General features: G+C 57.4%; 7 protein-coding genes across 12 annotated transcripts; 3 read left to right on the plus strand and 4 right to left on the minus strand.

Annotated features, from left to right (window-relative positions):
• Positions 1–9,394: 9,394 nt before the first annotated feature.
• On the plus strand, positions 9,395–20,717 carry RNH1 (ribonuclease/angiogenin inhibitor 1). Of its 4 annotated transcripts, none has more exons than XM_063093516.1 (10): positions 9,395–9,518; positions 15,348–15,453; positions 16,896–17,066; positions 17,418–17,588; positions 18,202–18,372; positions 18,455–18,625; positions 18,719–18,889; positions 18,990–19,160; positions 20,183–20,353; positions 20,468–20,717. In XM_063093516.1, exons 2-10 carry the CDS (start codon positions 15,368–15,370, stop codon positions 20,553–20,555), a joined length of 1,371 nt encoding a protein of 456 aa, XP_062949586.1. In that variant the 5' UTR covers positions 9,395–9,518; positions 15,348–15,367; the 3' UTR covers positions 20,556–20,717. The 4 variants fall into 4 exon arrangements, with proteins under 4 accessions (XP_062949586.1, XP_062949583.1, XP_062949585.1 ...); XM_063093513.1 differs by having other exon boundaries at positions 9,425–9,534; XM_063093514.1 differs by lacking the exon at positions 9,395–9,518 and adding an exon at positions 14,066–14,167.
• Positions 20,718–22,393: 1,676 nt separating this feature from the next.
• Positions 22,394–55,374, minus strand: PTDSS2 (phosphatidylserine synthase 2). 3 transcript variants are annotated; one of them, XM_063093647.1, is made up of 12 exons: positions 55,090–55,323; positions 44,766–44,867; positions 36,971–37,053; positions 32,019–32,086; positions 26,093–26,227; positions 25,726–25,776; positions 25,241–25,354; positions 24,969–25,087; positions 24,195–24,309; positions 23,978–24,123; positions 23,658–23,843; positions 22,394–23,329 (listed from the first exon to the last, which is right to left on the minus strand). In XM_063093647.1, the coding sequence occupies exons 1-12, from the start codon at positions 55,269–55,271 to the stop codon at positions 23,146–23,148; spliced, it is 1,485 nt and encodes a 494-aa protein (XP_062949717.1). In that variant the 5' UTR covers positions 55,272–55,323; the 3' UTR covers positions 22,394–23,145. The 3 variants fall into 3 exon arrangements, with proteins under 3 accessions (XP_062949717.1, XP_062949718.1, XP_062949719.1); XM_063093648.1 differs by lacking the exon at positions 55,090–55,323 and adding an exon at positions 45,653–45,723; XM_063093649.1 differs by lacking the exons at positions 36,971–37,053; positions 44,766–44,867 and having other exon boundaries at positions 55,090–55,374.
• A 34-nt stretch (positions 55,375–55,408) lies between these two features.
• On the minus strand, positions 55,409–67,533 carry LOC134376734 (basic proline-rich protein-like). Its single transcript, XM_063095209.1, has 12 exons — positions 67,361–67,533; positions 65,551–65,749; positions 63,944–64,104; positions 63,307–63,451; positions 62,704–62,791; positions 60,927–61,909; positions 58,347–58,460; positions 58,132–58,233; positions 57,647–57,841; positions 56,723–57,236; positions 56,488–56,664; positions 55,409–55,698 (listed from the first exon to the last, which is right to left on the minus strand). Exons 1-12 carry the CDS (start codon positions 67,531–67,533, stop codon positions 55,409–55,411), a joined length of 3,141 nt encoding a protein of 1,046 aa, XP_062951279.1.
• ANO9 (anoctamin 9) lies at positions 67,532–81,160 on the plus strand. The gene is made up of 24 exons (XM_063095211.1): positions 67,532–67,723; positions 67,814–67,879; positions 67,976–68,101; positions 68,268–68,413; positions 69,284–69,330; positions 69,436–69,494; positions 69,578–69,651; positions 69,912–70,046; positions 70,199–70,295; positions 70,467–70,527; positions 70,629–70,711; positions 70,951–71,055; positions 71,144–71,308; positions 71,396–71,432; positions 71,630–71,741; positions 78,117–78,174; positions 78,269–78,366; positions 78,486–78,628; positions 78,715–78,867; positions 79,654–79,801; positions 80,448–80,549; positions 80,625–80,718; positions 80,859–80,971; positions 81,075–81,160. The coding sequence occupies exons 1-24, from the start codon at positions 67,532–67,534 to the stop codon at positions 81,100–81,102; spliced, it is 2,442 nt and encodes an 813-aa protein (XP_062951281.1). The 3' UTR covers positions 81,103–81,160.
• A 5,631-nt stretch (positions 81,161–86,791) lies between these two features.
• On the plus strand, positions 86,792–90,918 carry SIGIRR (single Ig and TIR domain containing). Its single transcript, XM_063095592.1, has 9 exons — positions 86,792–86,861; positions 87,785–87,986; positions 88,485–88,618; positions 88,704–88,844; positions 89,193–89,336; positions 89,667–89,769; positions 89,833–89,983; positions 90,203–90,392; positions 90,717–90,918. The coding sequence occupies exons 1-9, from the start codon at positions 86,855–86,857 to the stop codon at positions 90,878–90,880; spliced, it is 1,236 nt and encodes a 411-aa protein (XP_062951662.1). The 5' UTR covers positions 86,792–86,854; the 3' UTR covers positions 90,881–90,918.
• Positions 90,919–91,887: 969 nt separating this feature from the next.
• PKP3 (plakophilin 3) lies at positions 91,888–99,866 on the minus strand. Its single transcript, XM_063093921.1, has 13 exons — positions 99,559–99,866; positions 97,175–97,254; positions 96,380–97,014; positions 96,157–96,280; positions 95,233–95,437; positions 94,646–94,820; positions 94,042–94,159; positions 93,796–93,966; positions 93,521–93,706; positions 93,027–93,180; positions 92,675–92,867; positions 92,509–92,596; positions 91,888–92,253 (listed from the first exon to the last, which is right to left on the minus strand). Exons 1-13 carry the CDS (start codon positions 99,779–99,781, stop codon positions 92,218–92,220), a joined length of 2,388 nt encoding a protein of 795 aa, XP_062949991.1. The 5' UTR covers positions 99,782–99,866; the 3' UTR covers positions 91,888–92,217.
• Positions 99,867–106,255: 6,389 nt separating this feature from the next.
• B4GALNT4 (beta-1,4-N-acetyl-galactosaminyltransferase 4) lies at positions 106,256–118,812 on the minus strand. The gene is made up of 20 exons (XM_063095662.1): positions 118,662–118,812; positions 115,752–115,855; positions 115,240–115,335; positions 115,060–115,155; positions 114,892–114,982; positions 114,714–114,814; positions 114,443–114,510; positions 114,105–114,183; positions 112,635–112,701; positions 112,387–112,521; positions 112,203–112,312; positions 110,839–110,939; positions 110,671–110,765; positions 109,742–110,597; positions 107,813–108,090; positions 107,556–107,709; positions 107,399–107,471; positions 107,158–107,311; positions 106,652–106,778; positions 106,256–106,379 (listed from the first exon to the last, which is right to left on the minus strand). Exons 1-20 carry the CDS (start codon positions 118,810–118,812, stop codon positions 106,256–106,258), a joined length of 3,060 nt encoding a protein of 1,019 aa, XP_062951732.1.
• Positions 118,813–136,302: the final 17,490 nt, after the last annotated feature.

Below are 136,302 nucleotides of genomic sequence, written 5' to 3' on the forward strand. Positions count from 1 at the left end.
TGGCCTGTGCCTCCCCCAGCTCAGCCCCTCCTGGAATGGTGGTTTCTGGGCCTGAGCAGAGGCTGAGACACCAGTTTGGGCAGGAATTGGGTCATATTTCCCTTCACAGTCAAGGAGGAGCCTCCGAGTCCCTGGGCCCGGCAGCCCCAATCCTGAGGAATATGCTGCAATTCCAACATCACACGCCCCACCCCACTGCCCTTCCGCTGTGCCTGGGAAGCCATTGGCTGCAGATGACCCGGCTGCCCGTCTCTGACCTGCCACGGACCAGTTGCACAAGCACAGGCTGGTCCCTTCGGTCTCTGAGCCCCCATCCCCTAATGGGTAGAATGGGGACAACACTGCAATGCTGCTGAGAGTGTTAGACTGGACGACAGGGTCAGGGCGCCCTGTGCGGAGTCTGGCACAGTGGGAGTCCCCGGGCACAGACGCCAGAGGCTAAAGCACTACTAGGGGTGAAGTGGTTCATGATTGAGCAACAAATTCACTAGGAAAGACATAATATTTTTTAACCTGAATGCATCTACCAACACAGTCCCAAAATCTACAAAACAAAAATGGGAGAAAGTCATAAACCTACCATACTTTTTTGTTTCATATTTTATCTAAAATTTCCGTCAGTTCTTTAACAAATAAATATTCAAACTAGCAAAAGAAGGTGCCCTCTGCACGTGTCCACATCAGGAAGGTCATGTTCTTACTCTACTGTGACGCTGAAGAACGTCTGTCCACGTGCCGCAGAGATGGAAAGCTCCCATGCAGCTCCTCCATGGCTGGACCAGAGATGCCCACAGCCGGCGTCCTCTAGCTGGAGGGGCAGCGGAACGGAGGATGCTAAAGGCAGACAGGTTGACTGGGTTAAAATGCTTTAATTCAATAAATTTCACAACAACATAGATGATGGGTCTTATTGCAGGATCCTGGTGCACTGGAGGGTCCACGCAGGTGAGGGGGCACAGCCCATGGGCTGCCACCCCATCTTGGCCTCCCTGTGCCACCAGCAGCGAGCCCTAACGGGCATTCCCTCCCTTGGCACATGACGGAGGCTGAGGTCTGCCCAGAGGTGGGCTCCTGGGCTGTCTCCCCATGGTGTTAAGCACCCACAATACTGCCACTGGCCTGCACTGGTCCTCCTGAAGTCCAGACGTGAATTCCTGCATGTCATGGGCATCCCCAAATTGATATGCCCAAAATAACTCTGTCCCACCCTCAAGCTGAGGGTGTCCCTTGAGCCCTGCCATCTCTGTGAACAGCTGCACATTCTCAGCTCCTGAAGCTGAAGCTCCAGGAGTCCCCTTCCCTCACCCGACAGACAATTGTCACCAGGTCCCACCAACTGTCCCCTCAGGATACTGTGAGTCCTCCTCCTCCTCTCCTCACTGGGCACCTTGGTCCAAACTGCCTCCTGACCCATCCCCTGCTCCTGGAATGACACCAGGCTCCGCATCAGGCCCTGCGCAACCTGCCCGGGCCGCCTGGGGTGGGGTGACTGGAAGCCGCCATCCTCTGCCCTGGCTGGACCGGCAGCCTTGCCACCCATCTCTGCGCCCCTCCACCTAGACGCTGGCCCTTGATGGGGATGCTGCCCTTCCCAGCTCTGTGAGCTCGCTGGGGCTGGCGGGGCTGGGGCCCGGGGGCCAGCCTTGGCCTTGGCCGATGCGACTACCCCTCCCACCTCTGGTGTGAGAGGAAGAAGAAAGTGCCCATGGGCGAGCCTCTGCTTTTGCACATTCCCTTTGCTGACTCACTGCAGCCTCAGAGACTCCCCACTGCACGCGTACTTGCTGCCTGCTCCAGAGAGCCGGTCAGGTCCGTGCAGCCAATTCACCATCTTCCCCCAAAATGCGCTCCTTTGGCCGGGGTCCCCATCTTGCACCCCAGGAGCTCTGCACATCCTCAACTCTTCCTGGCCTGGCCCTTCCTCCACCTCCGCCTGCTCCTCTACTCTCACACGGGCCAGCCAGACCCTAACTCATCCCCAGGGCTGCCTGGCCAGGGTGGTCTGACTGTCCAACCTCCAGCATCTACCAACACCTTCCACTGCCCTCAGGCACTGAGTCCCTTCCAAGGCACAGAAAGTTCAAAAGAATCTGGCCACTGCTCTCCTCTGCAGCACTGACAAGATTAATGATCAACCCTCTGCTGAGAACTGAGGTGCTGGGCACAGTATTAAGACAATCCTCCCTCACCCCCCCACATCTGTCACCACTGCTACCAAGGCAGCAATGAATGGCAGGGCCAAACGGCAGGGCCAAGCCAGGAGAAGGCTCAGCCTGAGAGACAAATGGGGCACTAGGGGCACCCAGAAGTGTCTGCTGATTCGGAAAACAGCAGCTGTGAGGCTGAGGAGGAGGGGCCTCAGCACATTCTCTTTCAGGCTCTGGGTTGGCGCCAGAAAGAGACACACCCTATAGGAAGAGTGAGCGGGAAAGAGACCAGCCCCAGTAAGAACTGAAGCTCATCTTTGAGCTATGCCAGCCCCTGGGGAGGACTAAGATGACTTGGAAATTTCTAGACCCTAGCTTAGGTGTCTGCTCTGGCAGAAAATAGCATCGCATGGCACCTCAAATTCTCATGATTTTTAAAATATAAAATGTGTAAACACTCATCAAAAGTAAGCAGGCACACCAGGAAATAAAATATGACATAAAAGACAGATAACAGAAACAGACCTAACAGACATGCAGACATTGAAGTTATCAGACGAGGATTTTTTAAAATAACCATACTTAATATACTCAAGGAAACAAAAGACAAGATTAACAAATTTGGCAGGGACCTGAAAACAAACAAGCAAACAAATAAACAAGAATTCTAAAAGAGAAAAATAGAATAACTAAATTTAAGAATGCAATGGATGGATTTGACAGCAAACTAGGTACAGCTGAAGAGAGAATTAGAGAACTAAAAGGTCAGTCAAAAGAAATTACACAGACTAAAACAGAAAGTCAAAAGAATGTAAAATATAGTAAAGAAAGTAAGAGGCATTTGAAATACAGTAAAAATATCTAATGTATTTTTAATTGGAATTCTATATGAACAGCAGAATGAGAATAGGGCATATAAATTATCTGAAAAAATAACTGAGAATTTCCCAAACTGATGAAAGGTATCAAACTACATATTCCAGAAGCACTATGAGCACCAAGAAGGATAAATACAAGGATAAACACATACATGCACTGTCAAGTAAAACAGCTTACTGAAGATAAAGAGAAAAACCTTAAAGCACTCAGGAAAGATGCATCATTTTCAAAGGAGCAACAACAAGACTGACAGAAATGAGGGAAGCCAGAAGACAATGACGTAACAACCTGAAAATGCTGACAGAAATAACCGCCAACTTATAATTCTATACCCAGTGAGAATATCTTTCAAAAATAAAGATGACACAAAGAAATGTTCAGAGAAATAAATGCTAGCAGTAAATGCTAGCAGAACCCATATCCAGTAAATTCAGACAAAGTGAAATACTAGGTGTTCTCCATGCAGAAAACAAGCTAGCAGCAAAGAACCCCAAATGGCAGTTTGAAGGTGCCAGGATCAAAGAGCAACAAAACTCTAAGTAAATACCGACTGCGTGAAATAATAATGAGGATGCCTTCTTGGAGTTTAAAAGAGACAAAGAATCAAAACACATGACAACAGCATACACATGAGGCGGAGGGCAAACAAAGACAAAACTTAGGGAGTGACTGGAGTACACACTCACACCAAACTTTAATAAGCTGAAGATGAGTATGTGACCTCTAGGGTAACTACTAAAATAATACTAAACAAATATAAAACAACCAGATTAGAAAAATAAAATAATAAAAATATCCAGAGGAAGGAAACAGAAACATAAAAAGGCAGAAAAAATAGAAAGCAAATAGTAAAAGGATAAAATTAGTCCCCAAATATATCAGTAATTAAATTAAATGAAAATGGTCAAAATATTCCAATGAAAAGACCGATTGCCAAAGTAGGTAAAAACAAAGGAAACTATGTGCTTTTTACAAGAGAACATCTTAAACAAAAGCATATAAAATGTTAAAAGTAAGAGAATGGGAAAGGTATATACCACGTAAGCACTTACCCATAGAAAGCTGGTGCAGTTACACTATCAAACAAAAAAAAATTACAAGAATAAAGAAGAGCATTTCATAATGATAAAGAATCAATTTGCTAGGATTATAAGACAATTTAAAATATGAGGCTCTTCCACTGCTGGAAACCCCAAGTCTCCCTAGCTGGGGTTGGGGGGTGGGGGGTTAGGCGGTGGCCAACAGCCTCAGCCATAACCCGCAACCAGGCCAGTGAAGGAGTTGGCTATGGGCCAGCCCACCCCTCCACCCCCACCTCTGCCTCCCTACCCCCAACTCTCCCCCCACACTGCTCCACATCTTAGAATGTAAAAAAATAACAATAATGATAAATAATTTTTTAAAAACCATCCATCATGTTAAATTAATGTTGTTAATTTGAAATAAAATAAAATATGAGGCTCTTGACATAACCTAAAAATAGAAAAGAAAAACCTAACAGAACTAAAAGGAGAAATAGACAAACATACAATTGTGGTTGGAATGTTTAACACAAATCTCAACAACTGGTTAAATATGACAACAAAAGTTCAGCAGACATAGATTTTTAATAAAAGATTAACAACCTATCCTGATTGATATCGGTATTACACTGCTCCAACAACTGCAAAATAAACCAAGAATTCCTCAGTGAATTCTACCAAACATTTAAGCAATAATGAACACCAATATTACACAAACTCTTCAGGATAATGGGGAAACAATTCCCAAGTCATTTTATGAGGCCATCACAGCCTTGTTATCCAAACTACTAAAGCTGGACATATACATATTCAGCGACTCAGCAATTCCGCTCCTACTCCTAGGTACACACCCAATAGAAACGCTTACAACGTTCAGCAAAAGATATGTCTGAGAATGTTCGCACAACGTTTTTTGTAATTACCAAAAACTGGAAATGCCTAAATGTCCATCAAGATATACATAAATGATGGTATGTCATACAGCAGAAGACCACGTAGCGTTGAGTATATAGATTATCACCAGTCACAATGAAATGGGTGAGTGCCACTCACATAATGTTGAGAAAAAGAAGTCAGATATAAAAGAGAACATGGACTGTAACTCCATCTACAAAAAGTTCAAAATAGGCAAAATTAGTCTGTGGAATTAGAGGAGTGGCTACTTCAAACCCGGAATACCTCTCGTATGAAGTCACCTCCTGACCAGCATTATGCAACCATGCACAGCTGTCCCTGCAGTGCCTTGTGTATATATGCAGCGTCTCCATGCCTAGCCCTGACGGCATCACCTGTCTGGGACCACCGCACCACACCAGCATGCAACTCAGGACTCCAGAAGCACACGCTGCCCCCTTGACCACCCTGCTTCTTGTCTCACTGAAATTGGCAGCTTAAAGCCAAGACCTTCTCACTCATGGCGAGAAGCCCTTCTGGGAATGCAAAGATTCCCCTAAACCCACTCTATCGTGAACTTCCTCCCAGTGAGTGACAGAACGTAGCCTGTGAATCAGAGGGTGCTCTACCTTCTACATCTTAGGACCAATTCTCAGTCAGCAAAACTCAGGTGGTCATTACTAGCATAAGTTTAAGAAACCACCCACTACATAACCACTCACACACAAACCCATAGCAGCCACCAATCAAGTCTAATTCTCACATACTTGCTGCTCCTCCTTAAATGTCTTTCCATTTTCCATGTCATTTGTGAAACTCCAGTTTGCACTGTATTTAGGCCACACACTTTTCTGTATGTATCTTAAACTGAAAAGGTATTTTTTATTTAAATAATAGTTTTGAATTATGTTTTAGTAAGACTTCCTGAAATGGTATTTATGAAAATGTTGCACAAGGAGTAAATATCTGTGCCCTTCCTCTTTCTGGGCTCTCAGCTTTTTGCTCAATAGCCACTTGGCACTGAAGTGTAGTACCTGTAAGAAAAGAACTCAATCCCTTTCTTACATCTTATTTTCAGGAGGTGTTATCTTAAGTTGTCACAATTCTCAATTATTTTTAAATACTGCACTGATTACATTTTTGCTTATTACCAATCTTTCATGAAATGGCATTGGATCTAAAACTATACTAGATCTTATGCCGTTCCCATACAAATTACCACAGAAGGTGACACATGGGCTGGAGTAAATGCTCTCTTCTGCAAGAGCCACTGCGTGCGGTAGTGCTGAGCAATGACTCTCACAAACACACTTTGGAACAAGGGGTGTGACTTGCTTTTGTTCAGCCTCTTGCCACTGCGCGTACAACCTGCCTCCATTCCTGTGGCCCTTGCTGCTCTACATGCTCTGTCCTTTAAGGTGCAAGCTTTTTCTAATCAAAAACATCATATGCGATAGTTTATTTTTTCGAGTTGTCAAAGTTATTTTAAAATTCCTTTACCCAGGAGTTGAATTAATAAAACAATCTTTTGTAAAGACTTGGAACATGAAAGAAAAAAAAGGTGTTTTTTTGTTTGTTTGTTTTTAAAGACAACCGGTAAGGGGATCTTAACCCTTGACTTGGTGGTGTCAGCACCACGCTCTCCTCAGTGAGCCCCGGGCCGGCCCTAAAAAAGGTGTTTTTTAAAAAGGAATACGTTTACAAAAGTAGAACAGGTACAAGGACTCCCCAACCGAAGACACCTGTGGGCAGCATCTGTCCCACGTGTCGCATGGTGGACCTTGAGTGCCGTGTCGCTCTTTTTCATAAACATTTACTGGGGGCTTCTCTCCTCAGCTCCTCGCTCTATTCCCTTTTAGTGACAGCCCCCTATGTCATGATACTGCCACAGCCATTGACAAAAATACAAAGCAACCCAAAAGCTCTATTTCAGGAAATGTGTAGCTTGGTGGGGCTGGAGGTATGAGGAGGAGGCAGGCGGGAGAAGAAAAGGGTGAAGGATTAACTCTGTCAGACCCGCACAGGACTGGATCAGGAAAACAAAGCATAGTCACTAGGACCCACCAGAAGTGGGCACAAGTGACCACCTCTGGGCGGATAATATAAAACTGGGGGTAGGAGTTCTTGTGTATATTCCAAATCCCAACTGGGTGAACCGGGTGAGTCTAAAATAAAAATAAAGACAACTTCAGGGACTCCCATGTGGCCCCCAACTGTAGCCAGCATTCTGTCCAGGAGGGACGTCCAGTGCAGATGGGGTGGTAGCCTGTACACTCAGCATCCTGTGGTGTCTCAAAGTGGACCAGCACCTTCCCCCACATTCTCACCTGATCCTCACATCCCCATTCGGTGTCCCAAAAGGGAGCCCTAACAGCTTCCGAGCCAAGCACTTAAATAGTTTTCTTTATCCATATGAGAACTGCAAGGAGCAAATATCAGGTTATGGCACAGAAAAGAATGAAATGAAAGTAGAATATTTTAGCAGCTTTCCCAAAAATGTTATTCTTGCGGTGGGCAAAACAGCTGGTCCAGGTGTTTTGAATCAGGTCAGCAGCAACATTCCAGCGTCCTGTGATGAATTCTACATCTCACATTCAGATGCTAGATCAAAAGCACCTTGTTTCGGGCCGGCCCGTGGCTCACTCGGTAGAGTGCGGTGCTGCTAACACCAAGGCCACGGGTTCGGATCCTATATAGGGATGGCCGGTTTGCTCACTGGCTGAGCGTGGTGCTGACAACACCAAGCCAAGGGTTGAGATCCCCTTACCGGTCATCTTTAAAAAAAAAAAAAAAAAAAAGCACCTTGTTTCTGCAGCAAACACTTTGCATAAATAGTCCTTAGAGAACCATGTGCCCTCAACATTTCCCGCATCACTGCCCCAGTCCTCACTGCCTGGAAGGAGGGATGCCTGTGGCTCCCATTCACAGGTGAAAACGATCAAGCCTAGAGGGTTAAAGAACTCACCACTGGCCACCAAGCTCATGAGCCCAGGATGAAGGTCACACCAGGTCAGCTGGATCCAGGCCCTGAGCTTTCCCCTGTGATCAACCACCTTCTCTAAAGACAATCAGGAGAGAGGTTTAACAAAGTGCCGGAGAAGAGCTCTAGCATACAGTTCCCTTATTTGCAAGCCTCATCTGCCAAAATGTCAATTCTGAGAATTGGAGACTAGCAAACACTTAATATTCGTTAAATAAGCACTCAAAATATAAGTCACAAAGTTAATGTTCATTCGTTAGAACATCTCAAATCCATGTGCAGAAATCCACTCTTAATTTAGTCACAATTCCAACAAGCCTTGCTGTTGGTTTCCCGTTAAACACAAAGCAACGAACAAAAAGAAATGACTGGGGCTGGCTGCTTAGCTCAGTTGGTTAGAGCACCAAGACCAAGGATACGGATCCCAAGCCGGCCAGCCGCCAAAAAACAAAGAAACAAACAAAAACGGCAACAACGAACAGCGGAGAGAGCTCGGCTGGGCGCTGCAGGCACACCCAGCCTGACGTGTCACGTCAGCGTCACTGCATGTCAGCGAAGGTATGAACGACGTTCCTCCTGACTTTCTCCTCCAACAACCCAGCTTCGCAGTACCCTGGGACACCTGTGACAGCCCGCGGCCTCCTCCTCGAGGCCCCGCGCAGTGCCGGCCACGCAGACTCTCACGAACCGGCTGTTGCTAATTCTAGAAAAGTCAACCAGGGTCTGTGCGCTACATTTGCAGAACAATAATAAGTTTCTACCCAGACTGCTGAACTTCCGGCACTAAAATAAAGACACATTCTCATGAAGTGTTTCTTCTTGAACGTCCTACCCCTTTTGCTCCAGCAGAACCTGGTGCTCATGGGGACGCTGTCCCCCGCCCCAAGTGCGCTGTTTTCTCGGAGTGGGGTAACCTGTCTTCCCCGCTCCCGTCTGCTACCTTCCGGCCACTCCCTGCCCCAGGAAAACCCCAGCTCTCCTCGTAGGTGTCGCTGGGCAGCACGTGCTTCAGCCCGCAACGCCTGGCCACGCCTCCACCAGCTCCAGGCTGGCTCCCCACCCACGCTAGTGTCTCAATCCCCGGTGGTGTCACCGTGCCAGCAGGGAACGCCCCCAAGCCCGGGCCTCCTCCTCCGAGTTCCCCTCCGTCAGAGATTTCTGGGACGGCACGGCCGCGCGAGGCCGGCCCACGACAGCCCCCGGCCCGAGGGAGGGGGTCAGTGCCGCGCCGGGACCACCGCCCCACCCCGGCGCCAAGTAGAGCGTGGCCGCGTGACCCGGCCAGGTGGCGCCCGCGGCCGCCCCAAGGAGCACAGACAGAAGCCCGGCCCCGCCCCCCGCCTCAGGCCCCAAGTGAGGGCCGCCGGGTACTCGCCCTAAGCCCCGCCCCTTGCGGCTGGGACCCGGCCCCGCCCGCGAGACCTTGTTCCATTCGGCCCCGCCCCCGGAGCTCGGCCCCGCCTCCGCCCCGCCCCGCCCCGCCGGCCCCTCGCGGCGGAGACCTCGCCCTGCTCGGCCTTCTCGCCCGCTGGAGGCTGAGGTCCGCCGTCTCGCTCTCTGTCTACAGGCCGGTGACAGCCCGCCGGCAGTCTCGAGGTCAGTCCTCCCCGCGGTACGTCAGCCCGAGGTCAGACGGCGAGCGGCCCGGGACCAGTCCTTACCGGCGCCGGCCCTGGTTGGGCATCCCCAGACGCGCGCAGGGCGCTCTGCGGCCCGGGCTGCCCTGGCAAGGCGCGCGCTCCCGAGGCGGGGCCGGGCCGTGGAGGCCGAGGAGGCGGTGTCGCCCGGTGGCGTTGGCGCGCCCTCAGGACGTCATCGCGCCCGAGTGCGCATCCCGGGGTACGCCGGGAGGCCTGGCGCAGGGCGGCGCGTCTGCGCCTGCGCGGTCCGCCCTCGCGCGGAGGCGCTTCCCACCCGGCGCGTCGGCTCCGGGAGAGCTACGCAGGCCGGGCCGGCCGGGCCGAGCTCTCCCCAAACAACCGACCCCGCGGGAGGGACAGCCTGGCAGGGAGGACTCGCCCGGGCCCCATCCGTAGGCCGTGTTGGGAGAGGTGGCGGCGTCAGCCCCCCCGAGCGGGCAGGCACGCTGCGGACCGGGCTCCGGGACCCGCGGGGCAGCGCCGGCCGGGGCGGCGGCCGCCGGCTGTGGGCACGGCCCTCCGCCCGCCCCCGGCAAAGGCCCTGCGAGCTGGGGCCGCGGCGTCAGCGTGGGACGGAATGGGACAGGGGCTCCGGGCACTGCGTCGTCGGGTCTGTCACCAGCCAGGGTGCCCACGCGGGTGCGGGACAGCAGAGGAGTCCGCAGCATTTCCGGAGAGCTGGTTTGCGGTGTCCCGGAGGGACCGTAGAACAGGCAGGCCTCCTTCTGGGTGTGGAAACCCTGAGTCTGGAAACAGCCCACGTCCCCGCCTACGGAGGTTGGCTGAGTCGAATTCAAGCACATGATCGCACAGGGTGTGGTCGTTAAAGATGACATTGTGTGCGTGTTCTTCAGCGAAGAGTATCACAAGCGATGCAGTAACACGATCGCCACGACTCCCTGTTTCACAGTTCTGGAGGTCTGGGGTTAAGGTAAAGGTGCTGGCAGGGCTGATCCCTTCTGAAGGCTCCAGCTGAGAACCTGCTTCTTTCCAACTACTACAGGCTGCCCGTCTGCATCCCCAGAGCCCCTGTAGGGACGCTCACGGTTACGCTGGGCCCCCTCGCAGCATCTTTAATTTAGTCACGTTTGCATAGCCCCTTTTGCCATGTAGGGTAGTTTCACAGGTTTGGCTCTTGGGACGTGGATGTCGTTGGGCGCCGTTATTCTGCCTACCATACCTAGTGTGCCATTTTTATTTTAAAAACGCGCGTGTGCATAGAGGAGTAGGAGCACGTACGTAAATGTCAGAGTGCTTGCTTCTGGAAGATGGGCGTTCTTGGGCTTCTCACTTTCTTCTAATTTTTCTACAAAGAGCACATACGAGGATACTTCAAAAGGTGTGTGGAAAAGTGGAATTAAGATAATAGGAATTGGGCTGGCCGGTTAGCTGGTTGGTTAGTGTGGTGTTCCAAGGTCAAGGGTTCAGATGCCTGTACCAGCCAGCCACCTAAAAAAAATAAATAAAAAAGAAAAAAATAATGAGTCTTTTCATGAACCTTCTGAAGCACCCCTGTACTGCTCACGTGGTAAAAACCATGTTAAGGCTGTTGGAGCTCCAGTGCCCCGTAGCCCACTCTCCACCCCTCGGCAGTGCCCCTCTTTTCTCACTCTTTCTGACTGTGTAGCTCCTCCCGGAAACTCAGCAGCACACACCTCATCTTACTGCATCAAGGTGGAAGGGAGGCGCTTGCAGTCTTCACACCCCGACTCGTCCTGAGCATCTTGCCGGGCGCTGGATGCACCCTGAGCCTGGGCTTGTCTGCGTGGTCCGCCCCTGTCCAGCTACGGCTTACCTGGAACCCTGGACCCTGAGTTGGTGGCTCCACCCCCTTATTCATAAATTTCTTCCCCAAATTGAGTAACCCTTTACATTCAGTCAGAAGAACCAACCCCCGGCCACAGCTCCAGCATCCCTGTCCGCTCTGTGCTGCCCCCTGGCGGCGGTGGAGATTGGGCCAGGTCTGCAGGGAGCGGTGCATGCAGTGTTGGGGAAACAACTCTCCAGTCCACTTCCTCTCCCCCCAGCCCCTGGTCAGCCCCCGCCCGGCCCCCTCTTGCCTTCTCAGAGGACCTTCCTGACCTCCTCCCTGCCACGCCACACCCCTGAGTACCCTTTACCCTGCCTTAATTTCCCCTGTTTCAGTTCCATGCATTTCCCCCTGGACTGTAAGATTCATGAGGGCTGAGACCTTTGCCTTGTTCTGCTATAGCCCAAGCACCTAAAACAGTCCTGGCATACAGTAGGTGCTCAATGAACAGTGGTTGGGTAGATGAATGCCTGCGTGATGGGAACACATCAAGCACCCCCTGTTGTAACAAGTGTGCAGGTCAGTCTCGATTAAATAGCCGCAGCCCGCGTGCGCAGGAGGGTGGACACCTGGGGAGGCTCCTGCTTCCATGGTGGTGATGCAAGAACTCTCCATGCCCCTACCTCAGAGTTTTTTCAGACAGTGCTCTAATATGTCCTGTTCTTCATGCTTAAAAAATTTAACAGTGTGCCCTTGAAGCTCTTTATCAGTAGTAGTTTTTTTTTTTTTTTTTGAACGGTAAGGGGATCGCAACCCTCAGCACGGTGTCGTCTGCGCCATGCTCAGCCAGTGAGCGCACCGGCCATCCCTAGATAGGATCCAAACCTGAGGCCTCGGCGCTACCAGCGCTGCACTCCCGAGTGAGCTACGGACTGGCCCTAGACATTTAGATTGTTTCCAGGTTTGATAGATTTGTTTCTCTTGGTTGATCTAGAAACGGAGGGTGTGTACATGCTTTACATATTGCCAAATTACACACCCCAGATGCCTTGGTGCAGTCTCATGCATCTTGTGGCAGCCACAACAAAGACTTGTCAGTCTTTTCCATTCTGGCGGTGAAAAGGGGTTTCTCAGGTTTGTTTTGTTTTTATGTTTTGGGGAATTCCCCGATTCATGTTTGCTTGTGGGAGGAGGCAGAGGGTGTGTTTCAGTGGGGGTGGTGGGGGCTCCCCCTTGGGCCTGTGCCCCCTCCTTGGGAGCTGGGGGCATGCATGGTTGCCTGTTGTAGGAGATGAAGTTGAAAGGCTAGTTGGGGCCAGAGAGTGGGAAGTGGGATGGGGACATTGGGTTTTATCCCCAGGCCCAGTGGAAAGCAGTGATGGCTTAACAAGGGGATCCAGCTCAGCTGGCGTCTGAGCTAAGGGCGAGGGGGGGTGGAGGGCAGCCCCTCCCTGTGGCTGGTGCCTGGCCTGAAAGAGTTGGGTGGGTGATGGTGAGTGGGCCGGGCTCCCCTCAAGGTCTCTAGGCTCTGCCCTAGCCCTGCTGGAGACCCGTCCATCCTTGTCCTGGCCCTGGACAAAGGATCTGGCCACGGCGACGGATTGGGCTTTGGGTCTGCAGTGGCACCAGGTGAGTGTTGGGGCCGAGTGGAAGTGGGTGGGGGCTGGTGGTGAAGGGGCTGGGACTATCTGTGGCCTCCCCCCGTGCTGCCCTGTGTGTTTTTCTGGGGTCCCCTCCCAGCTCTTTAATATGTGATGGAGCGTCCAGAACTAGCAAATTTGAGAGACCAGAAAAGGGGTATGGGCCGGGGTGTCCATGGGTCCTAGGTGGGGGTTGTAGGTGCCCGGAACCTTCTCCATGCATGTTGCCTGAGTGTGGCCTGTGTCTCTCTAGAGGGTGGCTCTGTGCCCCTCAGAGGTAACCCAGGCATCAGACACACATGGGTGTGGCCAGCCCCACAGGGCAGCTTTGCAGTCTTTCCATCCGAGGTAGCCTCATGGGAGCTAAGTGGACCCGAAGCTGCTCTAGCCAGCCCCTCCCTTGTTGCTCAGCAGGGTGTGGTCCAGGCCGTGGGCGCTGCTGAGAGCTCCCACCTTAGAACTGCAGAGCCGCCTGTTCTCCCCTGGAGAGAACTAATTGGGGCTACTGTTCAGATCCCTGGACTGACCAAATTGGGCTGCAGCAGGGAGCAGCCTGGCTGGCGGAGGGGGGGGTCCTGATTCCCTGCAAAGCATTGGGCCTGAAATGTGATTTTAAGTGGGGAGGGTTGAGGGGCCTGCTGCAGTCATAAAGAAGCTTGTACGCACACACATGTCTCACAGGATGGTACTCGTTTTCAGGGGATTGTCCAAGGAACCAGTGACCCACAGAGGTTAAGAAGTGCCCTCCTGGTCCCAAAGCCCAACTGAGGGGATATAGTGGGGTCTTGGCAAGCCCTGGAGAGTGGGGGATTCAGCCCCTACATCAGTTCTCCGTCCTTGTCCTTAATCTCAGATCATTGCAGGAGAGCCAGCTGATCCAGAACTGAGGAGGAAGACACTCTGGGGGAGCAGTACTGGGGCTGGAGGTCCTCAGGTGGTCTGGAGAAGGGTCAGAGTTAGCATCTGCAGCACCCAGGACCCCTGTACTTCCCTCTCAGTATGCAGGTGGCGGCTGCAATTTGAGACAGGGTTTGGGTGACCACACCCTGGGCTCCCTGGGCCACCACCCAGGCAGGACTGGTTTTGCTCACATGCTGTGGGCAGCGGGCCAGGTTTACTCTTGGTTCCTCCATGTGATGGCTGCGTGACCCTGGCATGTTATCCACGCCCTTGCCTTGGTTTCCTCTGCAGGCCCACATGCTAAGGCATGTAAACGTGAGTCTTTCCTCTTGGTTGGCACCAGCGGCCTCTTCCCTCTGCTCAGCTGGAGTGGACCGACTGCCTGCTCCCCACTGTGGGCCCTGGACCAGCCCCAGGAAGCGACGGGGGAGGCCCCCCTCGAGCAAGGCCAGGCCAGATATGGGCACAGACAGGAGTGAGAGCAGCGTTCTCAGGAAGCTGGGGTTGTCAGGGAACCAGGAATCTTGGGCTGTGTCATCCTGTTTGGCATGACCTTTGTAGGGGGCATCATTTTCAGAAGTGACTCCTTCCTGGGCTTTCTGTTGCTCTTGAATGAGACCAGCTCTCTCCCCCTCCCCCGTGTCGGCATCTTGATCACGGCTGCCCAGGTGCTCCTCTTTAGCTTGCTCGCCCCACCCCCTGCACTCCAGGCCAGCCCCTGGCAGATGCTCAGCAATGTGTCCACTGAGGCCTGTGCTGGGGCGGGACAGTAGGTGGGTGCCCTGGGCCTCAGGAACGCCCTTCCACAGTCAGCACCCGACTCACATATTCAGGCTCTGTGCTCATCCTTGGTGAGGGTTCAGGGCCTGTGACCTACTCCCATCCCAGCGTGCCTGATAGCCTGGCCTCTCTATGGGCTGGCCCAGTGTGGGGCAGAGTCCAAGCCTCAGAAGAGGGTCATGGAAGATGTGCTCCAAGTGCAGACCCCCTGTTTGCCCTCTATCCTGCCCAGGGCACTGTGGCTGGCACCCCTCCCACCAGCTGTTTCAGGGCTGTGAGGTACAGGGTGCTGGGTTCTAGGATCCTGGCATCCTGGGGTCGCTGGCTTTGTGGAGAGCCTGGTGAAGTGGGACTGTGGTGCTACCTGCTAGGCCAGCCCAGCCCTGCTGTTCTCAGAGCAGATGCAGGCCAAGTGGGCAGGAGGGATTTCCGTAGCTGGTCTCCACACTGTCCTGCTGGGGTCTCCAGTCCCATAGCCCACCCCTACCCCATCCTTGCCCAGGCAGGAGTTGCCCATCCAGGCTTCTGGAGACTGAGGAGGGTGCTGAAGAAAAGCAGCAGGGCAGGCACCTGCCCAGGGAGAGGTGTGGCTTCTCCTGAAACGCCAGCCCCCTCGGGGTCCTCTTTGGACTTCTTTCCCCATTTGCAGAATCTCTGGCCTGTCAAACCTTGAGAGGATTTGGCTGAGATGCTCTCTTCCCTGCCTTCTACCTAGACAACACCTCACCTCCCACCATGAGCCTCAACATCCAGTGTGAGCAGCTGAGTGATGCCAGGTGGACGGAGCTCCTGCCCCTGATCCAGCAGTACCAAGTGGTCAGGTGAGATGCCCTTGGCAGGCGGGCGCCTTGAGCTGGTGCACACATCTCCAGCCCCATGGTCTCCAGCTCTTCTCTTTGGGAACACAGAGGGCAGGACGAGGCTCAGGGCTCCTCTGGGGAGGCTCTGCTCATCCCTGCCCAGCTGCAGGCTGGGAAGCAGAGTCAAGACTGGCCTCGGTTCTTAAGATTCTCACAAACCCAGTGGGGCTTCAGGCTTCACAAGCAAGAGAGGTGCCTGCTTAGTCCTTGTTTTTTCTCTTTTCAACTTGTCATTTGACATAGTTTTAGACTTACAGACGAGCTGTGAAGACAGCCCAGGGCTCCCGTGTGCCCTTCACAGCCTCTCCTAAGGACACTGTCTCTCGTCACCTGGGCACTTGTCAAAGTGGAGGCGCTGGCCCGGCACTTCCGGGGCTGACCGGATTCTGCTTTTCCCCAGCGTCCTTTTCCTGTTCCTGCTCCATCCAGGATCCCATGTGGCATTTCATCTTCCCGTCTCTTCAGCCCCCTCCCATCTGTGATGTCCTCTGTCTCTTTTTGTTCTCGGTTATCTGAGTTCTGAGAGTCCGGCTAGGCTCCTGGAGAGTGTCCTTCGGTTGGGGTTTGTCTGGTGTTTACTTATGGTTGAAGTCACATGTTTTGGCAGGAACACACAAGTGCCGTTGGGTGCTGCCTGGTGTAGCATGACCTGGAATGTGTGGGGCAGCAACGGCCACCTGGTCGAGGTGGTGTCTGCTGGCTTTCCCGCTGGGAAGTTACTGTTTTTCCCTTTGTAATTGATCAGTATCTTGGGGACACACTTGGAGGTTCTGCTTACTTTACCTGTTTCCGCTCAGACTTGTGCCTGGTGGTCTCAGCATCCATCGGTGGCTCTTGCCTGAACAGCTACTGCTGTGGTGGTTGCCTGACTGGGATTTTGTGATCTCCTCTTCCCTCCACATTTATCCGTCGTCGTTCTTTTGTGAGCCAGAGCTCGCTTTTCTCTCACTTGTGTCTGTTGTTACTCATTGAATCAGGATGGACTCGAGGCCGTTTGTTTTACTGAGTTACACTCTTGAACTGTTTATTTTGTGCTCATGCTGTTGCGGCTCAGACCGCGGGAGCCTCTTCAGCTGGCCTGTGTCTGACATGCTGTGTCCTCTCCTGAGCACTTCCTTGTGGTTGTGACCTTGTTTAGGTTTGATTTTTTCCTAGGGATAGGCCAGACTCTTTCACACGTTGAGCCCCACGGTAAGACATGGAGAACACGTTATGCCCCAGACACACACAGTATATGTGCAGGAATCTTAAACACAAGTTCCACAAGTCAGTTTCTACTCTTTTCTGTTTCATTTTTAACATGGTCCTGGTTGTGACCCACCTCAGTGATTTCTTGCCCCACTGCTGGGTCACACCCTGCTGTGTGAAGTGGTCATTGAGCCTGAGGGCAGTCCCATCTGCAGGCTGGACGACTGTGGCCTCACAGAGGTGCGCTGCAAGGATATCAGCTCCGCGATCCGGGCCAACCCCACCCTCACCGAGCTCAGCCTGCGCACCAATGAGCTGGGCGACGCAGGCGTGCACCTGGTGCTGCAGGGCCTGCAGAGCCCCACCTGCAAGATCCAGAAGCTGAGGTGAGGCCAGGGTCCTGGTGTTGCCCCTACTCCCGTGTGGCAGGCTTGGGTCTGAACCTGTTGTGGACAGCCAGGCCATGGGGGGCATGGAGAGCCTGGCCCTGGGGTGAGGATCTGGCCCTGCCTGTCGTTCCTGGGCTCGCAGCATCAGCATACAGCCTCTGCTGAGGAGATGTCTGCAGATGTAGCTTCCCTGGATCCAGCTGTCTTCGAGCTTTCCCACAGCCTCTCCCACGCACCCCCACTGTCCCTGGTCCAGAGAAGGAGCAGGTGTAGCCTGCCTCCTGCAGGGCACTGCTGGAAGCTCCTGGCAGATGAAGGGAGCCTCACTGAGGGCTGTGTGTGCTCCAGCCTCCAGAACTGCTGCCTGACAGAGGCTGGCTGTGGGGTCCTGCCTGGTGTGTTGCGCTCTGTGCCCACCCTGCGTGAGCTGCACCTCAACGACAACCCCCTGGGGGATGTGGGCCTGCGGCTCCTCTGCGAGGGACTTCTAGACCCCCAGTGCCACCTGGAGAAGCTGCAGTGAGTGTGTGCCTTGCCACGAGGGTCCCAGTGCCCAGCCAGGCAAAACCCCAGCCCTGGTGAGCCCCTGTCCCTTGGCACGCTCCCTCTACCAGTGTGTCAGCTGCAGGGAGCTTTGAGGGGACTCTGGAGGTCCAGGGGCCTTGTGGAGCTCCTCTGTGATGCTGGGGCTGGGGGGGGTTCACCATCTCCCTGCCTGCCCCCCCAGTTGCCCTTTGCAAGGAGCTGGCAGCTGGCCTGGGACCCAACAGTGGGAACAGACACCCGGCTATGACAAGCATGACTCAGCACCGTAGTGTGGGGCAGCCTGGCTGCCTCCAGGGCAGTGCAGCCAAGCATGTGTGGGTGTCCCTGCCCTCAGGAGGCCTCTTTCTCTTGGGTCTGGTAGAATCCCAGGGTTTGAACTCCTGTTATAAGATATGGTTTCCAGAGGGAATGCCAGTGTCCACATGGGCCTGGAGGCTCTGGGCACTCACTGTCCCTGACCTGTAGCTCTGAAGACGGGTCTCTGGGGCCTCAGCGTTTGATGCCGACTGGGGAGAAGGCTGCGAAGGGGGATGAGACCCCAAATGTACCCCGCCAGTCCACACCACTCTTGCCTGCCCGCCTCCAGGTTGGAGTACTGCAACCTCACGGCTGCCAGCTGCGAGCCCCTGGCCGCGGTGCTTAGGGCCAAACCGGACTTCAAGGAGCTGGTGGTGAGCAACAACCCCTTGGGTGAGGCCGGCGTGCGCGTGCTGTGCCAGGGCCTCGTGGACTCTGCCTGCCTGCTGGAGACGCTCAGGTACGCGCGCTGGGACAGGTGTGCGCGCAGCGGATGCGGATGGGGGGCTCCTGCGCTCCATCAAGTGGTCCTGTGTTCCCAGGCTGGAGAGCTGCGGCATCACCGCGGCCAACTGCAGGGACCTGTGTGGCGTCGTGGCCTCTAAGGCCTCGCTGCGGCAGCTGGAGCTGGGAGACAACAAGCTGGGTGACGCAGGCGTGGCGGAGCTGTGTCCGGCGCTGCTGCACCCCAGCTGCAGGCTCAGGACCCTGTGGTGCGTCCTCTGGGCACCTGAGGGCGGGAGGGCGGTGTGGGCGCGCCACAGGCCATGGCGGGGGAGACATGGGACAGTGTTGTTGTCCTGCAGGCTCTGGGAGTGCGACGTCACCGTCAAGGGCTGCAGGGACCTGTGTCGGGTGCTGAGCACCAAGGAGAGCCTGAAGGAGCTCAGCCTGGCGGGCAACGAGCTGGGCGACGAGGGCGCCCGGCTGCTGTGCGAGAGCCTGCTGGCGCCCGGCTGCCAGCTGGAGTCGCTGTGGTGCGCGGGGTCGGGCTCAGGGGCGGGGGCGGGGCCTCTGGCGGGGGCGGGGCTTCAGCCGTGCGCGCCCCGCCGGCCTCAGCCTTCTCTGCCTGCACAGGGTGAAGACCTGCAGCCTGACGGCCGCCTGCTGTCCCCACTTCAGCGCGGTGCTGACGCAGAGCAGGTGTCTGCTGGAGCTGCAGCTGAGCAGCAACAAGCTGGGCGACGCGGGCGTGCGCGAGCTCTGCCAGGGCCTGGGCCAGCCTGGCTGCGTGCTGCGCGTGCTCTGGTGAGTGCCTGCGCGAGCTCGGCCGGCCCGGCTGCCGCCTCCGATCCTCCGAGCGCCTCGGTGTCTTTCCTTGGGTGTCTTGGACTGAGCCTCTAGTTCTTTCTTTGTGTTTTCTTTCCCCAACTTTTTGTTCATGTTTCTGGGCACCGACTCATTTCCATTCTCAGCTGTCTTCTGTCTTGTTACTGTCCCATGCTTCTCGCTGGTGGCTTTCTTTGGATGTCTGGGGTGGGACCAGGAGGCCCTGGACAGCTGGCCCTGTGGCTGGCACTGCCCCCTGCCTGTGGACGGTCGTGGTCTTGTGGGCCTTCATCTGCTCAGCTGCCACCTAGGGTGGGGGTCCCACAACTTCCCCAGCCGTCAGCTCAGAGGCCGGTTGTCTGGTCTGCGTCTTGGCCGGTCTCCCCTCATGGGAACAGGTGCTGGGTCTGCTCTGTCCATCCTCTTTCTTTGGCTGTACCCCATAATCTTTCTCAGAGCCGAGAAACGCTCTTCCATTCCATGCTTTTCCTCTCCCCTCCACGTCCGCCCTGAGCTGCTCCTTGAACTATGCAGCCAGCTCCTTTGTAGCCCCCTGGCTAGGCTTCGGGTGCTGAGGGGTAAGGGGCAGGTGTGGCGTCTGGTGGGCAGCACTTTGAGCCTACGTCTTCCTGCCGCTATCCTTCCCCCACTGCCATCCTTGCAGGGGCTTTCTGGTGCCTCCGCCTAGAGGAGGTTAGGGGCTGGGGTCCCGGATGTGCAAGCCTCAGGCCAGTCCATCGCTGCCCAGCTGAGGGAAACTGTGCACCTCCCCTGCCTTTGGTAGGGATGTTGGCCCAAGGTCAGCAGCATTCAGGGCCACAGAGGGACCCAGGCTGGGACTTGGGGAACTGTCCCCATCCCAGGATCCCAACTTGCTGAGTACAGTGTATTTCAGAGTCCACAGGCATTGCGGGTGTGGACCTCCATCACCACCCCACGGTCTGGTGGCAGCACAGTCCCGGGTCACACCCTTTGGCCTGACTCTGCCCTGCCCCCCCCAGGCTGGGGGACTGTGATGTGACCGATGGAGGCTGCAGCAGTCTTGCCTCAGTACTGCTGGCCAGCCATAGCCTGCGCGAGCTGGACCTCAGCAACAACTGCATGGGGGACCCGGGCGTCCTGCGGCTGGTGGAGAGTGTCAGGCAGCCCACCTGTGTCCTGGAACAGCTGGTGTAAGTGGACATGGTGGGCAGTGACCACGGGTGGTGTGGCCAGGGCTGCCTAGGGCTCAGGGCAGGCGGGGGTCAGCGTCGAGCTACAGCCACTTCTCTCTGCCCTGTGTGCAGCCTGTATGACATTTACTGGACTGAGGAGATGGAGGACCGACTGCGGGCCCTGGAGAAGGACAAGCCATCCCTGAGGGTCATCTCCTGAGGCACTTCCCTGCCCACCAGGCTCCGGACACCACCTCTCCCTGGACAGCTCCCTGGGGTCTCTTTCGGTGTCCTAGCTTTGACTGAAGAGAAATGCTCAGATCGACTTATTTCTGTGAGAAAATTTTAGACACTTTCTAACCATTAAAGCACTTTTTTGGCAGGAGGGGTCCCTGTCCTTCCTTGTGGGGTCACTGCAAGGTTCTCTGATATCAGAGCATTCTTTGCTGCCAAACAAACAAACTACCACCAGTCCACATTCGCATCCCAGCCCCGGGGCCCTGGCATGCTCAGCAGGCCTCTCTGCTCTGGCCGCCTGCCCCGCAGGCACTTGTGTTCTGGGGGCCAGCAGGAGACTGCTCCGCGGGTCTCAGGGTGACCTAGCCCAGCACCTTCCCTGTCACTAGAAGCGAAGCCACATCCCACTCTGCTGAGGAGGCCTGGATCTAGCAGTGGGGCCCTGGGGACTCCGCAGCTCTGTCCATGGGTAGCTGCTCTTGGGTCTGGCTGCTCCACAGCTCTGGGCCTTGGCACCGCTGGCACCAGGGGCACTTCCTGCAGAGCCCAGAGCCCATGCTGGCTGTCTGCAGCCCTCCAGTCAGGCTGGCCTTGTCTTGGTCACGGGTGGGCGGCTGCCAAGATAGGCTGGCCCAGGGTGACCTGTCCTGGTCTGTGGGACTCTCACTTACCTGGGTGGCAGCTTCAGGAACCCTACTGTAAAACCCTTTAAAGTGCCCAGGTGCCCAGGATCTTGGATTCTAAGTGTGGTCCCCCTCAGAGGAACTAGGGCTCCCCAGAGAAGTGAGTTAAATGTATGAGGTGGGCCTGGGGCTTCTTGGGGGCCATCTGCAGTGACCAGGCGAGCACAGGAAGCAGAGCATCTCCCACAAGACACTGGCCAGAAGAACAGACAGGCAGGGCACCCCCTTAGCTCAGAGCACTGAGGATGCCAGCAGTGGAGGGGTCACCTGGAGTGCCCCACACTGGCAGAGGGGCCTGAAGTAGGCATCCCTGTGGTGGGAAGACAGGCAGCTGTTCTTTCCAGAAGTCAGGGCTACCACGTGTGATAAAAACAGTATCCCTGGGGGAGATGGGGGGCACATGGCACCTCAGCAGAAACAACGGGGAGGGCAGTACATGGCCATGAGCCTGCGCAGGGCCATAGAACCAGGGGGCTGACAATCGAGAGGAGAGGACCTGAGAGAACGGCCATGGGGCACAGACAGCTGGCAAGGACTCGCTGGCACGCCCTGGCTGGGGCTCTGTGCCACCTCCCAGCCTCACAGCACAGAGGGCTGAAATTCTCCCAGAGTAAAGAAAAACACGAAAGAAACAAGAGCACTTAGAGGCCAGCCCCAGGCAGAGCAGTGTGGCTGGCCCTGAGGGTTCAGGTCCCTTCCTGAAACCACCCACCCCATGGGCTGTGTCCACCTGGCCACACACCACTCCCCCCTACCCCCAGCCTCCACGCCCACGACTAGGAACAGGGAGGGATCGGGACCCGGGAAGCCACGGCATTTTTCTCTCATTTGTGTTTGAAAATTTTCATTGTAAAGTTCTTAAATTAACCAGCCTGAGAAAACAGCTGCCCCTTCCCTTCCGTCTCTGTGGCCACTCCCCGGCAGTCGCCAGCCTGCCCCCAAAGACGGGCGGATGCAGCAGGTGGGGAGTGCCACGACGGGTCGTACACATGGGGTGTGTGTCCCGGCTGCGCAGCTCCACCCACTGGACTCCCCTTCGGCTGAGACTTGTCTCCCATCCTCAGTGGTTTTCCAGGGAGCAGCAGGCTGGGGCTGGGCCTGGGCTTGAAGTGGTCCATGGGGCGGGGAGGACAGAAGCTGCAGACCTTCTTGTCACTTTATTGTTTGCTCATGAGATGACCTAAGCTCAGGGAACCACAGAGACAATCCGACCCCAGCACCGAGTGACAGGTCCCTAGCCCTCAGAATTCTTGACTCAGTGCCCCTTGAGGGGCTGGTCCGGTGACCTCCGGCCCCACCTACGTGCCCTCCAGGTTAGAGTCTTTGTTAATGGAAGCTCCCAAGGAAACGGCTCACGTTGCTGCCCTCCGCAACTTCTCATCCATCCTGGGGCATCTGTGGACTACCGTCCTTCACATGTGCCACCAGGAGTGAGTGCGGGGCTGGCAGGGCCAGCGTGGACACTGGGCAGAGGGGCCGGGGACACGGAGTAGAGATGGCACCGAGCCTGGCTGCACCGTGACTGGGTGACGAGGGCACTCAGTGGGCCAGAGCCCACTGGGCTGACCAGGCAGGAGGGACAGGCAGGACTCGCTCCAGGGGGTCTAGTTGCCGCCTAGCAAGCCCAGGCCACACAGCAGCTCACAGTTCGAGAAGCGAAGAGTGCACGCACACGTGTGCACACCACGCACGCATGTGCACATGCTCGTGTACACACACACGCACAGCGGGCACGCACATGGAGCTGGAGCCGGAGTGGGGCCTCCTTACCCACCTCGAGCTCAGTGAGCGCCCAGGATGAAAAGAAAACACCCCCTTGCTGGCGAGCCCGTGGTTGGGTTCCTGGCCGGATGATGCAGGGGCAGGGCAACGAGGCCTTGGTCTGGCTGCTCAAGGGGCAGCAGAGGCACAAGTTAGTTTGGAGCCCGGAACCCCTTCCCTCTCAGTGGCCCTGGGCTCAGGCTCATCATCTGGTCCCAGCGGGTGCCCATCCCCATTGCCGACAGCACTGCCGTGGTCACCCCGGTTCTGCTGCTTCTGCCGCCGCGTCTCCTTGTACCTCAAGGTGATGTCCCTGGGGGGAAGCAGGGCCTCGTTACCACCTGCTGCTGCACCAGCCCCAGTGCAGACCCCTTGGGACATGGCTCTAGGCACAGGAGGCCAGGCCAGGCCATCTCAACCCTCGGGGCCCAGATCCATCAGTGCAGAGCAAAGGCATGGGGGACCCGCAGTGGTCAGAAGGGCCACGGTGGACTGCCCCAACAGGAAGCTCACACAGAGATGGCCAGAGGGATGGCGCAAGGACAGGTCAGACATCACTGCCCCTTACAGCAGCTGGCAGCCAGCAAAGCAGGAGGGGGAAGACAGCGGCTCCCAGCTGCAGAAACACAACCTGTGCTCACCGCAGGAAGAAGCGCCATATGGTCCAGGTAAGCACCAGGACAGAGCCGAGCGTCCAGCACTGGGAGATGTAGAAGGGCAGGGACAGGGTGAGTGTGTGGGGGTCATACTTGACCACGATGAGCAGCTCTGTGACCGTGATGGCCGCCACCAGCCAGGCCTGTGGGCCCAGCTTCCTGTGGGGCTTCCTGCAGAGGGAGGCAGAGCTGGCTCCGTGCACCCTAGCGCCCCACGAGGTCTTCGGGCTCACACAGGCTCTGGCCTCCCACCCTCTGCGGCCCCCTTCCCAGCCTCTGGTCCCCAGCCTGGCAGCGGCCCTCACGGGTCGTCCATGAAGTCGTAGATCTCACGCATGGCCACGCCACCCACGTTCACGAAGAAAACCAGCCGCAGCAGAACCAGGTAGTGCTCGGGGGGCATCCACAGCACAAACTTCAAGTAGAAGGTGTTCAGCTCCGCCAACAAAAACTAGGGAGCAGAAGAGGGTGAGCACGAGCTCCGGCTGCCCGTGGCCGCCGCCCCGCGAGCGGCCACCTTACCATCAGGATGATGCCGCACACGGCCAGCCAGCGGCGCAGGCTGGAGGCTGGCTTCCACTCAAAGCGGACCCAACTGTAGGGCGTGAACTGGAAGGCGATCCTCTTCATCTTGCCCCTGGGAACCACAGTGCCCTCAGCCTGAGGACCACAGCCCACCCGGGGCCCACCCTGCACTGCTGCGCCAGCACTGCTCTTGCTCATGAGGCCACTGCCAGGCCATTCTTGGCCACACAGTGAGGCCTCCCTGGGGACAGACACGGAGCCGCTGGCCTGGCCTCCCAGGCACAAGCCTCTCCTCCCCAGGCCCCTCCTCCAGCCTGACCAGCGACTCCAGCCCCTCAGTGAGGGCCCTCCACAGGCCGCGAGCCACTCACATGCTCCGAGGCACCTGGACAGGAGGGGAGACCCCACTCCCAGAGCCCCCCAGGGCTTTTTTTACATTCTTGTTCCTTGAATCCCAAAGTAAAAATGACAGGGCACCTGCAACTACTTCAAAACAAAGGCAGTCAGGGAGGGGAGAGGCAGAAGGATAATCCCAGAACCCCCAAGAAGGGCCAGGGAGGGGTGAGGAGCCAGGCAAAGCCCAGGCCCGACGTTCTGGGCACCACAAGGACGGCCCAGCATGGCGGCAGCGGTCAGATCTAGGCTGGAGGCTGCTCCTCCTGAGGAGCACGTGAGACAGGCTCGGCCCTTGGGGTCCACCAAGACACGCGGCTGAGCTGCCTCCAACAGCCACACAGGGCCCCTGTACCCCCTGTGGCTCCCAGGACATACTTGTAGGTCGGGATGTTCCAGAGGCCCTGCCACTTGTAGGTCTTCAGGGACAGCCACTCAAGGGTCTTCATGCCACAGTAGATGCCCAGCCCGTTGCAGACCAGCACATCCATGATCCACTGGGGGCAGAACCAGGCGGGAGGCAGACGCTGCGGCCCTCCCAGCACTGCACCAGAAGCGTCCGAAGGTGGGGGAGCCACAGGGACCCGCCGAGCAGGCCCAGAGCCACTCCAGCGTCCCTCCCCCCAAGGGTGGAGGCTGCGGACACCTACGTGGTCCCACCAGCACTCGCTGAAGTTGGGCAGCTGGTGTTCAAGGCTGTACTCCAGGAACTCAAACATCACGCTCACGATCGTGCACATCCACCAGTCGCGGATCATCAGGGTCTGCGGCCCGGCCCACCTCATCAGCCGAGTGTGCACAGCGTGCCTCCTTGCACACACGGCCCCAGGACCCCCAGGGCAATGCAACCCGTACCCGCTGCGGCATCCCCAACCCAGGCCCCTGCACTGCTCTCAGCCTGGCGGGCAGCTCAGGTCCCCCTGAGCAGGACAGGAGTGGAGCCGGAGCAAGGCTGGCTCAGGTCCTGCCCACAGCCCACCTGTCTCCACTCTCCTGATGCTGAGGACAGAGCAAGGGTCTGCGGTCAGGATCCCACTCAGGTCCTGCCCAGCCACCACACTCAGCACTGAGGGCCAACCCTGTGGCCAGAACTGCCCAGAGAACCAGGATGTTGGGTCAGACAAGGGGGCCATACCTTCAGGTACCAGCCAATGAAGTGTGCGGGAACGAAGCCGTCCAGCTTGTCCTGTGGGGGACAGGGGATAACCTTAGGCATGGATCCCACAGCCCCGGTTCCTGCCCTTGCTGAACCTGCCAAACCTGGGGCCACTACGAAGCCTTACACACGTGCTATTGTGAGCGTCCCTCCAGTAAGCCCCCATCCAAACTGAACAAGGGTCGAGAGCAAGTCTCTGGCCAGAAGGAGACCCTGAGGGGAACCCAGGGCAAGGGAGGAGGACAGACATGCCCGAGCCCATGCAGTCACAATGGGGAGCACCGGGGAGGCTGTGAGACCCTTGATGCCTGGTCAGGGACGCTGCCCAGAGCTCCCAGCTCCTTACCCAAACATTGTGGAAAGGGTCGGTCTTGTTGCCTGCGTCGTATATGAGGCAGTTTCCACCGTAGTCTCTCTCTGGCAGTGGGACTCCCAGCCTGGGGTCGATGTACTTCAGAAACTGCCGGCCATCCTGGACAGTCTGCAAGGCCAGTGCCCTTGTTAGTGGGGCCAGACCCTGGCAGTGGCAACTTGAAACGCGATTGGTGGCAGGTGAATTATGTCCCCAGCAGCCCATCCTGTTATGGCTGCAGATTTGGGGGCTAAGTCCTGATGGGGTGGCGGAGTGCAGAGGGGAACCCTATGTTCCACATTCTGGGGCAGGCGGGCACAGGTGGCCTTCCCAGGAGACTCAGGACTCAGACCACTGGTCAGATGCACCACAGGAGGAGGGCCTGCACTCACAGGAGGCCTCCCCGTGAGGACACATCTGTCCTCACACATAGTTGCTGACACAGGCCAGATGCTGTTCTTGGCCTTGGTACACAGGAGGGTCCCTCAAGCAGGCCTCACTTGCCCCCCCTTCGAGCCCCTCCGGCCACACCAAGGGAGAGAGAGGAGGAGGATTGAAGGTCTGGAGACCAAACGACAAAGCAGAGGTCCAGGAAGGGGACAGCGGAAGGGAGCATATGCAGATGTGCAGGCAGGAGGATGCCGGCCACGCCACAGGTGGAGGTGACGTGGGAGGCTGGCTCCCAGCTTGGTTGGTTTGGGCTGGGTGGACACGGCACGGTCTGAGGCATCTGTGGGCAAGCGACACCCAGAGCCACAGCATCTTGTGAGCGAGTCCCACAGCACTGGACACAATCTCTGCCTCATCCTGCTGTGAGACCCCACCCTCTCAAAGTCAGGACCACCTGTCCCCAATGCTGCTTCCACTGGGGCGTGACTATGCAGACAGGGAGGATGAGAGTGTCCGTGTGCCTTGGAAATGAGCAGGGTCTGAGGGTCAGCCACGTGGAGGTAGGAGACTTGTCCAGAGACCAGCCCCACATCAAGTCCAGGCCCTAAAGCCACAGGCACAGAACAAGGCAGACGAGCTTGGCCAGTCCAGCAGCAGAATTTGTGTTCAAGGGGCAGTTGCCCCCAGTCCCCAAACCCCTGCTGGACAGGCCAAGAGGTCAAGATATGAACACTCCACACCTGGTAAAGGCCCACAAGACCCCTGACCCTATGGCCCTCCCCTGCTGATACAGTTCCTTGGAGAGGGCAGGTGCTGCAGTGTGCATGTGGGAATGATTAGGGCTGTGACTAGGCTGTGACTGTCAACATGTGAACATGCTCAGCTCTGTCACCCGAGGGTCCCGAGAAGCCACAACACACCAGCAGCCAGGAGCACACCCAGAGCCCAGATCTTGGCTTCTCATATTCTCCAGTAAAGGACCCAGGCTCCCTGGAGAAGCGGCTGACCCAGGGGCTGGGACAGGGAACATACAGGATGAACCGGGGGGGCCCTCTTGTGCCAGGATGTCAGGAAGTGCCCACAAGAACAGACAGCCAAGAACTCATAAAGATGGGGTTTTGTTAAAGTGACACGGGAACCAAACGCAAGCTCCCAGTGGCCAAGTGAGTGTGAGCCACAAAGTAAAGTAGCCCTGGGCACAACCTGGGTGTTGTGAACAGCCATGGTTCACACTGACGGAAGCCAGTGACTGAGTAATGGTGGGGAAGGGACACACCTCCCCACACAGGAATTCCCAGTGCTCTGCAGACAGCCCGCCCTCATGGAGGAGCAGCCTCAGCCCACCCTTACTGCAGGCTCTGCAGTCAGTTCCCTCTGAGAGCACAGTGTGGACAGAGACGGTCACTTCACAGTGGAGAAGTCTGCTGGACATGACCTCAGCAGGTCAAGGTCGGCATCACCAGTGATGAGTTATGCAGATGGTGTGAACCTCCACCCACTCAAATCACGAGGAAAACACCACACAAATCCTAATTAACCCTGGCGCCAAAACCACAAAAACGCATTTCAAGAAAATTACAGACCAGTAGCTCTTGTGAATATGGATGCAAAAATCCTAGACAAAATACTAGGAAACCAAATCCAGCAGTATATAAAAAGGGTTATACACCATGACCAAGAGCAATTTATCCCAGGAATGCAAGGTTGGTTCAAACTAAGAAAATCAACCAACGTGATACATCATATGAATAAAGGAAAAAACCCATGTGATCATCTCATTTGATGCAGAAAGAGCATTTGACAAAACCCAACAACCATTCATGAAAAAACACTCAACAAACTAGAAACACAATACGTAAAGCTTCCTTTACCTGGTAAGCTGACAAGTGACATCTGTGAACAGCCCGCAGCTAATGTCACACTTAGTGGGGAAGACTGAAAGCCAATCTTAGGCAGTAAGACAAGCACGTCTGCCCCTGCCAGCTGCAGCCAGCACTGTACTGGGGTTCCAGCCAGGGCAGTTAGGCAAGAAAAGGAGATAAAAGGCATCCAGATTAGAAAGGAAGAAGGAAAACTATCTCTGTTTGTAGATAAATGACCTGGGATATAGAAAATCCTAAGGAATCCACTAAAAAACTAAACACACACACACAACTATTAGAACTAACAAGCAAGTTGGGCAAAGCTGCAGGACACAAGACCAATATACAAGAATAGGTTGTATTTCTATACACTAGCAATGAGCAATCCAAAGGAAAATTAGAAAACATTGCTGAAAGAAACTAAAGAAGACCTAAATAAATGGAAAGACATCCCATGTTCAAGGACTGAAGACTTAACATCAGAGATTCAATGCAATCCCTATCAAAACTTTACTTGCTCTTTCTACAGAAAAGGAGAAGGCAATCCTCACATTCATCTGGAAATGCAAGAGACCCAGATGACTCAAAACAATCTTGAAAAAAAAGAACAAGGTGGGAGGACTCACACTTCCTAGTTTCAAATGCCACTTGAAGGACACTCTACAAAATGCCTGACCAGTCCTCAGAACTCTAGGTCATCGAAAACAAGGAGAGTCTGAGAAACTCTCACAGCCAAGAGGAGCCCAAGGAGACAAGACAACTCAATGTAATGGGGACCCTGGGGCAGAAAAGCCACGTTCAGTAAAACTGAGGAAATGTGAATGAATTATGGACTTCGGTTAACGATGTATCATACTGTTAATCGCAATAAATGAGCCGAACTAAGGAAAGGCAGCATAATAGAAAGTGTGTGGGGTACGTGGGAACTCTGTACTATCTTTACAATTTTGTAAATCTGTGCAAAATATTGACAGTTAAAAAAAAATTGATCCAAGAAAAGCTGGTCTCCAAACAAGATACACAAATGTCCAGTAAGTTCATGAGAAGATGCTCAGCACAGAAGCCAATACGGAAATGACATCAAAACTAAAATGAAACACCACTTCACACCCAACAGGATGGCTTCATTCAAAACGGAGACACAACAACACAGACAAAAAATGTAAGAGAAGAAGGGTTGGAGAGGACATGCACCGTTGGTGGGAAGGAAGAGCTGCACAGCCGCTGTGGAAAGCAGGGTCTGGAAGAGAGGTCTGTCCACCAGGCTCTCACAGCAGCATTCACAACAGCAAAGGGACAGAAACACCCTACGTGTGCCTCAGCGGATGAAGGGATAAGAAACTGTCCATCCACATGGCGGAATATCACTCAGCCTTAAAAAGGAAATTCTGACACATGCTACAACATCCATGAACCTTGAGGACTTATGCTGAGTGAAATAAGCCAGTCACAAAAGGACAACTACTGTGTGACCCCACTTTACGTGTTCCCTAGAGTAGTCATATTCACAGAGACAGAAAGTAGAATGGGGGCTGCCAGGGGCTGGGGAGGGGCGCGGGGAGTTGGTGTTTAATGGGGGCAGAGGTTCAGTTGTACAAGACGAAAAGTTACGGAGACGGGTGGTGGTGAAGGCTGCACAACAGCAGGAATATTCCTAACACTACTGAAGTGTACACTTAAAAGTAGTAAAGATGGTAAATTTTATTTTTTACCACAATAAAACATTTTCTAATGCATTACGAAAAGATTGCACAGAATTCTACATATGTACACATGTTCCTGTAAAACTGGTGGAGTCAGAATAGCTTCACGGACTGCACCACCATCAAATTCCTGGTTTTGGTGTTGCTCTATGGTTGTGTAAAACAGCACCACTGGGGACTGGGTGGGGAGCGTGCGGAACCTCCTGTGCAGCTTTTTTTTTTTTTTACAACTTCTAGTAAATCTACAATTATTTCAAAACAAAATTTAAAAAAACCTCAAAATGACCTAACTGTAAAATATAAAACTATGAAACTTTTAGAAGAAAACATAGGAGAAAATATTAATAACCTAGGGTAAGACAAAGAAACCTTAGACATGACATCCCAAGCACAGTCCACAAAGGAAACAATGTGTATACGTCAATAACGAGGATTCAGGGAGAATATTTGGAAGTCACACATCTGATAAGCCTGAGTATAAGGACTGGGTAAAAAACCTTCATAATGCAACACCACAAAAGCAAACAACCCAATTTTCTTTTTTTTTTTTTTGTTTAAAAGATGACCGGTAAGGGGATCTTAAGTGGTGTCAGCACCACGCACACCCAGTGAGCTAACCGGCCATCCCTATATAGGATCTGAACCCATGGCCTTGGTGTTATCAGCACCGCACTCTCCTGAGTGAGCCATGTGTCGGCCCCAAACAACCCAGTTTTCTGATGGGACAAAAATTTGAATACTTCACCACAGAGGACATCCCCATGGCAGGTAGACGCCTGAGAGGCTGGTCAGCACCACCAGCTGCTAGAGAAAGGAAAGGAAAGCCACATAGGTTCTCGCCACAAGCCTGTCAGAACGACTGACAGAAAAACAACAGTCCCTGTGCTGGCAGGGCGTGGGCACCTGCAGTGTTCCAGTCGCTGGTGGGCAGCAGGACGGCTCTTAGAAAGTCAAACACACACCTGCCATGTGGCCCAGCGACCCCACTGCTGGGTGCCGCCCCCGGTGAAACAGACACCGCATTCACACAAAAGCCTGCACAGGAGTGCTGAGCACAGCGCCACCCGCAACAGCCCCGCACTGGAGACGACCAGACGTCTCCGACACGGCGAGTGGGCAGCCGAGGCCCACCGCGCAGTGCAGCACCACCCAGCAGCATGAGGGGCAGCTAGAGGGACGAACACATGCAGATAGGCCTCATGGGCGTTATGTGGAGTCTCAAAAGGTCACCTGCTGTGCAGCTCCACTCACACAACATGACAAGACTCATTCGCTGGTCACCAGGGTTGGGGCTGATGGACTGTCTTGTGTGGTCATTGTGCTGGTGTTTCCACAAATCCGTATGTGTGTTAAAATTCATAGAACTATACACCTACCCTCAAATTCAACTTTACCAAAATGATAAATAACCTGGCTACACACTGACAGAATTCTGAGACTGTGATAGCAAAGTCCTGTGTAAACTGAAGGTTGCCACCAAAGTGTAGGTTCATTAAATTAAGCAGAATAAAGAGTATTAATGAAATAGACACTAGCAGCAACACACCCTACCCCAGGATTTACTGAGGAGGTGAGGTCCAGCTCCGCCTGCACACCTGGTGGAGCAAGTACAGCAGGGAGAAAGCACACGAAGCCACCAGGGCCACCGCAGACAGAGGTGCCCAGGACTGTGGGCCCTGAGATCCTCTAGAGGCCTCGCCCGAGTCTCAGGACCAGACCTGCTGTCTTCCCTCATCGGGCACCTGCTCAGATCTGGATGTGAAGGCTGAGCTGTCTGCATTGCTGGGCCCTGCCCCCACTGGCGCCGTACATGTGGAGCGGACTGCTGAATGCCAACGGCCACTTTGGCTGGGGTCCGGCCAGAGTGTGCACAGCCGCCTCCACCCACCATCTGTCACTCACCCTGCCTGGGGCCACTCGTCCCCTAAGTTCCCAGAGTTTATCCAACCAAAAAAGACTGCTTACCTGGAAGAGTATGAAGATGAGAAATAGCTCATAGACCACACTGACGCAGAGCCAAAACCTCCAGTAAGCTGCAAAGACAAAGACAGCACAGAGATGTTAGAGCGCCCCAGACCTTGGGTCTTCTGAGGTCCCTCCCCTCCCTGCACTGGCTCCTGGCAGAAAGCCTCCAGGGGCCCCCGCGTGGCTCCTGGACACACACAGGGTCTGTTTCAGGCCCTTCACACATTCCTGGTAGAGTCTTTATAAAGAAAGTCTAACGCAGAATTAAGCCATTTCAGTTTCTCTCTGAAGTGCGAAATGTTTTTTCCTTCGTTTCTTCCACTCTAGTTCTTAAGTCTTTTCTTTCTTTTCTTTTCTTACTGCAGTGGTATAGGAGACCCATAAACAGCTGGACAGGAACAGCGAGAGTCTTCTGTGCACTGGCAATGCTTCCAGCTTTCATCATTAAGCATTCGGTGGATACCTTTTATCATGTGAAAAAAATCTTTCATTTCATCAGAAAGGCCAATAAATTAAAAAAAAATTTTTCTATGCCAGCATACCAAGTTTTTGTCACGGATGAGTATGAACTTTTACTTTTCTGCATTTAAGAGGATCCGTTTTTTCCCTTTAATACACACTAATGTGCTGAAGTACATTAACAGACTTCTAATGTTAAGCCATCCCTAAATTCCTGGCTTCCCCACGCACTGAGGAGCTCGCTACAAAGCGCGCTCACTCGTGGTTTTGGAGCCAAACCCCGCACTGCAGGAGGAAGCCAGACTGCAGAGGCAGGAAATACAAATGTGGAAAGTTCTCAGGAAAATCTGCTGACACCGTTCTGGGACGCAAGGTAGACAACAGAGGTCACAAACTCACAACAAGCATGTTCTTCACACTTGGAGGACGGGAAGGATCTTTCTGGAACTCTGGCTCAAGAGCAGCGAGAGACTTGTGTGAAATTAGCTCAGGGGCAGCCTCACCCCAAGGGCCCCGCGTCCAGGGCAGGGGCCTGTGCAGGCGCTCCAGAGGAGTCTGCCCTCTTGGACATCACGTCTGAAACTTGTCTCTTCCCCCATCGCTGCTTCAGGTCCTGCTTTTATTCCCCATTCCAGGGAGGGCCCTGATTCAGAAAGGTGGTCATCTCAGACCCGCCACCCTGCCCTTTGGATCCCACCAGCACCCCCCCCCCCCATCCAGCAGGCCATTCACCCACTTTCCCCACTCTCTCCTCAACCAGCTCCAGTGACCCCAGAAGTTGGCTTCCCTGATCCGAGGACCCCTGCCCAAACATAGCACTCTCATTTGTCTTCTTGAACATCAAATCTGAGAGGCAGAGACCCACAGCAGCCTCCACAGCACTGGCCACGCTCTGATCTACTCCAGCTGCTGGAGGGAGCCGCAGATGAAAACGTGATCGTGGGGGCAGGGCCGCCTCCCCTAACGGACACGACTTGCCTCAAACTCGTCTCAGTCGGAACTGCAGCCAAACAAAGCAGCTCCCCACGGGCCTCCTGGAAGCTCACTTCTGCTCCTCTCACGGGGCCCCACTGCTAGTGGCGACAGCTGTGGCAGCCTGAGCCTGGGCATTCCTGGGCCAGAACCAGGGGAGCAGGAGGAAGGCAGGAGGGGGCCCGCAGGGACCCCTTTCTGGAGCTGCTCCCTCAGAGAGCTGCGCTGCAGAGGGCTATCCACGTGTGCACTTCAAGTGTATCCTGACTGCAGCGGCTCGAGGGTTCCCTGCCAGCCACCAGGTTAAAAAGATGTGGGCAGAAGCTGGCTCCAGGACAGGCTCCTTTGTCAATAAATAAAAGACTGGCAAAGAAACAGAGTTTATGCAAAGACAACAAAATTGAAAGAAAAAGGGTAGAGGTGAGTTCAAAATTAAAACTTAGAAACCATGTGCATGCCTCCGTCAAGAGGGAGAAGACAATCCCGCCCAGGGGTAGCTGGGGTGATGCTCACACACCGCAAAGAAACCACAGCGAGAGCTTCCAGAAGCTTCAAAATCCTTCAGACCAAGACAACCTGCACCCCACCAGGTGACGTGAAGATCCAACTGCTGAACTGGACAGAGCTGAGGGCCTCCCAGGAGCCTCTTCCTGTGCCCAGGGACCAAATGCCAAGACAAGCTGCTGCCCACTGACCAGTCCGACCCGAGCCCTCTGTCCCACTGTCTGTCCCCGCGACCGGCGATGCCAGCACACAGGAGGTATTCGATATGCCTCTCATGGAGGACAAGCACATGAACCAGCAGCTCTTCCTCCTCCAGATCAACCCGACAAGCACTCGACGGCTCCTTGTTCTTCACGGAGCAATTTGGGAGTTTTTAAACCACCACTCACTCTTCCATTGCTCTGGTTAGCAGCCCAAATCATTCTGAGGCCTGGCGGGACGTGCCCTGGTGCCTGAGCCCATAGAGAAGGCCACTCAACACTGCACAGCCCAGTGGGCACCCCAGGGGACTTCTCAAAACCCGGCATAAGTAGGGGCTCACCAGTCCCCTCCCTGCTCAGAGCCTCCCTCACAACCACAGCACTAACTGACCCTCAGGCACACATCTCCCCTAGAGGGTGGTTCTACAATATATATCACCCCCACACCCAGAGGAAAGGAAATCATCGTGCTGAAGGGACACCCACACCCCATGTTTATTGAAGCTCTGTTTACAACAGCCAAGAGTTGGAACCAACCTAAATGTCCATTGACAGATGACTATGGATAAGGAAAATGTGGAATATGCACTCAATGGAATACCACTCTGCCATAAAAAAGAATGAAATTCTGCCATTCACAGCAGCATGGATGAACTTAGAAAAAATCGTACTAAGTGAAACAAGCCAGGCACAGAAAGAGAAATACTGCATGTCCTCACTGGTAAGTGGGAGCTTAAAAAAAAGAAACAGAAAGAAAGAAAGACACAACAATTGCAATAATTCCTTGAATTTTCAAAATGAGATTAAGGAAATGCCAGAGGTGGGACAGGGGGAGACAGAGGGGGGATTAGGAAGAAATTGGTAAAGGGCCATAAAAAATGTTTACATTGTGCAATGATAAAACAAAAGAAAAAGAAAATAAAGGACACACACACACACACACACACACACACACACACACACACACACACACACACACACACACACACACACACACACACACACACACACACACACACACACACACACACACACACACACACACACACACACACACACACACACACACACACACACACACACACACACACACACACACACGATGCTGGGCCAAACCTAAAGTGAAATGTGCGTGACACAGAATTACATGCAGCCGGCCAGCCGGCTTGACTGGTCACAGCATGGGGCTGGCAGCACCAAGGTTGGGGTTTCAATCACTGTAGCAACCAGCCAAAAAAAAAGAAGCAAAACACACAGTATGCATATGCTATCTGTCACGTGTCCCCCAAAAGCTCAGGTGTTGGAAACTTGACCTCCTGCGTAACAGTGTTAGAGGGTGGGAAATCCAATCATGGTAATTGAAAGGTGATGCCTTTAGGAGGTGATTAGATCGTGAGGATTGATCCATTGATGGTTTAACGGGTGGTCATGGGCGTGGTCCTGATGGGTTTATAAGGAGGCAAGTCAGAAGCTTAGTTCTCTCCTGCTCAGCCCATTCTGATCATGTGACATCCTGGTCCCCACAGGACCCTGTAGAGAGTTCTCACACAAAAGGTCCTCACCAGATGTGTTCCCTGGACTTTGGACTTCCCAACCTCCAAACTGTAAGGAAAAATATTTTGTTTCTTTATAAATTACCCAGTTTCTTTATAAATTATTCTGTTATAAGCAACAGAAACGAACTAATTAATACACAATATTATTGCAATGTTTTTGAGTCTATGTATATGTACGAGGGTGTTTCAAAAGGTTAGTGGAAAAACTGAATTAGGGCCGACTCCGTGGCGCACTCGGAAGAGTGCGGCGCTGGGAGCGCAGCAGCGCTTTCCCTCCACGGGTTCAGATCCTATATAGGGATGGCCAGTGCGCTCACTGGCTGAATGCGGTGCAGCTGGTCACAGAAAAAAAAAAAAAAGAAAGAAAGAAAAACTGAATTAAAAGATAGTACCCTTCCATGAACTTTGTCAGGACCCCTTGTATAGGCAAACAGAAGTCTAAGTACACAAGCATGTCAAAAATTAATAATGGTTATTTTTTGCAAGTGGTTTTATTTTTATTTAAAAATATTTTTCCTATTTTCCAAATTTTCTGGAATATGTGCCCTGTTGAGAAAGAAAAGAAATATGTGCGCTGGCCAGTTAGCTCACTTGGTTAGAGAGTGGTGTTGTAACATCAAGGTCAAGGGTTCAGATCCTGGATCCCAAACAGGCCAGCCACCAAAAAAAAAAAAAAAAAAAAAAGAAAGAAATTTGTTTCTAATTACTATGTTGTGACCCTTCATGGAATCCAAACAACCCTACAGCAGCCTGGGCCACCCTCCTAGAGGCTTCAGCCCTGGGGCACAGCTGGGGCTGAGGGGTGACCAGGAGGAGACTGGGACAGAGCACTGGTCTGGTCCCCAGAGATTTGTTAGAACTGCCATAAACTTCAGGGGCAGGGCAACAGAGGCATAGAATGACAGTAACCACTCAACGGCAGCGATGGGTGGCAACCTGGCCCCCAGCTGGAGCCCATGCCAGCCCTACCCAATGGCCCTGGGTACAGCCTGGTCTGCAGGAAGAGAGGGCATGAGAGCTGGTGGACAGGGCACAGAGCACCAGGACTGGAGAGGGTCTGGATGAAATCTCCAGAGGCTGAAAGAAGAGGAGCGGCGGACAGCCCTGCACCAACCGCACACCCTTGCGCCCCTGCTGTGAGAACAGTGGCCGTGGTAGCCGTGGGAAGGACAGGACATTCACACTCAGCAGAACAGACACAGAGTGGTGCTCAGAACAGCACTGCCACGAGGCACACATGGAAAAAGAAATGGTGAGTTACCTGGATGAGGTCTGGAAAATGGCCCGTCTTTAGCTTGTGTGACTCCAAAACATAAGAAAACCAAAATACTGGCCACAATACCTCTGTAAATAAAGAACAAACAACCCCTCAGTGTGTGTAAAAATCTCCCAGGTGGGAGGCAGCAGGGACCCCAGGACACCCATCGTGGGACAGCCCCTGACACCGGGGGATGGGGCAGGGCCGGCGTCCACAGCAGGGCAGGCTGGTCTGCTGGGCCCAGGCGACTCCACCACCCGGGACTCAACTGCCTCTCAGGAGAAGGCCTTGTAAAGTTACACCACTAAGACACGTGCTTTACTTAAAAAAAACCCTAAAATTCCGTAGACAACCAGGGTTCACTAAAGCCCATGTGTGATGGGAAGATGTCAGGCTCATAAAGCTTTCTGCTCCCACAGGGTGGGGCCCTGTAGGTGTTTCTATAGACTCTCCTATCCTATTAGGTCACCTCATCCAACACCAGCAGGGCTCCTGTCATCCATAAGACGGGCATGTAAGTGCTGTAGCTACAACCATATAAAATGCATAAATCACAGGTGCACAAGATGGAAGCACAGCCCCCCGGTAGGAGTGAGGGGCCAAGTAGCAGGTAGGACAAGGCCAGCCGAGTCCCACCATCTGCCAGAGAACGGGTCAGTGGATGTGCAGACAGCACTGCTCACCGCCACAGCCCCCACCCTGGCCATGCACCCACTCTGCAGCTCTGCACGTGCACGAATGTGCCCGTCCTGCTTGGTCTCACTGGATTAGGGGTCTGAGGGACACACTGGCCACAACCTGTAGCACCACCTGCTCCCCTGGCACTGAATGACTTTCTGTTGACGGTCATACCACAAGATACTGACACACTCTGCTGCCCCTAAGTTGTGGCTACTGTGAATGAAGCTGCTGCGTACAAACACACATTCATTTGACTGCCAGGACAGATGGGTCACAGAGAGTCAACAAAAGCACTCTTAAAAAACATCTAGCAACAACTTTCAGTCTGAAATTCTCCTCTGCCTGCCAAGAACACCTGGGTCTTGAAAGCCCCAAGCAGATGCAGGTGAGGCCGAGCCCTGCTGGGATGGCCAGCCCAAGCCTTGCAGGACTGGGGCACACAAAAGGGCTGCCTGCTGCCCTTCATGCAGCCAGGACAAGGGTCTCATCCATGGCAGGACGTTTATGTCCCAACCCCCCAAGGGCACATGTGAGATTTTGGACCAGCCTCCAGGCAGTAGGAGGCTGAGGGGTGGGAGACAGACAGCCTACTGCACAGCCCGCCACAGATGTGAAAGTACCTCGTGGGGCCCCCTAGAGCCAGACACAGGCCCCAACGTGGCTGTCCTTCCACGGTATGTGGAAGAGGGCTGTGATGTTAGGTGGGACGGCAGTAAATACTTTCCCACAGCCTAGAAAGGAGAGAAATGAAAAGAGGGACACAGGTACTAAGGGAGCCACTGCCCATGTCCCTGAGTGACGATGCTGTGTCACACCCGCCCCGGCTGGACAGCATGCCATGGCCACATGGGGTTGCTATGCGCTGCCTGGTGTCCAGAGCACCAGGTCAGCCTTGTGGCTTCAACACACAGCATGCAGCCCAGGGACCGACTTATTTACGATGACTGTATAAGACTAGTTTGTAAGAATTACTTAAGTGCTTGGGAAGGTATATCAGTAGGGCAAAGAAAGTTACTCTGAAAAGAAAACAAATAAATTACACCTCTAAAGTAAACTTTTAGAGAAGTTTTAGATTTACAGAATTATCATGAAGATGGCACAGACTTCCCACAGATCACGCACCCAGCTGCCCCAATACCCCCATCTTAGTAGGGGCATCTGTCACAATTAATAAGCCAGGATCGATACATTATTAACAACTAAGGTCCATGCTTGATTCAGATTTCCTGTTTCCCCTGCTGTCCTTTTCCTGTCCCACACCCATCCAGGACACCACGTGACATTTACTCATCACGTCTCCTTAGGCTCCTCTTGGCTGTGACAGTTTCCCAGACGCTCCTTGTTTGTGATGACCTGGACACTTTCGAGGAGTCTGGTCCCGTACATTGCAGGATGTCCCTCTGTTGAGACGTGTCTGCTGTTTTTCTCATGATTAGACTGGGGTTGCAGGTTGGGGAGGAAACCACAGAGGTTTTTCCTGTCATCACATCACGTCCCGGGTCTGCACTGTAACGGGACTTACGATGTAGACGCTGACCTTGAGTGTCTGGCCGCGCTGTGCCGGGCAGGTTTCTCCACTGTGACACCATCTCCCAGCCCTGTCCACACTGCACAGCACACAGTAGGGACAGGGAGTCACACGCTGCCTCCCTTTAGGTGCAGAATCTGCACAGTCTGTGTGGTGTTCTCCTGCAGGTGAGATTCATCTCTTTTCCCACTCACTGTCTAACCACATATATTGGTATGGACTCATGAATACTTATTTTATACTTTGGGTTATATTCCAACACTGTTTTGTTGCTCAGATTGTTCCAGCTTTGGCCACTGGGAGCTCTCTGTTGGCTCCTGTGTCCTTTGACATAACCGCATCATTGTGGGGCTCCGGTTTGTTTTTCTGAGCACTTCCTGACTTTGTGGCACTACGAGAGGCTCCAGGCTTATCGTCGACACTTCCTCCCCCATTCCTAGAATGAGCCACTTCTCCAAGGAGCCTGGGTGCTTCTGCTGGAGAATATTAGAACCCTAACCTGGGCACTAGGTGTGCTCGGGGCTGCTGGAGTACAGTTGGTTCTAAGCCCTTTCAGCTCACAGAGCAACAAGATGTATGTGTATATGAACCAATGTGTGCACACACACATTATAAACATGCCCATCTGTAACCCTCTGTACAATATTGCGTTGGACATGAGTTCTTAGTGATGTCTCCAACCATACCCCAGCCTCTCAGACTGCTCTAGCCCCCTCCCCTTGATGATCTGTGTGCTCCCCTCCAACAGTGAATCTCCCTGCACCATCACCTGCCTTAAGAGCACACGACATCCAGCAGTAACAGAACGGGCACCCAGTGCATCAGGGACACACTGTCTAGAGTGCAGTGCTCCATGCAGTTCCTGTGGCTTCTGTCTTACAGATGTCACTCGGTTTCCGAGCTACTTAGCACCTCCTCCCTGGCCCCTCCGGGAAGGTTGCTTCTTTAACAGGGTTAGAATCCCTGGTCCCAGTCTGCCTGCCTGCCTTCCCCGACCTCCTAAATCAGTTTAATTTGCACACATTAAGGTTTATCTTTGTGTTGTCCCTTCTATGGGTCTGGACAAATGCAGTGTCCTGTGTCCACCATCAGAGCAATCTCACTACTGCAAAAATGCCCTGGGCTCCACCTGCTCATCCTCTCCTTCCCCTGGAAACCACTGACATTTTTATCCCCACGCAATCTCACCTTTTCCAGAGTGCCATCATGTGACATGTAGCCCTTCACTGGCCTCCTTCACTGAGGTACTCCACGTCTGACAGAGCACCCTCATTCACCCACTCCCTTACTAACGGACATCTCGGCTCCTTGCAATTTTGAGGGATTATGAATAAAGCTGCTATAAACAGTCACGTGCAGGTTTTTGGATACTTAGAAATGCGACTGCCTGATCACATGCTAAGAGTATGTTTGGTTCCATAAGAGACTGCCAGCCTGTCTTCCAGCATTGCCACACCATTTTGTGGCACGTTGGCAATGAGTGGGGGTTCCTGCTGCTCTGAGTCCCTGCCAGCATCCGGTGCTGACAGTTCTTCAAATGCCAGCCACTCTGATGGGTGTGCAGTAGCATCTCACTGTTCTCAGTGTGAAACCCCCTAATGACAAGTGATGGTGAGTATCTTTCTGTGTGCTATTTGCCAACTGTATGTCTTCTCTCATGAGGAATCTGTTTAGATTATTTGCCCAGTTTTTTTTTTTTTTGGACAGCTGGCCAATATGAGGATCTGAACCCATGACCTTGGGGTTACAACACTGTGCTCTAACCAGCCAGCCCTGTTTGCCCAGTTTTTAATTACGGTGTTTCTTTTCTTATTATTGAGCTTTAAGAGTTCTTTGCATATTTGAATGCATCCCTTATCAGACACATGTTCTGCAAATATTTTCTATAACCCGTAACTTATCTTTTCATTCTCGTTAACAGTGTCTTTTGCAAAGCAAAAGTTTTAATCATAATGAAGTCCAACCTACCAACTTTTTTCTTTCATGGATTGTGCTATTAGTGTTGTATCTAAAAAGTCATCACCAAACCCAAGGGCACCAGATTTTCTCCTATGTTTTCTTCAAGAAGTTTTATAGTTTTCCATTTAGGCCTACCTGTGAATTAATTTTGTAAAAAGTGTGAGGTCTGTGTCTAGATTTATTTTTGCATGTGGATGTCTAGTTGTTCCAGCTTCATTTGGGGCAAAGACTGTCCTTTCTCCACTGGACTGCCTTCACTCCTTTGTCAAAGTCCAGTTGACTATGTTTTTGTGGGTCTGCTGGGCTCTCTATCTGTCCATTGATCTATTTTCTGTCAGCACCACATTGTCTTGACTGCTGTAGCTTTACAGTAGGTTGAGATTACACCTGTCAGTCCTCCAGCTTTGTTCTTTGGTACTATGAATATACTTACATGTATTATCATTTTACATGTATTTTAAATGTATACTTATGTATTTATATGCATTTTACATGACTAAAATATGTAAAGAGATTTCATTTACTAAATCAGTAAATGGAATAAAATATTCACTAAAGGCCCCTTAAATGTGTTGGTGAGAAAAACTGGCATCTCCCCCATGGTCACCCACAGATAAATGGGCCGGTGACCTGTGGCACATCCATGCAGCACAGTCCTCCCCAGCAATAAACCACCACCGATGGACAGCAACATGTCACAAAAATGCAGTCTGGTGGAAGCAGCCAGCACCAGGAGGACGTGCAGAGCGACCCCATTCATTTCAAGCAGGAACAGGCAAAAGGGATCCCTGGTGGTGACTCTTGGCTCCAGGGCCGGCATGTGCAGATCTGATGGCAGGGGTCAGAGGGAACTTGGGGTGATAAAAATGTTCTAAATCTCTACTTGGTGGTGGGCACACAGGTGTATGTAGTTGTCAAAACTCATTGAGCTGTATACTTTAATTAGGAATATTTTAAATTACATGTCCATAAAATTGACTTAAGAAGGAAAACAAAACCAATCCCCCCAAAGTGACAGAACGTGCCAGATACACAAAAACAATGCTGAAATTGAAAGCTGCAGGAAAATAAACCAGTTTGCTGAATTTTTAACTTTAAAAATGTAAATATCAATCTTTTAATATGAGGGTAAAGTCTTCACTATATATGAAACATCAAGGACATCAAAAAGCTCTCACGTGGTGAAAGTAAACCAGCTCTAGCAGCCTCCCTGCCCAGGCCCCTCAGGGTACCACAGCCCCAGCACCAGCTGACATGTGGCTCCTGCTGCATGCAGTGCGAGTCCACAGGGTGGTGAGAACGGACCCAGGACAGACGCACCCACGAGAACTTCACTGGAAGAAGCGGCAGAACCGTGCAGTGTCAGGGAGGAGCCAGGAGCAGGATCCAGGTGCCACCAGCAGAATTACGAGGCCAGGAGGGGCGGCTCCTTTTGTGCTCTCAAAGAGGGTTGCAGGGATCGGGGCACGTGAACTAGGAAGATGTCTAGTGTCCTCAAAACGCAGAAGTTCATAGGAAAAAAGTGCCTGGCAGTCCCTTGGGTCCCCACCCTGGCCCTCTCTTTCACTGCACATGCACAGGGCTCCCTGCTGGACAGGGCAGGATGGGAGGAGGATCCCCCTCTCAGCTGCGAGGAGAGCTTGCGAGAGGCAGCAGTGTAAGGGGCACGGCTGAGGCTCGGGGGTCTGATTAGGCCTTGTCCCCTCTGAATTCGGGCCACCCAGTGTTGACAATGGGATCCAGGACTCAAGGGCAGGGCACACTCCCAGGGCATCCCACACAGCCTGCTTGTCCAGGGCAGGGCACGCCCTTCCCTGCAACAGCTCCTGCCTGTGACACTGGGTCACTCAGCCCTGGCCGGACTGGCTTTGCATGTGGGGCACCTCCTGAGCATGACCACATACTGCTTCTCGGTCCTCCCTGCTTGCTGTGCCCAGCCAATGCCGCAGACCTTCCACACCCAGGTGCTGACAGATGAAGTCACAGGAAAGACGTAGTTCTACTTCAAAATTCTCTCTAGGCAAACACGGGCTCCTGCCAGCAGCCCCACTGCCTCCACACATGCCGACCCAGTGTCCCGGGCAGCAAAGGCAGATGTGAGAGGTCCAGCCCGAGCCACAGCTCAAGCCCCCTCACCTACTCTGGACATTAACTGTCCAGTGCACGCCCTGTCTGTGGGCTCCAAGGGTGAGTCAGTACGGAGCTCGGGGCCCAAGGGACCCACCTGAGAAAGGGAGAAAGAAAGAGCCAGGCCTGAAGGATAAGGAGAGCAGCTGGGGGCTCAGCACAGGCCGGTGGGCCTGGGAGCAAACGGGAATGCAGGCTCGTCAAAAAGGGGCAGCGGGGGTACCCACAGAGTATGGAGACCCAGGAAGACCCAGGAAAGGAGCAGCTGCCTGTGTCTCAAGGGCATGAGCTCCCTGGGGAGCAGGCTGTGGAGCCGGAGCCTAGGCCGCTAACAGTGATTTCTAAGCAGAAATGCCTGCCCAGTTGCAAGGAAACAAGCTCAGTCACCAGGGCTCCTCTGGATGGCTCTAAAGCACCCCACATGGCCAGGAGGCTGGGTGCACTTCCCAGCTCAGGGCCGCCCTCCCAGGGGAGCATAAGGGGGCTCACGCCTACCCACCAAAACCCCGTCTAACTCTCACACAACACGAAGACCCTCACTTCACAAAAACCAAGTGCTGACCCAGAGAGCTGTCTGGACAGCAGAGGTTCTGCAAGCCCAGGGCCCCCAACCCAGCACAGCGACTTGTGGCCGGGCACCGACAGGCCTCCAGTGTCGCCTCTGCCTCTGTCCCACCAGTGCTGGTCTCTGGGCCCCTCTATGGCTGTCCCACCTGAGCAAGTGGGGCCTTGGCCTGACGGCAGCCATGGCCTTGCTGGCCAGGAAGCAGCCTTGGTGAACACCCTGGCTCAAGGATCGGAAGCGCAGCAAGGGAGATGGGTCAGCTGAGTGCAGGAAACCTAAACCAGCTCATCTTCTGTGAGCACTCCTGAGGCAGCCTCAGAATCCACGGAATTCAGGCGACGGCAAGCCTAGTGAGGAGCCTGTCTTTGGATATGACCCTGAAAAGATAGGTCACTCACTTCCTGACCTGCAGCAGTGAGATCACAGGTTGTCATCATACCAATACCTGACGTCTTAAGGTGGTTTGAATTTTCAAGTGTCAGCATCAGCACCAGTGTAGAAGAACCATGAAGCCAACAGGGAACCACCCTGAGCTGCCAAGAAACCCTGTATAGCCCGAGATGCCCAACTCAGTGGCTCCACCAGCACAGGCTGCTGCAGCACGTTCTGGTCTCTCAACACATGAAACGCACCATGAATGCAGCGCAAGCTGCAGGGTGCCCAGGAGACATCACATGCTCCAGGGTCCCGGTGACAGGCTGCACAGGCACTAACCAGTCCATGGGCCAGGAGTGCCACACGGCTCCAAAGGGCAGCCCTGCAGTCAGGCATCTCACACACATTTGAGGGGGAGGGTGGGGCCCTCGCTGGCCTTCCAAGGGATGCTGGCAAAAGCTCCTGAGCCCTGCCAGCTTGAATACTATAGGAATACCATGCCAACCACACCAGGCACTAGTGTGCCCAGTTTCAGAAAGCAAGGCTAGGGCGGGCCCAGTTACCTCTTTGTGTTGTAGGCTGTGTCTTGAGGTGTTTCTTCCAGCAGAGTCACATAGCCAAGCACACAAGTAAGTATGAACAGCACAGTCAAGGTGTGGGCTCGCCTGAAACCCAAAAACACACAAGCATCATGTCAGCACAGACAACATTGTTAAAACACTCAGCAACATGCAGCGGCATTGTCTCTGCAAGAAGGAGAGAGCTAACTTTGCTCTCCAACTCCCAAAGAACAGCAGATCGAGTCCCCAGCAGGAGAGCTCCCATATGATGCCGCACCACGCTGGTCAGTCAGGGCTGGGATGCCCGCAGGGGCGGGACGAGAAGAGCCCAGTGCTCCAGGGAGCTGAAGGCCACTGCTCAGAGGCCAGGAGGACATGCCCAGTGCTGGCATCAGAGCAGGTGTCTGTCGTTCAAGTGACCAGGCAGTAAGAGACACTGGACTTTTCACTGAGCAAGACTGTGCTGAGATGACCAGCCTTTCAGTTCATGAAGTGACCACATGTGAGAGATTCCCAAGGATGACAGCTGAGAAAACACCAGCTGAGAGAAAGGGACACTAGGATCAAAACTGAGCAGGGCACGCATCCCTAGCACTGCCGCTTGCTGAGAGGGTCAGACGGAATGATCACTGCCCGGCTAGAGGGAAGTGTGGTCTTCGAGCCGCCCCGCTCTGGCTTAGCCATCAGCGCCCTGATGTGGGGGGAAGCAGTCAGGCTCTCTCCCTCTGGCATCCGTGCCCTGCCATTCCCCCCACCCAGTGGACACGCCTCACAGGAACCAGAACCACAAGACCGGTGGGCCCCTGACTGCTGGCCATGTCACACTCGCCTGAGACCCCCTCCTTATTTTAACAACTGCCTGTGAATGGAGTCAGAGAGCCAGTTCTTACATCCAAACGAGCAGTGAGTCCTTGCAGAAATGACGAAAGCCCTGCTTGCCTCTGAGGATGCCGAGACGATGAGTGAACGACACGTGTAAAGCGTGCAGCTCAGGACTTGCCTCCGGGAAACATAGATTACTACAAACCAGAGTTGGACCCTAAAACAATAAAAAAGCAAGCCACGAGCTGGGAGAAAATATTCACAACACAAATGCCTGACAAAGGACTTTGTATCCAAAATACATAAAGAACTCTTACAACTCGACAAACTAATGAAAAAAACGGGCAACAAACTGAACAGACACTTCACAAGGAAAATAATTTTACAAATGGCCAATAAACACATGAAGAAATGTGGAGCATCACGGATCACCACGAAAACCAACTGCAACCACCATAAGACACCAGAACACATCACACGTCCACTAGAACGGCTGAAATTAAAGACTGATGACACTGGGTGCTGAGGAGGATGCGAAGCAATTACAGCACTCATGCCCTGCAGGTGGGACTGCAGGTGGCACAGCCACTCTGAAGGACAGTTTGGCAGATTCTTAAAAAGTTGAACATACATCCACCATCCAACATAACCATTTACTCCAAGATATTCATTCAGGAGAGATGAAAACATAGATCCATTCAGGACTTACATGTGGACACCTACTTAAAGAATCTAACACTGGAAACAAACCAAGGATCTACCAGTGCAGGAACAAACTGCAGTCCACCTGCACCATGGTGGGCAGCTCAGCAGTGGAGAGGATGTGCTGCTAACCACTGTCACAGTGCAAACACGTCTCAGAAACATGCTGACAGAGTCGGGCCAAAAGAGACCCACTCACTGCTTCCACACATGTGAAACTCGGAGGACACGTTTACACCCATGAAGAGCAGATGCGTGGGATGCAGGCACTCTCAGGGAGGAGCTTCCTGCGCCGAGCGCGGCGGTGCAAGGATGCAGGAGTCCATCAGGCACCACTGGCAGCTGACAGCGCGTGGAGCTACCAAGTGCAATCATACCCCAACTCGAATCCACCTTCACACCTGGTTGACTGTGCTCTTATTTTTTAATCCCGATTATTCTTGCACGTTTACTTGTGCCTACTGATTTTTTAAATTTACTTTTAAAATTTATACATAATAATTATATAATGCATATTAATTTTAACATCAGCTTGGCAAGTTGCCACAAATAACTCCATTAGGAGTTTGATAGGAACTGAACTTGTAAATTAGTGTGAGAAGAACTAATATGTAACAGACACAGTTGACTCGTGAACAACAATGGGTTTGAACTGTGCAGTCCACTCAGATGCAAATTTTTTCAGATGCAAATTTTTTCAATATGTTGGAAAATTTTTTTGAGATTTGCAACAATTAGGAAAAACTTGAACTGCATAGCTTAGAAAAATCAAAAAAATTAAGAAAAAGTTAGGTATGGCATGAGTCCATAAAATACATGCCAACGTTCGTCTACTTTACCATTTATAACCATAAAATATACACAAATTATAAAGAGTGAAAATTTATCAAAACTTATTCACACGAACATTTATTTTTATTTTTTTATTTTTTTATTTTATTTTTTTTTTAAAAGATGACCGGTAAGGGGATCTTAACCCTTGACTTGGTGTTGTCAGCACCACACTCAGCCAGTGAGCGAACCGGCCATCCGTATATGGGATCCGAACCCGGGGCCTTGGTGTTATCAACACCGCACTCTACCGAGTGAGCCACGTGCCGGCCCCACACGAACATTTAATCACACCATTCGCAGTTGGGAGAAATGTGGACACATGTAAAGACGCAGTATTGTCACAACCGCGTGAACCTAACCGCAGCACACGCTGCGCTGCAGTAGCAACTTCACAGCCGCCTCCTGCCGTCACCACAGTGAGCTCATTGTGCGTATGGGCTGAAAATGCCAAGTAACGCTAATCATCTCTACGTAGGCACATCGTCCCTCCAGTAACTTGCATATCACAGTAAAAAGTGATCTCTCATGGTTTTTCCCTTTCTCATGATTTTCTTACTAACATTTTCTTTTCTCTAGCTTACTTTATTGTAAGACTGCAGTAGACAACACACATAACATACAAACTCTGTGTTAATCGCCTGCTTATGTTATAGGCAAGGCTTCCACTCAACAGTAGGCTATTAGTGGTTAAGTTTTTGGGGAGTCAAAAGCTATGAGTGAATTTCCAGCCGTGTGGGGTTGGCACCCCTAACCCCACATTGCTCACGGGTTAGCTGAGGGCTCTCACTCACGGGACAGGGACTATCTCCCCACTTACTCAGGCATCGTTTTAAAGCCCTTCAACTAAATTTGTTTTCTCCATGAAGAATGCCAGTTGTGTTTCAGTGAACAAGCCCCAAGTGAAGAAAGCAGAGCAGTGAGCTCCCCGCCGCACCGCGGTGTCAGGCTCATGAGGCAGCTGGAGGTGAACAAGACCTCCTCCTTCACCATCCGCCACCTTCTGCTTCACACATATCCAGAGTTGAGTCCTAACCCAGGAGGGAACCTCAGCCTTTCTTTCGGCTGAACTCTGTTTAGTGGAACATTTCAGTACTGAGAGATGTATCAATAATTACAGCACAGAAACTACTTTGGAAGGTCCTATTTTAGATCTTCATTCCTAGGGTTCCCTGGATTTAGTGACCCAGAAACTCATTCCCTGCTGAACATTTGCCTGAGCTTACAAAGCACGTCTTCCTGGAGAGGGCTCTTGAAGGGACTTGGGCCCAGGAGTCCCCACCTGCCCCTCTGTGAAGCTGGAGGGGACATGGGCCCACCCTTTCCTCCCCACAGGCAACATCAGATTTAGTAGAAGATGAATAAGAGGAATTGAGAATGTTTAGGTCACAAAGTTAGTGAGGACAAGTACAGCAGCCCTGGCTGAGTGAGGGCCTGGGGCCAGTGCTGCGGCTTTGCACTGTCCGTGCCCTGGTGCCCATGACGCGGGTCAGAGCTGGTGAACAACACTGTGAAGGCTGTACAGCATGGTGGTGGTGGGACTGCTGGACAAAGACGGCAGGTGGGACCACTCATTCACCCACAGCCATTCCCAGAGCACCTGCCTCTGCCACACACAGAACAAAACCCCAAAACCTACTCCTGAGCTTTCATTCGAACACAGGACGGTTAAGAAACCCTATGTGTTATGGGGAAAAATAAGAGAGAGACAGGAATGCAGGGTGCAGGTGATTAGGGAGGGCCTAACTCAGAGACACTTGGGCAGACAGAGACAGGAGGCTTTGGGGACACCTGGTGACACACTTCCAGACCAGCAACAAATGTGCAAATAATTACATTAATTATCATCAAGACAGGAGCAGCCTTAGTCTGAGCAGCTGCGGAGACTGGTGGCTGCAGCAAGGGGGGGTCCTGCCCCACGAGGGTGTAGACTTGGCTGTGGCTGAGCGAAAGTGCTGCAGGGACCTTTAAGAGGCCACTTGGCAGCTGAGGAGGATGCACAGGGATAAGGACCACAGCAGGGAGCTGCGACAAGACAAGCCTACAGCAGGAGGTGGGACAGCTGGACTCGGGATCTGTCCAGAAGGTACGGTCAACAGGGTCAGCTGGCAGACTGGACAGGACATGGAACACAGACGGTCCAGTGTGACCCAGCATAAGTGCTCCAAGCCAGCCATATCCACTCCAGGCCTGTCCAGACACACCTGCCTGGGTAGGGCATAGTTCACCAGTGGTGGACCTGAGTTCTGTCCCAGAGTCTCCTGTCTGTAAAGTGGGGGGTGGGGGGAGCATTAGACTGTCTCTGTGCTTCAGAACTCCCACCTACCCCAGGGGAGGCTCCTCACACCTGACTGAAGGGGCAGGGGCTCATCCCACAAGACGAAACACCCAGAAATACGGAGTTCTGCCCATGCAGACCCTGCCTGCTCTGGGGAGTGTTTTCAGAGGCAAGAAGTCAGAAACGAAATCCTATTGGAACTATCCTTGAGGCCCCCAACAGCACACAAGTTCATCAGCTTCTTTTCACAGGACTTCAATGAAAGTCCAGATGCAAACACCGAGTCACTAGACACCAAATCCAAACTCGGGTTTCTCATTGGACACCATGGAGGCCAGAGGAAGTGGATTCCACATTCAGGACAGAAGGTAAGCCTTCAGGAACGAAACATTCTCAGATGAAGGGGCCCTGAGAGACCCTGTTGCCAGCAGACCTGCTCTATAAACCTGCTGGAGTCCCTCTCAGACATGGGGCAGCGTTCGCAGAGCACCAGCAATGAGGGATGAGCTGCAGAGAGCAAAAACGTGGGTGATTCTCCTCTGGAAAACATGACACAGTTCACCACTGAAACCAAAAACTCTCATTTTCTGATCGGACCACCACAGCCAAAGGGATCAGTGAGGCAAAAGCATGGTGCTGAGACAGGAAAGGTTAGGCGTGCTCACAGTAACCCCCAGAGCAACTGCTCAGAACAGCACATGGAGACACAATCAAGGAGACAATACCTCAAATGAAGTGGAATACGCACTGAAAGAAGTTCATGTAACCCAAAAGGTGGCAGAAAAGAGGAAAGGAAAACAGAGCAGAGAAACAGGAAAAATGGTAGACCTAAATGCAAACATATCAATAATTAAGTGTAAATGATCTAAACACACCAACCGAAAGACAGATTGTCACACAAGGAATTGTCCAGCGATAAAAAAGACATGCCAACAGCACAAACCCCAGACTGGCTGGGCGAGAGAAGCCAGCTTTGGGCACTCCTGCTGTGGCATCTCAAAAGAACGAACTGAAGTGAGCAGGTCAGAGGCTGGGCAGAGGGAGGACGGTACTGCCATGGAGCAGCGCAAGGGGTGCCCGAATGGAGCTGCTCCGCACCCCAACTGTGATGCTGGCTATAGGAATCTGCAACGAGTTAAAGCTTGTGTTCATCCCTAAAAAGTCATATTTACTGTATGGCAATTGAAAATAAAATAACAACTCCAAAGAGTTATGAAACCACCATTACTGGTGCAAGGTCTGGAGCCAGTAAAGCTGTGCTTCTGGAAGGCGCCACCCAGAGACCAAACTGAGGAGGGAGCATGAGGAGCAGGCTCTCCTCCTCTGCCTATCCCCCTACAGTCGTCATACACAACAGGGAACTGCTCAAAATGTGCACATTCCTGAAGAGACGTGACAGGGTTAAGGGGCCCCAGACACCCAAACCTGAGCTCATGGCAGACTAATCCAACAGTGTGCAGGGTGTACGGCAGTGGGGCTCTGCCTAGCTGGAGCCAGGGCACCAGGAGCCGGAGCCTGTCACCAGGGAGGCCATCAACACATAAGTTAACAGGACCTTTGTAGGCCCAGCCTTGGGACTGCATGGCTGTCCCACCTGAAGGGCCCTCACTCTGGGCATGTGTCTGTAGGAGACAGAGGCAGGAGGGAGCCCTAGCCTAATGAAGAGATAGTGAAACAGACAGCAGCCTACCAAACCTGCATCAGATGCAGAGTGGAGACTCAAAAGCTAAATCAACCTGAGGACATGCTGACCCCACGTTCTGCAAAAGATCAGCAGCACAAAGAGGAAAAGGCTTGTCTCCACACAGGCCCAGTCACCTGTCTGCACCTCCCAACTGTGCCTGCACTTCAGGGCCCCTACAATGCTGCCACGCCACACATAGGCCAGCAAGAGAAGGCTACTGGGCTTTACCTCCAACTCCTCAGGTGTCCTCCCACCCCAAGCCTCCCCCGACAGTGCAGACAGCACAGGCACCGATTCACACACAGGAGCTGAGGAATCAACACGGTGGGGCAGGGGGCTGAGCTCCCACGTGTCCCACCAGTACTACGCTCTGGAGCGCACAAAAATATGGTCATACTACTAATACAAGTTAAAATTAAAACTTGAAAGCCTTTTCCCCATGTCTTAAAAATGACTTCAACTCTGGTTTCTTTAATATTACTTTCTGCAACACAATGACCTTCCTGTAGTTTTCTGAGCGGCCAACCAAGTCCCACTCCTGGAGGCCCAGGGCAGCTCTGATCATTTACCAACCTTGACAGGGAGCACCACCCTTTCCATTTTCCTAAAAACACAAGGATTACCTGAAAAATAAAGGCAACTCATTGACCCTTGAGGTAAATGTCCACACTGTCGTTCAAGCAGTCACTGAGTGCCCAGCACCCCCTTGGCCCTGGGGAAGCAGAACTAGAAACAAGGAGGACCCAGCTCTGTCCTACCAAGGCAGGGAGGAAGGCAGAAGGTTAGGGACCTAGAGAAAGGGCACCCAGGCACAACAGTCTTGTAGCAGGACAGATTTCGGAACTGCTGAAATCAAATGCTACTGGAAAGTACGATCTATATGACGAAGACATTGTCCTTGTCCCACACACAGCACCGTGTCCACACATCTGTGCTGCCCAGGGTAGCATAGAAAAGACTCTAAAGGCGGACATCTTTGTCCCGCCAGGATGCCAGATCTGCGCAATGGCTCTTCCTCCACCTCCCAGGTGCCTGGGCAGACACTCAGGAAGGCTTAGGTCCTGTGATCAGGCACAGGATAAGAGCTGCTGTAAATCCTGGGACTTCAGTTGCCCAACAAGAGGGCTTGAGGACAGCTGGCTCCCTGCAACCATGAGTGGAAAACACCCAGTTGTCAGTTTCTCTCGAGAGATGACCACATTCATTATGCTGAGTGGGTAGGAAGGCAGGCCTGCGAGATCAATTAGAGGAAAGTACCAAGATACCACTGAGAATGGGCCAAGATTGATTAGGGGAAAGTATGAAGACATTGCCGAGTACAGGCCAAGGCAAGGCCAAGACCAGAGGGCCTGTCTGAGGACAGCAGGAGGCTCCCAGGCCATGAGGTGGCCCTCCCAGATGGCTGATGAGCACAACAATTTGGCCAGTCATGCTTCCCAGATGTGGGTACAGCTGGGAAAGCCCTAACCCACAATGACTGAGAAAGACACCTTCCAGGAACCTGGAGCATCTAAGATCACCCTACATACTTTTGAGGCTACGATGTTTAAGAGCTACTTCACGACGCGCCGAAGACAGCAGAGTCCTCTGAGTCACTGTGAAGGCTCGCTAGAGGTGCTGTGCTCTAGGACAAAGCATACAACAGAAATTCTCAAAACATCAAACGATCACATACCTGGCTTGGGATTTGGTTGGAGTGTGGAGATTCAATGGTGCTTTGCCGTCGTCCACCGACAGGTGGCAATGTTCACAGGCACATACCTCTCCAGGGTAACAGGTATCTAGGGGTCCTCCCAAACAATTTTTAGACAACATGAGCTGACATATCTTCACACAGTGCCCCTTAGAGTCTGTGGCCCTAAACATTTACCCCCGGATGTTCCCCACAATTGGCAGAAGAGGCGGTGTCTTTGCCACCTAGGGCCCAGAGCAGGAAAGCAACAGCCGCAAGCTCCGAGGCTCAGGCAAACTCTGAATCCTACTGCATGCCCTGTGGTTGTCCCATAATCACAAAGAAGCAAAATCCTTGTACAAGGCAGCAATCACTGGCCCCAAAGAAGCCCAACCATCTTTGAAAACAAAAACCCTAAAAACCAGGTTTTGGATCATGCAAAAGTTCCTCTTGGTAATTTTGGAACATAAAGTCATTTCCACAAATATACATTTTCCAGATTAGTCTTTATCTGCGTTAACTTTTTGTGAGGAAGGAGGCCGAGATACAGCATGAACCTGCCCCATGCTCCTCTACACACACACAGGGTTGAGGGGAGGCCAGAGCCACCCACCCAGGAGACCCATCGAGGAAGTACCTGAAACCTGCCAGCCCTATTGCATCCTCTCCTGGAAAGCCTTCCTGACCCCTTCAGCCTCCTCACAGGTAAGACCCCTTGTGGGAAGGGACCTGAGAGCTGTGTTCTGTGCTTCTAAAGAAAACAGCACCCACCTATCTTCCAGCTTTGGCTGCTTTCTCGGCACTGGGTGAGCTGCGTGGTCCCTGCTGGTTCTGCCACACTCAGCCAGCACGTTTTGTGCCTTCTGAATTTCTGGGCCTATGCTAGGAAGTAAGCTTGTTGCTTAGTTCTCTGCTGTATCCCCCTAGAACAGTAAATGGTACCCAGTAGAAGTCCCCAAAATATGTGTTGTATGAATAACCGCAAGCCCAGCCACCTTGCTCCAGGACCTCCGTCTCCAATGGTCACCAGCTGTGTTGTGGGAGGATGGTGCCCCCAGGATGCCTGATGGAGGCCTGATGTCCAAAAGGCCCTGGAGAAGAAGTCTACGTGGGCGCAAGCTCTGGGCCTGCACTCCCACTAACGTAGGGCACCCCACCCCTTTCTCCCTCCCAGTGGCTCCGTGGTCACCAGAATGCATTATCTCCTCAAAGTTAGGCTCAGCCAGCCATTCCCCCACAGCAGCTGCCCACACCCCAGTGGAGACGCTGGTAGAGGGTCCAGATGCAGAGACGCCTCCCCCGCCCCAACCTGCCTCCCCACCACTTCCATCCCTCCTGAGCCTCACTGCCACTCCCACTCGTGCGTCAGTGACACCAACCAGGACTGGACGGGGCTCTCCAAGGTGTGGCGACCCCTTCCCCTGAAACGTCCAGTGGCTGCCTGTCAGGCTCTCCCTCCCTCATCGAGTTTGCTCTCTGTCCCACCGCCTCGTTCTCTTAGAACTGCTTCCACATAGCATTCCTTCCACGGCTGTCTCCCACACACTTTCCTGGGGCAGAGACCACGTCTAACCACTTGTCCCCTAGGGCCAAGCACAGGACTCAAATGTTCCGCTGGACAGCAACTGAGCGTCCTGCAGTAAAGAAGAGCCGAACCCCTCCTCTCATGAAGCATGCTTTCTGGTCCACGGGTTTTGTCGTTTTCACAAATGAGGAAAGGTGAAGGGCTGCCCAAGGTCACAGCCATCTAGAGGAGGAGCCATGCCTGACACCTGTCACCCCAGGGCTGGTGTCCTGAGCCCTCAAACACAGGGTGCCCCACTCCCAGATGCTCCTGGGGAACTCTCCTCCTCAACCCCCACTGAAGGCAGAGTGGGGACCCTAACCCCCAGGCTCAGCAGGGACTGAGCTGAGCAGGGAGAAGTGCTGGCCCGGCTGGGGCAACCTTTATTCAACAAACGCGCACTAAATCCCGGCACAAGATATGATCACGCTAGTCACTGCCACACGGGAAAGAGAAGACTCCATACGGCCACACGCACTGCGAGCAACCGGCGGGTGATGACACGACGGAGGACACAGGCGAACTGAAGGCAGGGAGGCCGGCGGAGGCGGTTCTGGGGTGCCTGGGGAACCAAACCCGTCCAAGACGGGAGGAGCGGGCCGCCCGAGCGGCCGCGCGGGGCGAGGCTGACGGGGTCGCAGAGCGGACCTGCCCCGGGGGCTCGGCCCGCCGTTCGCGGGGCCTGCCAAGCCCCTCGGAGCCCCGGCCCCGCTCGACGCGCAGCCGCGGTGGCTCTGACGGAGCCCGCCGGCCGCGGCCGCCCCCGCCCCTCACCAGAAGAAGGTGTTGGTGCCGTCGTCGAACACCTCGGACTCGGTGCTGCGGCGGCCCGCGCCCGGCCCCGACACTGGGCCGGCGGGCGGCGCGTCCGGCGGCTCCTCCAGCGACGCCTTGCCCGCGGGCCCCGGGGACCCCGGCCGCGGCCCCCCGGAGCCCCTGCTCTCGCCCCTGCGCATGGCGCCGTCGCCCCGAGCCGCTCGCCCGGCGCCTGACCCCACGCACGCAAGGTCAGCGGCGCGTGCTCGCGGGGAGCGCCGGGAAGGGGCCGCGGCGCGCGCACGGCGGGGTCCCCGGAGAGCCGGGCGGGGGCCGGCTAGGAAAGGGTGGGCGGTGCATTGTGGGACTTGTAGTCCGCGCGGCGGCGGCCGTGAGGCACGCTGGGCCTCGTGGCCCCGACGTCATAGGTTAGGAGCAGGGCTTGCTGGGAAGGATGCTGCCCGGTTGCTAGGTAACCGGAGCCCGCCTGCGGCACGCGAGGTCGCGTGGCCAAGCGGCGTGGGGTGCGCGTCCACCCGGGGCTGCCGCGGCGCGGGGCTGCCCAGGCAAATCCTGGCGGCCTGACCCGAACCCCTCGACACTCCTCCCCTTCCTCGCCGGCCGATCCTGGAGCCCGGACCGGACCGGCGTGGCCCGGCCGCGTTCTGCCTTCGCGGCGCCTCCCGACCCTCAAACCCACGCACGTGGGCTGGATGCCAGCAGGAGCTCCGGGACCCTACCCGCTGGCCGGCGGGCAGCGCTTCCACGGGGTCGCGTGAAATTGGGCGGTCAGAGTGGTGCGGACACGCTGGTTTTGGTGGATTCAAATGTTAATATAGACAGCCCCCCCCCAAAGGCCTGGGCCACTGGTCAGCAGTCTAGTAGCTCCTCAGAAGGTTGGCCAGGTATCGTGGAGCAGCAACCCCACTCCTAGGTGTACACCGAGGAGACGTGAAAACACGTCCGCACAAAGACTTGCACACAGATGTTCGTTGCAGCAGATTTCACAGTCGCCAAAAGGTGGAAACAGCCCAGTATCCATCAACTCGTGAATAGATGCAAAGTGGGTTACTCAAACAATGGAGTATTCCTGGCCGCAGAGCGAAGGACGTACGTGCTGCCGCATGGGTGAGCCTCGAAGCAGTCACCAAAGACCACATATTGTACGACCCACATGAGTATGAGGTGGCCAGAAGAGGCAAATCCATGGAGACACATGTTAGGTCAGGGGTCACCAGGGGCTGGGGACGGCAGGGACGGGGGGCCACTGCTGGAGGGCAGCGGGTTTCTAAGATCGACTGCGGTGATGGCTGCACACACCTGTGAATATACTGAGAGCCACTTACACTGTGAAAGGGTGCATGGGTCAGCTGTACGGTATGGGAACGACAGGGACGGGCCTGATTGTGATGTGACCTGGCACCTCAGCCCCTGCCTGCTGTGCGGAGCCTCCCGACAGTGCCAGGGAACGCCGGCCCCGGGAGGTGCGCGGTTGGGCCTTCCCAGCCCACGTGGGGTCGCCTGGGTGGCCAGGGCAGCCGGCTTCGCTGTGCTGGTTCTCGAGTGTGCGAATGTGCGAGTGGGTGGGAGGAGCTAGAAAGGACAGCGAGGGCTGGGAGTGTTCTCCCCCCTGGAGGCAGTGGGGAGCCGCCGCGGGGCGTGACGAGGTCCCCGTTCCCAGCTGCGTTGTGGGGGAAGCGGGGCGTCGGTCCCCACGGCACCGGGCCGCACGGATTGACGCGGCGGGTAAGGGATGCCGGACCCAGCGAGAGGCGCGCAGAGCAGGCCGCTCTCCCCCACCGCGTCTTTCCAGCAATCACCCCACAGGCCTGGGTCCCCGTGAGCCATCCTCCAGGGCCCTTCTTCTCCCGTCCCAGCTGGTGGCGCTCACATTCCGGCCACCCTCTCGGTGGTGCTGGGATCATTTCCTGGGTATGAGTGTTGCTCCCAAACTGCGCCGAGAGTCTTCTCCCGAGGCGGAGCGGGGCCACCGCCGTTTCTCCAGGGCGCAGGGGCCAGGGCGGGGAGATGTGCCGGCCCCACTGGGGTCCCGGCGCGCCCCCGACGCAGCGCGAAGGGCCGCCTAGCGCAGGGTCTCCGCGCCGGGAGGCTGGGGCGGGTCTTCGGGGCGTGGCCTGGGTGGGCGGGTCCTCGGGGGGCGTGGTCTAGACGGCGGGGACCGTGGGGGCGTGGCCTGGGTGGGCGGGGGTGAGGGGCGTGGTCTCGACGGGCTGGACGCCTCCGGACCGCGCGTCCCTGGGAGAGCAGACCGTCTTAGGTAACAATTACTACCGATCTCTGGCCGCGTGCCAAGAAGAATTCCCAACGTTTTACAAATGCAAACAGCTGTGATCTTCACACCACTTTAGGTTCTCTTCTTGTCTCTCGTTTAGAGATGGAGAAACTGAGGCACAGAGCGGTTGGTGACCCCAGCGCCCAGCTCCTTCGCCCCTGAACGCCCGCGCTCTGCACGGAGTCCCCCACCTGCAGCTTTGCATCTGGGGCCTGATCCTTGGGTCTCACCGCCACCCCGTCTCTGCCTTGACCTCTCATCCCCAGCTGCACAAGAGCCCACCCTTCCCCCTCGGGCACGCATGGACCGGCGGGGTCTGTCGCAGGACGTGGAGACAAGCCAGTGGGGCGGGAGCGAGGCAGTCGCGCAGCAGCTCTGAGGACGGTGTCCATCGTGGCGTCCAGAGGCAGCAGGACTTGGGGGTCTCCCGCCTGGGCAAGGGTGCACGGGCAGACCTCTCCTCAGCAGCGGAGGTGCCTGCCAGAAGCCCCAGGGCGCTGGAGTGAGGCAGGGACTGTAAAGGAAATGGCCAATTCCGGCCCTACCCAGGGACAGCCGTGCCAAAGCTCACTTGGGTGTGGCCTGGCCTTAGAACCCAAGGCCGGCAGGAGTCACATTCATGGTGGTAAACAGTGAAAATATCGGCCGAAGTGCTTTCTAAAAATAACCTTTGCAAGGAAGGGAGAGAGCCTGTGACTCCTAAAGGAGCAGTGACTGTTATTGCCTCTGGTAAATCTGTAACGATGAGTGGATTAGAGAAAACTCACCCCGCCGCATGCACACGCGCCGCCTGGGAGTTCTCTCAGGGTTGGTGGAGGGCGCTTGGACAGCGGGCACTGCAAGCTCAGCCGGGGATGGCCCTCTGCTCCCTAAGACAGGAGACTGAAACCGGTGGAAATTTAAGGCTCAGCGGTGTTGGCTGGGGGGTGATAGGGAGACAGAAGTAGCCCTGCAGTGAGAACATGAGGGCTTGGGTCCCCACCCTGATGCCACCCTGGTGTGAAGGAAAGGACCGCTTCTGGCAGACCTGAGGAGCAGAGGCCCAGCCTGGAAGAGGGGTCTTCCCTGCAGGGCCTGTGCCTGCTCCCGTGAGGCACTGTCCGTGGAGAGAGGCCAGAGCCAGCAGGGCGCCTGGGACCAGCCCAGAGAGAAGACAGGAGGCAGGTTCTTGGAGGCACCAGTTCCAACTGACCCAGAGGTGCCACCTCTGAGTAGTGTCCTGGGCTTCAGAGTATCTTTGGCCACAACCAGTCCGTGGTGTTGGGAGGACAGATTCCTGAGGGGCAGAGGGCACGGGGCAAGTGGATTGCTCCACCGAGCCACCCAATTAAAAGGAGACAGCTGCTGCACTTCGCCCTAGGGAGGAGGAGGTCCAGTGGGGGAGGGTTTCTGGAGTTGAGGAGAAAGGAAAGGGGAGCAGGGTCCAGGATCCATGGGGAAAGATCAGGAGGCCCTTGTTGGCCTCCAACAAAGTTCTCTGCCAAGACGAGGCAGGACCAGCTCTGCCAGCTGTCCGGTGTCCACCTACCAGGGGCTCATTCACTGCCCCTCACTTCCTCATGAGCTGCAGTAAAGAGCAGAGGCCAAAGCGGAAGCTCAGTCTGGGGAAAATGAAGTTTATAATAGTAGATTTTAATATGATAATAAAGTAAATTTAATAATAAAGTGTATGTAAGTGATATGTGTTTGTGGTAGAAAATCTGAAAAAAGCAAACTAACATAAAGAAGGAAAGCATAATCCCACCACCCACAGTTCATATTATTAAGCAAATATAAATATCAAATATTAATCTACTCTTCCAGTATTTTAAAGCATTTTAACTTACTTGAAATATAAAACATTATGTTTGCAGTCTACGTTTTTCTCACTTAACAGTACAACATAAGCATTTTCCTACGTTCTCATAAACTCTTTGAAAGTATAATTTTTTAACACCTGCTTAATCAGTTTATAAATATGCCATGTTTGCTCAGACATTTATTGTTGAATATCTACGTGATTTACAATTTTTTTCTGCAAAGAACATCTTTATACATATTTTTATTATTTTGAATTTTTTTCCTTAGGGCGGTTTATAAAATACTAATTGACTGAAGTATAAACAATTTTAAAGCTTCTGATACTTATTACTGAATCACTTTCTGAAAGGGTTGAGCCTATTTTCTCTCCAGCCCTTACTCTCTATTGGTCACTGAGCATAGGGGAACTTCCATTGTGGGGTGAGGCCTGCGTCCATCGCAGCCTCCTCTGGTGCTTTCCTCACCCCCGAGGCTGGAAATGCCCGCTTTGCTCCAAGGGGCTGTGGCTTCTGCAGAAAGAATTCTGGGTGTGACTTAGTTTCCCGCACATGACACTCTTGGAAGGTGAGCCCTGAAAAAGAGCACAGCTGTGTAGACACTTGAAGTGATGCCTGAGCAGGGTAAAAATCCATGACATGTTGGCAGGTTGTTTTAACACAATCAAAATATAAACACGAAATACCCTGGGGAGGTTGAGTTGGAGACTGGGGGGAGACATCTGTCATAGAGAGTCCAGGAGCAGGTTGGTCATGTGCATCTTGCCTCTGGGTTACTCCTGTGCTCAACAGCCCTTGCTGATTCTGTTTCTGAACTCTAAGTTGGCATTCAAGACCCTCTGGCCTGTGGCAGAGACTGCTGGGGGTCCCCAGTGTCCTACTTTCTTCCTTAGAAAAGAGATCGTGCTTCTCAGGCTTCCTTGCAGTAAAGTGTGGTCATGTGACTAACCATGTGAAGTGTGGGGTGCCCTCCTTCACTCTTTCCTCTTCCTGCTGGCTGGAATGTGGATGTGATGCCTGGAGCTTCAGCAGCCATCTTGGGCCATGTGCTGGGCCCGTATGCTTAGGTGGCAGAGAAACAAGATAAAGGAATTCTGGATCACTGATGACTATGGATCGGACATACTAGTCCTGTACTAGCAAGCTCCAGATTTCATTTATAGGAGAGAGAAATACACAAGCTTAGTTAAGCGCTGTTGTGTGTGGTTTCTTGTCACACAAACCTTAATGGATTCCATCTGGATTTGCTACATCAGAGTTGCATGGGTTCTGAGACACCACTTGACTCCCTTGTCTTTGCCCCCTCATAGATCAGTTCTGGTTCCTGCTATTGTCACAGCCTGCCATGAAGTCCCCCAAGCAGAAATGTGGGTGGGTTCATGTTATTCCTCCAGGAAACAGATGTCAACACCGAACCTGAACTGCAAGAGAGCGAAGCTGGGCAGCATGGTGCTGCCCCTCTGTGACTCTGTGGATGCCCCCCGACCACCACCTGTGACACCATGGGAGCCCCCCACCTGTCCCTGGTGACACTGTGGGAGCCCCGTGCCCCCAGCTGTCCTGCAATTCTGTTCAGTGTTTCTGAGTCCTGCCTGCTGAGCTCCAGCCCGTCCTCAGCCTGGAAGTGGCTTTCAGAAGCACTCTCTTTGCCGCACTGTGGATAACTGTGTGTCTTGGCCCACAAGCCTGGTGCCCCCCTCCCTGTCGGGGGCAGTCCACTCTCTCTCGGCCTCAGTGTCCTGGGGGCACTCTCACAGGACGGTCACTCTCAAGCTGCCCAGAGCCTCCCCCAGCTGCCGCCCTGGCCCAGGCTGCACAGAAGGTGCTGTGGACCTGGGGTCCTGGTGCAGATGCCCCCTCCGTCGCCCACGCAGCCCCGGAGGACCCCCTGGCTGGGGTCCACCAAGCCGGGGCTCAGGTGGGAGAAGGTAGTTTCCTGTGGAGTCTGTCTCATCCTCAAGCCTCCTTGCCCCGGTTTCCCCTACGAGGGAATCAGCCCTGGATTTGGGGGGGGTGAGGCTGGATGCTGTGGAGGGGAGAGGGGGCGGTGTGCCCTGGGAGTGGGCAAGGGTCAAGGCGAGCGGGAGGGGCGGCGGCTTCAGGTGGGGGGGGTGGCGCAGAGCAGGAGTCCGGCCCCGGGGACCCCCGTCCCTCCTCGGCCCTCCCCGCCCCGTCACCGGGTCCCCAGGCAGGCGTCCGAGGCCCCGGGACCGGCCGCTGGCTCCTCCCCGGCTGCACCTGGGCGCGGCGGCGGCGGCGGCGGCGGCGGCAGGGGTGAGTCCCACGCGGAAGTCAGGTCGGACGCGCCGCCGCGCTCGCCCCGCGGCCCCCACCGCCCGCCGCGACCGCCTCCGGGCCGCCGGCCCCGGCATGCAGGTGAGCGCAGCCCGCGCCCGCCCGCCACGCCCCTCGCGGCTCCACGCCGGGCCCCGCACGGCCGAGCTGCCGGGACCCAGGGCGGGCTCGCGGCGAGCGTGCGGGACCCGCGGCCTCTCCAGCGGCATCCCCAGGACAAGACGGAAGGGGCACGTGAGCCGCTGGCAGGACCCCCAGCCTGGCAGCTTTGCCCTGCAGCGGGCACCTGAGGGGAGGGGGCCGCGGGATCCTGCGGGCTGACCCGGGGTTGGGGACGCCCAGGGTGGCCAGCTAGGCTGTGCGCCCTGTGCTCCTTGGGGTCCTGACCCGGGCAGAGGTGGGGGCCGGCGCAGGCTGCTGGAGTCTGACTCTGGGGGCAGAGCAGAGCAGCAGGCTGTGGGGGAGGGGTGGGGAGCAGGACAAGGCCGGGGAGACGTCCTTGTGCCAGCACCTGCGAGGCCCCAGGTGGGAGGCCCGTGGTGAGGTGCTCAGTGAAACCAGCCGCCCACTCGGCCTCCCAGGTGTGGGCAGAGCATGCAGCCTCTAGCTCCACCTCTGCCCAGGGCTCTCGTTGGCCCTTCCAGATCTAGCTGTGCACCCTGGCTGCTCAGGCCAGCATGGGGTCGCCCCTTGTCCTAACCCCAGGGTCCCCCTGCCAGCCCCTTCTCCCATGCCAGGCCCCTTGCTAGGGGTGGAGGAGGAACTGGGGCTGGCTGGGGTGCGTGGGGGGTGGCACCTGGCTTGGCTGAGGTGAGATTGACAGTCCCTAGAAAAGGACAGATGCAGATGCAGGGAGGGCTCGTGGTCCCAGCTTTTGGCTGGATCTGAGCATGCCCCTCTCCTGCTCAAATCCCTTCTATGGCTCCCCACTGTCCCCTGCTGAAGTCTAAGCTCCCAGCTGCCTGCACAGCTTCCCTGGCCTGGCTTCTGCCAGCCTCCAGCTTCTCCTGCTGGCACTTCCCTTTTTGCCCTTTATGCTTTTGCAAAGCTGAAGTGCCCAGGACCGAGTCCCTGGGAGCACAACTACCAAGTCCTTGGAGGTGCTGAGGATGGAGTGCTGGACACCAGTGCACCCTGCCCCCCAGGGTCTGCCCACACACGTCTCCCTGGAATGCTGCCCCCACTTTTTCGCTTCCTGCCAACCTCCTGCCCTGCAAGACCAAGCTCTGGGCCACCTCCCCTGCCAACAGGGCACCTGCCCCTCCGGCTCCCTGTGTCCACTCACACATTCACTGCCCACAAGGGCTGCATACAGGGCAGGCCGCTTCACCAGCACCTGGGAATGGATGGACAGATGACAGAGGACAGACAGCTGCAGGAAGGGATGGAGGCAGGAGGGGCAGACCACTGGCTTCAGGAGCTCAGAGGAGGCAGAGCCCGGGGGCGGGTTTGCTCAGAGAGGGTCCTCAGAGGGCCTCCAGGTTGGGTCAGCAAGGGTGGGCCTCTCTGTGTTTGTGCTCTGTGGTGGGGGATGAAACTGCAAAGTGCTCAATGGTGGGAGCCCAGGAGGCCCCGAGCACCAGCTGATGGGTGAGATGTGACCCTCAGGACAAGGTGGGCCACAGGTGGGGAGGTGAGACCCACATGCCTTCCGCATGCAGCTGGGGTGATGTCAAGCATGTGTGCAACATGTAACCTGGCCAGGAGCGGGGTGGCAGTCATATCTGCATAGCCACCTCCTCTTCCTGCCCATGGTCCAGAGGCTGGCCTGGGAAGAGGACTCCCAGCTCTGACTCTTCATATTCCCAGCCCTCAGGAGGGAGAGTCTTCAGGAGCTGCAGGTGGGCTCACCCATGGGAACCTGGCCTGTGCCCACACAGGGGGGCTGGAAGCTCCAGGGCCCCCCCGGCTGTGTGGGGACAGCCCCTGTCCCTGTCCTGGGGATCTGGGGGCCTCGTGGGCCCACACACGGCTTCCTGGAGGTGGAGCTGATGGACTGGGGACACCGGGGTCCTGGGCACCTCACTTCAGGTGCATTGAGCAGTCTGCTTGGCTGGAGGTGAGGGTGACTACAGGCGAGCTTGGCCCCCATCCATGAAGGCCCCAAGGGCTGTGCTGAGAAGCCCAATGCCATAGGTGTCAAGCCAGGGACCAGCGAGATGTGGCTCTTAAACCCTGGCCCTGAAGGACAGATGGACAGCCTGGTTCTGGAGGCCAGAGGCCATTGCCACAGGGATGGGACTAGTGAGCCCAAGGTGACGGGCAGCAGAGTCTCAGAACCTGGTCTGTCCAGTTGTGGGGTGGGGGTTGCTGAACCGGGGCTGGGCCCAGGATCTCTGACTTGGCTGCTTAGGTGACTGTGGCCCATCGCTGACGGGGTAGCTGGAGGTCAATGAGTGACCTGGGCAACCCCCAAGTGTGCATGTAGCTTTGTCCCAGTGGAGGGGGCTCTCTGTCCAGCAGTGCACATCAGTGGTGAGGCCAGTACCTGGGGGCCACCACCTTCAGGTGCACCCCTGTCCACTGGTCCAGACCACACCAGCCCCCAGGGGAGGCTGATTCAGCTTTTTCCAAGAGGGTTGGAGTGATTGTTCCAAAGCTGCATCCAAAGCTGTCTTTGATGGGGAGGGGGTTCACTGTGCCTCGTTTCTGGGACCAAACAAGAACAGCCTCCCATCCCGCTCTCTGAGGGAGTCCCCATGGACAGTCCCTTCTTTCCAGGCTCCCCCCGCCCCGTTTTAGTCCGTTTTGTGTTGCTATAACAGAAAGACCTGAGACTGGGTAATTTATAAAGGAAAGAGGTTTATTTGGCTTATGATTCTGGGACAGCTGCATCTGGCACGGGCCTCAGGCTGCTTCAACTCATGGTGGAAAGCGGCAGGGAGTGGCGGGTACAAGCAGGTCACATGGCGAGAGGAAGCAAGAGGGAGAGAGGAGGTGCCAAGGTCTTTTAAACAATCAGGTCTCCCGGGAACTAATAGAGCGAGATCTCACTCATTAATCCCCCCACCCCCAGGGAGAGCATGAATCCATTCATGAGGGATCCGCCCCCAGGACTCAACCAGTTTCCAACACTGCCACACTGGGGATCAAATTTCCACATGAGTTTTGGAGGGGACAACACATCCAAACTCCATCACCCCCCAACCTGGGTCATCCCAAAGTCCTTCCCAGTCCGGGGTCCCTGCTCTGCCTCTCCCTGCCCTGGGGTCCCGGTCCCCCACCCCTGCTTGTTCTGCCCGTTCTTCAGCTTTGGGCCCACGCTAGTGTTAGGGGGTCTCTAATTTCAGACTCTGCTGGAGGACCTGGAGTCCTGGGTGGGGAGTTTTGGGGAGAGACCGCCCTTCTGGGTTCGAAGTCAAGCATGTGAGCATCCATTTCACTCATTCATTCAACATGACACAGAGCTGAGTGCTCGTGACACAAGTGTCCCCCAGGCCTCCTGTCTAGTTGAGACCTCACCCTCTTTCCTGAGACAGAAGTGACTCTCCCAGTAGCAGCAGGTGCCTTACCCCTTCCTGCCTATCTGCCTGCAAATGGCAGGTTTCTCCCCTGACCCAGGATGGGGGAGGTTTCAGGTACCACAGGCTACACCTGAGCACAGGTGGCAGGTGGGAGGCCAGAGTGCCCAGGAGTCTGCAGTGGGAGGGGGTGAGTGTTGTTAGAGGAAGGTTGACTGGGGCAGAAAGAACTGCTGGTCTGGGTGGGACCAGCTGCGGCGTGGCTCTGGGGCCTGCAGGTGACGTCTGTGTGAGGCCACTCTTAGTTGCTTTAGCCCCATCTCTGTCTCGTGTGACCGTCTGATGCCTGAGAGACTTCTCAGGTTGGATTCCTTGCATTTCCTGGCTTCTGTGATTGACACAGAGGGGGAGAGTGTGGGCAGACCTAGGACCCATGGTGGGACCAGAAGCTCCTGGTGTGAATGCGTGTTGGTGGGGAATGGGGTTGTTGGAGTAGGGTCACAGACTTAATAAAACAAAATAAAAAACAGACACCCAATTAAATTGAATTTCAGATAAACAACCAATTGTTAGCATAAGTATGTCCCATGCAATCATTGGGATATACTTATGCTAAAAAGTATCTGTTGTTTACCTGAAATTCCGATAGACTGGACGGCCTGTATTGTATCTGGAGGCAGAGGGACAACTGGCTGGAGCAGTCCAGATAGACTTTCTGGAGGAGGCAGGTCTTGAGCTCGGCAGGAATGCGGTTGGGAAAGGCGAGCAGGCGCAGGGGTGGTGCCAGCAGGAGCACAGGCCTGGCAGTGCGCGGGGCCCAGAAGACAGGGGGACTGCCGTAGGGTGGGGGAGGGGCTGGGACCACCCGGGCACAGTGGGGGAGAAGGGATGGCAGGAGCTGCCAGGGCGAGGGATGAGGTGAGGTGCTTGGATGGACACAGCACCCAGTGTGCCCCCTGCCCCGTTAGTACACCGATGCTGCAGGGTCCCTGTCCCTCTGGGGTCCCTGTGCCTCCCCGGGGAGCTGCTCACTGGGGCGAAGGCCCAGATGAGCAGTGCTGGGGGCAGGCTGGGGTCCCCACTGCCCCCCCTGTGGCCCTTGGCATGGCACACACAGCGTGGTCAGTACTGGGATGGCAGGAGGTTTCGGGCGTCACATAGAGCCCGGTGGGGCAGACACCACTGGTGACCATGGGTGCTCAGCGTTAGCCTCTGTCCGGGCTCCTGACCCCTGAGCCAGGGTCCTCTCCCACAACCGAAGGGGGCTTTCCCTGGGCCCTCTCCGTCCATGCGATGCCAGCCCCCGGCTCCGCCGTGTTTGGAGCGCAGCATGATCCGCTCTGACCTGCGGCCTGGTTGCCACCCCCAGCCCCCGTCCCACTCCTGGGGGCAGCGCCTGTTCCTCGTTCATGGCACGGTTTTAGCCCATCTGTAAGTGTTCCCGAAACGCACGTCTTTACCGTTTAGTTGCTTCTGACTTTATAAAAATGTTTATGCTGCAAGTGAACAGCCGGGGCTTATGTTTTTAAAAACTTGTCATTTGACATAGTTTTAGACTTATAGAGGAGCTGTGAAGACAGCCCAGGGCTCCCGTGTGCCCTTCACAGCCTCCCCTAAGGACACTGTCTCTCGTCACCTGGGCACTTGTCAGAGTGGAGGCGCTGGCCCGGCACTTCCCGGGCTGACCAGATTCTGCTTTTCCCGAGCGTCCTTTTCCTGTTCCTGCTCCATCCAGGATCCCATGTGGCATTTCATCTTCCCGTCTCTTCAGCCCCCTCCCATCTGTGACGTCCTCTGTCTCTCCTTGTCCTCGGTGATCTGAGTTCTGAGAGTCCGGCCAGGCTCCTGGAAAGAGTCCCTCAGTTGGGGTTTGTCTGGTGTTTTCTCATGGTGACACAGGACAGTAGGTTTTGAGGAGGGCCACCTCCTACCTCACCACATCCTGTCAGGGGTCCCTGACATCCGGAGGATGTCAAAGGTGACCTCGACCTTCCCCACCTGTGTAGGGGTGTCGGCCAAGTGTCTCCTCTGCAAAGTGACTTTTTCTCTTTCCACACACTCTTCACGAGTCGTCATATCCAGCCCACACCCACGGAGGGAGGACTAATGTCCCTAAAGCATTGGGAACTCATGACGCGGCCACAGCAGTAGCAGCCCCGTGTCTCTGAGCCTGCTCCTCCCAACGTCCCGCCCGCCAATTTTAGCATCTGTCTGTCCGGGACGTGCCTGCAGCAGCCACTCCTGTGGGTTTTCGCAGGACTGGACTTTCCCAAACTCCCCTCGTGGCTGTGGGTCCCCAGTGCCCGTTGCACGGTCCTCGCCGTGTGGAGGCAGCACCGTGTCTCCCTCTGTCCGCCCAGCGATGGGCGCTGGGGTTATTTCCACGGTTTTGATATGCAATGGCGAGGGTGGTGGGCCACACCGTAGGGTCTAGGAGTGCTCACCGGGAAGCGCGGTGCAGTTTTCCAAACCCCACACTGCCGTGCACGCCGCCAGCGGCACGCGGCTGCCCTGGCTCTTGCTTGCCTTTCACGTCGCGACTGGCGCCCCTGACCAGCCGACCTGCGTTGTCCTGACCGTCCCGAGGCCGAGGCCGGTCAGTGGCTCGATCGGTCATGATTCCCTTCTGGGAAACCCGTTTGCGTCTTTTGCCCGTTTACAAAATCGGGCCGTCCTTTCTCGTGGGTCTGCAGGAGCTCCGTGGTGCCCGCACAGGCTTCTGTTGGGTGTCTGCTGCAGCCCCCACCTCTGGCCTCCGGCTCTTTGCTACTTGTTTTCTGGCCGCCCCTGCCCGCCCCAGCTTTGTGGCAGGGGGGCGGTGCCTCAAGCCCCACCCTCTCCTGCCATGCACTCGGCCCAGGTGTTGCTCCACCCCTCTGCCTGTCCCCAACCCCCAGGGTGAAGAGACAGTCCAGATCCTGGAAGGGGACAACTTCCCACTGATGGAGATCAACACTTGCGAGGTGGGTGTCTGCTCAGACCACCTGGGCTCCGCCCCTGCTGCTCCCCCGCTCCCTGTGCCCTGCACCTGGTCCCCACCCTACACTTCCTTCCTACAGACTGAGCCCACTGAGCAGTGGGACTATGTCCTGGTGGCCGATCATCGAACCCAGAGAAACCCCAAGCAGGTGCAGCAGCAGCGGCAGTTCCTGGGGGAGCTCGAGAGGAAGGGCTTCCATTTCAAGGTGGGCTGGTGTCCTTTGAGGGGCAGAGGTCATGGGTCCAGGTGGGTCCTGGGGAGGGGGTTGCTTATGCCTGAATTGCAGGGGACAGGCTGGTGGCTGTGGAGTGACGGTGGGGAGAGTTCTGAGGTGGAGTAGAGGGTCCCATGTGTACCCCACCCCACCCCAGGTGATAGAGGATCAGAAACAGGTGTTCTTTGGGATCCGAGCCGACAACACGATCTTTGATCTCTACCGCACCCTCCTCATGGAGCCCGAGGGTCCTGCCCCCAGAGCTGAGCTGGCCAGGCCGACCCCCATCCCAGCCACCACAAGGTGAGAGGCTGTGCGAGCAGGGCCCAGTGCCTCAGTTTCCATGTCCTTGAGAAGCGATGACAGTTCTCACCTCTTGGGGTGTCCTGACGGTTACATGTGACTGTGCTCCTGGGGTCGCAGAATTGAATCCCTCCTGGACTCCGAGGCTGTCATCTCCCACAGTCCCCTCCTCTCCAGGTCGAATGCCTCCCCCTTGGGCATCTGTCCCTGGCCTCCCCATCCTCCAGACCACAGGCCTGGCAGGGAGGGCCTCTTCCCTCCCCAGGCACCTGCTTCTCCCCCTGTCCCCGAGCCTGTCCACGTCCCTCATCTTCCCCCTTCCCTGCCCAGCCCTATCCGGTCCCCTCAGAGCTCAGCTCCTGGAATCTGGTTATGAGGCGGGGGGTGGGGGGGGGCAGCCTGTGAACACAGGACGGTGGGTCTCAGGGAGGAGCAGGGGGAGTCAGACGAGTGAGGCAGCTTGATGGGGGCATCGAGGAGCAGACTTGAGGGCCCGTGTCCTCTAGGCACTCGGGGGAGCTTGTGCAGTCACATCCTGGCTGTGTGGTCTTGGGCAAGTCACTCCACCTCTCTGAGCCTCAGTCTCCACACATGGGGCGTGAAGAGGGTTAGTGCACACAAAGGTGCAGGGTGTGCTCTGAACACGTGGGGCTCTCATGGGAGGTGCGTGTGGAGGTGGGGTGCGTGGGCTGGGTGCCTGGGAGGGATGTGCAGGGCCGAGCACGGTGCGGGGAGGAGAGGGGGCCCCTGGGCAGAGCAGGCTAGTCGTGGATCCTGGCTCTGGTCAGGCTGCAGGGCTGGGGGCTCTGCCAGGACAGCTCAAGACCTGGAGGTCACCTGGGCCACCCTGATGCTGCTGTTCGGTTTCAGAATCCGAATCGTGAACTTCATCCTGAACTGCAAGACAGCAGCAGGTGGTAAGGCCAGGATGGGCAGGTGGCAGGAGGGCACTGTTGTGGCACAGCAGGCAACATCCCCTCCTCCTTCTCTCCCCTCTGCTTGCGACTCCCTGTGACCCCCAGAGACATTCGAGGATTTGGTGAAGGATCGAGTCTTTGAGACCAGGTTCCCGCTGCACAAGGTGAGGAGTGGGCCGGCTGGGAGAGGGCCTGAGGGAGGGGCTGAGGCAACAGGAAGCTGTCACTACCCGTCACCTGTGCCCAGGGGGAGGAAGACCTGAAGACGGAATGGGCCCAGTGGAGAAAAATGTTCTGCAAGCAACCGATTGACAATATCAGGTAACAGTGCCCCAAGCAGATCACCCGTGTCCCACAGACACTCCCATACCCCATGGACACACCCACACCCCATAGACATTCCCGTGTCCCCACACACCCGTTCATGCCCCCGCAGATGTGTTCCCCCTTTGGACTTACTTATGTGGTCAGTAATGACAGTCCTTGCCCCTCTTCATGTAGCCAGGCCTCGCCCAGGCGCTGGTTCCTGTGATGGCAACTCTGGGTGGAGGGTGGCCCTGATGGGGAAGCTGTGCTTGCAGGGACTACTTTGGTGAGAAGGTGGCTCTGTACTTCGCCTGGCTGGGCTGGTACACCTACATGCTGGCACCCGCTGCCCTGGTGGGACTTGTCGTCTTTCTGAGTGGGTTCTCTCTGTTTGAGGCCAGCCAGATCAGGTGGGCTGGGGCTGGGGCGGGGCTGGGGCGGGCCGGGGGCTGGGGTGGGGCGGGCGCTGGGGCGGGGCGGGGCTGGGCCTGGGGCGGGGCTGGGCTGGGGCAGACCCTGCATCCAGGCAGAGATGGTGCAAGCCCCATCTCTGCACCCCCAGCAAGGAGATCTGCGAGGCCCACGACATCCTCATGTGTCCTCGTGGCGACCACAGCCGTAGGTACCAGCGGCTCTCGGATACCTGCACTTTTGCCAAGGTTTGCCACCACGGGGGTCCACCCAGGGCCTGCGTTAGGCTGGCACGGCCTGTCTGCCTAAACACGGGGAAGATGAGGCACGCAGCCTTGCAAAGCTGGGCTCACCCTTCCCACCTGGGGATGACGGGTGGGAGGCCAGTCCCCAGCCCACCCACCCACTGCTCTCCCCAGCTCACCCACCTCTTCGACAACGAGGGCACGGTGCTGTTTGCCATCTTCATGGCTCTGTGGGGTGAGTCTCTGCGGGTACCTCTGGGAAGGGTCTGTGGGGAGGGCCACTTCCAGGCCCATCCCAAGGATGAGCCATGACACCCCTCCTTGCTCCTGCTGCAGCCACGGTGTTCCTGGAGCTCTGGAAGCGGCAGCGAGCCCGCGTGGTCCTGCACTGGGACCTGTACGGGTGGGACGAGGAACAGGTGAGGCAGGGTTAGTGGCAGGACTTGAGGCCCAACCCAGGTGAGGGCTGTCTGCTTCCAGTGACCTGTGTGGCCCACATATGTGTCCCCATGCCTGAGATGTGTGTCTGGGGTGTGTGTTCCTGTGTCTGAGGTGTGCAGTCCTGTGCCTGAGGCGTGTGTCCCCGTGCCTGAGGCGTGTGTCCCTGTGTCTGACGCATGTGTCCCAGTGTCTGAGGCATGCCTGGTGCCCTCCCCAGGAGGAAATGGCACTTGAGCTCATTAACTGCTCTGACTACAAGCTCCGGCCGCACCAGCACTCCTTCCTGCGCAGCACTGTCATCCTCGTCCTGTCTCTGTTCATGGTACCCCTGGGGAGCCCATGGTGGGGGCTGGAGACTGGGCTGGGGGAGGCCCCTCCCAGCCCTGCCCACCCCGGCTGCCCTCCCGCAGATCTGCCTCATGATCGGCATGGCCCACGTCTTGGTGGTCTACCGGGTCCTGGCTGCCGCCCTCTTCAGCAGCTTGGCCTTGCCCTTCCTGGAGGAGCAGGTGACCACGGCCGTGGTGGTGACTGGGGCCCTGGTGCAGTATGTGACCATTGTCATCATGACCAAGGTGGGCTGGGGAAGGGCCGTGGGGGAGGTGGGAGCTGGGAGTCTTCTGAGGTACCAGGTGAGACCCACTTGGTGCCCTTCTCCCTAGATCAACAAGCGCGTGGCCCTGAAGCTTTGTGACTTTGGTGAGAGGACGGGTCCCCATCCCCTCTCCGGGGACTCGGCAAGAGGGTTCAGGGCTGGGAGTCTTGGAGCCATGATCAGAGATCCGGGGGTGTCCCTTCCTGCTGTCCTCAGTACCTCTCCCAGCAGCAGGGACAGGTGGGTGAGGCTCTCTGGGTGAGGGATGGGAAGGGGACGGGCCGGGCCACGTCTCTTTCAGAGAAGCCCAGGACCTTCTCGGAGCGAGAGAGAAAGTTCACAGTCAAGTTCTTCACGCTGCAGTTCTTTGCCCACTTCTCCTCTCTCGTGTACATCGCCTTCATCCTGGGCAGGTAGGGCTGCCAGTCCCACCTCCACCAGGATTAATGCTCAGAATGAGCAGAAACCCAACAGAGAAACCTGTGCCCGAAGCCCAGAGCGGACCCCACTGCTCACCCCCGTCCCGTAATCTGATGCTGTGGCAGTGCGGTGGCTTCCAGGCTTTCCTACGGTTCGTGTGCAAACACACACCCAGTGACAGTAATGCTTTTGTCCTGTAAGTGTCGTTCCTGCTTTTGACACTGAGAATGCACTCTGGACGTCTTCTGCTCAGGTCTGCATTCAAGCACAGCTTTTGTGGGATGTTCTGGAACTCACCTCAGCTGGTGGACGTTTGGGTCACTCCAGTTCTGAGCTTTATAGACAAAGCTGCTGAGGGCATCCTTGTCACAGACCCCCCCCCCCATTAGTGAAATGGGCCTTTCGGGGCCAATCAGTGCACACCTTTTTGTTCTCTCTGAAGAAAATGATTGCTCCGTCTAGGGCGCATTTGCTTAGATTTTGTAAGGTACGTACACACCGCCGATTCATCCAAAACTCTCTACCAGAACTTTAAAAACAAACCTCTCAGCATTTCAAAGACACGGGGGTCCCGCAACCTGGTCTGTCCTTGGAGACCCCTCTGGCACCTTGTCATCCTGGAGGCCCCTCACCCTGCACGTGCAGGACCCTTGTCTCTGAATCCACATCATCCTTGTTTCCTCTCAGGCCTTTGGAAGATGCTTTGCTGCTCACGTTGGGGCGACTCTGGCTCTTGGTGCATCTTCCCATTGTCCCGTCCCCTGGAACTGTCTGCGCTGTGTCTTGGTGGCCCTTTCCATCGCAGTGTGCCTCAGCAACTCCTACTCTCCCCACTACTTCACTAGCTTTTTTTTTAGTCTCTGCTGGATTATTTCCATCATCATACAAACACACCACGACAAGACATTCTCCCACCTCCACGTCGGGCTCTGGTTCGCTCCCGCTTCCTCCTCACCGTCTGTTGTTGGCTTTTCCTCTCCTCCTGACCTCTGTCCCAGCTGCCCGCCCTCCCGCCTACACATCGTATTTGCTACTGTGACCTTAGTCACCATCAGAAGCACCATTTAGATGCACTGCGATGCCCACACTCCTGTCTTGAGCTCACACCTCTGAGCACTCCAACCTTTCCATCCCACAGAAGAGTCCCCGTGTCCATCCCGTGTGGGGGTCCCACCTTCTGGTTGTGTGGCTGAGAGCCCGGCCCCCTCAGCGCCCCGGCCCCTCCCGCACCCCTGCCCTGTCTGTTTTCCTCCGGGTGAGGGACGGGCAGGGGACCGGCCGGGCCGTGTCTCTTTCAGAGAAGCCCAGGACCTTCTCGGAGCGAGAGAGAAAGTTCACAGTCAAGTTCTTCACGCTGCAGTTCTTTGCCCACTTCTCTTTGCCTGTTTTCCTCCACTGCCCTCAGCGGCCCAGCACGCCTGGCGCTGGTGATTTGCCTGTCATGGGAATGTCAGCTCCAGAGGGGAGTGTGGGCACGTGCCTGTTGACTGTTCTCAGCGACTAGAACAGACGTGGTGTGTAGAATCAATATTTGTCAGATGAAAAGAAGTCACAGCGCACTTGCTGGGCCTGACTCCATCGGTTCTGAGTGGTGTTTATGTATTCTGGGCTTATCACTGGTTTTTCTCCATCTGCTCCTGTCTCTGGCCCTTTTTTGTTTGGAAATTGGAGCTTCTGAAAGGACTATCTAATTTTCTGTCTTTTTGTGTTTTTGTTCCACCTTCTGGGAGTTTTTCCCGACTTTATTTCCTAATGATTCAGTGGGCCTTTTCTGCTCGTGTTAGCTCCAGGGCTCCTCTGACACACAGGTCCTCTCAGCCCCTGGACACTGCGGCCTTTCCTGTCTGGGGACAGTGCCTCTTTTTGTCTTCCACTCTGGCATTGCTTCAGTTCCTTTTGGGTTCCTCTTATGCGCTTTCTTTTGCTGGTCTGATTTTGAGGTCAGAGACTTTCCGCAGATGTGCTGGATTCTTGGCCATCTGCCCGTAATGGAGAAAGGCACATGCCGATGGCTTTGCTCTGGGCCACGTCTCTTCTGTTGGGATCTCTCACTCTGGAAGTCCCATTCTGGTGCTTCCTGGAGGTGAGTCCCTGTTCTCCAGCCTGGAGGCAGAAGATGCTTGTCAGTGAGCTGGGAGCCCAGCTGGGGAAGGGATGTCATGGTGCCCCAGTGACCATTGGCCCAACCCTGTGATCTGAATCTTTGGTGTCCAATTGCCCAGTGGGCCTTGTCTTCCTGAGGGGGTGGTGTCCAAGGGTCAACTAGGAGGCCCAGGGGCCTTGCAGCTGGGCCTGCATCTCTCCCAGCAAGTGCCCCAAACCACCAGGGGTGCCCAAGTCCTGGGGCATCCTGGGGTTCCTGGGTAGGGCTGGGTTGCTTACCAGATGCTTCTCCCTGTAGGCTCAAGGCCCCGCTTGGTGTTGCAGGTGGGCTACAGGCCTATCCAATTCCCTTCCACCTGCAAGGTGATACCTGGTAGAGGTATCAGCAGCCAGGCATTTTGGAGGTTGGGAGTATGCATTTAAATTCAGATAGATATTGCTAAAGCAACCTCCCAAAAGGCTGTGCTCACTGGCAAAGCCACCCATGGTGGCTGCACGCTTCATCTTGAACTGACAGGTAAAGTCTTTTCATTTTTTAAAGGTGCCTTTTAAAAAATTATTAGTGAGGCATCTTTTATGCCTTTTTCCAGATATCTATTGACCATTGCATTTCTTTTCCTATAGATTGACTGTTTATATCATCTGAGCATTTTTGTTGGGTTATTTTAGCACCAAAGCCAAGTAGATTCTTTTTTATTTGACTTTGTCACTTTCTTAAAATCACGTCATGTTTTACTTTGCTTCATATTTGGACCATTTTCTTATTGAATGGCTCTTTATTTTTCCTGTAGTTTCTGATTGCCTTTTTTTTTTTTCTTCCATGCCTTTATCATATCCCCAAGTTTACCCAGCCTCTCTATATCATACTGCCCATTGCATTGCGTCCTTTTTTCCCAGGGACTTTCTTTGGAGGCCCTCCCGTACCTCCCTGCTGGGCTGGTTGCTCTCTGGCCCAGGCCTCTCGTACAGCTGTCTTCTTGGGACTTGCCTCTGCTGCTTTCCTGGGTTGGGTTCACCATTTCCTGGATGACCAAGCCTTCTTCTTTCTTGGTTTTTGCCTTCATAAGTAAGTATACTTGGGAGGTAAAAGTTCTGAATTCTTTTATGTCTAAAAATGTCATTTTTCTACCCTTGCCTGTGATTGGCAGGGCTGGGTAAAGCAATCTAGGTTTGCAATGATTGTTTCAGGCCTTGGAAGACTCTGCACTGTTATCTTCTAGTTTGCAGAGTGGCTGGGGGAAAGAGTGCAGAAAATCTGACTTCCTTTCCTTCCTAGGCCACCTGCTTTTTTCCCTCTGGAAGTTGCAGGATCTTTTCTTTAAACTGGGGCACAGTATGGGGGGTCTTTTCATCATGCATTGTGCTGGGCAATAGGTGGGCCTTTCCACTGAAAAAAATCGTGTCCCGTTTAGGCTCTCTCAGTCTTCTTTTTCAAACAATCTTTTACCAGGTTTTTATTTTTCCCCTCTGCCCTGTCTTTCTGGAGCACCGGTCCTCTTGGATTTATCCTCTCACCTTTTTCCTGCATATGTTCTGTACCTGTGTCTTCTCACTCGACATTTGGGGACATGTCCTTCACTTTGTCTTTCTGTCCTTTTTTTTTTTTTTAAAGATGACCGGTAAGGGGATCGTAACCCTTGACTTGGTGTCGTCAGCACCACGCTCACCCAGTGAGCGAACCGGCCATCCCTATATGGGATCCGAACCCATGGCCTTGGTGTTATCAGCACCGCACTCTCCCGAGTGAGCCACGGGCCGGCCCTGTCTTTCTGTCCTTCTACCGCTTTTTTAAAGTTTAACAATTAAAGTCTTAGTTCCCAAGAGTTCTTTTTTTGTCCTCTGTTTTTTACTTGCAGCTTCCCTTCCTTGTTTTTATAGATGCACTATTTTCTTGCTGATGCCAATTTTTTTTTTTTACCCTTAAATTCTCATCTGTTCCCTAATTATCTTTTGTTTACTAAAGGGTTCATTTTTCTGTTTCCCACACCCTTCTCCTTTACATAGCTCGTCTCCCTCTTGTGACTGAATGTTTGTGACTCGTACTGAAGAACAAAGGGCTGAAGAGCTTTTTCTTGGCAGACGGGGGTCTTTATAACAGCTACGTCCACTGCACATTCAGGCATTAAATCCTGAATTCTTCATGTCATCAACTCATTTGATCTGCACAACAGCCCTATGGAGCAGGAGTTCTTTTATCCTTATTTTACAAATGAGATGACTGGGGCCCAGAGAGGTTAAGATACTATCTCTGGGTCACACAGCCCAAAGGTGGTAGAACAGATAGAAGCCAGAAAGCCTGGCCCCAGAGCTTAAGTCCTCAGTTGTTCTGTGCAGTGCCTCTTTGAATGTGGAGTCTCTTGGAAAAGGGTGGTGAAAGTGTATCCAGTTGCCTGTGTTGCACCAGAAGCAAAGTTTCTTTTTTGTGTGGTGAGGTTTGCCGGTACATTCTCTTATGGTTTCTGTGTTCATGCCATCTCAAAAAGGTCTTGCCCTCTCCAAGATTAAAAATGTGTTCAGCTGTGATTTCCTTTAATTACGGTTTTAAAATTTTTAACATTTGGATGTTTGATTCATAAGGAATTTGTTTTGCTGCAAGGGGCAAAAGAGGGGAGTCTGTGTTACTGTTTTCCAAATGGCAGCCAGTTGTCCCCAGACCATTTACTGACTAGCTCCCTCATCCTTACTTTGAAATGCCTTCTTTTTCATACACCAAACTCCATTATTCACTTACGTATTTTGGTCTTTTCATGGATTCTAGTAATTCTAGGGCCAGTACCTTACTGTCTTAAGTGTTATTGCATTATGCTCTATTGTCAGGGTTAGGTGCTATTAATATGTTTCTTTTTAACTTTTTTAATGGTTATTTACATATGCTTATTCTTTTAGATGAATTTTGGGATCATTTTGTCAAACTCCCTCAAAATTCTGTGGGATTTACCTTAAGATTGCAGCAAAATCATACATTATTTCAGAGAGAGTTGGCATGGATACTTATTAATTTTCTATTGCTGCCATAACAAATGACCACAGCTTAGTGGTTTTAAACAATACAACTTCATTATCCTACAGTTCTGTAGGCCAGAAGTCTCAGATGGATCTCACTGGGCTAAAATCAAGGTGTCTGCAGGGCTGTGTTCCTTCTGCAGACTCCAGGGGAGAACCCGCTTTCTTGCCTTCTCCAGCACCTAGAGGCCGCCTGAATTGCTTGGCTCACGGCCCCTTCCTCCATCTTCAAAGGCAGCAAGGCCAGGCTGAGCCCTTCTCATCAGGCTGTCTCTGTGGCTATCCCTCTTCCTCGTTTACGGACCCTTGTGATTACACTGGACGCACTCAGATAACCCATGATAACCTCCCCATCTTAAAGTCAGCTGATTAGCAACCTTAGTACCATCTGCCTTGTCAGATGAAATTTGCTGGGTAAGATAACAAATTCACAGGCTCCAGAAATTAGGATGTGAACGTCTTTGGGGGCCTGTCACTCTGCCTACCTCAAATGCGTTCCTGAGTTTTCCTACTGAACAGCGAGATTCTCTCTTCAGGACTCTGTAATGTTCCTCAGTAGTTTTGCAGCTTTCTTCATATAGATCCCACAGATTTCTTGTGAATGTCATCCTAGTTATTCTGTAACTTTTGCTAGTGTCTGTGACATAGTTTCCCACGCCACATCTCCCCAGTGGCTTTGTTGCAGAGAGGAAATCCAGTTCGGCTGAACCCCAGTTTTGTATCCACTTGAGTGCTGGTCAGTTGATTTACCCAGGCAGTCTTTCGATTGATTTATTTTGGCTTTCCACTTTATATTCCTCTCACCTATCTGCAAGTAATTCCAGACCCATGTTACATAGTAATTATTTTGAACTACAGTAGGAATGCTTCCAGGGTTTCCCCACTGAACGTGAGTCTGACCTTTTGTTTAAGATAGTTTACATTTTTTATCATGTTATGGAAAGCAGGTGGTTTTAAATACAAAATAACCCTATGTGCAGTTTTAGTGGGAGAAGCGAAGGCCACGCCTAACGGACCTTGTCTGGAGTGTGTCCGAGCCCGTGAGCTTGTCCGCGGGGACGGCTGGGCTTCTGCTGTGCACGCGTGTCAGCGCGGGCAGTGGGGCGCATCTGGACGTGAGCGGTGTTGGTCACGCCTCTGGCCACCTGCAGGGCCTGCTCCCTGCCTGTCCTGTGTCTTCCCTCCCCTCGCCCCCCACCCCCTCTCCCTATCAGGGGCAGGTGCTGGCCCCCGCCTCCTCCCAGCTTCTCTTTCCTCCCCAGGATCAACGGTCACCCTGGAAAGTCCACGCGCCTGGCCGGCTTGTGGAGGCTGGAGGAGGTCGGTCAGTCCCGAGGCCTCACTGCACTGTCCCTGAGCTGCCCTCCTCTGCTGCAGCTCCCTGTCCCTGAGCCCCTCTCGCTGACCCCCACAGTGCCACCTCAGCGGCTGCATGATGGACCTGTTCGTGCAGATGGCCATTATCATGGGTCTCAAGCAAACGCTCAGCAACTGCATGGAGTACCTGGGCCCGTGAGGACAGCCCCTGCCCTGCCCCCGGCCCCCCAGCACGCGGACCCTCAGGACCCCGTCCCTGCTGCGCCCGAGCCCCCAGCACTGCTCCTGTCCCCACCCGTTCTCGTCGTCCCCAGGTGGCTGGCCCACAAGTGCCGCTCCGTGGCGGCCTCTGCGCGCAGCCACGCGTCGCGGGACCCCGAGCTCCGGGAATGGCAGCGCAACTACCTCCTGAACGCGGTCACCCCCTTCAGCCTGTTCGACGAGTTCATGGAGATGAGTGCGTGGTGCGGCGGGGGCAGCGGCGGGGGTCCGGGGGGCGGCGCCCTGCCCTGAGGTGACGAGGGGACGCGTCTGTCCCCGCAGTGATGCAGTACGGCTTCACCACCATCTTCGTGGCCGCCTTCCCGCTGGCCCCACTGCTCGCACTCTTCAGCAACCTCGTGGAGATCCGCCTGGACGCCATCAAGATGGTTCGGCTGCAGCGGCGTCTGGTGCCGCGCAAGGCCAAGGACATGGGTCAGGCCCCAAGGGGTGGCCGCTGAGGAGGGTGGGGTGCTCCGGCCAGTGTGGGGCGCTGGGACCGGCAGCTTCAGACCTGTGGGGTGTCCATTGGCCCTCCCCAGGTCACCTTGAAATAATCTTTTTAAGTAACCCCCTCACCCCACAGAGGCCCCCCAGCCCTTCCCCAGGGTCTGCCTAGGATAGGGGTTGAGACCATGAAGCCTCAGTCCCCAGGAACAGGCAGGTCTGGGGTACACCTTGCAGGTCCCTCCCTGAAGCCACTAGAATCCTCCTGAAGAACTTGCAGCCCCAAGGGGTGCCGAGGCAGAAGAGACAGCAGGTGGAGTGTGAGAGCAGGTGGCCTCAGTCGCCCAGACTGGCCACATGGAGATGGACTGGTGTCAAGAGCGGAACAGAGGGGCTACAGGGCTGGATGGGGGGGAGTGAGAGAGACAGAGCTGTTAGAGAGGCCCCAGGTTGGAGGGGACCCTGGAGGAGACCCTGGCTTGTGGGCAGCTGAAGAGTTCAGGCAGAAAATGAGGATCCAGGGAACATCTGACTTGCTCCCTGTCCATGTCAGGGTGAAGGGGCTGCAGGAGAGCTGAGCCACTCTCAATCTGTCTAGGCTGGGGACTTCCTAATGAATAACCTGGCCCTTGTGGCCACAATGGGGCACCATAGGCAGAGGCGTGACAACGCCCCTTGGCCAGCCAGGCTCCCAGCCTTGGGGTGTGGGGTGGGCAGTACCAGCAGATCAGGGCTTGAGGAGCCTGACCACCTCACCCCACTGCTCTGGCCTAGGGACCTGGCTGCAGGTGCTGGAGACCATTGGTGTGCTGGCAGTCATTGCCAATGGGATGGTCATCGCCTTCACATCTGAGTTCATCCCCCGAGTGGTCTACAAGTACCGCTATGGCCCATGCCGACGTGGGGCCCACCCTCCAATCGAGTAAGCCGTAAGACTTACCTGAGGCCCCTGGGAGAAACTGGCCCGACCACAGCCAAGTCCCAGGAGAGCCTAGGCTCTCTCTCCTGGGAAGGGCTGGGTACTGCCAATATCACCTGGGACTGTACTGAAGCTGCGTCCTGGGGTGGCCCCTGCCCTGCCCACACCAACCTGCACAACCTGGGTTACAGCCAAGGGATAACTGACTAGGACCCCCGATGGGGATTAAGGTCCCAGACCCAGCTGTTTTCTCAGTGGGCAACACCAGAATGGCCCCTTCTCAGACCCTTTATGTCCTGCTTCTGGCAGAGAAGAGCAGGACAGAATCTTATTCAGTTCCTCCGGCCCTTGAGGGCACGACCACTACTGCAGACAGGTCTTTAGGGGGTCAGCCTCCAGGAGTGCCCCCTCATCCTCTGGCAGGGAAGGCAACCCGGAGACCCTCAGCCTCCCCAGTCTCCCCAGGCATAGTGATGAACTTGGCCAGTGGGTCCTCTCCCACACGGGGCAAGGGGAGAGGTGGTCTGTGACATACCCACTCTGATTGCCCTACCAGAAACAGGTTAGCCCTGGGAAGCACCCATGGGGCCTGAAGGGGCCACACCCTGCAGCCCACGCTGGCCCCACGCACCTCTCTCCCTCTCCGCAGCTGCCTCACGGGCTACATCAACCACAGTCTGTCCGTCTTCTACACCAAGGACTTCCAGGACCCTGTCAGGATTGAAGGCTCAGAAAATGTGACGGAGTGCAGGTGTGGAACCCCCCCATCCCCCATGAATACCCTCTGAACTCCTGATCTCTGACCTCAGGTATTTCCCTACCCCAGGTACCGGGACTACCGCAACGCCCATGACTACAACTTGTCTGAGCAGTTCTGGTTCCTTCTGGCCATTCGCCTGGCCTTCGTCATCCTCTTTGAGGTGCGCCAGACTAGAGGGAGGGGCTCCTGGGTGGGGGCGGGGGTTCTCTCTCCAGCCCTCCTCCCCGGCCCCGATCCCTGACGTCCCTGCTTAGCCCCTGACCTTGCTGGGCCTCTCCTGGCCTTGCCGCCTGTCCGCAGCATGTGGCCCTGTGCATCAAACTCGTTGCTGCCTGGTTCGTGCCTGACGTCCCTCAGTCGGTGAAGAACAGGGTCCTGGAGGAGAAGTACCAGAGGCTCCGGGACAAGATGCGGTATGGGAGGCCGCGGCTGGGCTGGGCCGGGCCGGGCGGGGCAGGCCCCAGGCCTGGGGTAGGGCCTGACCCCTGATCCCCACCAATCCCACCCCTGCTCCAGCTTCAGCACCAAGAGCACAGATGTGTAGGGGACCCAGAGCCGGTCGAGAGGCGCTGGTGACCAGGAGATGAGACTCAGAGCTGCTGTTACCACCACCTCGCACCCCTGCCCACGGCCGTGTGTGTGTGTGTGTGTGTGTGTGTGTGTGTGTGTGTGTGTGTGTGTGTGTGTGTGTGTGCGCGCGCGCTGAGGGGCGGCTGTAAGAAGGCCCGTGTAAACGGGGTGCTAGGAAGCCTATGTGTATATGTGGGTGTTCGCAGAAGTTCCATACGTGTTTGGAGCAGCACACATGGCCTATGACACCTGCTCCTGTTAAGGGGTCAGGCTTGGCACACCCTTGACTTAAACTCTAGGTGACCCCTGGCACCCACAGAACTGGGGGGATGGGGACTTCTCATGCAGTCACAATGCAGGAAAACTGGCCCAAGTTTCCTGGGCCTCCCTCTGACTTCTGGGCCCCAGATCCTGCTCTGCCTCCATCTTGGCTGTGTGGGGGGCTCCTGAGCCCACCTCTCTGGCTCTCTCTGGATGGGCCTGGCTGCCCTCAGCTGGCAGAACTTTCTATAATAAAGTGAAACCTGTTTGTGCTGATTTCTGAGGCTACGTGGTGTAGAGGCAGTTTTGTGGATTATGTCTGCCCTCAGGGCTAGATGGGAAACTGAGGCCCTGAGTGTGGGAGGTCTGGAGTGTGGTTTTCCATGGGCTTCCAAGCGCGGGGCGTCTTACCGAGGTCCCGCCTTCCCTGCCCCTGAGCTGCAAGAGAAGATGTCAGGGGCCTGTCACCGGGTGGGGGTCAAGACAGACTTCCCGGAGGAGCGGGGGGGCCGGGAGAGGAGAGGCAAAACCACAGAGGCGCCCCAGGGCCCGGCGGAACGTCCGCGGAGGAGCCCCCAGGGCCCCGAGACTCTCCGCGGACTGGTGGGGCGGGTTTCGCCGCTGCCCCGGGCCTGGGCGCTGCCGCTCCCGACTCCGCCGAGCGCAGGACAGTCTCCAGCGCCAGCCTCGGGCGCAAAGCGGGACACTCGGGTCCGCCCTCGCCCTGGCTGCGGGGCGGGGCTGCACCTGCCGCCACCTCGGGAGCGGTCGCCGCTGCGCACCTGGCCCAGGTGAGCCGCCCCGCCCCCCCGGCCGCGCGAGCCCCAGGTTCTGGAGGCAGGTGAGTGGAGGTCGCCGTCCCCCCGGAGCCACTCCAGGCCTGGAATCGGGGGGCCCCGGGCGCTCCTTGCCGCAGGAAGCGGCTCGGGGCCAGCCCGGCTTCCCAGGTCGCCCGGAAGCCCGAGCTCGCCCGCGGCCCGGCCGCCTCCCGGCCTTGAGGAAGGCGAAGGCGGCGCTCTCCGCTCTGCCCGACGTGGTCAGGGCTCGCCCGTGACCCTCGCGCAGGAGAACGCGGTGGGCGAGCAGCGCCGAGGCGCGGGGACCCCTCCCAGGCTTGCTAAGGCGCAGGCGGCGGCCCGAGACACAGGCGGGGAGCCTCGCCGCCCGCGCGCCCGGCCTCGCGCGCCCCCGCCCCGTGCGCGTCCTCGCCGCCCGCGCGCCCCCACCCCCGCCCGCGCCCCCGCCACCAGCGCGCCCCCGCCCGTGCGCGTCCTCGTCGCCCGCGCGCACCCACCCCCGCCTGCGTCCCAGCCGTCCCCGCGTCCCCGCCCCATCCCCGCCATCCGCGCGCCCGGCCCCGCGCCCCCGCCCCGTGCGCGTCCTCGCCGCCCGCGCGCCCCCACCCCCGCCCGCGTCCCCGCCACCAGCGCGCCCCCGCCCCGTGCGCGTCCTCGCCGCCCGCGCGCCCCCACCCCCGCCCGCGACCCGCCGTCCACGCCCCATCCCCGCCGCCCGCGTCCCCGCCGTCCGCGCGCCCCCGGCCACGTGCGCGCCCTCGCCGTCCCCGACCACTGCGCGCTCCCGCCCCCCTTCCCGCTGTCCCCGCCCCCGCGCGCCCCTGCCCCGCAGGCTCAGCTCTCCCGGAGCGGGACGCGCGGTGCCGGTGCGGTCCACCCCGGGGAAGGTGGGAGGGCGCTGGGCGTCGCGGGCTCGGGGGAGAGGGACGGAGCGCCTCGCCGGGGCCGCCGCCTTTTCCGCACGCTCCTTCCTTCAGCAGCGACCTCAGGGACGAGGAGCAGAGCGGGCGACGCTCGAGAAGGCGGTGCTGAGCAGAAGGACAGGCGGGGCGGGAGTGGGAGCGCGCTGGTCCGGGGGCCGGGCCGCCATCGCAGTGGCTGGGGACAGCAGCCCCACCTGAGGCGGGAGGAGCCGGTGCTTTCTAGGAAGCACGGGGTGCGGGGGCGCGTGCGGAGGGCAGTGCAGGGGACCGGAGGGTCCAGGCTTGGCTTTAGATTCAGGGCACCCTGGGGCGCTTCGGAAGTGCCGTAGGGGCAAGTGTCAGGCGATTTTATGCGCGACCTGGCCAGTGACCTGGAGGCGCTGGGGTGGGACGGTGGGGGTCGTCCCGTCGCGTCGCGCCTGTGGAAGGCAGTCCTGAGAGGTGGTGGCACAGACCAGGTGCGCAGAGCAGCAGAAAGCTGAGCAGGACCTGGCAGGGGGCGCCGCCTCGGTGCTGGAGGGCCTGCCTCTTAGGTCCTTGCTTAGATGGCCCTGATCTGCACTGTGCCTCAGTTTCCTGACCCGCAGTGTGGAGAACACAGCACCACCTCCCTGAGGAGTTTACCAGTTACTGTGTGCATCGGGTGGGGTACCTTTGAGCAGGGTGCTGAGGAAGCTGAGGCCCAGCACGGGGAACCTTGTCCCCTCCAGCTCTCTTGGACCTTGAGGCGACGAAGGTGCTCCCTCACCCAAGGGTCTTGAACAGGGCTGGGACGCAGTCAGACAAGGATGTGGGACAGCCTGCTGCCGCACTGAAGATGCTCCCCAGCGGGGCTCAGCCAGGGGCCCGGAGCCTGGAGGGGAATGTTTTTTGATTCTATGGGCAGTACCAGCCACCCGTCACTGGGCCCAATCTGGGGGGGGGGGGTGTCAGTGGTGACAATGGGCGATGCCGGCTGCCCCCCAACCTATGCTCAGAGCGAGGAGCCTCCACCATGGCCTCCTGTGTTTGCTTCCTTATCTGGAAAAGTGGACACTGCCCTCCCACCCCAGCCTGAAGCTAAAGTCCACGAAATGCCACAGCCCCTTGCAACAACCACTCACCCATTTGGGGGTTTTGCCTGGGAGGTGGACAGGGGAGGGCTGGTGAGCCCTGCTCAAGTCCAATGATGGTTTCTGAAAGACCATTCTGAGGGGGGCACCCTGGCATGTCACTGGTTGGGGGTATCCAGGAGGCAGGCTGCAGTGCCCAGCTGGCCCTCCTTGTGTACATGCAGGATGGCCCTGGCTGGGGGGCCCCAGCACATTACCCTGGGCTCCTGCCCCTCTGAGCACCCCCCGCCACACACAGACCTCTCAGAGGGAAGTGCAGTCAGTGCCTGGGTGGGCTGGGGCGGGCCCCAGAGGAAGGAGCTGTCTGACTCAGAGCTACAGGAAGAGCCATGGCAGGCGGGGCGAGAGTCACCAACTGCCAGCCCAGGGAAGAGGTGGGTGCCTGGGTGGGGCTTAGGTTTAGGAGAGGATGTGACTGTAAGGTCAGGAAGCTACGGGTCTGAGTTCTGATTAAAACACACATAAACAAAGGCCAGGTCCTCAGCGTGCTTGGAGATGCATTCCAGGCAGCCGAGCTGCTGTGGACACTCTCCAGGGCCCAGCTGAGGGAGAGTTTGCTCCCGAACCACACTTCAATGACCGCAGTGACTGACATCTGCCCCCAGGAGGAAGGAGCCAGAACCAGGTGACTGTGCCCTCCCTGTTGCTCTGGGCAAGCCTGCGTCATCTGGCCTGTCCTTGAGCCGGCTGGCTGAGGGGAGGCCCACAGCAGGCAGGGCCCATGGGTGCATCTGTGTGCGTGTGCATGCGTGTGCAAGAGGGAGGGCAGAGGCTGGGAGTGTGGCATCAGCGGCCAAGGGTGGGAGGAAAGTGCAGTGTGTGCTGTGGGGCGTGTGTGGGGTGCTCTGCAGGAGGTGTTGCAAGTGTGTGCTGGGAGGCCTTTGAGGTGTGTACATCCTGGGCCATGTGCGGTGGTAGTGTAAGGTGTGTGTGTGCACATGGGCCAAGACTGGAACTCAGTGCAGGTGTGCGTGGGCCAGAGGACTGTGTGTGTGTGCAGTGGAGAGGGTACTGGGGAGGGTACCTGCTGCCTGGCTGTGCTCTTATCCTAGCAGTTTGACCTTGACTTCCTGGAGGGTCTGAGGCTGCCTTTGCAGGGGTTCAAGGTCTTCTGAGCTTGGGGATGCCAAAGGTGCACTGCAGGAGATGCCCTGGGATCCACTGGGCTGGGGAGTGTGTCCTGGGCATGCTGTGAGGGGTCACTTGCGTGATGGGGTGTGTCTTCTACAGCCCCTCTGTGGGTAGTCCTGCTGCTTCAAGGAATTTCCTGGGATTACCTTCCACCCCAGAGGACTTCTGGAAGCACCCCCTTCCCTGCCCCTATAGGCACGTGCCTCATGCTCCACTAGTTCCCAAGGAGATTGCAGCCAAGCTCAAGCAGGGGCTTCTGGCTGCACATTACCCTGTGCAGAAGGAGTGGAGGACAGGCTAAGAGGCTCATCCCTGCCAAAGCCCCTGGGTACAGAGGGGTGGATGAGACATCCTGAGGAAGCATCCCCACCCCCAATGTGTCCACTCAGCATGGAGGGGAGTAGGTACTCAATAAAGGCCTGCTGGATAAATGGGGTACATTGGGGCACCCAGGAAGGAGGGGACCCATAAGGCCATGGGCTGCCAAGGAAGAGGGTCTCCAGCACCTCCTCCGTGCAGCCATGTCACTGCAGAGCTTTTTGAGTCATGAGGCATGTGTGGCTGCTGCTGTGGACCGGGAGTGGTCTCGGAGCTTGCATAGGAGAAGAGTCACCTGTGGGTGGGTGGGGCTTCCCCGGTGGGTGGGGCTTCCCCTGGAAAAGCAGAAGGAACAATGTGGACAAAAGTCTCTGAGTTTGGAAATGACAAGCCAGGTCACAGAGGGGAACTAGGACCCGGGAGAAGGGGTTCCCCAGAGGCCCCTCAGAGTGGCCTCCATCCCTGCCTGACCCCTTTTCCCCTCCTGCCTTGACAACCTCAGGGCCCGCTTGAGCCTCAGGGCGTCCACAGGTGTGACGTGTCTACACCCACACGTGTGCATACGTGACTGCATCCGGAACAAAACCCTACAGCTGAGAGCGAGCGTGAGCCAGTCAGACAGCTGGGGCACCTGCCTCATGGTAGGGGGCACATCGCTTACACCCCCTGATCCCCCGGGCTTGGCTGTAGATGGACACCGAGGCACCCACCCGCATGTAGCAACTCGTTACAGGGGACAGCCAGGAATGAGGTCCACTGCTGCCTCATGAGATGAGTCCTACCTGTTGCATGTTGGCACAGTGGCTTGGGGTGGGTGAAGGTGGTCCTGGACTTGGGGCCCACCCTCCCCCAGGCTGTGTGAGGCAATGCCCACCCTGGCCATGTGTGAGGGGCTTGGCCAGATGGTGTCTGGGAGCATCCACAAGGCTGGTCAGGGTGGCATCTGGTTCAGGGCCAGTGCCGTCTGTGGCAGAGTTACTGGTTAACTCATACTGTTCCTGTTTAACTTGTTCCCTGGGGATGGCGGCAGCCTCTGACCCATCCAGGAGCCCTGCCCAACTGCCACAAGGACAGAGAGGAGTCTTGCCCAGCTCTGGTGGACCAGTCTGCTCGGCCAAGGAGCCTCGTGGAGTTGAGGGTGGCACCAGCACCCAGCCTGTCCCGAGGAAGCCCCAGCCAGAGCCATGGCAGGTAGGGTGGGTCAGAGAGGGACGGGGGAGTACCCACTCCCGCCTGCTGCCCCTCAGGCTGGCTCTGCTTGGCCGCAGCCAGGGGTGCAAAGGCCTTTGCTTAGCCCTCCCCCGTGGCCCCTGGTCTTGAACCCAGGGCAGGCAGTGAGGATGTGCCATGAGCTCTCTCCTGCCCAAGGCCGCCACACCAGGCTCATGAGGGTCTGTAAAGCCCAGGAATAGCGGGAACGGGTGCTGGTGGGGGCCGCCAGGGGTGGGGTGGGTAGATGTGGGCTGGTGGATGCCGGTGGTCTGCTCTCTGACCTCCTGCTAAAGCTTAGCACTCTGATAAAAGCTGAGAACGAGCAGGCCTCAGGGAGGCAGGGACAGCTTGCTTATGGCCAGGAGATGAGGGTCCTGGAACACCAGGCTCTCAGCTCTGCCCGTCCCAGGTGGAAGGTGCTGGCAGACTCAGTGCCTGAGTCCCCAAAGCCACTGGTGCCCACACTCTGTGCAGCTCCCCCAGCAGAGGCAGGCTGGGCCGAGGGGAGCAGTGCCTGGCCCCTCCTCTGGGGCGGGCAACAGGTGCACATGGGAAATGTGGGGGGCTGACCCATCTCCTGGGTGGACAGCAGCTAGACGGGCCCCATGTGGCTGGGCTGGACCAGCTCAACTGTGACTCTGGCCACTGCCCTCCTTGCTAATGTCCCCTCCCAGCACTGGGCAGTAACACCCACAGCATGCTGAATGCACAAAACCTGGCCACTGCTGGGAGAAGATGTGCCAAGCGCTAGGCCCTGTCCCCTGGACCCGTGGATGGACATGGTGTGACCACGAAGCAACCCATGACTTGCTGCCTTGCTTTTCCTGGCCCACAGACCATCTGTGGGTGGGGTGGGGGCCCGCACCCCAGCATGGCCAAACTGCTGTATCCTGTCTCTGCAGGTGTCTGTGACAGGGGCCCTGACTTCCTCTCTCCGACGGAAGACCAGGTCCTGGGGCCTGCCCTGGGCACTGCAGTCGCTCTGAATTGCACAGCTTGGGTGGTCTTTGAGCCCCACTGCCCCCAGCCTTCAATCCAGTGGCTAAAAGATGGGCTTCCATTGGGCAATGGCAGCCACTACAGCCTCCATGAGGACTCTCCCTGGTAAGAGACCTGGGTGTCTAGGGTGAGTGACCACTTGGACATACCCATGGCCAGCAGCCTCTCTGACCTACACACTGGTCTGTAACAACCTGAACTGGCCAGACATGAAATGGGCAGAGTGCCACTGTGGACACAGATGGAGGGCCAGTGACTGCTGGGACAGATCCTGGGGTCTGCGTGGCCCCTATAGACACTCACCTTGTAGACAGCCCAGGGCTTGGGTGACAGTAGAGTCCTAGGGCCTGAATGAGGCACTGACCATCTGGCCAAGCCTCGGATCAGAGGACCCCCAGGACCCAGGCCCAAGATTAGGGTGACTGTCCTGAAACAGATCCATACCCCCTCCAGGTTCTGGCTACTTCTCTTAGCTTATGGCCCAAGAACCACCCAGAAAGCCCAAATTTGCAGCCTTTCTGGGTGAGTCTGACAGGTGGGGCCCTGGAGCATCCACCGATGCTCTCAAACCCTAGGTGAGAGGGTGGGGCTTGGTCTCCCCAGGGACAAGGCCAACTTGTCAGAGGTACTTGTGTCCAGTGTCCTGGGGGTCAACTTGACTGGTGCTGAGGACTACGGGGTCTTCACCTGCTCCATCCAGAACGTCAGCTCCTCCTCCTTCACTCTTTGGAGAGCTGGTGAGGGGTACACTGGGGTGGAGGGTAGGAGGGGGCCTGGGGGCCTGAGGCTTGGAGGGTGCTAGAGGGGCCACGCCATCTGCAGGCCCAGCAGGCCACGTGGCTGCGGTGTTGGCTTCCCTCCTGGTCCTGCTGGCCCTGCTGCTGGGGACTCTGCTCTACGTCAAGTGTCGCCTCAACGTGCTGCTCTGCTACCAAGACGCGTACGGGGAGGTAGAGATGAACGGTGCGTGCGGGGACGTGGATGCACGGTGTGCGGGCCCACATGGACGGGAGAGGGGGGTCAGCCGGGGTCTCTGAGGAGGCGCGTGCGGGGTCCAGCTCTGGGGCAGGGGAGCTCCTCCCTGCAAGTGGGGGCGGCTCTGGAGGGCGGGGGTGGGCGGAGGCTTTAGCCCTGGAGGGGCTCTGGCACGCACAGTCCAGGACAGGGGGTGTCTCCCTGAGGCCCCGGAAGGCACAGGGCTGGGGTCGGCGCAGGGGGAAAGAGCTCGGGGCGGGTCTGGGCCCTGCGCGCTGGTCGGGAGAGGGGGCTGGGACCTCGGAAGTGGCCGCGCTGACCGTCCGCCGTCCGCAGACGGGAAGCTCTACGACGCTTACGTCTCCTACACCGACTGCCCCGAGGACCACAAGTTCGTGAACTTCATCCTGAAGCCGCAGCTGGAGCGGCGTCGGGGACACAAGCTCTTCCTGGACGACCGCGACCTCCTGCCACGAGGGGGTATGCCCGGCCCCGCCCCCCGCGCCTGGCCCCGCCCCACACCTCCGCGCCTGGCCCCGCCCCTCCGCGACCGGCCCCGCCCCACACCTCCGCGCCTGGCCCCGCCCCTCCGCGACCGGCCCCGCCCCACACCTCCGTGCCTGGCCCCGCCCCTCCGCGACCGGCCCCGCCCCACACCTCCGCGCCTGGCTCCACCCCTCCGCGACCGGCCCCGCCCCACACCTCCGCGCCTGGCCCCGCTCCTCCGCGCGAGGCCCCGCCCCGAGCCCCGCCCATCCGCGACCGGCCCCGCCCCACACCGGGTCCTCGCCGACGTCCCCGCTCCCGCAGAGCCCTCTGCCGACCTCCTGGTGAACCTGAGCCGCTGCCGGCGCCTCATCGTGGTGCTTTCGGACGCCTTCCTGAGCCGGGCCTGGTGCAACCACAGCTTCCGGTGAGTCCCGCGCAGGGCTGGGGGTCCCCGGCCGCGTCCCCGCTGACGGTGTCGCCCCCGCAGGGAGGGCCTGTGCCGGCTGCTGGAGCTCACGCGCAGACCCATCTTCATCACCTTCGAGAGCCAGAGGCGCGCGCCCGCGCATCCCGCGCTCCGCCTGCTGCGCCAGCACCGCCACCTGGTGACCCTGCTGCTCTGGAGGCCCGGCTCCGTGGTGCGGGGGGTCGTGGGGAGGGGCCGGGGCGCGCGGCGCGCGGGGGACGGGGCCGGGGACGCGCAGCCCCTCCGTGGGGAGCTCTGCGGGACAGGGCGTTGTGGAGGGGACCCTGGGGGTCGGCCGCGAGGAGCGCTCTTGGGGCCGTGTAGCCGGGGGCTTCAGCTGGCGCCACACCCCGTGTGTTCATACACGTGACTGCCGCGTCCTGACCCCCAGACGCCTTCCTCCGATTTTTGGAAAGAGCTCCATCTGGCGCTGCCGCGGAAGGTGCAGTACAGGCCGGTGGAGGGGGACCCCCAGACCCATCTACAGGATGACAAGGACCCCATGCTGGTTGTTCGAGGCCGTGTCCGGGAGGGCCGGGCCCTGCGCCCGGAGCTGGACCCCGACCCCGAGGGAGACCTGGGTATGCCCACCCAGCCGCACTCCTGACTCCAGAAGACCCGCTGGGGGTGGAAGGGGCCCGCACAGGACAGAGGGCTTAGGGAGGGACCCAGGTGTTGACCCTTCCTGGCACTGAAGACCCCTGCAGCTTGTGGACGGGTTTGACCCCCCCCCCCCAGCAGCCCCTCACTGTCTCTCCCCTGGAGGTGCTCAGGCCCAAGGCTGCCTGAGAACTTCCTGGACCTCACATGCCACCGTGACAGGGGGATGAGCAGGGAGCTACCAGCAGTGGGTCCTGGAGGAAGGTGGCCTATGGGCCTCAGCCCTTGTGGTACCCCCTCCCCAGGTGTCCGAGGGCCTGTCTTTGGGGAGCCATCGGTTCCATCACATGCAAGTGGGGTCTCGCTGGGAGAGGGCCGGGGCAGTGAGGTGGACATCTCGGACCTCGGCTCCCGAAACTACAGTGCCCGCACAGACTTCTACTGCCTGGTGTCTGAGGACGACGTATAGCCCCTGCCCCACCCCAGAGCACAGGACCACCAGGGACAGCTGGGGGCAAGGCTGGGTGCGTCGTTTCTCCCTCTCGGCAGGACCGGGACCCCTTCCGGCAGCCCTGGGACCCTCAGGGAAGAGTTGTGGCCCCAGAGCCCCTCCTAGTGTCAGAAATTAAAGTCCTTTTGGATTCCGCCTGGGCCTCTTCTCTCTGGGCTGATGGGGTCCTCAGCATCCTGGGTGGGGCGCCCTCAGCTTTGTTTCGTTTCCACCTTGGGCTGTCTGGGAGCCTCAACCCCTCCCTTGTCTCATCCCCACCACCTCCCTGTCACCAAATCTGCCTCCTCTCCATCCTCCCCCATCCTGAGCCAGCTCAGGCATGTCCATCTCAGTAAACTCCTAGGATCTCCCTCTTGGTCCCTGCTTGGGGGTGTCCCCAAGCTCCTGATCCAGACAGATCCTGGAGGTGGACAGGCCCTTTAGAGACCTCAGCTTCTGAGTTTCACAAAAGCTTTTTGTTGTAAAAAGATCAACAGTAGCTTCACAACCAAATGGCCTGACTCTGGGCAAGAAAGGTGGGGGTGTCCCAGAGCCTACTGGACCCCAAGCCTCACGTGGCCAGCACCAGAGCCCCTGGTCAGGGCTCCAGTCCCACAGGGCAGAGCTGAGCTCCCTGGTGCCAGTCCAGGGTGGGTAGACAGAGTGTTGAGTCCGTTTGCAGCATGAGTACAGCCATCAGGGAGCCCCACCCCTGGTCACTCCTTTGCTCATGCGGTCCCCTGCTCAGGTGGCACTGAGGCTGTCTCTGCGGTCTCCTGTACCCTCTCAGCTCTACAATGCAAGCCTCCCTCTGCTGGACACTCCTTCCTCCCTCTCCCAGGTCTCCTGACTTTGGGAGGCCTGTGTGTGAGCACAGGGGATGAGTGTCCTCAGGAGCAGGTGGGTGTGTTTGGGGACACTGCAAGTCCCAGGATCAGACACGCAGGTCAGCCAACCATGGAAGCACACAGGGCTGTGGCTGTGCTCATAGCCACCTTTATTCCCAGAACCGCTGTCCAGGGGCACTGCTAGGCCATAGCCAGTCCCACCTCTGCCATTGTGACTGGGTCACCACCCCATGCACCAGAACAGCCTCAAGCCCTGCCCCACCCCCTGCCCTGCAGAAGCCACATCCCCAGCTGCAAGCCCCGTCCCCTCCCAGAGGCCCAGGCCCCTCGAAGGTGCACATGCAGCTCCACTAGAGGCCCCTCGGCCATCGGCCTTGTCCTCCAGGCCGGGCTGGCGAGCAGTCCGGGGCTGAGCCTGTCTCTTGGAGGCTGAGCCACGTCACCTTCTCCTCCTCCAGGAGGCCTGGCCTACGGGCCCAGGAAGTCCTCCTTCCGATAGCCTTTCTGCAGTGGAGAGGGGGCCTGAGTCAGGCTACGGTCTTCACACCTGGCCCTGCAGTCCCCCTGCCCTCCTGTCCTTCCCACAGTGTGTGCTGGGTATGACCTGGACCCTCATTTTGGCGCCTCTGGCTTCCATCCTCCTGTTGCTCTCTTTCTGGTTCTCCTGTTCCTCCTGGGTTTCCGTGTCCCTCCCTGACATCCCATGGCCTGCATCCGGGTCTCTGTGACCCTGCCTGCCCCGGGCCCACCAGAACATACCGCCCGGAAGTCACGGTGGAGCTTGTTGTACTGCCACAGGTTGGCCAAGAGACTGGAGGCCGCCCGGGAGGACTTCTCACTTTCGGGGCTGTCAGGGGAAGGAGGACAGTCAGGAAGTGGCACGTGGCCGGAAGGCAGGTGGGCGCAGGGTCAGGCCTGCCCTCACCTGTCTCGCTTCTTCTTGATGAAGACAAGCTTTCGGAGCCCATCAAAATAGAGCAGGTCGCGGGCAGCGATGGGACTGGCCACCACCAGGTTGTTGAGCACGGCTATGATGTTGACCAGCACCTCAGCTGGGGGGCACTTCTCCCCCACGCTGCCAGGGAGCTTCTCAATCAGGTGACTCACCACCTTCGTGGCTGCGGGAGGTCGGGGAGGTCAGTCTTCGCCCCCTCCTGGTGACCTCCACACCTGGGGTCCCCTGGCCCCTGGGGCCTGGCCTGCCCGTCTGCCCCACATCAGGCTGTGGGCTGGGCAGGGGTGGGGGCAGGACCCAGGTGCAGCGCAGCCCGACTCACACATCTCGTCCTTGTTCCTGGCGTTCCGGGACAGGTTTCGGATGAGGCCCGTCAGCGAACGCAGCTGGTGGTGGTCCGCGGTGCGCACGCGGTCCAGCAGCGGGTTCAGGATGCGCTCCTGCTCCAGGGCCAGGCGGCTCAGCACGCCCGCCCACTGCGGCCATGGGGAGCCAGTGAGGGTGGCAGAGCCCCCGGCCAGCGCGCCGGGCTTTCCTCCTTCCCATCCTCACGCGCAGCCCGCCGGGATCATGAGGCTGTACGTCCTCCCTGCCTCCTGCCACTACCCTAAGCATCCCGGGCTCTGTCGTTGACCCCGGCAATGCCTCCCCTAAGCCCAGACAGAACCTAAACCCTCAGCAAGCCACGGCCGTCCTGCCCAGGATGCTGGCCTCATGTGCTCCTGCTGCCCGTGCCCCCACAGCGCTCCCCGGCCCATGGCAGGTGTGGGTCCCACAGGCCGGGGCACTGGCTCCCTGGTCCCGAGAACAACTCACCCTGCGGTCGCCTGCGGTGATGTTCTGCAGAGCCCCGGCAGCCGCCTCCGTTGTGTGCCGGTTGAGCTCGCAGCGCTGCAGCAGCCGGTTGTACAGCCCCACAATCTGGGGGCTCCACAGCCACTCGAGGCCCTTGGGGTCCTTAGACACCTCGGCGAAGGTGAGCGCATCGGCTGTGAGAGGCAGCTGGGCGGGAGGGTGCGAGGGTCAGCTGGGGTTGGGGATTGGGGTCTGGCCAGGTCCCCCTGTCCCCGTCTGCCCAGGCCAGTGCCCACCTCGCGTAGCCGACGACTCTGCGGTGTAAAGCAGCCCACCACCTCGCCAGGTGGCGCCCCCGCCAGGTCCCTGCGGCCCCGACCCTCGAGCCGCTGCAGGGCTGATGGTGGCATCTCGTCATACAGGCGGTAGGACAGGTTCCTCAGCACGCACACGGCATTCTCCACGCTCTGTGGGGGCAGAGGGTGGCGCTGGTCAGAGTGGGCCGGAGCCCCTGGGCCCCCTCAGCACCGGCTGCCCCTCACCTTGTCCTCGCACTTGCCCACGTCCAGGGCATGGTTGATGTAGGTGACCAGAGCGTCCACCAGCCCGTGGCACTCACGCATCTTCTGGCGAGTGGCCTGAGAGGCTGAGCTGAGGTTCCTGGGGATGGAGGCAGATCAGAGCCCCCGCTCTGCCAGGGACCCCTGATCCCAAGCCTCTGCCCTAGGGCTGTGATCTCCCAGCTCTGATACCGTCCCCTGCCTGAGCTGGGCTTGGCCCCTGGCACCTTCTGTCCCTGTCCCTGATGGACACTGCTGGCCCATCCCCTAATCCACTTCTTGCAGTGTGTGTGTGGGGGGTTATGAATGTCAGAGCAAGTCCCTGATTTAATGAAACCCGAATCTGTAGCCCCCAGCATGCTGTCACCTAACTGCCGCCACACCTGGGCCACTCCTGGCCTGTCCCCACTTCTGCCTCGGCCCCTGAGCCTTGCCCAGCTGTCTACTTCACTTCTCCAGCCCCCCTGGCTGGCTTCACCTTGTCATTCAGGCTTCAGATTAAAATGCTGCTTCTCAGGGACTCCCCCACCCCCCAGGCACCTGGCTCTGTCCCCTCTCCCAGCCTGCTGCCCCCCACTCAGTGCACCTGAGGAAGCCAGTGGCATTGTAGAAGATCTCGGCCTCAGAGGCATTCTGCTGGATGAGAGGGGGGCCCCCAGCCCCTGACAGAGGGCTCAGCACCAGGTCTGTGAGCTGTTCCAGTGTGTCACGGGCCAGGCGGTCCTTCAGGTGGTCACTGGATGACAGGTTCCACAGGATCCCTGGGTAGGTGAGGCCGAGGCTGTGGTCAGGGTGGGCCCAGTGGCTCCTTCTGGCCTTTCTGGGGATGATGTGGAGGAGGCTCCCTACCTCTCCTCAGGGGCATATGGTGCTTAGTGTGCTGCCCAGGCATCCTGCTTGGGAGACCCCAAGTGTGGTTTTTGGGGTTACAGGGCTGGGGCCAAGCAAGACAGGACAAGGCTTGGGGGACAAGAGGGCCTGGGGGTGGAGGAGGCCCCACAGAGACAAAGAACATGCAAGAACAGTCCTCTGGGACCAAGGAAAGAGATGGGACAGGGCGGGAAGCAAGAGTAGGGACAGGGCTGGTAGAGGAAGGCACACAGAGGTGAAGGGGAGGAGGAGACCGTGTGGGAGAGGGGCGGCCCTGAGGCCGTGTGGTCGAGGCCAGGACACCTGTGACGTTCTTGCGCAGCTCGTCGTCCTGCTCACGCAGCGTCCGCAGCAGCTCAAAGATGCCGTTCTCCTCCACCAGGGCCAGCTTGTTGTCTGCATTGTCATAGATGAGGTTGCGCATGGCGCCCGTGGCGTGGCGCTGCACCTCCTGGTTGGCGTGGTTGAAGAGCTTCACCAGCCGAGGCACGGCCTGAAGGCTGCGGGCCTGCGGGCACAGGCATGCGGGCGTTTGCACACGTGCGTGCATGCATGTGGATTTTGCAGACTGCAGGTGTATGCAGACACATCCAGGAATGTGGAGACGCACAGAGGCATGTAGGTGTATGTAGTTATATGCAGTTGTACACAGGTGATGCAGGTGTATGTGGATGTGTGCAGATATATGCAAATGTATGCAGGTGTACGTATAGGTACGCAGGTGTTTGTGTACATATCCAGGTGTATGAAAATAAGCGTACATATATGTAGTTATCTGCATGTATATCAGGTGTATGTAGGTATTTGAATGTGTATGCAGGTGTATATAGGCAAATACAGATAAATGCAAGTGTACTCAGGTATATACACGCAGGTGTATAGGTATGCAGGTGTTTAAAGACATATCCAGGCAGATGGAAATGAGTGTAAGTGTATGTAGGTGTATGCAGGTGTACGTAGGTGTATGCAGGTGTATGTAGGTTTGTGCACATACATGCAGGTGTGTGCAGATATATGCACATGCATGTAGATATAAAGCATGTTATGCAGATATATGCAAATTGTATCCTCTTGCCTCTCCTCTGCCAAGGAGGCTCTGGATGGGGTGGGATCTGCCCAGTCAGCTTTGGGACCAGTGAAGGGTGGTCAGGGACCAGAGGTCAGTGAGAAGTGGGGGGCCAATGAAGGTGGTCATCAGGGGCACTCAGGGGCCAGTGGGGTGATCACCTGCTTCTTGGCTGCTGCGTCGCTGTAACACCTATGCTGGATGTAGGCCGCTCCCAGCACCTGCAGGTTGGGGTCTGAGGCCATGAGGTACTTGACTGCTGAGGGCAGGTCGATGTCATCAAAGCTGCAGGGCCAGGGGTAAGGGTTCAGGTGTCAGGCTAATCTTGGGTCTGGGCCAGGCTGTGGCAGAAGCCCCCTCCCTGTGCCAGGCCTGGCCACTTACCCGCTGCTGAGCCTTTGCAGGGTGCGGTGGCCGGCGTAGCTGTCCAGGCCACGCAGGTCTGGCAGGTGGCCCGAGTCAGCCAGGCTGAGGCTGAGGCTGCGCACAGATGGTGCTCGGGCCACGGGGGGCTCCAGGACAGCCCCTGGCACTGCCCCAGCCCCCCCACGGCTGCGGTGGCTGCTCTGAAATCGCTGCAGGGTCCGCATGGCGGGGGCACGGATGGTCCGGCTAGGGGGGCCCTCCGCAGCCTCCAGCCAGTCCAGCCCCGCTGCCCGGCCTGAGCCGGAGCTGGCCTGGCGCTCGTAGGCAAAGGCCCTGTAGGCGGAGGCAGCCGTGGGCTCCAGCTGCTCTGACACCACGCTGTAGCGGTCATCCAGGGGCCCGGACCCCAGCCTCAGTGAGCGCAGGGACAGTGTATCGTAGTCTGACCGGCTCCCGACCCCACCACGCTCGTGGTAGGACACAGGCCGGGCAGGCAAGGGTGGGGTGGGCTGGGCACCCCCATAACCCACAGCCCCAAAGGCGCTGCCCCCATTGTGGGCAGAACTCAGCCTCCGACTGCAGCTCAGGTCCACAGCCGAGCGGGAGGACCAGGAGGCCGGGCTGTAGGCTGGCTTGGCGATGGGCCGGAAGGTCTGCGGGTGGGGAGTGGGCAGTGAGGGGGTGCCCGGGGCTCACCTGGCGCCCATCCCACTCTCTGACCCTGGAGCCCCCAGCCTTACCGCAGAGCCTCCCACTCTCTGTGTGGACTGCACAGCTCAGACCGTCCCCACTGGGGCCAGGGCTGTCACTCACCGAGGTTTTGTCTCCACTCAGGCTCTGGGAGCGGGAACTGAAGCCGGCCTGCAGGGTGTGGTACTGACCCCTGGAGGAGCCTGTGGACAGTGACAGTGGTCCAGCTTGGCCAGATGGCAGAGAGCTGGCCTCCGCCTCCCCTCCACCAGACGTCTCTAATGGTGACCCTGGGAGCAGCCTCAGACCCAGGGTGGGGAGGCCAGGTGGGCTGCAGGCTGATGCCCCTCCCCCCACCCCCATGGCCTCAGCTCATCTCCTCCAACATCAGCCCTGGTGGGCTCTCTCCCCCAGCACCCCCCGCCAGGAGCCTCCTCTGCCAGAGCAGCGGGACACACATGCTCACCCCGCTGACCTCCTGGCTGCCTGGGGAATGTGCCAGGGACTCCATCAGATCTCCAGACTCTGCCAGGGCACAGTGCTAGGCCCCCTCCTCCAAGAAGCCAGCCCAGCCTGCCTAACCCACACTGACCTCCTTTGAGCTCCTGTGCCCAGACCCCATCTCTGCTGCGGTCACAGGAGAGTGATGCTGCACTGGTCAAAGACACAGTCTCCCTGGACCAGTCTGCCCTGATGGGCAGTGCCCTGTCCCACCTGGCAGAGCCCGAGGCAGGGACCACACCCACCCCAGCCAGCCACACATAAGCTGAGGGCAGAGGCGTCAGCCTGACTCCACAGTGAGAGGACAGACGGGTAGGTGGGTGGAGGTTGGGGGCAGGTGGATGGAGAGAGAAGTGGGAGGCAGGAGGGAGGGCTGGTTGCACAGTTGGAAAGATGGCTGGAGGGACAGACAGACAGAGCAGTGGGCAGAGGGATGGGAGGCTGGATGGGTGTGAGGGTCAGTGGGATGAATATGTGGGTGGGTGCAGAGTGGCCAGACGGACAGACGGGTGGGTGCATAAGAAAAGCTGGAAAACAGATCATCCCAAAGAAGCGACTGGGTAAAGGGTGAACGTAAGGCAGAGCAGTGTGCCTGGCCAGTGTGGGTGGGCACCCAGGAGATGCCGAGCTGGGGGAGCTGGGGGCTCAGCCTCTGCCAGGGTCCCTGCTTGTGGGAAGGGCTCCCTGGGGCCCCCAGGGGTGGGGGAAGAGTTGCCTTTCCCAGCAGGCCTGGGAAGAGGGACTTGGCTAAAGGGGCTGGGGAGGGAGTTCAGGGAAGTCGGGCTGTGGCCCCTCCCCAATTCTGCCGAGGAGCCAGATGGTCTGTGGGCACCCCCCCCAGCATGCTCCCCAGACCCACCCTGGTTAATGAGGCTTCTGGACAGGGGCTATTAACCCTTTGACGCTAATGAGGCCAGCCTGGGAGGCACACCCCCGGCCTGGGGACCTTACCCCCACCCCAAATTATAATCCTTCTCCCCCTAATTGGTAGGGTAGTCAGGGTGGTAATTAACCCCTCCCTGCACCCCCCTCCACCCCCTGACCTCTGAGCACCCAACTCGGCTGCCGGCAAAGCCAAGGCCAGGGAGGGAGGACCCAGCAATCCAGGCTGCCCTGGCCGGCTCCTCTGCAGGCTGACACTCCTTCCCCTGGCCACTGGCTGGAGGCCAGTCCTGGGGAAGGTTCCTCTAAACTTCATGTGGACCACTGTGAACTGGGATCTGGGACCCTGCCATTGTGGGAGGTTCACCTTACTGTCTAATCTTGATCCCTGTTGCTGTGGCCTGGCGAGGGAGGAAATGACATTTCCAGGACTGCCCGGAACTCATTGTGTCTGTGATCCTTCAACACGCACACGCACACGCACACGCACACGCACACCACCGCGGGGCCAGGTTCCTGCACGGCTGTGTCTGGCTGGCACCGAGGGGTGTCCCCCCCACTGTGCTCGCTTAGATTATCTGGGTCACCCCAGCCAGGCCCTCCCACTGCAATTCCACAGGGGCCCCTGGTCCAGACAGGCCCTGGCTCTCACCCAGGATTTTCCAGACCCTCCCCCCAATGTTTCTATTCCGCCCATTCCCGTGGGGCATGGGGGACACGTGGGGAGGACTCTGGAGTCTGGGTGTCTGTGTTGTCTCTGAGGCCGTGTGGGAACCTGTGCTACATGGGACCAGGCGCCTGCGTGTTCCGGGTTTGCCGACGGAAGGCCTGCCATGTGCCAATCCTCTTGTCCCCCACTGGGAGGGCTCAAGACTGAGGGGGCGGTTGGGGCTCAGCCAGGCTCATCCTCGAGGACCCAGGGGTCCTGGCTGGGATGGTGGGAGGCCCCACCGAGGCTTCTCTGCACGCCCGTTGGGGCGTGGTGGGTGACTCAGTTCAAGGCCTGGGTGACTCAGGGAGCCTAGCCCCACAGCCGGCCCTGCCGCGGCCCCTGCCCCTCGCGCCACCCCACCCGCCGTGGCCGCCATGCCCGTGCCCGCGCCCGTCGTGCCCCCTCGGCCTACCTCTGGCCGCCTCCTCGGGCTCGGCGGCCCCGTTGTGCCGCGGCTGCTGGCCCAGCTGCAGGAGGCGCGCGCGGACCTGCTCCTGGACGCGGGCTGCCCGCAGCCGCTGCGCCTCCGGCCCCTCGGCGCCCCGGCGGTCCAGCTGCAGGTCGGACGGCAGCGCCAGGGAGCACACGCCGGTCTCGGGCTGCAGGGCCGACAGCAGGAAGTTACCGTCCTGCATGGCGGCAGGGGTGCCGCGCCGGGCCCGCCTTGCCTGGGCCTCCCCGGCCGCCTCCAGCCTGAACTGTCTTCACAGTCTTGTCCCTCGAGGCCCTGTCCCCGATCCCCTCTCCGCTGGCCGCGCCCAGAGCCAGCCTGGAGACAGACGCTTGCCCAGCCCTGCGCTCAGCTGGGGGCGGGGACACCTGGGCCAGGTGGGAGGGAGGGGCTGCCGCCTGCTTAAGGTGGAATTTGGGCGGAAGAACAGGCCCCGCGTGGCCCTGGGTCCCGGCCTGGCGTCCCCGCCATTCTTGTTCTCAGCCTGGGGAGGCCAGACTGGGCTCCTTGGGACAGGTGGGACAGATGGGTCGTATGGGGTAGGGACGGGCTGACGGGCCCTCCTGTGTCCTGGGTCTTAGGGAGAGGCCAAGGGAGGCTGCCGGGGGGGGGCGACGTCCACCCCCGTCCTGAAGGGGAGGGTGTCCCACTCCCTGGAGGGCCGAGGCCTCTGGGTAGCTCCAAGGCAGCCCCACAGGAGGCTGGTGAGGCCCGGGCAGGGCTGGCATCAGGAGACACTTTGGGGCAGGGTCAGTGCTAGGGGGCAGGATTGAGGACCCAGGACCTGAGGGGTGCAGCTTTAGGGTTGAACGGGGCCCTAGGGAGGCCCTTGCCCTGGCCCAGGGAACCCAGTGAGACTCCCGCTCCCTGAGCATGGGAATAGACTGAGCCTCCTGCTAGCCTGTAGACCCCAGGACTTTACCCCCAAGCCCCTACACCTCTGCAGTGGCCTCAAAAGGGCTGGTTCGACACCCTCTGGCTCCTGGGACCCTGGCACCCCTCCTGGGTTCCTGCCCCCCAGGCCGTGGGGCGGGAGGCCCGTTCCCAACCCGTGAGTCAGGGCGCAGCAGGGCTGACTGACGCGGGGGCAGGTGGGGCTGCCCCAGGGGGTTGACTCAGAGGGCCAGGACTCAAGTCAGTGCCTGCCTGGATGGGGAAGGGTGCTGGTGGGGAGGGCCAGGAGCAGGGGTGTGCAGGGTAGAACCCAGGAGTCCAGGAGAGCAGGGACTGGGATGGAGAGGGTGGCGGGGTGGGAATAGGCCGGGAGTCTGGGGGTGCAAGGAGGCCCAGGCCACGCAGGCTTGTCCCTAGGTGTCCTGGCGCGCCCCAACCAGTTGGATCAGCTCTGAGGGCCTTTTGGTTAGGCCTGGTGTCCAGGACAGGCCCCTGGTACAGTAGGGGGGTGGCAGGGGATAAGCCTAGGAGGGCTGGAGAGGTGGGGACTGAGCAGCCTGCACGTGCCTCCTGGGCTCCCCCGGCACCCTCTGCCTCTCCCTAGACCCTATCCTGGTCCCCTGAAGACATTTCCTTAATGGGGATGGTGGCAGGCACAGGGGAGTGGGGGGGGGAGGAATAGGCTGGGGTGGGAGTCAAAGGTGAGCATGGGGGTTACAGGGGAAGGGGGACCCCAAAAGGTCAGAGTCACACCTGTGGTGCGGCCACCGGGCCTGGGTGGGGTAAGGCGGAGGTGGGAGACCTACCCTGCTGGTGGTCTGGATCCTGCCAGTCCCTTGTCTCATCCCAGAGGTGGCTGCTGTGGGCCGAGGCGTCCTGGGCTCCATCCCGGGCCCAGCTTGTGCGGGGCGGGCTCTGCTGTCGGACGGGACTGTGGGGGCACCAGAGGGCGGAGTGGGAACGCCTGCACACGCAGCTCATCAGACCGGTTGCTTCCCTGGGAGACGTGTTTCGTGTGGAAAAATCCTGGGAGACAAGTTTGTGCGGCGCAGAGCGGGCCTGGAGGCATACGCCTGGCACGGGCCTGGAATCCGCCCTTCACTTGGGCCTACCTGGGCCCACCTGGGGCCCTGCAGAGGGCATCCTGGGGGCTATGGGAGGGCACTGGGTAGAGGGCCAGAGCCACACAGGGATGGAGGGAGCTCTGGTGGGGTGATGGTGGAGAGGAGGCACCTGGCAGGGGTGGTGCATGGGAGATACCACCTGGCGGCCTGTGGGGTCCCCAGGCGGGTTCTGCCGGCCTTCCCCCCTCTCCTTGGCAGACAGGGCTGTGGGTGCCTCAGCGCTGTGAACAGCCTCCCTGAGGACGCCCGGACCCTGCGCTGCACTGGGCCTGCTGCTGGGGCTCAGACCCCGGGAGAGCCTGGACTCTGAGACTTGCTTTCTCCGACTGCTGCAGGGCCAGTCCCCACTGCAGTTCACCTTAGGCTTGGAGCCGCAACCTTCCCCTGGGACCAGCCTCCCCCAGGGTCCCCTCTCACTGGAGCCAGTGTGTGGGGTGGGCTTTCTGGAGGAGGCAGGCCTGCAGAGACTGGAGGATTCACCCAGGGAGCTTAGAAAACAGACAGGAGGGTTCCATCTGTGTGCCGGGATCTGGGAATCTGCGTTCATGCCCTCAGGTGGCCTTGGTGCAGGACTAGATTGAGAATCTGGGACCCGAGTGCCTGGAAGGCTGAGTGATGCTCTCAGGTGGGTCCCAGGTGGCTGTTGCCTCTCAGAGGGGAGTTGTCGAAGAGTAGGGCGTGGGGTAGGGAGGACTCCCGTGTGCTGGATTTGGGGCGGCACTGAGAAGGTGCGCTGGGCACGGGTCGGGGTTGGAGCTGCCAGTTGTGTGTGCACGCGAGAGAAGTTGGGGGAGGGGGCGCAGAGGGCAAGCCTGTAGGGGTCAGGAGCCTGTGGGGTGGAGGGAGGTAGGGGTGGGCGTATGGTATTAAGGAACAGAAGGGGAGAGGATCGGGGACAAAGGGGCAAGGATGTTAACAGAAAAACAATATTCAAAATCAAAGTTCAGAGCTGTGCTGGCGCATGGAGAGGTTAAGTAGGTCGCTGGTGGTCACACAGGCTGTGGGGCCGGGGTGTCAGCGCAGCCCTCATGACAGACCGGGGTGGGGGTGCAGCTCGCTGGCTGGAGGCCCCAGAGGCGTGCGTCTGTCCGTGTGTTTCCTGTCTGCAAGTCCGCCTGGTGAGGTCTGGGCTCCAGCCAAGTCCAGCCCAGGTCCCGCCTCCTCTGGGAGCTACTGGGACTTGCCACCTGGGCGCCACCTCTGCGCCCTGCGCCCTGCAGGCAGTGTGGCCCCAACTCTTGATCTTGGGACTGTGGTGGGCTGCTCCGTGATCTCGGGCCTCCCATCCCCAGGCTTCCGCCCTTGACATGGGGGCAGCTGAGGGGCACACCCCGGTCAGCTCTGGGGCGGCACGCTTCCTAGGGGTGCACGCCATCCCTGGCCTGCGGTCAGTCAGTCCCTTTGTTACGCTTGTTGTCAGGTGTGCCCTGTGTTCTTCCTGTGCTCCAGGCAGTGCTCCAGGGGAGGTGTGTGTGACCTGGGCACATGTGGCTTCTTCCAGGAGCTCTCCTGGGGTCTAGTGGGGCACAGACCACAAACAGGGTGGCTGGTGGAGCAGAAGCCTCTAGCCACAGAGAATTAATGACCCCAAAGGGAACAGAGTAGCTGGAGCCAGTGGGTAAGTCCTGAGTTGGTGGGAAAGGGGGCTTTGGATGCTTTTCAGCCTCTGGAAAGAGAGTGGATTAAGGGGGCAAGGGAGGGAGCAGAGAGTCCCTGGCGAGGTGGTGGCTGGGCCCCCGGCAGCCGGGACTGGGTGGCGGTGGGGAGCGGGGAGAAACGCTGCCCGCCACTGGGGGAGGGCTGGCGACCCTGCCCATGCTAGGACGCCTGCACCCACGTCCTGGGAGGGACGGGACAGGTGCTAGGGCTTTGTTCACACCCAGTCCTCAGTCCTCATAGGAACTCTGGAAGGGTGGGGCTACGAGGACCTTTGTCTTACAGATGGGGAAACTGGGGCTCCACAAGGCTAAATGCATTTCCAGAAGTTACTGAGCAAGCCAGGGTATGTAGAGAAATTTCTGACCCTGAGAGCAGAACAGGAGGGGTCTGGAGACCAGGGCTGGCTGATGGGGTGTCAGGGGGGTGTCTCAGCAGAGCCCCCTGGGGTCCCCTAGCCAGGTCTGGGCCACTTTCTCCACTTGTGCTGGGAGGGATTTGTGCAGCTGGCCTTTTCTCAGGGGCTCAGCTTTCGGCTTCTGAAATGGATTCCCTGTTCCTGTGAGCGCTTTGCTACCCTCGGTGCCCCTTGGCTTTGCTGCCATGAGGTGTCAGCTGCCTTTGCGCTTGAGCCTCGGCAGGGCTGGGTGTGACTTTGGGTGGGCACTTATCCCCCCCACCAGGTCAGAGGGTGACGGCCATGCACACTGCCTGAAGTGGCAGGGGTCTTCACCTGGAAGCCCGGAGACCCCGTCTGCACACGCGCTGGCTAACTTCTAGGCATCGGTGTTTCGGTCTTTAGATTCTCGCCGGTATTTGGTTCAGAAAAGTTTTCTTCTGCTCTATCGCTTGTGTATTTTTCCTTCCGTCTTTTCCCTGGTCTGGGCTCTGTCCTTGTTGTCCTCCCTCGCGTCACTTGTGTCCTTCTTTTCCATTTAGTTTTCTGTGCTGCTTCTCAAGCTTGTCTTCTGTGTTCCTGACTGGGTTTCCAACAACAGTTGTTCTTAGTTTTCGAAATTGCTAAAGTGGCTTTTCTTTCTGTAACGATTTTAATTTTTCTCTTCCATTTCTTGTCAAGTGTTGTCAGATAATTTTTACGTCCTCTGTTTTATCATCGATTTTCAAGGATTTCTACAGATGTCACCTGCGCCCCCTGCCTGCCCCACCCGTGTCCCCAGCAGCTGCACAACCTTGCTGGAACACGGCCTTCTCAAATTTGCCACTCTCTTCCCTGGCCTTGTTTTTCTCTACAGAACTTGCCACCAGCTGGCACCGGACATTGGACATTTTACTTACCGTGTCTGTGTGCCCCTTCCCTCATGGGATGTGGTTCCGGGAGGGCGCGGCTTCTGTCACTGCTGTTTCCTCTGGCCGTGCACAGCGGGCGCGCCACAAGCAGTTGTTAAGACAGAGTAATAAATTATGGAGTCAGTATGGTCTGGATTACATGGAATTTTCCTGACATTTCCTTCTGTGTCCTGAGGCAATTCCCACGTGCGTGGGCACCTGCCTCGTTTACGTTTCCTTTTTCCTTTCCCCACTCTCTTTTGCAGGTAGTATGTATTCTTAAGTCCAATGCTGGTTCCTTTTCTGTTACGAAGCCTCCACGAGTGGGAACAATTCCACCCGAACTGGGTACTTAGGGAGGTGTGGGCAGTACAAGCCGGGCATCTGGTGGCTTGCAGGTGGGCTGGGACCCCTGCCCTGTGGGCACTTTTCCCCTAGGGATCGGCAGGACTCGTGAAGCCCACAGGTCACAGTTGGTGTCTACCAACACCTGCTGTCTGCTCTGGTGAGCAGCCACAGAACCGGTGCTCCTTGCCCGTCCCTTCCAGCATCGAGAGGAAGAGAGGGAGAGGCAAGCTCTTGGCTTTGAAGGTGAGGGGCCAGAAGCCCAGGAATCCGGGGGACCTCTAGAAGCTGGGGAAGGCGAGGAAACAGAGTCACACCTCAAGTCTCCAGGAGGAATGCAGCCCTGTGGACACCTTCATTTTAGGATGTCTGATTTCCATAACTGTGAGATATTAAACTTGGGGTGATGTAAGCCACCTTGTTTGTGGTAACTTGTCACAGCAGCCATAAGGGACTCATACAAGCTCCGGCTCCAGGCAGTGCTGGCCTTCCTCCCATGGCCTAGACTCAGGCTAAGACTGCAGCAGAGACCCAGGGGTAGGGAGGAGACACAGGAAGGCAGCACTGTCCGGCCTGGGTCAGCACTCCCCCAGTCCCCTCCTGACCCTGATCTTTTAGTTACATGAGCAGAAATCAAACAGGCAGCTCCCCACCCTGGCCCTTAGAGTTGAAACCAATTCGAGTTGTGTTTTCTGTCCCTGGCAACACAGTATCCTGATTACTCCCCTCCCTGACACAGGACGCTCCCCACCGAGGTGCAGAGACTAACACCCAAGCTCTGTTTTCAGAACAGAGGGACTGAGCAGACCACCACCTGTTCTCTGCTCCCAGCCTGGGAGAGCCCCTCGCCACGTCTGTATTAGTGGCCACAGACTCCACGGGCACAGGGTGGTGAGGAAGAAATCCCAAACCCCCTGCCCAGCAAGGACCAACGCAGAAGGGGGCAAGTGGTCTTGGGGTGGAGGAGGGTGGGGCCAGCAAGGGACACCGACTGGCGGGCAGTCAGGGCCAGCCGTGGGCCCGGGGCTCTCTGCCCTCCCAAGAGAACAAGGCACAGAGGATGAGTCAGAACTAAAAAAAATATTTCATTTCATTCTGAATAAAAAACGGAACAGACAGAACTCTCGGAAATCCTGAAAACAATGTCATCGCTACGGCAAAATTTCACAGAAATCATCGCACAGTATGTGGGACCGAGGGTGGCCCCGAACAGAGTGAAGGCTGCCTCTCTGGGACCTCGGTGGGAGAGAGGGGGCAGGCACGGGCGGTGGGTGGCAGTGGCCCCTCTGGCCAGCACCACTGAGTCCCCAGGTACCAGAGGACTCCAGCAGGAGCTGCGGGGCTGCCCGTCTTCAAGACGCCTCCTTGCGGGAGCCCTTCCGGCTGCGAGTGCCCCACATGCCCCGCTTGGAGTGGTAGTGGTGATAGAAGTTCCGCACCCGGAGCCGCTCCACCTCCAGCCCCGCCTGCAGGACCCTGGGAAGTGGACGGGGTCTCAGGGCCACCACAGGGCCTATAGCATCTGGGGCAGAATTAGGTCAGGGCCATCCCTGTGTCTGCAGGACCTGGGGCTGGGGAGGAGTTGTGGGGAGTGGGTGGGTGGGAAGCGTCTCTCTGGGCCCACAGGCCCCTGGGAAGATGGGGGAGAGTGGCAGAGTCCCCTCTGCATGGGAGGGCTCCGGGGGTCTCTCCACTCAGAGGAGGAGGATGGGGGCCTGCTCGGTCCCCGCGGGGGTGGAGGCAGTCACCTGTCCAGGAGCTCCCAGTCTTCGCCGCCCCACTGGTCTCGGAACTCCTCAGTGTTCATGCCTCCAACACGGTCAAAGTCCGACTTGTAGATCCCAAAGAGGCCGAAGCCGTTCACCTCCCAGTAGCCTGGGCAGGAGGTGCGGGAGGGGAGGGCATCGCCCTTTAGGCGCCAGGTCCTGCGCGGCCTCCTCCCCAAGGGCCTCCGTGGGACCTCAGCAGGAGGTGTGGCGCAGGGTCCCGTCGCTATGGGGGCTCTTGGGGGTGTTGGGCCATAACCCAGGAGCCTGGTTCACGACCGCGGGATACTGGGGAGGTTCCTAGGGACCCAGTATGACCCTGCGTGTTCGGGGGGGGGGGACTGTCCTGGACACCACAGGGGGCACTGATGGGGTCCCATGCCGATCTTGGGTGTCGGGACACGCCCTGGGGTTTGCGGACTTTACTCTGGTGGTTGGTGGGACCCCGGCGCTGCTGGACGGGCAGGAGGGGGCAGTCAGGGCAGTACCATGGGGGTCCCCCGGCGAGCTCCCGCAGCCCAGGCGCATGACCACGGGCGCGAAGGCCAGCTTGCCCTCCACGCAGTGCTTGCGGACGCTGTCCAGGATGCTGGGCGGGAAGTGGATGTGCAGGTCGCAGAGGAAAACGATGCTGCTGGCGTCCTGGGGGTCGCAGGCGTCTGAGCCCCGGGCTCTGCCCCCGAAGGCCCCCCACGCCACCGCCCCCACAGCCCGATAGGGTCCACGGACCTCCACCGCGTCCACGCCAGCCTGCAGCCCAGCAGAGCGCTCGAAGTTGCCGGTTCGCCTCAGGTACTGGTACCTGGCGAGGGAGCGCGCGGGGAAGTCAACCCACTTCCCTCCCCGGGGCCGCAGAGGCGCCGGGTCCTCCCGGGGGCGCCATTACCGGGGCAGCCGCGCTGTGCGCAGGGCCTGCTCCACGTCCATGTCCTCGCTCTCGAAATCCACCAGCACGACGTTGAAGCGCGCGTCCCCGGTGCGCGCGTGCAGCGCGGCCATGTCGGCCAGGAACTGCGCCACCCAGCGCGCCTGGTTCTTCACTGCGGGGACGGCCGCGCTGAGCCGGCTCCCCTGCGCGGCGTGGGGTCTCCGTCCCGCCCACGAGGCCTTCCGGGCCCCGCCCCGCCCGGGCCAGCCGCGCACCTGGCACGACGAAGTGCACCATCACGTCCTGCCGCCAGGCCAGGCGCAGCGGCCGGCAGAGCTGGGGGCGGCCGTCGGGGCGCGCGGAGGCGGCGGCCCGGGGGCTCTCTCCGTCCGCGTCCCCGGCGCGGGCGCCCGGCAGCCGCAGGAAGACGTACTCGGACAGGCGCAGGCGGCCGCCCCCGCGCGCCTGCAGCTCCAGCTCCAGCAGGAAGCGGCTCCCGCGCGCCGAGTCGCGGCGCTTCTCCACGTTCACGATGCGCAGCAGCGCGAAGCGCCTGCGAGGCGGGCGGTGAGCCCCGGGGGCCTCGAGCCCGCTCTCCCCCAGCCGCCCCCGCCACCCGGGGCCCGCCTTCCCCGGTCAGGCTCAGAAGCACGCAGGAGGTCCCCACCGGCCCCCGCACGAGGGGCCCGTCTCAACGTGGCCTCCTGGGACCTCCCCAGCACCAGGCGGCAGGTCCCTGCTCGTGTTTTCCTTTGCTCGGGGCGCCCCCTGTCGGCCTGCTCCGGTCCTCCCCGGCCTCCCTCTGCACGGCCCGGGGTCCCCTCCTCTGGGAAGGCCTTTTGCGTCCCACAGCACCTCCATCCCCCTTACCCCTGAGTGGAGGGAGCTGCGGGGCCTGCCGTGACCCCCACTTCTGCCTGGCTGAGCACCTCACCCCCTACTCCACCCTCACCTTGAGAAAACAGGACCCTGCCCGAGACGAAGGTCTCTTCATCCTGCCTCATACCCTCTCCGCTGGCAGCCAGTGCCCCTGCCCCTCACTCGGGGAGCCCACCTGTGCGACCTCTGAGGGGTGCACACTCCTCCTGCCAACTCCTGCTCACTCCCACCAAGCCTGTCCCAAGTGTCAGGGTCTTCTGTCCCAAACACTGTTCTTCTGTCTACGCTCCTGCTCCTCGGGGCTACCACATCTCTGAACCCAGGTGAGCAAAAGTGGGGCCACAGCCATTACCACCCTGGCCAGACAGGCCCCTCACACCCATGGGATGATGAGTCCCTCTCAGGAAGCTCAGAGCCAGAAACACACTTGCCCTCTGGGCCACTAGAATGCGACCCCCACCCCCTGGGGAGGGGTCCAGGCCGCCCCACCACTGCCCTGGACCACGCCTGTCCATCACGGTCCCCATGCTCTTCTGCAGTCCACTCCTTCAGAGGCAGCAACACGCCTGCCTGCAACCCAGAGGGGTCAAGCCCCCGGCCTGCTCAAAACCTTCCACCACGCACAAGAAAAATATGTCCTGAGTGTGACTCTGTCTCTGTCCTCTGCCCGCCAGCCACCCTGGCCTGCCCCCCAAAGAGATCTTCGTCCCGGTGCCTTTGCCGGTCTAGGGCAGGGTCCTATTTTCCCAAGATGAGGAGAAGCCTCTGTTTGAGGGCAGAGTGGGGGGAAAGTGCTCATCTGGGCCACAACTCTGCAGGTGCTGCCCCTCCTTCAAGGCTGGCACACACAGCCGGTTCTGGGAAAGCCACAATGCCCCCTGAGGCCAAATTACCCGCCCTCCCCCCACACCTGCATGGGGTGGAGATAGGACCGGATTCCTAGGGGAGACCACAGGGGCCAAGGAGCAGCAGCCCGGGGCCCTCCCCTGGAGCCCGGCCAGACCCCTCCGCACTGTGCTGGGGGAGGAGGAGGGGTCCAGGGATCCCGAGCTTCAGCCTAGGACGTCTCTGGCCCCCAGAGGGGGCTGTCTGTCTGCCCAGCAACTGGTTGGGACTGGGTGCTGACCTCTGCAGCTTAGATCTATCCTTTGGTCCAGGTCCAAGGTGACAGATGTGGGGTTTGGAGCTGCAGGGACCCCTAACCCTGGACTGGACAAGGGCCCCGGGCGGCGTGTGCGCCCACCACAGACCAGCGCACCGCAGAGCCCTGGGCACGCCCGAGGGTCTCACGCAGACCAGGACCCCGCCCCGCCGGGCCCCCATACCCGCCATGCCGCGCGTTTAGCCGCTCCATGTACTGAGCCACCACGTCCACGGCCTCGGCCTCGGGCAGCTGCAGGTTGCCCGACACGTTGCAGCGCAGGTCGTTCCAGTCGGAGCGCAGCAGCTCGAAGTCCACGGCGCCCACGCTGAAGGTGCGCTGCCAGTCGATGGCGTCCTCGCGCCAGCGGCCGAGCGCCGGGCCCGCCGCCTCCTCGCTGCCCTCTGACGCCGCCTCGTCGCCGGGGGCCCCGTCGTCCTCCCCGTCGTCCCCGGGCAGCTGCGGCCTGGACACCTGGGACAGGCTCAGGAAGGAGGTCCCGGGCCGAGCCTCGGCTGAGGAGTTGGGGTCCGCAGTGGGCGCGGGGGCTCCCGGCGGGCGAGCCTGGCCGTCCCGGGCTCCCTCGGTGGCCTGGGCCCGGGCTGGGGGCCGCGGCGCCGCCGTCCTGCGGCGGTGGGGCCGGGGCGGGCGTGGGGGCGCCCGCAGCTGCACTCGGGGCAGCGGCCTGGGGCGCAGGAAGACTCCGGGGAACGGGGGCCGGGGCGGGCCGTGCGGGCCGAGCGGCTCCGGGGCCCGGGGGGACGCCCGCTGTCGCCGGCGGGGCCGCACCCTTGTCACGTACACCTTCGGCGGCGGCTGCTCGGCCGCGCGGGGGCGCGGGGCTCGGCCCAAGAAGAGCGGCAGGGGGCGGGCGGCCTGCGCGGCCCAGCTCAGCGCCCGGGAGCGTCTGCGGCTCCGCTCCCCGCGGGGGCCGGGGGACGTCGGCGGGGCGGGGGACCGGCGGCCGCTGTGTGGCGGGGACGCCTCGCTGGGCCCCAGGCTGTCCGGCGGCTCCGCGTCGTCCTCGTCGTCCAGGAGGTCTGCAGAGAGCGCGGGTTAGGCCTGCCGAGCCGGGTGCGCGCGGGCTGGGGCCGCGGGGCCACTCACCGTCGCCGTCAGGGCTGAGGAAGAGGAAAGCTCGGCGCTGCCCCGCGTCGTCCTCCTCCCCGTCCTCCGTGTCCATCTTCATGTATCTGTAAAATCCAAACCTGGCGCGGGGGCGGGGCCTCAGACACCCGCCCTGCAGAGGGCCCACCTGTCCCCGCCGGACCCCCTGCTCACCTTTCCAGGTACAGCGGCGACTCGCGGTAGAAGCACTTGTTGTCAGTCTCCATGTGAGTGAGGCGGGTGTGGTCATTGGGATAAACGAAGGACAGGTACACCTGCACAGGGCGGAGGGTCAGGCTGGGACAGGTACCTCTGCACAGCGCGGAGGGTCAGGCTGGGACCGAGGGAGGGTCAGGGTGGGACAGGTACCCCTGCTCAGGGTGGAGGGTCAGGCTGGGACAGGTACCCCTGCTCAGGGTGGAGGGTCAGGCTGGGACAGGTACCTCTGTACAGGGTGGAGGGTCAGGCTGGGACCCAGGGAGGGTCAGGGTGGAGGGTCAGGCTGGGACAGGTACCCCTGCTCAGGGTGGAGGGTCAGGCTGGGACAGGTACCTCTGCTCAGGGTGGAGGGTCAGGCTGGGGCAGGTACCCCTGCTCAGGGTGGAGGGTCAGGCTGGGACAGGTACCCCTGCTCAGGGTGGAGGGTCAGGCTGGGACAGGTACCTCTGTACAGGGTGGAGGGTCAGGCTGGGACAGGTACCCCTGCTCAGGGTGGAGGGTCAGGCTGGGACAGGTACCTCTGCACAGGGCGGAGGGTCAGGCTGGGACCCAGGGAGGGTCAGGGTGGAGGGTCAGGCTGGGACAGGTACCCCTGCTCAGGGTGGAGGGTCAGGCTGGGACAGGTACCCCTGCTCAGGGTGGAGGGTCAGGCTGGGACAGGTACCTCTGCACAGGGCGGAGGGTCAGGCTGGGACCCAGGGAGGGTCAGGGTGGGACAGGTACCCCTGCTCAGGGTGGAGGGTCAGGCTGGGACAGGTACCCCTGCTCAGGGTGGAGGGTCAGGCTGGGACAGGTACCTCTGTACAGGGTGGAGGGTCAGGCTGGGACCCAGGGAGGGTCAGGGTGGAGGGTCAGGCTGGGACAGGTACCCCTGCTCAGGGTGGAGGGTCAGGCTGGGACAGGTACCTCTGCTCAGGGTGGAGGGTCAGGCTGGGGCAGGTACCCCTGCTCAGGGTGGAGGGTCAGGCTGGGACAGGTACCCCTGCTCAGGGTGGAGGGTCAGGCTGGGACAGGTACCTCTGTACAGGGTGGAGGGTCAGGCTGGGACAGGTACCCCTGCTCAGGGTGGAGGGTCAGGCTGGGACAGGTACCTCTGCACAGGGCGGAGGGTCAGGCTGGGACCCAGGGAGGGTCAGGGTGGAGGGTCAGGCTGGGACAGGTACCCCTGCTCAGGGTGGAGGGTCAGGCTGGGACAGGTACCTCTGCTCAGGGTGGGGGGTCGGGTGGGGTCAGAGACTTTCCAAGGGGATGGAAGAGGCTCAGGGGAGTCTTCAAGGAGAGGCCCAGGTCTTGGGTAGATTGTGGCTAGCAGCACTTACAAATTGCAGGCCCTGGTATCTGGCGATGGGAAAGTCCTTGACGACGTAGGTGGGGGCATAGGCACAGGGTTCCAGCACATTCTCCAGGCTTGAAGGCTCCATCCGAGGAGCTACAGGAGGGGCAGTCATAGTGTGTCCAGGGCCCAGGACCCCCGCCCTTGCCCCCTCGTGGGCCTCCTCTCACTGAGGAAGAAGGTGTCCCTGGGGTCCGGCTGCAGCATGTCTGCAGTGGGCTCCTGCAGCAGCAGACTCCCCCCCACATGGCTGGCTGGAGACTGGGGGACGTGGGCTACGTGGTCCATCTTCAAGGCCGACTCATCTGGGGCACAGGGATTCATTAGGTTCCCCGGGGTTCCGGGAACCCCTCTCAACCCTCCCCACCCACACTCAGAGACCATCCCAGGGACCACCCACCAGGTGCCAGCTGCTCACCTGTGTACAGGGAGATGTGAGCAGAGCCGATGACCTCAAACTTCAGGCCGGGTAGGAAAGCTCGCCACTGGAGGGCAGAGAGCGTGGGGATTGTGGACGGGTATGTGGCTGGGCCCAGGGAGGAAGGAGTCTTCCCAGCTCAGGGTGGGGGACTAGTGGGAGCAATCCCTTAAAACATGCAGGAACTCGGAGGGTGGATGGGACAGGGGTCCTGGGGTCCCAAGAAGGGACAGCAGGGAAGCTGGGCAGGGAGGCCTAGAAGGCTGAGGGGTCCTAGGGGCAGGTTGGGACCCCCACACTCCCTTCTTGGCCTCCCTCACTTCCTGAGATCTTCCTTGCCAGCTGGTTATGGCTTCCAACCCCACTTGCTCCCCAGTTCTGCCCTCCTGAGGTCACTGCTGGGTTTCCAAGGCCAGACCCAGCAGCCTCCCCCACTAGACCTCCCCGTCCATCCCCCATCCCTGTGGCTGCTCCCCCAGTTCTGCCCTCCTGAGGTCACTGCTGGGTTTCCAAGGCCAGACCCAGCAGCCTCCCCCACTAGACCTCCCCGTCCATCCCCCATCCCTGTGGCTGCTCCTTCTCAAGTGCCCCTTGCAGATGCCGTTTGCAGGTGCCGTCCCTCTCCCAGCCCTCTCAAGTTGGGGTTCCTGGGGGCTGTCTCAGGCCCTCTGTTCCCAGCTCATCCTGGGCCCTCCCAGCTATTCTTTCAGCTTCCACAGGGTCACCCCAACCTAGGACCCTCTGCCAAGCTGAGCTTGGGTGACACTCGCTACACACACACCAAACACAGCATCCCACGGAGCAGGGGCTGAGAGCCCCCTACCCAACCCTGGTCGTTGTCCCCAGTGGCCCCCCCAACACCTGCCTGGCTCCAGGGACTCTTTGTCTTGCCTATAAACCTCCCCTCCCCACTCCAACTTCCATCCCTGCAGCCATCTCCCTCGTTCAGGGACCAAAGGCCACGTGTAAAAGTCCTTCCTCCAGCTCCGCATCAGTCTCTCTCCACACAGCAGCCAGAGGGTTTTCCTGGAAAGCAAGCCTGATTGGCTTATTCTCAGGACAAAGTCCTAGCTGTCCAGAGTGGCACTCAGGCCCCACCTGATCTGGCCACCAGACCCCTCAGAATCCCAGAAGATGCCAGGCCCATTCCTTGACTGTTCTCATGGTCTGGAATTCAAACGCTGCACTCCCCACCCCAAACTCGCTCCCTCCACATCTCTCTGGTGAATGTCTCTCTTCTCAAGACTCTACTCAAGGGCCACTCCTCAGGGAAGCCTGTCTGAGCCCCCAGCAGGCAGAACAGACCCTCCCTCCTGACCTCAGGACCACGTCCCTGAGCATCTGCTTTGTCAGGGGAAACTCCTTGGGGGTGGGACCACACTGCACCTGTCCGGCAGGGGCGGTAGTGGGTGGAGGGGGGAGGGGAGGTGGAGTCTCCGGAAGCTCCTAGGGAGGGTGGGCTGCACTCACGCCCACTTCTACATGGTCCGAGCCTCGATCATCTTGCTTGTGCAGCAGTTCAAAGTAGTACTTCCGGGAGGCCATGAGCCTGGGGATGCAAGGAGACTGGGTTGTTGCCCCTGCCACGTCCAGGAACCCTAAACAGACGCAGAGCCCAGGGAAGGGGGCAGGCGGCTCCCATGCCCCTCAGGCCTGGTCCATCAGGAGGACAGCAGCTTGGCGGGATGGTACTTGTGCAGTGTGTGCAAATGTGCATGGGGGGAACCATCACCCAGCCTCCCTCTCACACACACATGCATATGTGCAAACAGAGGAATCCGTGCACACACACCCCCCATGTCACTCACCGCCTGGGCTTGGACACCTGGGAGCTGAACTTGGTGAATTCTCCAGGCGCTGTCCATTCAGAGCCAGTCTGGAGGGTGACACAGCAGGGTTATGGGGGTGCACCCTCTACTTGGGGGTACCAGCCCCATTCAATCCCCATTCCCGAGAGGCTGGACGGGACAGGTGACTGAGACTGCAGGACACCCGGTGAAAACAGGCGGGAGGGCCGGGCGGTGTGGATGGAGGGGCTGGGGTGGGAGGGCAGAGCCTGGGTCAGGGGCAGGGAAGTACCTTGCCCACAAAGGCCACAAGCTGGGCGGCCGCTGGACTCTCATCCAGGCTGAGCCAGAGCTCAGAGTTGTCGTCTGAAGCCACAGAGAACTGGACATCTCCTAGGCCACAGGACAGGGGGCTCAGGGAGTGGGGCCCTTCATGACACCCCTCCACCAGCGTATCCCCACCCCCGCACCATCTCTCGCTGGGTGGATGAAGCCAAAAATCCGGAGTCCGTAGTTCTTCCACTTGGGGGACACGGCCAGCTTCTTCACAGTGGTGCGAGTCTGTGGGGGCAGAGACCGCTGATGCCAAAGCCCACTGCGTACCCCCGCCCAGCCCGTCCCCTTGCCCTGGCACTCACATGAGGGAACAGCGGGAAGTGCAGGTTCTTCCTCAGGTGGCCCACGGCGCCCCCACACCAGTCTTCAAACACGTGCAGGTTCACCTGTCCCTTGTACTGGGGGTCGGAGGGGGCCTTACCTTCTGCGCAGCCCTGCCCCGCACCCGCCTCCCTGCCCATCACAGGCAGAGCAGAGCTCACCTCCTCCCGCCACGGGGGCGTCTGATGGGTGAGGTTCAGCGGCGGTGGCCTCCCAGCCCCCCCAGGAAACAGCATGTTTGGGTCCCGACCTTCGGGCTGCAGGAGAGAAGGTGCAGGAAGGGGTCACACAACCACACACACACCACATCCAGACCCAACCTCACAAAGACCTTTCTGCAGAGATGCTTTCAGCATCTAGCCCTGTCACACCAGCCCCAACCCCACTGCACCCCGAGCGCACACACTCGCGCACCTCACCACACCTGCCCAGGCAGACACTCCGCCACCCCTCACGCTGACACACACGCACCACCTACGTCCACTCAGACCCGGCACTCCAGGCGGGGATACGTGTCCATGTGCGTGCCATGCCTGACGCTGGAGCACACAAGGACAGGCCATGCCCACATCCGCCCACGGACAGGTTCCGGAAGCCACCGGTGCACACTGGCTGCAGGGTGCAGGGTCTCGTGTGGCCCCGCACAAACATGTCACTCCCCCGGCCTGCTCACCGCCTGTTCCTCCTCACGACTCTCGCTGGAGTCTTCCACCCTCTGCGTGGACGGCGCAGCACGGATGCCCTGGCTGTCTGTCGCACCGGTCAGCTTCTCGCTGTCTGCAGGCAGCATATGAGGTGTGTCTGGGGCCCAGGATCTTTCCAAGGCCACAGCCTCTGCTGCTGGGGTCACTTGGGGATCAGGGACCCCCATACTACATGGAGGAGCTAGGCAGGAAGTCTGTGGTGCCTCCTGCCGAAGCCTCTCTTTCCTGTATCTGCCCCTTGTGCAACCAGATGCCCCACATCTGGGCAATGGCTCTGCCCCAGCCCATTTCCTGCATCCCACCTGTGGTGGGCAGGCCCAGCCGAGCCCTCTACCGGGCTGTCCCCAACCCCTGAGCTGGTGTGAGGGGGCAGAGCTGTGTGCACATGCCGGTGTGTATCTGCACTCACATGCACACCCAGCCGGCCATCCCCACCAAGTGGCTCTGCCTTGGGAAGACCCCAGGACTGCCCTGTGCCCTCAGCACTTTCTTGTGTCCAGGAGTGTCCTGTCTGCCTCCTTACCTACCAGACCTGAGAACTAAGGGTTAGTACCTGAGAACTAAGGGTTAGTGCTGGGGCTGGTGGTCAGGGATGTGGGCACTGTCGTCCTGAGGCTAAGCCAGCTCTGGCCCCACATCTGTACCCTCTGCTGCCTTTGAAGCCAGGGCTGAGGCAGAGAAAGGACAGGCTCATGCTCTGTCTGCCGGAGGACCTGGGGCCAAGGTGGCTCTGGACGGAGACTGTCCCCCTGGGGAAACCTTTCTCTGGTCTGCCTGTGGATATGTCCACTGCCTGTCCCCCAAACCTGGGGCAGATCACCACCTGCACCCCAACTCTCTCCACTTCCCTGAACTGTGGACCTGAACATCCCACTGTGTCCCCAAGGAATTCTGTGCCAGGGGATCTGAGCACCAAGGGGAGGCTTCACTTTATCCCAACTCTGTCCCTCCTGGTGCTCCCACCCAGGGACACCCACTCCAGGAGCACCCTCTGCTCAGGGCCCTGCCTGGGCTCTGACATCCATGCCCATCCCTCAGTCCAAATCTCAGGAGCTAGAATCCTGTACAGGCAGGGCCGAGACAAAACTGGCCTGCGCTCCTTCTCCGGGGAGAGAACCTGCCTGCCCCCCTGCACCTCCCTCCAGGGCTTTCCCCCAGTCACTCCCCTCTGTCCAGCTGGGGGGTGAGCCCCTCACACGCTCCAAATCCCCACAGCCTGGCCCAGAGGCTACAGCCTCCCAAGCTACGTCCAGGCATGTGGGGCTGTTGGGATCCTTCTGCACAGTGTGCCTGGGCAAGCGTCCTGGCCCCACCCTCCTTCAGGAGGCTGCTGGACAGCAATGTTGCCTCTCCAGGTGGAAGGGAAGACCGCACCCACCACACAGTCAGCTTCTCACAAGACAGGATGGGGGGCTTCAACCCAGAGCCCAGACCCACATGCAGCTGAGGCTGCCGCTGATCCTCCAGGACCCAGAACAGTTCCCACCCAACCAGGAGGAGCCAGGGCAGGTTGACCAGTCCCCCAGCTTCCCGGCTGGTCCAACTGAGAGCAGAGAGCTTCTCAGAAGTGGGATTCCTGTGCCTCCACCCCTGCCTGGGTGGGCTCAGACTCCTCAGCTGCTCAGGCAGTCAGATCGGGGAGAAGTGTGGCTGATGGGAGAACCGCAGAGGCGGCCAGGAGGGCACTGGTTTTGTTCTGTGTCAGTGGGTCAGCTCTGGGTCCTGCTCTACCTGCTGATAGCTAGGGTGGGGGTGGGGCTCCTTTTCGGGACTGAGCAGTGCTGGACGGCACTTGAACATGTGCAGCTGTGGGGTGCATGGGTTGGGACAAGCCCCAGACCCTGTGCCTGGGGTCTGGTGAAGAATCTGTGGAGCTGAGAGTCCAGGCACACGAAGAGGAGACAGAGGGGCTTTGGCAGGTGGGAGGCAGGAGTGGGACAAACAGGGCTGTTTGAATCGCTCAGGTGGAGCAGCCCAGGATGTCACGAGTCAATGTCATTGTTCTGAGCCTGCAGGAGGCGAGACGCCCCACCCCTGCACCCCACATCCTCAGGACACCAGCTTCCTTGAGAAGGGCCAGGGGCAGCCTGGCTGCTGCCTGCCCTGCCCTTGGTGGGGCTTCTGTTCCTGCCTGGGGTGTTTCCCTCCCTGTACTCCGCCGTCCCGCCAGGTTCTGGGGGCCCCTCCGCCTATTCCCACGAGGCTTCCATCAGTGCTTCCTAGGACTGGGACGCTCTTCCCTCAAAGCTGTGTGTCAAAGGTCACCATCTCCAAGGGGCCCTGCCTCAGCCGCCCTCCAGGACCTGATGTGCTTTGTCTGTGGTTTCTCATCCGTCCCCTCTGGAGCTGAGCGAGGAGCCTGGCAGAGTTGACTCCCGGCAGTTCGGGGCTCCCCATGTCGGGGCCCCGTGGCCAAGCCTCGGCCCGCAGCACACTGGCCTCTCAGTCCCCGGTCACAGGCTCATCTAGGGCACCCCCTCCAGGAAGCGTTCCGGCTGCGCCGGGCACCGCCCCCACCCGGCTCCGGCCTCGGGGGGCTGGATCCCTGGGCGTCCCTCCGCCACCCCAGCAGTGGGGAAACTGAGGCCCTGCTAAGTAGGCGAGTGGTGGCGGTGGGGCCCGACAAGGCCTCTAGGAAACCTTAGCGGGGGCCGGGGGCGGGGATGTCGCCAAGAGCCCCCGGTTAACCCCATCGCTGCCAGATCCAGGCCAGATCCTGGAGTCGGCTCAGGTCGGGGACGCTTCGAGAGGGTCGCGCACGTCACTGCCGACGTCAGCGGCGTGCGGGCCCCGCCGAGCTGCGCCCCCTCCTCCCACAGCGCAGAGCTGGTCCCGCCCGCGCCGCGACCCGCGCAGTGGGAGGCCCGGCCCCCGCGTACCTCGGCCGGAGCCCATCCGCGGGCGCAGCGCGCGGCCCGGGCGCAGCAGGCTCAGGCGCACGTAGGTGAGCCACGCGGCGCAGGTGAGCAGCAGCAGCAGCAGCAGCAGCTTCATCTGCTTGCGGACCTTCTTCACCGGGAACCGCGGCATCGCGGCCGCCGCGCCCCGCCCGGGCCGCGCTCAGCGGCGCCGGCCCCGGCCCGCCCCGCGCCGCATGCCCGGCCCGCCCGGCCGCGCTCAGCGCCCGCGGCCCCGCATGGCCCTTTGTCCGCCGCCCGCGGCCCCGGGGAGCGGCCGCCACCCCCAGGCCGCCCTCAGCCGCCGGCCCCGGGCTGGGCGGCGGGGGCGGCTCCTCGCGCGGCCCCGCCCGGCCCCGCCCGCCGCTCCGGCCGCAAGCTCCGCGGGGCCGCGGCGGCCCGAGCGGCATCCACGCTGCGGCGCCCCCACCGCGAAGCGCGACCCGGCCGCCGCCGCCCGAGCCAATCGCGCCCGGACAGCCCGCGGGAGCCAATCCGCGGCGCGCGGGGGCGGGGCGGCGCGCTGGGGTGTGCCCGCCGCCGCGACACGCGACGCGCGCATCCACCTGGGCCGCGGGGACGGCCGGGGGCGGGGGGCGGGGCCGCGGGGCCGCGGGTGGGACCGAGGCACGAGGGAGGGGCGGCCTGATGCCGGGGTCCGAGGAAGCCTCCTGAACACAGTGCAGCCCGGGGATTGGGCTCAGACGAAACGGTGCGAAGAGGAGGAGAGCGTTAGAGCCCAGGGACGCGTGGGGCGCGGATGACAGGGGCGGAGGCCAGGCTGGGAAGGGGGCAAGTGGCTGCCAGCAGGTTGGGGCAGCAGAGGGGCGAGGTCAGAGGCTGTTGCAGGCCACAGGAGGGTGGGCCAAGCTGGTGGCCTCCATGGGAGGGCCGCGTGCGCACGCAGGACGCCACAGCGGCAGGAGGCGACGGTCCGCCCTGATCCCACGCCGGCGTGGGGTCTGTCATGTGTTCGGTTCATCCTGCCCCCAGCAGGGCACACGGGGAAGGCTGCTCCTGCTGCGTCCGTCTGTCCCAGCCCTCTGTTGCTGTCAACAAACCACCCACGACAGCTGTTTATGATGCCGGTGGGTTCTGGGGGTCAGGAATGTGGACAGGGCTTACGGGGACGGCTTCTTTCTGCTCCATGATGCGGTGGCCTCAGGGGAGAAGACCCCAGTGGCTGGGCTCAGTCGGGATGGGTAGCCAGGGCACCTGCAGGTGGCCACTCCAGGCTGCAGCAAACACAGTGAAGCACCTTGGAGTCACCGCACTCCAGTTCTGCCACAAGCTGTCACAGGCCACCCAGGCTTGTGGGGTGGAGGGACATGGACCCCACCTCGTGCTGGGAAGATTGCCTGAGAAGCTGCTTTCTTGTTTTATCACATTGCACTGTCCCTCCATCCCTTGTCATTTTAAGCTCAGGGCATAGACCCCTGCTGGCTGCGTCCCGCTGTTCATATCACTCTGTCTTGCAAGCAGCACCTGCCCCACTGACTCCCGTTCTCATCCCCTCCGTATCTATGTTATCTGCATATTCATTAGAATTAGTAGCAAATCGTGTGCATTTTAAAAATTATATTAATAGTACTGTTCCGTCTATCTCTCTCTGTTTCCTGTATTTTTTCCAAACCCCATATTTTCTACAGATATCCATGCTGCTGTGCGAGCATCTAATGGTTTCCCTCCTGTCACTGCCTGGCCCCTCGCCACATGCACGTGCACTCAATCGACAGGTGTTACCCAGCGTCTTTGTGAGCCAGAGACCTGGGGGCACAGCAGTGAGCAAGACAGATAAGGGCCCTCCTTCTGTGGAGTTTATCTTTTAGTGGGCAAAGACAGGCAAGAGGACAGATAACTTTGGAGAGTGCTAAGTGCTATGAAGAAAACTGGGGTAAGGGGACAGAGTGGCCGGAGGCTGACTTCAGCTAGTGCGGCACTCTTTGGGGAGGTGTCTGATCTGACACGTGACCAGAATCTTTAGCAGTCAAGCTTTGGAAACCGGGTACTGGGGGAGAAGCGTTTGGGACACTGTCTCGTAGATCCGTGGCCAGGCGATTTCCTCTGTTAATGTGGGAACCAGCAGGTGGGACGAGGTGGAAGGACCAGAGCAGCTGCGAGGACTAGCTGGCGTCTGTTCCATCTGCCACCATGTCTGGCTTTGACAGCCTTTCAGAGGGTAACAGCCACCACTTCCCTTCTAACCCAACCATGGAGGGAAGGTGATTCTGGGCAGCGGGTCCCCAGCTTTGCCAAGGTGACAATGGGACAACTCAGCAGTGTCCCCTCTTGACTATTCGCGTGCACACATGCTTATTTTTATAGTCATCTTTAACTTCCAGATAAAAACAAAAGCACGTGTCTGCTTAGTGTGATGCCACCATCCTGACCCAAAGCGGGCTGACCGTCTCTCCAGAAGACGCTGGACAGAAGTGTCCTGTTCTATCCACACTTGGGCGACACACACTCTTCTAGCTGAGTCTCTCTCTCTGAGTGCTTAACACGTTCATACTCCCAAAGAGAGTGTTTGACGGTTAAATGACACAAACACTGGGTTGTAAGGGTAACCATCACCAACACGTTCTGTGTTAGGGGAATAGGAGCGGAGAAAAGGAAGAAAAATGATTGGTTACTGTAAGCGCAGATGAAGCTCGTGAGCATGAGGCGGCCACGAGGTCAGGCTGGTGTTGGCGGGTGGCCGCGTCCTCAGCCGGCTCCTCAGCTGCTCGTGGCTCTTCAGCTGGCGGGGCGCGGCGCCCCAGCCTGCGTTTCCCCAGAGTCTGTGCTGTTAGCGCTTCGGCCTGTCTGGTGCGGTTCTAGGTGTCCGTCGGCACCTCCTGTAGGACTTGGGGTGCTAGAGACACCCCAGAGGATCTCCTGCCTTCAAACCTCTCCTTAGCCTCATTCTGTGATAAGCCCCCAAGTCCCTCTTGATAGGATCAGTCACCCCAGCCTGCACAGTGACCTTCTGTGTTGATCTGCTGGTGCGAGGACCCAGGTGGCGTCTCAACTCCCAGTGTGACGCACCCCTTGGTGGGAACACTCTAGGGTTTGCCCAGGACTGAGGGGATTCCGAGGACGTGGGGCTTCCAGCTTTAAGCCCAGGAGAGTCCTTGGCAAACCTGGATGAGTTGGTCCATTGGCATCTAAGACTTCTAGACCAGCAGAGTCCAAAGGTGTGGGGACAGGAAGCAAAAGTTTCATCAGCGGATCATTAGGAATAACAACAAGAGAGAAAACATTGCTGTTTCTGCTCCTTGATGCCTGTGGATCCCGGTTTGGGGGAGCCCTAGACTGGACACTGACTTGGAGCATCTGCCACATCTGGAGGACATCGCCCCGGCCCTGCGATGTTGCCCACAGCTGGCACCGTAAGGCCACTCCCCTGTTCTATCAGGAACGTGGAAGGACCATGAGTCCCGTGAGCGTGGGTTGAGCGCCGCACTTCACTTGCTGGGAAGTGAGTTCCTTGGACAGAAGCCAGGCTGTGTGAACGAGGCGCTCTGAGTTCTCGGGTGGCAGCTCGGGCAGGAGCATTGCAGGCAGGGAGGGTGCTCCTCGGCCGGAGCGCATGTCTGCCCTCACAGGAACACAGCGCCACCTTCCGTGACAGTCTCTCCTGCTGGCAGTGGGCAGCTGTGGCCCGATCGGCCCTCGCAAGTGGGTGTCCAGGTTGTAAGGTCATGCAAAACCTCCAACTGCCTGCTACGGCCACTTGGCTCAGAACTCTCTGGGTGAGCTCAGGGCGCTGGGAAAGAGGCTGGCTGGTGTCCGTGAGCGGGTCATTTTGTTCGCTTGATTATTCAAGTCCCCTGTGCCGAGGCATCTCTTTGTGATGCATGGCACACAAATTCTGAATGCTCTGTGCACATCTGCGGGGGCCTGTTTACATCCCTTTCCCCAGACTTCCTTGTCACCAAATTTCCATTTTTTTTTTTTTTCTGGTGGCTGGCCAGTTCGGGGATCTGAACCCTTGAACTTGTTGTTATCAGCACCATGCTCTAACCAAGTGAACTCACCAGCCAGCCCTCACCAATTTTCCAGCCATATTCCTTTCAGTGCCTGGCATCACAGAGCCATTGGTCACCACCCACGAGTCAGCATAGACCCCTGCCCCTTGCCTTCACCCGTCAGGCAAGCGCCGCCTCCCCTCGCGCCCCGCCCCCGCCCCAGTGGGGCTGGACTGCTGCGTCCACCTCTGGGTGATGCCAGCTGTGATGCAGAACCATCTGTGACCAGGCCTGAGTCTGTTCTTTCTCAGTCCACTGGTCCTAGGGTCCCCACGCAGCCATCGGTGCAGTTTCAGAGGACGAGGCAGTCTGACGGGAGCTACCTGTTCATGATCCACCCCTCGAGTGGCTGACCACACACGTACCACTTCCACTGACGCCAGCGTGCTGCCGTGCACTCCCAGCCGTGTGGCTTGGTGGGTCAGATGACAGCCAGTTCATGATGGCAGCCCAGGCTGTTACAATGGTGGACTGTGGCCACGTGTCTTAGCCCGGTAGCAGCCACGATAGCTATCTTCAGACAGTGGCACGCTTTGCTGACAGCCTGTGCAGTGATTCACCTAACGGGCTTGCCAAAGGCTTCAAGCACATCAAGCACTTTTGTGTCCACTTGGTCACGTGGCCCCAGCAGAGCAGCTGTGTGGTGGCCTGGACCTATTGCAGAGGCTGCTCTTGCTTTGGGTTACTCAGTTAAGGGGTTGGAGTAGCAACCCCCTTTCACCCAAAGGACGTGAAAGTTGCCTCACAAATAACAAGAGACATGCTGGGCATTGTGGCCCTTTGTCCGTGGTTGAAGGGACTGGGTATGGCTGCTGGTCTTCCACTTGGGAAGGGATATCTAGACACATACCAGACCACTGAGCCCGTAGAGATTTCAGAGGTGGCAGGCTCCGGGCATTTTGTGGAATTTATTTTCCACTCTTTGGCGTATGTATGTCCTACTAAGGTGTTGAGGGTAGTTGCTACTTTCTGCTCATCAAGTCCAGTCAGCATGACATCACCCACATAGCAGAAGGTCCCCGTGGACTAGCGGATGACACCGGGCTGGAGAGCTCCTGTTCCTCAGGTAGGGAAGTGGAGGTGTGTTGCAAACCTTGCCTGTTGACTGTATGAAAAAACACACACTGTCTTCTGTTCTCCCAGCACAAGCAACATGGAAGACAGACTTCTGTGCCCCAATGTGTGGGGATTTCTCCCTGCTGGCAAGCAAGCCAGCAGTTCTCCAGTGGACACGAGCTGGGTGTCCTCCAATTCAGTTCTGACACTACCTACCTGGAGATAGCGCCAGAGCCCACAGGTTGAGGGCTCAGTCCTACAAGACTGGCCTCCACTTCAGGCAGCAGTTGCAAGCCCAGGCCTCTGGAACCCATGACCTTGGTGTTATAAGGCTGTGCTCTAATCAACTTAGCTAACTGGCCAGCCCCACTCTGGAACTTCTGACCAACCAGCTATAAATCAGGGTGCCGTGGCCCACTCCTCAGATTTGATTAATTTACTAGAGCAGCTCACGGAACTCAGGGACATGCTTCTGTTCACTGGTTTACATACAGGATATTACAGTGGACACAGATGAAGAGACACACAGGGCGAGGTGTGGGGACGGGCGCAGAGCTTCCATGCCCTCCCCGGGCACCACCCTCCAGAAACCTCCACTGTTCAGCCCTCCGGAAGCCCCCCGAGCCCAGTTCTCTTGGGTTTTTATGGAAGCTTCATTGCGTAGGCAGGACGGAAGCGTGGGCGAGTGTGTAGAAATGTGAGTGGACAAGGGTCTGTCCCAACGCTAACAGCCTGGACGGGGAAGCCCAGCGAGGCGTCTGCTCAGGCTCTTCTCGGCCGCTCTGTGCAGCCTCCTTCCTCCAGGGCATGGGGCAGGACCCCTTCTGGAATGAGAATCTGACCCCATTCCCAGTATGACCCCAATCAGATTAAGGTAGGTCGGAGAATTTCCTGCCTCAGGTTCAGAAAGGAGGGCAGGAGAAGGTCAGAGATTAGTATGAGCCAGGAACTGTGGATGAAAACCAATATATAAATATCATAACATCACACCTGTTGAAGCAAACGCTCCCGATGGTCTTTATTAACAGGTATGTAGGAAAAAAGTCATTCTCCTATCAGCAGCTGCCGACTAGGCACCAGATGTACTGATTTGCTTCAGCAACGAAACCACATTAGCAGCAGCAGTTACAGCTATAATCTGAGAAAGTTTACAGCAAGCTGCTGACTTAGTTTATGACGATCCGCTGCCGTCCTCCAAGACCCTCCTGTCTCCTGCACAGCTCACACGTGAGGCGGACGGGCTGTGGTGGGAGTCATCACCCCTGCATCCTTCAAGTCCTGCGGGGTGGGGCACCCATCTCTGCCTCCCTTCAGGAATGTGAGGTTGCTTTAGGTGACTGTTTTCCAGGTAGAGGAAGCTCCAATGACTTCCCCTTGGCCTCTGCTGCCATTACAACCCTCACCCCATGGATCAGGGAGCCCATGAGGGGTTCTGCTCCTGCTGAGTATTCTGTGCCAACTATGCATTCCAAACCAGGGGGATAACCCCAGGATGGATTCAGGGACCCTCTGGGCCTGAGCTGAAACCCCGTTGGTTGCCTGACCTGCGGAAGCCCCTGTTCTGACTGGTAGACCACAGCAGAATTTTGGGTCTCCAGGAATTCCTGTCAGTTCAGAGCCAATGTGCCTGAACAGTCTGTGCATTTCTCCTGCCCCACTCACAGCCACCTGGTAAGTGGTCCCTTAGGGGCTTTATGGGGAGGCCAGGAGGAAGAATTTTGGCAGTGTAACCAGGTCCTTTCCTGAGGGCCCTGGTGTCACCCACATCCGAGGGGCTCTGGTCTGTGTCTGGCTCCAACTGGAAATTGATTTGAGGGACCACGGCCCTCCGTTGTGATGGTTCGAGTCAGACTTCTTGTTAGGAACTGAATGTTTGTGTCCCCCCACCCCACCCAATTCATATGTTGAGGCTCTAACCTCCAATGTGAAGGCATTTAGAGGAGGGGCTTTGGGGAGGAAGTCAGAGTTGGACGGGGTCATGAGGATGGGGCCCTGGTCTGGTGGGATGAGCGCCCTTACAAGGGACCTCAGAGAGCCCCCTACCCCCCTCCCTCTCTCGCCCCCCAGCACATGCGCACACTGGGGAAGGGCCATGTGAGCACCCATGAGTTGGGTCCCACAAGCCAGGAGAGGGCCCCTCCAGAACCCAACCGTGCTGGCACCTTGATCTCAGACTTCCAGCCTCCAAAACCGAGAAAATAAATTTCTGTTCCATGACATTTTTCTGGCAGCCTGAGTTAATACACTTGTGTTCACCACACACAGAGTTCTTCTGATTATGCAAACCGAGGGAGACTACAGCAGTCCACCTGTGGATTATTTCATTCCCAGGGCCACCCCGATCAGTTAGCCAACCCCAAAGACGTCCGCAGGTCTAGCCACGCTGATCATGCTTTGACTGCACTGTCCACATGGTGACCACAGCCCCAGTGTGGAGTCAGGGGCACCCCTTCACTCTGCCTTGTTGGGACCCTCGGAGACCCTATTTTAGTGAGAGCAGTTCCCAGAGCTCCTCAAGGGTGTGGGGCCTGTTTTAGTCCATTTTGTGTTGCTATAACATGAGTTTTGGAGGGGACAACATGTCCAAACTCCATCAGGGCCCCTCACCAGTGCTCTTCTCAGCCTTGGTGAAGGCAGAGCGTCCTCAGATCCTTCCAGGGCACAATTAGGGAGGAGAAATTCAAGCACAAAATACAGCCAGCGCAGCATCTACAGAGACAACTAGACTGTGTTATTCAGGATAGCTTTAGATGTACAGAAATACTGAGCAGAGAGTAGAGTTTCCGCATGCCCCCCAGCCCCACAGACAATTCCCCTGTTACTAGCATCTTGCGTTAGTGTGGACTATTTGTTATAATTAAGGAACCAGTGTTGATACATTATTAACTCCTGTAAAGTCCATTCTTTATTCAGATTCCCTCAGTTTCCCCTGCTGTCCTTTTCCTGTCCCACACCCATCCAGGACACCACGTGACATTTACTCATCACATCTCCTTAGGCTCCTCTTGGCTGTGACAGTTTCCCAGACGCTCCTTGTTTGTGATGACCTGGACACTTTCGAGGAGTCTGGTCCCGTACATTGCAGGATGTCCCTCTGTTGAGACGTGTCTGCTGTTTTTCTCATGATTAGACTGGGGTTGCAGGTTGGGGAGGAAACCACAGAGGTTTTTCCTGTCATCACATCACGTCCCGGGTCTGCACTGTAACGGGACTTACGATGAAGACGCTGACCTTGAGTGTCTGGCCACGCTGTGCCGGGCAGGTTTCTCCACTGTGACACCATCCCCCAGCCCTGTCCACACTGCACAGCACACAGTAGGGACAGGGAGTCACACGCTGCCTCCCTTTAGGTGCAGAATCTGCACAGTCTGTGTGGTGTTCTCCTGCAGGTGAGATTCATCTCTTTTCCCCACTTACTTGTCTAATCACATATACTGGTATAGACTCATGTATTAGTCTGTTCCTGTTGCTTATATACTTGAAACTGGGTGATTTATAAAGAAAGTGAAATTTATTGCTTACAGTTGCTGAGGCTGGGAAGTGCACAGTCCATCTGGTTGTGGCGACAGTGCCCAGAGGTCTCACACTGCAAGGTGGTGGAGCAGAGAGAGAGTGAGCACGAAGACAGACTCTCTTCTCTTAAAGCCCTCAGAACCACGCCCCTGGCCACCATGTTTAATCCATTCACTACTGCACGGTCCTGCAATCCAGTCACCTCTTCAAGGCTCCACCTTTCGGTTACCATAATAGGATTTGCCACCCTCTTTAACAGTCACAGTGGGGGCTAAGTTTCTAATCCATAAAACTTGGGGGACACAGTTCAAGCTTCAGTGAGTTTTGGGGGGACGTAATTCAATCCACTGCAGACTCACGAATACTTATTTTATACTTTGGGTTATATTCCAACAGTTTTGTTGCTCAGATTGCTCCAGCTTTGGCCACTGGGAGCTCTCAGTTGGCTCCTGTGTCCTTTGACATAACCCCATCACTGTGGGGCTTGGTTTTGGCTTCCTGACTTCGTGGCACTACGAGATCCTCAGGATCATCCTGTGTATCTCCCGCCCCACTCTTGGAATCAGCCATTTTGCCAAGGAGCCTGGCTCCTTATAGTAGAGGATGCAGTTAGAGACCAAGATCTGGGTGCTGGCTGTGCTTTGCCTTCATGCTCGCTCAGTGGACAAAGCAAAGACACACATGCGTGCGCACTAACCGTGAGTATGCACACATCTGTGAGTATGTTTGCGTGGCCATCTACACCTGACGTTGAACGTGAGTTCTCACTGGTGTGTCTAACCCTAACCCTAACCACACGGATCATTCTGGCCCCTCCCTTGGTCACCTGTAAACTCCCACTGCAACAGCAAGAAGCAAAGCTTCACCATCTGAATCCACTTACTCAACTGCTGGGTTCCAGAATACGCACGTGCTAATAGCGGTTCCAGAACCGCTAACCGGGGGCCCTGCAGTTATCCAGCGACGTGCGGGCTCACGTGCCGTCCCTTCTGCCTTTGATGAGGGAAAGCGGCCAGGAGAGGAGGAGGACAGAACCACAGTGACTCCATTTTTAAAACTTAATTGACTTGCTTTCCTGTGGGCCAAGAAGCTGACCCCCCTTTTTTTTTTTTCAAGATGACTGGTAGGGGGACCCAAACATGTGGCCTTGGTGGTGTCAGCACCACGCTCTCCCAAGTGAGCCACGGGCCAGCCCTCCATTCGCCTTCCGAAGGACGTCTCAGTTGCTTTCAGTTTGGGGCAATTATAAATAAAGCCGCTATAAACATTTGTGTGCAGGTTTTTGTGTGGAGATGTTTCCAGATCACCTGGATAATACCAAGGAATGGCATTGCTGGACCATACAGGAAGACTGTGGTCAGCTGTGTAGGAAACACCCAGAGGCCTTGCAGAGCCACCGCGCCACTGTGCGGCCCCTTCAGCATGGACGTCCGCTCCTGTAGCTGCACACTCTCGCCAGCATTTGGTGCTGTCAGAGCTTGGATGTCCACTGTCCCAGCAGGCGTGCCGCCGTGTCTCGAGGCCGTCCTACTTGGTGATTCACCAGGGACATAGGATGTGGAGACTTTCATATGCTTACTTGCCATGTGTACTTCTTTGGTGAGGTATCTGCTCAGATCTTTGGCCCATTTTTGTTGGGTTGTCTTATTTTCTTACTGTTGAGTTTTAAGAGTTCCTTGTGCATTTTGGATACAATCCTGCAATAGATATGTGTTTTGCAAACATTTTCACCCAGTCCGTGGCTTATCTTCTCACTGTCGGAACAATGTGCTTCACAGAGCAGAATTTTTTCATCTTAGTAAAGTTTAATTTATACATTTTTTCTTTTATGGATTGTGGTTTTGATGTCATTTCTAAAAAAATCCTCGCTGAATTCAAGCTGGCCTAGATTTTCTCCTTTGGTGTCTTCTAGAAATTTTATGGTTTTGCAATTACATTTAGGGTTACGATCCATTGTGTGTGTGCTGGAACCTGGCATCAAACCAGGGACTTCTAGATGTTCAGTCTTTATCCATTTTTTTTTTTTTTTTTTTTTAAAGATGACCGGTAAGGGGATCTCAACCCTTGACTTGGTGTTGTCAGCACCACGCTCAGCCAGTGAGCGAACCGGCCATCCCTATATGGGATCCGAACCCGGGGCCTTGGTGTTATCAGCACCGCACTCTCCTGAGTGAGCCACGGGCCGGCCCTTTATCCATTTTTTGAGTTAACTTTTGTGATATCTGTGTCTAGATTCATTTTCTGTACATGGATGTCCAATTTTTTTTGCCAAAACTTGTCAAAAAGACTCTCCTTCCCCACTGAATTGGCTTTGCTCCTTTGTCAAACATCAGTTGGCAAAAATTGTGTGGGTCTATTTTTGGGCTCTCAGTTCTGTCCCACTGATCCATCCGTCCACCCTTTGCCAACACCAGCCTGTCCTGATCATGGCTCTTGTAGCTTTATAGTAAGTCACGTAGCGTCTGTCCTCCAGCTTTGTCACTCTTTCCTGTGCTGTTGGCTGCTGTAGGGTTTGAATTTTCCTGAAAACTTTTGAATCAGTTTGTCAATATCCACAAAGTAACTTGCTGGAATTTTGATTGGGATTATATTGACTCTATAGGTCAAGTTGGGAAGAACTGGCATCTTAGCAATATTGAGTTCTTACTGATGAACATGAAAGTTCTCTCCACGTATTTAGATATTTGATTTTTTTCATCAAAGTTTTGTAGTTATCCTCATCTAGATCCTGTACATATTTTGTTAGATTTATACCTATTTCATTTTTTATGGAGCTAATATAAATGGTCTTGTGTTTTAAATGTCAGATTCACATTGTTCATTGTTAGTACAGCTGGCTTTCTGTATCTGTGGATTCAACCAACTGCAGATAGAAAATATTTTGAAAAATAAAATTCCACAAGGTTCCAGAAGCAAACCTTGAATTTGTCGAGTGCCGAGTACTACGTTGAATCCACGGGGATGAAGTGATGTGTAGGCATTGTGTTCAGCACTGTAAGTAATCTAGAGGTGATTTAACGTATGTGAGAGGTGTGCACAGGTTACGTGCAGCTACGACGCCATTTTATACGAAGGACTTGAGCATCCACGAAGTGGATCGGTGGGGATCCTGGAACCAACCCCCCCAAGAGACCAAGGGATGACTGTGCTGTACGTAGGAAGCCAGTGACTTTTATATGTTAACCTTGTATCCTTCAACCTTGCTGTTATCACTTATCAGTTCCAGGAATCTGATTGTTAATTCTCTGGCAATCATGTCATCTGTGAACAAAAACAGTTTTATTCCTTCCTTCCCAATCTGTATCCGTTTTATTACTTTTCTTGTCTTATTTCATCAGCCTGGATTTCCAGCACAATGCTGAATTGGAATGGTGAGAGGGGACACCCTTGCCTTATTCTTGGCCTTGGGAGGAAAGCATCTAGTTTCTCACAGTTAACTATGGTGTTAGCTGTACAGTTTTTGGTAGACGATCTTTATCAAGTTGAGGAAATTCCCCTTTATTCCTAGTTTGTTAGGAGTTTTAAGCATGACTGGGTGTTGGATGTTGCCAAGCGCTTTTTCTGCACCGATTGGTAAGACCATGTGGTTTTTCTTGCTTACCCTGTGGATGTGTGGACTACACTGAGTGCTGCACCAGCCTTGCACACCCGGAACACAGCCCACTTGGTAGTTGTATGTGCGTCTTCTATACACTGTTGACTGTGATTTGCTAACATTTTGTTCAGAACTTTTGCATCTGTGTTCATGAGAAACACGGATGTGTGGTTTTCCTTTCTGCTCATGTCTTCCTCTGGTTTTGGTTTTGTTCGAGTAATGCTGACCTCAGGGTGAGTTAAGAAGTTTCCCTCTGCTCTATTTTCTGAAAGAAATTGTAGAGGATTGGTATACTTTTCCCCTTAAGTGTTTGATAGAATTCACCAGTGGAACTATCTGGACCTGATGCAATTTTGATTGGAAGATTAATAATTATTGTTTTATTTTAAAAATATATTTAGGCTTATTCAGTTTATCTATTTCTCCTTGCACGAGTTTGGGTAGTTTGTGTATTTAAAGGAATCAGTCCATTCTCTCCAAGTTTTCAGATTTGTGGGCATAGAATTGTCCTAATATTCCTTTATTACCCTTTTAATGGCCATGGGCTCGGAAGTGATAACCCCTCTTTTATTTCTCATTGTAGTAATTTATTTTTCTGTCTATTTCTGGTTAGCCTGGCTAGAGGTTTAACAATTTTACTGATTTTTTTTTCAAAGAACGAGCATTTGATTTTGTTTGCTTTTTTCTATTGGTTTCCTGCTTTCAATGTTACTTCCGCTCTCATTTTTATGATTTCTTTTCTTCTTACTTCAGGCTTATCTTGCTCTACTTTCTCTAGTTTCCTAAGGTAGAAGTTTCTTACTGATTTTGGGTCTTTCTTTTCTCCCACTATGTGGATTCAGTGCTTTAGATTTCCTTCTAGGTACTGCTTTCACCACATCCCATGAATTCTGGTAAGTTTTTTCATCTTCATTTAGTTCGAGTTATTTTTTAATTTCTCTTGGGACTTATTTTTTTAACTCATGCCCAGGAGGCCTTGGGTTAAGCCACATACAGAGATCGAGGCTGCAGATGCTCAGTGACGCTGCTCTCGCGGCTTAGGCAGACCAGCGTACCTGCGATCCAACTCAAGTCCAACCACAGGTCCCCACCGGAGCGGCTGTGCCCTGTTTGCACGTGGGGAGGTGGGCTTTGGACGCCTCCCATTGGGGATGGGGGGGCGCCTCTGGCCATTATTGCCTGTAATTATATTATTGCCCCTCCTGCCCTGTCCTCTTGTTGGACCTGCAGGAAAACAGGGTTGTCCTAGATGGGGGCAGACTCCTGGCTCCAGGCACTCCCTGGTAGTGGGACAATGGTCAGGACCCTGTCCACCAGGCTGGTGGGACAGCACAATCCCAGGTCAGCAGGAATGAGGACCACTATGTCTCTCTGGGACTCGTGGGGTGGCCGAATAGGGAGTGATCCTGGAAGCATGGCTGAAGCTGATACTGCAGGTCACCTCTCCCAGCTGAGCATGTGGCACAAAATGAGCGGGTCCCAGCCTGTCAGGGTGTCTGACCTGTGATGGGTGACCTGTGATGGTCAGCCTAGGGTGGACTGTTGGGTGAGCCCTGTGTGTCCTTGTGGATTGGCCAGACTGCAGGGCCAACCACCCCAAGGCCGAGCAGCTTCTGTAGCCGTCATGTAGACGACTAAGCAGGTCCAGGTGACCCAGGGGTGACCACCATCAACTGCCCACTCCTGGGGGAGGCACCGGTGGGCCTGCTGCTTCTCCAAGGCCCCACATCCCTCAGCTGTGACATGACCCACTGAGTGACGACCCTGGGACCTGGGGCAGGGGCCTGCTGCTGCCACTCCAGGCTGGTGTGCTGCGGCCCCCTGAGTTTCACCGGCTCCTCCCTGCAGTGTGGCAACTGTGGGGTGGTGGGAGGTCCACTCGGGCGTCCTCTGTCGGGCTGTGGCTCTTTCTGGACAGGTGGCCCCTGCACGTGAGGGCAGACACACCCACGTAGGGCCAGACCAGCACAATGCAGGCCACTGCCCAGCCACCGTCCTCCGGAGTCACCTCTGCCCCCTTCCCCTCTGGGTCCTCCCGCCCCCTCCTCTGCGGGCGCCGTTGCCGGGCGGCCACCAGGTGGCGTCGTGGGCCCGCGCGTGGCCGGAGGTGGCGGTGGGCGGAGGCGGCCCAGGGGTCCTGAGCCGTCCGGGCGGCTCGGGAGGTGCCTGGGGAGGGGGCGACACGATTCCCGACGCCCACCGGGGCCGAGCCCGCTTCCCGCCCGCCCGCGGGGCGTGTTGTCCGGTTCCCCGAAGTGACGGAGGCCGGGGCCGCGGCCGGAAGGGGGGGGCGGGGCTGCGGTGTCGCCAGGGTCGGGCTGGGGCGGGCCCCTCCGAGTCTGTGACCGCCGGGGGGACAGAAGAGCAGCCACGCTCGGGGTCCCGGACATCCCCCCACGTCCGCGCCCGCGAGAGGCCACCCCCGGCTGCTCCTGCAGCGCGACAGCCACGCGTGCCCTGCCCTGGGCGACACTCAGGGAGGACCCCGGCCCCGCACGGGGACAGGCCGCCCGTGCGCTCCGCCTCTGTCCCAGACCGTCCTCCTGAGCAGCCTGAGAAGGTGGACCCGGGGCTGCCCCCGGAGCAGACGGCGGCTTCGTTCACTGTCCGCTGCGGAATCCACACTGTCTCCCTGGGGACGAAGGTCATGCGTGCAAGAGTCAGGGCCCCTGTCCGGCAACACCCACCGTGACACCCGTGGCTGCTGCTCAGGCTGCGGGAAGTGACCGCCTGGTGCCTCTGTCCCCGGGGTCTTCCTGTGCTGCCAGCTGCCGTGGAACTGTGGCGGGCTCGGTCCTAAGCTGCGGGACCCTTCACAGCTCCGCACGGGGGACCCGCCACCGCTCCAGAGATGAGCACGTGGCCCTGCAGCCCCTTCCCTACCCCCACCCCCGGGCCCCAGCCTCCTGTTCCTTTAACCAGGGAGACCCCATCTAAGCCCAGGGCCAGCAGGGAGGTCGTCCTCCGTCAGGACGGGGCCTGCTGTCCCGTCCCCTCCTTCACCAACCCCAGGCCCTGGGTGTCCTCCTGGGGCAGGGGGTGGGAGCCGGGTGTCGCTCTTGCTTCCTTAACACCCCAACATGACAGGAACAGTCCATTCAATCTACATGAGCTCCGTGTTGGCGCCGGTCGGTCAGCTCTGCTGGTTATGTAGGAAGTTGTAATAGAAAAGTGTAACTTTAACCTACACTATTTGCCTGTATAACTTTAACCTGCACAAATTGTGATAGAAAAATATAGCTCTAACCTGCACAATTCTGCAAACACTTGCTAAAACGGGGAAACATATCTAAAGGCATTTTAAGTAAAGCAGCTTCTAAGAGTTCAAGAAGAGGTCAGGCAGACTTAAACACACATTCCAGGAACCAGTTGGTCCCAAGGACTAAACCAGCCCCCCCGCCTTATCTTCAAGACACCTGGCTGGACCAGGGAAGATAAATGATTGAAAAATGTATCATCTCTTATCAGGGTGCAAGCCTGTTAAGGTGCCTCAGTTAATTGGCAGTTATTTCTGTTATGAAAAACTGTCTAAAAAACTGTATAAAAACCTTGGTGTTAAAGAACTCGGGGCCGCGTATGACAAAGCGACCCAGCATGCTGAAATAAACACCTCTTGCTTGATTGCAGCGATCTCTTGTCTCGTGGTCTTGGTGAAGTGAGCCACCCTTGACGTGTGGGATTTGTGCTTAGTGCACGGGTCTTACAGTTAGAGCTGGTGCTGACACCACCGAGGTCCAGGCCTCAGTCCCCGAATCAGCCGGCTGCCAACACAGAAAAAACAAAAACTAAAGAACAACGCATGTCATCAACGAAACCCCGCAGTTCTGTCCGGTTTTCTACCCTGAATTATTCTTCATCACATTACCCAGCACAGGGTGATAGAAGTTACACTCTTCAAAACGGCAGCGTGAGGACGCTCTAATCCTGTGACAGCAGCAATTCAAAATGCCCAAATCTGAATCTAAACACTTCCCAATCTCCAGTGTCCCAGGAGAAAGTACAATGCAAGAATTAATCTTTTCCCTTCATAAGCTAAACTTCAAAGAAATTGAAGTAAAATTCTTAAGTTCAAGTCCAGAAAAAAAAAAAAAAATACTGGGAAGAAAAACATCCCAAACATGAGGAAAAACAGAACTTAGTCATGAAAAACAAAGTGCTCCATTGCTCTGTTTCTCATTAGCAGCTCAGCGTGCTGTGGCTTGTGACCTGCTTGGCTGCTCTGGGTGCCTCTGCGCCCTGGGCGAGGCTGAATCACTGGCACAGTGCGGAGACGGGGTGGGTTCCTGCTCTGTGGAACTGCTGGGGCACACACACGTGGAGCTGTGGGTTTCGCTGGTTCCCTGGCAGTGAGTCTGAAAGGAGACTTGGGTACTTACGCTCTGAGACTTTGCTTTAACAATAAAGAAAAAGTGGGTTTATGTTTGTTTGTTTTCAAAAAATCTTTCTCAGGGCTGGCCTGTGGCTCACTTGGGTGAGCGTGGTGCTGACAACACCAAGTCAAGGGTTAAGATCCCCTTACCGGTCATCTTTAAAAAAACCAAAAAACCTTTTTCAGTGTCTTGTGTGTTCCGCTGTAGCGGGAGGTGCCCCATCCATGCCCTGCTGGGGGGACAGAGAAGGGGAGGGTGTGGCCTGCCCCTAGCAGTTTCCTCCTGGGGCTTCCTCTGCCTGCCTGGCTGGACCTTTCAGCCCCTCTAGCGTTACGTTAACACACCCCAATTCCCTCTGCTTTAAAAAGGCCAGAGTTACTGGATGAGTATGATTTTCATGTCATCAGGCTTGCAGCCACACAATTTAGTAAATGGACCTCCACATGGAATCTTTTCAGAGGTCTCCCAGGGGGAGCAGAGACCTGGGGTCATCCGAGGGAGACAGGAGAGACAGAGAAGAGGGGCGCTCCGGTTCATCCAGATGATGAGAGCGTAGATTCTTCCTTCCTCCCCCAAATCCTCCTGGAGAAGCTGGGTGCCGGGAAGTAACCTGTCTGGGCACCCAGGAATGGGGGAGGCCCATGCAGCGGCCGGCTTTGGGCGGACTTTGTCCAGAGGCTGCAGCAGGGCAGGGCTGGAGGAAAATGTTCTGCTTATATTCTGGCTTCTCAGCCCCAGAGCCTTGGGACAGTCATGGCCACTCTGTCCTGGGTGCAAGGCAGCAGCAGCTCAGGTCTGCTCGCAGGCCAGGCTGGCACTGGACACTGTCTGGATCACTGGACAGGTCAGTGGGTCCCGAGGAAAGAGGAGTAGCTCCCAGGTATCAGGAGAGGATGGAGACTTTAAGGAAGGACGACCAGCTAATGGACATGCAGCACCTGGAATCGAATCATCACACCAGATGGACCCATAACACCAAAAAGGCATGAGCAGCACAGTTAAAGAGTCTAACATGGAGCAAGAGCGAAAGGTCGAAAAAGAGCCAAGTTTAAACACGGGGCATGTGCTCCACAACTAAA

Source organism: Cynocephalus volans, chromosome 4 (genome assembly GCF_027409185.1).
Source record: "Cynocephalus volans isolate mCynVol1 chromosome 4, mCynVol1.pri, whole genome shotgun sequence".
In the NCBI taxonomy this organism is placed as follows: Eukaryota; Metazoa; Chordata; class Mammalia; order Dermoptera; family Cynocephalidae; genus Cynocephalus; species Cynocephalus volans.

Coding starts and splice junctions, on each gene's coding strand:
- RNH1 (XM_063093516.1), top strand. CDS start 15,368: ATGAGCCTCAACATCCAGTGTGAGCAGCTGAGTGATGCCAGGTGGACG. Junction 18,626..18,718: donor TGCAGGCTCAGGACCCTGTG/GTGCGTCCTCTG, acceptor GTTGTCCTGCAG/GCTCTGGGAGTGCGACGTCA. Junction 20,354..20,467: donor TGTGTCCTGGAACAGCTGGT/GTAAGTGGACAT, acceptor CCCTGTGTGCAG/CCTGTATGACATTTACTGGA.
- PTDSS2 (XM_063093647.1), bottom strand. CDS start 55,271: ATGCGCAGGGGCGAGAGCAGGGGCTCCGGGGGGCCGCGGCCGGGGTCC. Junction 25,777..26,092: donor ACCCTTTCCACAATGTTTGG/GTAAGGAGCTGG, acceptor TGTCCCCCACAG/GACAAGCTGGACGGCTTCGT. Junction 24,124..24,194: donor TGTGCGGCATCATCCTGATG/GTAAGGTGGCCG, acceptor TCTGCTCCCTAG/TTTTTGTTGGCGGAGCTGAA.
- ANO9 (XM_063095211.1), top strand. CDS start 67,532: ATGATTCCCTTCTGGGAAACCCGTTTGCGTCTTTTGCCCGTTTACAAA. Junction 69,652..69,911: donor CAACCGATTGACAATATCAG/GTAACAGTGCCC, acceptor CTGTGCTTGCAG/GGACTACTTTGGTGAGAAGG. Junction 78,629..78,714: donor CGACGAGTTCATGGAGATGA/GTGCGTGGTGCG, acceptor CTGTCCCCGCAG/TGATGCAGTACGGCTTCACC.
- LOC134376734 (XM_063095209.1), bottom strand. CDS start 67,533: ATGACCGATCGAGCCACTGACCGGCCTCGGCCTCGGGACGGTCAGGAC. Junction 62,792..63,306: donor CACAGGCCAGGTTCCCATGG/GTGAGCCCACCT, acceptor ATCCATTCCCAG/GTGCTGGTGAAGCGGCCTGC. Junction 56,665..56,722: donor GGACCTCGTCACGCCCCGCG/GCGGCTCCCCAC, acceptor TGTCCTTTCTAG/CTCCTCCCACCCACTCGCAC.
- SIGIRR (XM_063095592.1), top strand. Junction 88,619..88,703: donor CTTCACTCTTTGGAGAGCTG/GTGAGGGGTACA, acceptor CGCCATCTGCAG/GCCCAGCAGGCCACGTGGCT. Junction 89,770..89,832: donor TGGTGCAACCACAGCTTCCG/GTGAGTCCCGCG, acceptor TCGCCCCCGCAG/GGAGGGCCTGTGCCGGCTGC.
- PKP3 (XM_063093921.1), bottom strand. CDS start 99,781: ATGCAGGACGGTAACTTCCTGCTGTCGGCCCTGCAGCCCGAGACCGGC. Junction 97,255..99,558: donor GCCCGAGGAGGCGGCCAGAG/GTAGGCCGAGGG, acceptor CACTGTCCACAG/GCTCCTCCAGGGGTCAGTAC. Junction 95,438..96,156: donor ACGCAGCAGCCAAGAAGCAG/GTGATCACCCCA, acceptor CTGTGCCCGCAG/GCCCGCAGCCTTCAGGCCGT.
- B4GALNT4 (XM_063095662.1), bottom strand. CDS start 118,812: ATGCCGCGGTTCCCGGTGAAGAAGGTCCGCAAGCAGATGAAGCTGCTG. Junction 112,522..112,634: donor TCACATCTCCCTGTACACAG/GTGAGCAGCTGG, acceptor CCTGTGCCCCAG/ATGAGTCGGCCTTGAAGATG. Junction 110,940..112,202: donor GATACCAGGGCCTGCAATTT/GTAAGTGCTGCT, acceptor CGCCCTGTGCAG/GTGTACCTGTCCTTCGTTTA.